The sequence below is a fragment of the Sus scrofa genome, chromosome 17 (assembly GCF_054392235.1).
Source record: "Sus scrofa isolate SSC_HxYL_T2T_F1_AM1 chromosome 17, Sscrofa_HxYL_maternal_Yorkshire_Landrace_v2.0, whole genome shotgun sequence".
NCBI classification, from domain to species: domain Eukaryota; kingdom Metazoa; phylum Chordata; class Mammalia; order Artiodactyla; family Suidae; genus Sus; species Sus scrofa.
In genome coordinates this window covers 7,347,389-7,491,567 of record NC_139399.1, presented here as the reverse complement: position 1 = coordinate 7,491,567, position 144,179 = coordinate 7,347,389, and the positions used below count along the sequence as shown (strand labels likewise).

Here is a 144,179-nt window from a genome sequence, read left to right as displayed (position 1 = left end):
CTGTCTGGTCCTGGACTTTAGTTTGTAGGGAGTGTTTTTATTACATACTAAATTTCATTTCTACTGATGGCCTATTTCTTTTTGATTCAATTTTGGTGGACTGCATGTCTCTAGAAAGTTGTCCATTTATTCTAGGTTGTCAAATTTTTTGGCATATAATTGTTCAAAATGTTCTCTCTCTCTCTTTTTTTTTTTTTGTCTTTTTGCTATTTCTTGGGCCACTCCTGTGGCATATGAAGATGCCCAGGCTAGGGGTCCAATCGGAGCTGTAGCCACCGGCCTACACCAGAGCCACAGCAACGCAGGTTCCGAGCCGCATCTGCAACCTACACCACAGCTCAGGGCAACGCCAACGCCAGATCGTTAACCCACTGAGCAAGGGCAGGGACCAAACCCGCAACCTTATGGTTCCTAGTCGGATTCGCTAACCACTGCGCCATGACGGGAACTCCTCTTTTTTTTTTTTTTTTTTTTTTTTTTTTTTTATTCCTACAGTGTCTGTTGAGATTTCTCCTTTTTCATTTTTTTTTATTTTGTTATATGGGTTTTTTCCTTTCTTCTTGGTGAGTATGACCAGAGGTATGTCAGTTTTGTTTACCCTTACAAAAACTAGCTCTTGGTTTTATTGATTTTTTTCTACTGTTTTTTTTGAATCTGGTTCATTGATTTCCTCTGTGAGCTTTACGATTTCCTTTCTTCTACTGGCTTTATGTTTTGTTTTCTTTTTCTGATTCTTATAGGAGGTAATTTTAGTTGTTGTTTTGATATTTTTCTTCTTTTTCGAGACAGCCCTGTATTGCTATAGGAGAGTTCCAGTTTTGTGGAAAATGCCATTGGTGATTTGATAGGGATTGCACTGAATCTGTAGATTGCCTTGGGTAGTATATTCATTTTGACAATATTGATTCTTCCAATCCAAGAACATGGTGTGTCTTTCCATCTGTCATCTTTGATTTCTTTCATCAGCATCGTATAGTTTTCAGAGTACAGGTTTTTTGTCTCTTTTGGTATGTTTATTCCTAAGTATTTTATTCTTTTTGATGTGATGGTAAATGGGATTGTTTCCCTATTTTCTCCTTGTGATCTTTATTGTTAGTATATAGAAATGCAGTCAATTTCTGTGTATTAATTTCATATGCTGCAACTTTGCCAAATTCATTGATGAGATTTAGCAGTTTTCTGGTAGCATCTTTAGGGTTTTCTAGGTATAGTATCATGTCATTTGCAAACAGTGATAGTTTTACTTCTTTCTTTTCAACATGGATTCCATTTATTTCTTTTTATTCTCTGATTGCTGTGGCTAAGACTTCCAAAACTATGTTGACTAGTAGTGGTGAAAGTATACATCCTTGGTCTTGTTTCTGATCTCAGCATGAATTCTTTCATATTTTCACCATTGAGTATGATGTTATCTGTGGTTTGTCATATATGGCCTACCAACTACCTATTGGTGTAGGTTCCCTCTATGCCCACTTTCTGAAGGTTTTTTTTTTTATCAGAAATGGGTGTTGGATTTTGTCAAAAGCTTTTTCTGCATCTGTTGAGAGGATCATATGGTTTTTATTCTTCAGTTTGTTAATGTGGTGTACCACACTGATTTGTGGATATTGAAGAATCCTCACATCCCTGGAATAAATCCCACTTGATCATGGTATACAATCCTTTTTATATGTTGTTGAATTTTGTTTTCTAGTATTTTGTGGAAGGTTTTTGCATCTATGTTTATCAGTGATATTGGCCTGTAATTTTCTTTTTTGTGGGATATCGTTGGCTGGTTTTGGTAACTGAGTGATGGTGGCCTCATATAATGAGTTTGGGAGTGTTCCTTCCTCTGCAGTTTTTGCGACTAGTTTCAGAAGGATAGGTGTTAGCTCTTCTCTAAATGTTTGATGGAATTCACCTGTGAAGCCATCTGGCCCTGGACTTTTGTTTGTTGGAAGTTTTGTAATCACAGTTTCCATTTCAGTACTTGTACTTGATTCATCCATTCATCTTTTCTATTTCATCTTGGTTTAGTCTTGGAAGAGTCTACTTTTCCAAGAATTTTTCCAGTTCTTCTAAGTTATCTGTTTTATTGGTATATAGTTGCATGTAGTAATCTCACATGATCCTTTGTATTTCCAGGTTTTTTTTTTTTTTTTGGTCTTTTTATCTTTTTAAGGCCACACCCATGGCATGTGGAGGTTTTCAGACTAGGGGTCAAATTGGAGCTGTAGCTGCCAGACTGTACCACAGCCACAGCAATGCAGGATCTGAGCCATGTCTGCAACCTACACCGCAGGTCATGGCAATGCTGGATCCTTAACCCACTGAGCGAGGCCAGGGATTGTACCCGCATCCTCATGGATGCTAGTCAAGTTCGTTAACCACTGAGCTACAACGGGAACTCCCCCTTTGTATTTCTGCGATGTCTGTTGTAACTTCTCCTTTTTCAGTTCTAATTTTATTGATTTGAGTCATCTCTTTTTCTTGAGGAATCTGGCTAAGGGTTTATCAATTTTGTTGATCTCAAAGAACCAGCTTTCAGTTTTACTGATCTTTTCTATGGTTTTCTTTGTTTCTATCTTATTTATTTCTGCTCTGGACCTTTATGTTTTCCTTCCCTCTGCTAACTTTAGGTCTTGCCTATTCTCTTTCTAGTTTCTGTAAGGTTAGGTTTATTTGAGCTTTTTCTTGTTTCCTGGGATAGGCTTGTATTGCTATAAGCATCCCTCTTAGAACTGCTTTTGCTGCATCCCATAGATTTTGGATCATGTGTCTTTATTGTCATTTGCTTCTAGGTGTTTTTTAATTTCCTCTTTTACTTATTCAATGATCCATTTGTTGTTTAGTAGAATGTTGTTTAGTCTCCACGTGTTTGTGGGGTTTTTTTTTTTGCAGTTTTTTTTCTTTTTCTTGATTTCCTGTTGTGTAGCATTGTGATCTGAAAAGCTGCTTGATATGATTTCAATTTTCTTGAAGCTGCTGATGCTTTATTTGTGGCTCAGAATGTGATCAATCATAGATAATGTTCCATGGGCACTTGAGAAAAAGGTGTATTCTGTTGCTTTTGGATGGAATGTCCTATAAATATCTCTTAAGGCCATCTGGTGTAATGAATCATTTAGGGCCTGTGTTTCCTTTTTGATTTTATGTCTGGATGATCTGTCCATTGCTGTAAGTGGGGTGTTAAAGTCTTCTGCTATTACTGTTATTATCATTTTCTCCTTTTAAGGTTGTTAGCAGTTACCTTATATATTGAGGTGATCCTGTGTTGGGTACATATATATTTATAGTTGTTATATCTTCTTCTTGGATTGATCCATTGGATTGCTATGTAACGTCCTTCTTTGTCTCTTATAATGTTCTTTATTTTAAGGTGCTATTTTGTCTGATATGTGTATTGCTACTGCAGCTTTCTTTAGATTTCCATTTGGATTGAATATTTTCTTCCATCCTCTCACTTTCAGTTTCTATGTGTCCCTAGAAGTGAAGTGGATCTCTTGAAGACAGCATATATATGGGTCTTTTTCAGTATCTATTCAGCAAGTCTGTGATTTTTGGTAGGGGAATTTAGTCCATTTATACTTAAGGTAATTATTGATATGTATGTTCCTTATTGCCATTTTGTTTCTAACCTTTTATTTTTTATTCTACCACACAGCATGGTGACCCAGTTACATATACATGTATACATTCTTTTTTCTCACATTATCATGCCCCATCATAAGTGACTAGACATAGTTCCCAGTGCTACACAGCTAATTGCTAATCCATTCCAAAGGTAATAGTCTGCATCTATTAACCCCAAGCTCCCCATCCATCCCATCCCTATGCCTCCCTCTTGGCAAAAACAACTCTATTCTCCAAGCCTATAATTTTCTTTTCTGTGGAAAGTTTCCTTTGTGCCATATTTTAGATTTCAGATATAAGTGATATCATATGGTATTTGTCTTTCTCTTTCTGACTTACTTCACTCAGGATGAGAGTCTCTAGTTCCATCAATGTTGCTGCAAATGTCATTATTTTGTTCTTTTTTATGGCTGGGTAGTATTCCATTGTGTATATATACCACCTCGTCCTAATCCAATCATGTGTTGATGGACATTTGGGTTGCTGCTATGTCTTGGATATTGTGAATAGTGCTGCAATGAACTTGCAAATGCATGTGTCTTTTTTATTTTTTTTAAAGGAAAGTATTGTCTGGATATATGCCCAAGAGTGGGATTGCAGGGTCATATGGAAGTTCTATGGATAGTTATCTAAGTTACCTCCATTCTGTTTTCATAGTGGTTGTACCAATTTACATTCCCACCAACAGTGCAGGAGGGTTCCCTTTTCTCCACACCCCCTCCAGCATTTGTTATCTGTGGACTTATTAATGATGGCCATTCTGACTGGTGTGAGGTGGTATCTCGTGGTAGTTTTGATTTGCATTTCTCTAATAATCAGGGATGTTGAGCATTTTTCCCTGTGCTTGTTGGCCATTTATATATCTTCCTTGGAGAAATATCTATTCAGGTCTTTTGCCCATTTTTCCATTGGGTTGTTGGCTTTTTTTCTGTTGAGTTGTATGAGTTGTTTGTATATTTTAGAGATTAGGCCGTTGTCAGTTGCATCATTTGAAACTATTTTCTCCCATTCTGTAAGTTGTCTTTCTGTTTTATCTTTTGTTTCCTTTGTTGTGAAAAAGCTTGTGAGTTTGATTAGGTCCCATTGGTTTATTTTTACTTTTATTTCTGTGGCTTTAGGAGACCTGAGAAAACATTTGTAAGGTTTATGTCAGAGAATGTTTTGCCTATGTTCTCTTCCAGGAGTTTGAAGGTATCTTGTCTTATATTTAAGTCTTTAAGCCATTTTTAGTTTATTTTCATGCATGGTGTGAGGGTGTGTTCTAGTTTCATGGATTTTCATGCAGCTGTCCAGATTTCCCAGCACCACTTGCTAAAAAGACTGTTTTTTTTTTCTTCCCATTTAATGTTCTTTGTCAAAGACTAATTGATCAATAGGTGTCTGGGTTTATTTCTGGATTCTCTGTTCTGTTCCATTGGTCTATACGTCTGTTTTGGTACCAGTGCCACACTTTCTTGATGACCATGGCTTTGTAATATTGCTTGAAGTCTGGGAGAATTATGCCTCCTGCTTGGTTTTTGTTCTTCAGAATTATTTTGGCAATTCTGGGTCTTTTGTGGTTCCATATAAAGTTTTGGATTGTTTGTTTCTAGTTCTGTGAAAAATGTCATGGGTACTTTGATAGGGATTGCATTGAATCTGTAGATTGCTTTGGATAGTATGGCCATTTTTACAATATTAATTTTTCCAACCCAGGAGCATGGAATATCTTTCTATTTCTTTGAATCCTCTTTAATTTCCTTGATTAATGTTTTATAGTTCTCAGCATATAAGTCTTCAGCTCCTTGGTCAGTTTTATATCCAGGCATTTGATTTTTGGGGGGTACAATTTTAGAAGGTATTGTATTTTTGTATTCCTTTTCTTATATTTCATTTTTGGTATACAGAAATGTGAGTGATTTCTGAATGTTAATCTTAAATCCTGCTACTTTGCTGACTTTGTTGATAAGTTCAGGTAGTTTTTGGCTGGAATCTTTAGGGTTTTCTATATATAGTATCATGTCATGTGTATACAGTGAGAGTTTTATCTCTTCTCTTCCTATTTGAATGCCTTTTATTTCTTTTGTTTGTCTGATTGCTGTGGCTAGGACTTCCGCTACTGTGTTGAATAAAAGTGGTGTGAGTGGTCCTCCTTGACTTGTTCCAGATTTGAGTGAGAAGGCTTTCAGCTTTTCTCCATTGGGTGTTATATTTGCTATGAGTTTGTCATAAATGGCTTTGATTGTGTTGAGGAATGTTCCCTCTCTACCCACTTTGGTAAGAGTTTGGATCATGAATGGACCTTGGACTTCGTCAAATGCTTTTTCTGCATCTATGGAGATGATCATGTGGTTTTTACTTTTCCTTTGTAAATGTGTATGACGTTGATTGATTTGCGTATGTTGAACCATCCTTGTGTACTTAGGATGAATCCCTCTTGATCGTGGTGTATGACCTTTTTCATAGTCATTGGATTTGGTTGGTTAATATTTTGTTGAGAATTTTTGCATCTATATTCATCAGAGATATTGGCATGTACTTTTTTGGTGGTATGTTTGTCTAGATTGGGCATTAAGCTTTTAGGATATTAGGTGGCTTCATAGAATATCTTTGGGAGTGTTCCTTCTTCAACCTTTTGGAAAATTTTAAGGAGGATGGGTGTAAGTTCCTCTGTGTATGTTTGGTAGAATTCACCTGTGAAGCTTTCTGGTCCTAGGCTTTTACTTGTAGAGAGTGTTTTTATGACATACTCAATTTCATTTCTAGTGATCAGTCTGTTCAGTTGATCTATTTCTTATCGATTCAGTTTTGGCAGGCTATAAGTCTCTAGAAAGTTGTCCATTTCTTCTGGGTTGTCAAATTTGTTGGCATACAATTGTTCATAGTATTCTCTTATGGTTTTTGTATTTCTGCAGTATCCATTGTGATTTCTCCTTTTTCATTTCTACTTTTGTTTGTTTGGGTTTTTTCTCTTTTCTTCTTGGTGAGTCTGGCCAAATGTTTCTCAAATTTTTTTACTTTTTCAAAGAACCAGCTCTTGGTTTTAGTGATTTTTTTTCTATTGTTTTTTGAATATCTACTTTGAGTTCCTCTCTTATCTTTATGATTTCCCTCCTTCTGTTGACTTTAGGTTTTGTTCATTGTTTGTTTTTTTTTTTTTTATTTCATTTAGGTGGTGGGTTAAGTTATCAATTTGAGAGTTTTCTTCTTTTTTTGAGAAAGGCCTGTATTGATATGAATTTCTGTCTGAGCACCACTTTTGTGGCATCCCATGGATTTTGAGTGGTTGTGTCTTCATTATCATTTGTCTCGAGGTATTTTTTAATTTCTTTCTTGATTTCCTCATTGACCCATTGGTTTTTTAGTAGCATGTTTTTTAGTCTCCATGTAGTAAGTTTTTTCTCATTTCTTTTCCTGTGGTTGATTTCTAGTTCCATGCCATTGTGTCAGAGAAGATTCTTGAACTAATTTCTATATTCTTAAATTTGTTGGGGTTAGCTTTGTGCCCCAGTATGTGATCAATTCTTGAGAGTGTTCCACGTGCACTTGAAAAGAATGTATATTTTGATTTTTTTGGATGTAATGTCCTAAAAATATCGATTAAGTCTAACTTTTCTATTGTGTCATTTAGGATTTCTGTTGCCTTATTGACTTTCTGTCTAGAGGATCTGTCCATTGACGTGAGTTGGGTGTTAAAGTCTCCTACTATTACTGTATTCCCATCAATTTCTCCTTTTATCTCTGTTACTATTTGTTGTAGTTATCCGGGTACTCCTATATTAGGGGCATATATATTGACAATTGTAATAGCCTCTTCTTGAATGGATCCTGTTACTATTAAATAGCGTTCTTCTTTGTCTTCCTTTATGGGCTTCATTTTAAAGTCTATTTTGTCTGAGTGTCGCAACTCCTGCTTTCCCGTCTTTTCTGTTTACTTGAAATATCTTTTCCCCTCCCCTCACTTTGCTCTAAGGTGAGTCTCTTGTAGACAGTATATTGTCGGCTCTTGCTTTTTTATCCAATCTGCCACTCTGTGTCTTTCGATTTGAGCATTCAGTCCATTGACATTTAAGGTAATCATAGAAAAATACGTATTTATTGCCATTTTAAACCTTGTTTTCCAGTTGATTTTATGTTTCTCTCTTCTTCCTTTATTTTTTTGGTTGGATGATTTCCATTTATTTTTTGCATGAGCACTTTTCAATTTTTTGTGAATAATGTTTGGGGTTTTTTTGTGGTTGCTCTGTTTTTTCAAGTATGTTAATCCCTTTCTGTATCTGCTTGCTTTAGCCTGATAGTCATATAGGCTTAAACAAATTATTAAAATTTAAAAAAGAATCTATATTATCTTATTTCCTTCCCCACATTCTATGATTTTGAAGTCTTTTTTTTTTTTCTTAACATCTTCATGTTTAGATCTGTATGCTGGCTTTATAACTGATTGCTTTCCAGTTGTAGTTTCCTCCATCCTATTTCTTCTTTCTTCTTTTTTTATTTTATTTATAGGAAGCCTTTCAGAGTTTCTTTTAGAATGGGTTTAGTATTACTGTACTCTTTTAGCTTTTGTGTGTCAGAGAAATTTCTTTATTTCCCCTTCTATTTTAAATGATATTCTTTCTGGATAGAGTATTCTAGGTTGCAAATTTTTTTCCTTTCAGAATCTTGCAACTCTCTTCTGGCCTGTAGTGTTTCTGTAGAGAAATCAGCCAATAGACTTATGGGGGTTCCCTTATAATTAATGTTTTCCTTTTCTCTTGCTGCCTTTAGAATCTTCTCTTTAATTTTTGCCATTTTCATTATAATATGTCTTGGTGTGGGCCTGTTTGGGTTCAGCTTGTTTGGGGCCCTCTGTGCTTCCTGTACCCTGATGTAAGTTTCCTTTGGATTTGGAAAGTTTTCAGACATCATTTCTTCAAACATATTTTCAATCCCCTTTTCTTTTTCTTCCACTTCTAGAATTCCTATTATGTGTAAATTGGGCTGCTTTATATTATCCTGTAGGTTGCTTATATTGCTTTCATTTTGTTTCATTTTGTTTCTGTCTGCTGTCCTGATTGGGTGGTTTCCATGATTTTATCTTCCACGCCACTGATTTGTTCCTCTGCATTATTCCTTCTGCTCTTTATTGCCTTTAGCTCAGTTTGTATCTCTGCAAATGAATTTTCTAATTTTTCTTGGCTCCTCCTTATATTTTCTAGTTCCTTTCTAAAGAAAATCCGCATTGCTGTTCCTATCTTCTCTTAATTACTTGATATTCAGCCTTAATTCCCTCAGTATTTTTACTACCTCCCTTTTAAACTCAGTGTCTATCGGACCGCAGAGTTCTGTTCCGCTTTGCTACTTCATGTGAATTCTATTAACTGGGAATGTTTCCTGAGCTTCTTCACCTTGCTTATGTTTTTCTTTTACTGTGAGTTTAAGGAAGCCAAACTGTAGTCTTGGAGGGCTACTTCTATGCAAGAGTGACCCTGTGTATTCTGTGGGGCGTTACTATTTATTTTTGGCATGGGAATTTGAATATTTGCTCTTTCTTCAGTGTGAGCAGGCTGTTATCCCCAGGGTGCTGAGTGTGTTTCCTGGGAGAAGTAGACAATGGGTAAGTCAGTGCCTGGTTGCTGGGAAATTAACAGCAACAAGGACCTGCAGGAAGGTGGCACAGGCTACTCCTAGTTGCAGAGCCCTGGGAAGTTGTAATGAGCCTAGGCATATTTACAAGGTGCCCAGAGCATGTAGCAATGGCAGCAGTAGGGTGTGTGAGTTCCTAGGGGAATGAGAGCAACAGGTAGTGTTTGATTACAATGCTCCTCTGAGGTGACCTCAGCCGCAAGTGGTGCCTATTCAGGGACCCCCAAAGGCAATGGGCCACGCCTACCTCTAGAGTCAGTGATAACTGCATTGGCTTGCTCCTGTCACCTGTAGACCATGCAAGAAGCACCCCATCCCCCTTAGCACATGCAGGCGGTGCTGTACCCACTGCTCCTAGTTGTAGGGTCTTGGCAGTAGCAGCCAGTGGCAGAGCATTTGGCAGTGGCAGCTGCAGGGCGGGTGTCTTCCCAGGATGGTGAGAGCAACAACGTGTGGTGCTTGGTTGCAGTGACCTCTTGTTTTATTTTTGCCGAACCCTGAGGTGACTGGGGACACAGGTGGAGCCCACTGACAGGCCCCCGGGGGTGGCTGGCCACACCTCCCTCTGGCCTCCGAGATGACCACCACAGTCCATCCATGCTGCCTATAGGTCACGTAAGAGGAACCACATTGCATTTAGCCCCGTACTGCCCTCAGCCCACACAAGAGGTGCCCGACCACCCACAGCCTGGACAAGAAGCACCTGGTCTCCCATAGCCAGAGAAAGTGGTTTATCGCAACCCATAGCCTGTGCCAGAGGTGCTGCACCCTCTGAGAACCTGAGTGCACGTTCACAGGGAGATTCCTATCGTGGTCTGCCTCTCTTCCTCTCGCCCTCCCTGACAATGGTGCCTTGCTTCTCCTGCAGGCCCAGACCTTCTCCCAGGTTCCCTCTGCCATAGCGTTCCACTCCCCTACCCCAGGCTCACTGCTCCTTAGCCCCTCAGGCTGTCCCCACACAGCCAAGCCTAGTCCTCTCCCCAGGACTGACCTCTGGAACCTAAGTCTCAGTGCCCAGCCCCTGCTCAAGCATCTCAGGCTTTGGTATCTGGGGAAGTGGTGCAGATGATCTGTGCAGCTGTCACTCTACTCTGTCCCCAGTCCAGCTGCTGTGCTTTTCTCAGTGACTTTGAGGTCCCTCTATCTCAGCTGATCTCGCAGTTGGTTAGTTAGCTTCCCAGGGTGTGGGTTCCTTTTCTCCTTCACAGCTCCCTCTCAGGAAAGTTAGTCCCATCCTGATTCCTTTTCTCTCTCTCTCTCTCTCTTTTTCCTTTTGTTCTACCCAGTCATGTCAAGGGTTTCTTTGCCCTTTTTGGAGGTTTCAGTTCTTCTGCCACCGTTCAATAGATGTTTCATATGAATTGTTTTACATGTAGATGTGTTTTTTTTATGTGTTTGTGGGAGAAGGTGAGCATGACATCTTACTCTGCCATCTTAATTTCTTCAATCTTTTTTCTCTTTTCTGTTCTGCATCAGTGGTTTCTACTAGTCTGTCCTCCACCTCGCTTATTCATTCTTCTGCCTCCTGTATTCTGCTGTTGGTTGCTTCTAATGATTTTTTTATTTCAGTTATTGTATTTTGCATCTCCGCTTGCTTAATACTTAAATCTTGTATTTCTTTGTTCATTGTTTCTGGTAATTAACAGTCTTTGCCTCCAGTTTATTTCCAGGGTCTTGAATCATCTTCACTGTCATCAGTCTGAAATTGTTTTTCATGGAGGTTGATAATTTCCAGATCTCTTAGCTGTTTTTCTGGGTTTTTTTCCCCCTTGATTATGAATCCCTTATCTGAGTCATAATTCTCTGCCTTTTCATTTGGTATAGATTTTTGGTTTATTCTCCTTTTTCCAGAAAATAGAGTTGTAGCCTCTCTTGCTTCTGATGTTCGGCCCCCTTGTGGCTGAAGTTGGTATGGGGGCTTGCTGGAGGCAAGGCTGCTGGTGCCTGCCCACTGCTAAGAGCAGATGATTCTTTTTTTTAATTTTTTTTTATTTTCCCACTGTACAGCAAGGGGATCAAGTTATCCTTACCTCTATACATTACAATTACATTTTTTCCCCCACCCTTTCTTCTGTTGCAACATGAGTATCTAGACAAAGTTCTCAATGCTATTCAGCAGGATCTCCTTGTAAATCTATTCTAAGTTGTATCTGATAACCCCAAGCTCCCGATCCCTCCCACTCCCTCCCTCTCCCATCAGGCAGCCACAAGTCTCTTCTCCAAGTCCATGATTTTCTTTTCTGAGGAGATGTTCATTTGTGCTGGATATTAGATTCCAGTTATAAGTGATATCATATGGTATTTGTCTTTGTCTTTCTGACTCATTTCACTCAGGATGAGATTCTCTAGTTCCATCCATGTTGCTGCAAATGGCATTATGTCATCCTTTTTTATGGCTGAGTAGTATTCCATTATGTATATCTACCACCTCTTCCGAATCCAATCATCTGTTGATGGACATTTGGGTTGTTTCCATGTCCTGGCTATTGTGAATAGTGCTGCAACGAACACGCGGGTGCATGTGTCTCTTTTAAGTAGAGTTTTGTCTGGATAGATGCCCAAGAGTGGGATTGCAGGGTCATATGGAAGTTCTATGGATAGATTTCTAAGGTATCACCAAACTGTTCTCCATAGTGGCTATACCAGTTTACATTCCCACCAGCAGTGCAGGAGGGTTCCCTTTTCTCCACACCCTCTCCAGCATTGGTTACTTGTGGACTTATGAATGATGGCCATTCTGACTGGTGGGAGGTGGTATCTCATGGTAGTTTTGATTTGCATTTCTCCTATAATCAGCGATGTTGAGCATTTTCTCATGTGTTTGCTGGCCATCTGTATATCTTCTTTGGAGAAATGTCTATTCAGGTCTTTTGCCCATTTTTCCATTGCTTGGTTGGCTTTTTTGCTGTTGGGTTGTATAAGTTGCTTGTATATTCTAGAGATTAAGCCCTTGTCCGTTGCCTCATTTGAAACTATTTTCTCCCATTCTGTAAGTTGTCTTTTTGTTTTCTTTTGGGTTTCCTTTGCTGTGCAAAAGCTTTTCAGTTTGATGAGGTCCCATAGGTTCATTTTTGCTCTAATTTCGATTGCTTTGGGAGACTGACCTGAGAAAATATTCATGAGGTTGATTTCAGAGAGTGTTTTGCCTATGTTTTCTTCAAGGAGTGTGATGGTGTCCTGTCGTATATTTAAGTCTTTCAGCCATTTGGAGTATATTTTTGTGCATGGTGTGAGGGTGTGTTCTAGTTTCATTGCTTTGCATGCAGCTGTCCAGGTTTCCCAGCAATGCTTGCTGAATAGACTTTCTTTTTCCCATTTTATGTTCTTGCCTCCCTTGTCAAAGATTAATTGACCATAGGTGTCAGGGTTTATTTCTGGATTCTCTATTCTGTTCCATTGGTGTGTCTGTCTGTTTTGATACCAGTACCACACTGTTTTGATGACTGTGGCTTTGTAGTATTTCTTGAAGTCTGGGAGAGTTATGCCTCCTGCTTGGTTTTTGTTTCTCAGGATTGCTTTGGCGATCCTGGGTCTTTTGTTGTTCCATGTAAATGTTTGGATTGTTTGTTCTAGTTCTGTGAAAAATGTCATGGGTAATTTGATAGGGATTGCATTGAATCTGTAGATTGACTCAATGGGGAAAAACTGAAAGCCTTCTCCCTCAGATCTGGAACAAGACAGGGATTCCCGCTCTCACACTGCTTTTCAATATAGTTTTGGAAGTCCTAGCCACAGCAATTAGACAAACAAAAGAAATAAAAGGCATCCATATAGGAAGAGAAGAGATCAAACTGTCACTGTATGCAGATGACATGATACTATACCTAGAAAACCCTAAGGACTCAACCCCAAAACTCCTTGAATTGATTAATAAATTCAGCAAAGTAGCAGGATATAAGATTAACATTCAGAAGTCAGTTGCATTTCTGTATACCAGCAATGAAATATTAGAAAAGGAATACAAAAATACGATACCTTTTAAAATTGCACCTCACAAAATCAAATACCTCGGAATACACCTGACCAAGGAGTTAAAGGACCTATATGCCGAGAACTATAAAACTTTAATCAAAGAAATCAAAGAAGATGTAAAGAAATGGAAAGATATTCCATGTTCCTGGATTGGGAAAATCAACATTGTAAACATGGCCATACTACCCAAATGAGCAGATGATTCTTATCCCTATGGTGGTTGGGGCTTTGTCTCTGGCTGAGATCAGAGGCAACTGTGTGCCTGGGGAGTCTTTAGGCAGCCTGTTTTCAGGTTGGAGGGACTGTGATCCCACCTGGATTATTGTTTCGCCTAGGGCTTCTCAGCCCTGAAGGGGGGGCCAGATTTTTCCAAAATGGCCATCTCTAGAGCAGCACACACTGATGATTATTTCAGAGACCAGTGTCCTTTCCCCACAATGAGCGACAGTCACCCTTTGTTTTCATAGGAAGATCCTCTGAGAGCTGCAGTCAGGTCTTACCCAGATTCCTAGCATCATCATGAGTATAAACTTTGGGGTAGGCAGCTTCTTTGTTTAATGGCAGAACACGTTAATCGTTGAATTATTGCTACTGTAGTTTTCAAAAAAAAGGAGCAAATTAAACCTGACACAATCTGATCAAACACGTGTTAATTTACAATTTCAAGGTTATTTTATTTATTTATTTTTCTTTGTCTTTTCTAAGGCTACACATGCGGCATATGGAGGTTCCCAGGTTAGGGGTCTAAAAGGAGCTACAGCTGCCAGCCTACACCACAGCCACAGCAACACGGGATCCAAGCCACATCTGCGACCTACACCATAGCTCATAGCAACATCAGATCCTTAACCCACTGAGTGAGGCCAGGGATCAAACCCGCAACCTCATGGTTCCTAGTCAGATTCATTAACCACTGTGCCTCTATGGGAACTCCTCAAGGTTATTTTAGAAAATATGTACATTTGGACAGTAGGCGCCTGGCAGCATTTTCCAGACAAAAGTTCTTTTAATTTATCTGGACATGTTATAAATGAATAAATTACACTAAATAATTACTTAGCTTTTCTTTTTCTTCAGTCAGAAAGAGAAAAGAGCCACATAGTAGGATTGAGGCATGAAGTGCACCTAATTTAAAGAAATGGGTGGGGGCCAGGGAGGGCTGGCAATCCCAAGAACCTCACAGGGTAGATGCTTTTCCAAAGTTAGGAGTCAACCTCCTCAGATCCAATTAACAAGGAATATATAAAGAAAAGCTTCATTTAGTAGTTAAACCCTTTAATGCTTTCTTTCATTCTTGTTCAAAATTAGTCCAGCCATTAGTCTGAGGCTGCAGAAGTTACAATACCAAGTCCTGGCAGTTGCAGCTGCAGCACTAGGTATTGTGCCTGCAAGTCATTAAAAAAAGAAAATGAGAAGAATGCCTTTCCACTTCAAGGGAAAAAAAATTATTTATTTATTCATTTATTTATTTATTTATTTATTTATTTTTGCCTTTTCTAGGGCTGCTTCCATGACATATGGAGGTTCCCAGGCTAGGGGTCTAAAAGGAGCTACAGCTGCCAGCCTACACCAGAGCCACAGCAACATGGGATCTAAGCCGCATCTGTGACCTACACCACAGCTCACAGCAGCATCAGATCCTTAACCCACTGCGTGAGGCCCAGGGATCGAACCCGCAACCTCATGGTTCCTCGTCAGATTCGTTAACCACAGGAACTCGGGGAAAAAAAAAATTAAATAAAAAAATTTAAATAAAAAAATTTGAAAGGTTATACTAAACCTAAAATGATTTGCAAAGGATAATTATATAACAAATAGCTTGAAATAGTCTATAAAAATTTGGGAGATTTTGATTTCATAGTGAGTCAGCAAGGCATTTTTTTGTTTTTCAAAAAATCTCATTTCCTTGCCAAAACAGTTTTTAGTTTTTAATGAACTTGTAAACAAAAAAAGAGCTCCCATTTCAAAATAAAAACAAAATCCCAGATCATATGTTTACAGTGGTTACATTTAAGCAACATACATACATGTTCAGTTTTAAGATGTTAACTAAATTTCTGTGACAAATATGCTTTTTTTATTTAAATACCAAGAACGTTATAGAGTTAATGCAGGGTCCTATGGATAATCTAGTAGTCACTAATTTTTTTTAAGTCTTCACTTTAGATGCTGTTATTTCTAGCACAGGTAAGCAGGCAGTCTTTCATATGCTCAAACATTGGAACCTTTGGTTGCTACCATATCAGCTGGCTTGCAAACAAGAAGCCAACCATTTTAGGAATGTTTTAAGTGAACAACTTGCACACCCCAGGGATGAAGAAGCCCTAAGAATGCACAGTAGTGAGCATTTACAACCATCACAACTGTGCCTGAAGACTGTTCATGCTGTTCTTCTGAAATGAGATCTCAAAGTAGTATCGTTCAAAATAAAAGTTTTTAACAAAAAATTGGCATATGCACAGTTTGTCCACCAATTTGTGTGTGTCAACCACTTAGTTAACTTTTCCACTTGAAAAAATGCAATAGAAAACTGGACACCATGTTTCACTATCTCAGTTGATATTCACAACTACAGCAGCTACAACTCAGGATGCAGCATCACCAGTGCTGCCCAGACCCAGTTTATCCTGAAATGAAGTTCTTTACACCAAGTAAATGGTTGTCCACAACCACTGGCTAGTGTACATATGAACTAAAATTTCTAGATTTGGGGAGAAGCAAATGCTGCTCCGATCATCTGCTCTGCTTCTTCTGTTCCTCAATTCATGCTTAGAAACCTGTGGGGGTTTGGGCCTGCTGACCCTGCGCACTTGAAGAGGCTGTCTGCTGTGCTGCTTTCTGCTTTAACATTGCCCAATCAAATGTGTAGTCACATTGGTGGTTCAGGGTCCTGACAAGAATGCGGAAGAGCTGCCTCAGGTACATGTAATCTGGGGCTTCCTCAAAGCGCAGTCCACCACAAAAGTACATGGCAAATTCTGCAGGAAACCCCTTACATAAAACCTCAACAGATGTGGACATCTTCATTTTGCTAATTTTTTCATATTTTTGCTTCTTTGTCGCAGCCTTTAGTCCTTGCAATGGCAGACTGGTTCCGTGAAAATACATCGAAACATCCCAATGGTTCCATGTCATCTCGGTGACTCTGTTCAGTAGCAAGATGTGCATTGATGCTAGCATGTTGGGCAGTGCCAGTGAGATTTTTGTCTTCTGTGTATGGTATGTGTTGCCTTGTCCTGTTGTCTCTGTACTTTTTGGCCAAACCAAAATCAATAAGGAATAACTTATTACAGTGAAGCCCAACACCCATTAGGAAGTTATCAGGTTTAATGTCCCTATGTATAAAATTCCAGAAATTGCGTTTCTGTTCATAGTCTGTCTTAATTCCTTCATATCATTTCTTAATTTCTTCAGAATTTTCGCTGTCACCTTTTTGAACCTGGGGTCTTTTAGACTGCAGAGGTCTGTTTGTTTGAGATGGCTGTGGCAGTATGCCCTCGCCACCCATAGCCCACGTAAGAGGTGCCCTGCCTCCATGGGCTCATGCAAGAGGTGCCCACCACCTGTATCCTTTGTATGAGGCACCCTGTCTCCTGAGAGCCCATGCATGCGCAGATGAAGACATTCCTATGGTGGTCCTGCTGGTCTTCTCTCACCCTTCCCAGCAGCAGTGACTTGCTTCTTCTGCAGCCCCAGGCCCCTCCTTGCTCCTTTGGCTATGCCACTCTGCTTCCTAGCCCCTCAGGCTGTCTACACCCAGCCAACCCTAGTTCTCTTTACAGAACTGACCTGCAGAGCTTGAATCTCAGCACCCTGCCTCCTCCCAAGCATCTCAGGCTAAGGTTTCCCAGGGCAGTGGTACCCCACTCTACTCTCAAGGCTATATCCTTGGCCCTCCTATACGAGCAATTCTTGGGCTCCATTGATCATTTAAAATGTGAACCTCAAACTTTTTTATTCACAGAATAGAATTTGGTAAAATCTTCCTACTTCTTTGCACTTGGTGAAGTTTATCAATATTTTTAATCACATTTAAATGGCTACACAACATGTCATTTGTGATGTATTTCTAAATATATTAGAAATAAAACTCCTGCCAGTCTTTTAATCTATTCAGTAGAATCCAAGTACTTACAGAGATTTAATAGCCGTCAGCATCCATTTTAAGGATATATACACTAGCTCTCTTTCATAAGGTATTTGATATTATTTCTTTTCTTCTTGACTCTTACTTCATTTGTTTGTGCCAGAACTTTATCCTTTAGCAATCCTTTAGCAATGCTATTTTTAGTTGAAGTATAGTTGACTTACACTATTGTCTTGATTTCTGCTGTGTAGAAAAGTGATTCAATTTTATGTACATGTATGTATGTGTACGTGTGTGTGTATATATATATATACATATATATATACACATTCTTTTTTAATATTCTTTTCCACTAGAGTTTATGACAAAGTAGTGAATATAGTTCCCTGTGCTATACAATAGGTCTTGTTTATCCATTCTCTAGTAAATGATTTGCATCTACTAACCCGTCATTCCCATTCCAAACCTCCCCACCCCCCACCTCTACCTTGGTGACCTTTTTATCTATGTATGTGAATCTGTTTCATAAAAATTCATTTTTTGCCATATTTTAGATTCCACATATAAGTGATATCATATGATATTTGTCTTCCTCTTTTTGACATACTTCATTTAGAGATTTTCATAAGTCTTAGGTCCATCTATGTTGCTGCAAATAGCATTATTTTGTTCTCTTTATGGCTAAGTAGTATTCCATTGTATCTATGTACCATATCTTCTTAGTCCATTCATCTGTAGATGGATATTTAGGTTGTTTCCATGTCTTGGCTATTGAGAATAGTGCTTCTATGAACATAGGAGTGCATATATTTTGGAATTGTAATTTTATCCCAATATATGCCTAGGAGTGGGATTGCTGATTATATGGCAACTCTATTTTTTGCTTTTTGAGGAACCTCCATCCTGTTTTCCATGGTGGCTACATCAACTTACATTCCCACCAACAGTGTAGGAGGGTTCCCTTTTTTTTCCTCACCCTTTTCAGCATTTCTTATTGTGGACTTTTTGAAGATGGCCAGTGTGAAGTGGTACTTCATTGCTGTTTTGATTCTCATTTCTCTAATAATTTGTGGTGTTGGACAGCTTTTCCTGTGCCTTTTGGCCATCTATAAGTGTTTTTTTAGTTTTTCTGACAATTTCAGATTGGGTTGTTTGTTTTTTGTTGTTGTTGAGCTGTGAGCTGTTTGTATATTGTGGACATTAAGCCTTTTTTGGTCTCATGGTTTGCAAATATTTCCTCCCATTCCATAGATTGTCTTTTCATTTTGTTTATGCTTTCCTTTGCTGTGCAAAACCTTGTAAGTTTGATTAGGTACCACTTTTTGCTTTTTTATTTTATTTCTGTTGCCTTGGGATACTGACCTAAGAAAACTTTGGTACAATTTATGTCAGATAATGTTTTGCCTGTGTTCTCTTTTAGAAGTTTCATGGCATCATGTCTTAAAACATCGAAGTCATTTTAACAGCATTTAAACCATTTTGAGTTTAATTCTGTGTATGGTATGAGGATGTGTTCCAACCTCATTGATTTCCATTTGGCTATCCAGCCTTCCCCAAACCACTTGCTGAAGAGGTTGTCTTTTCTCCATTGTAAATTCTTTTTTTTTTATTATTTCTATGGCTGTACCCATGGCATATGGAGGTTCCCAGGCTGGGGGTCTAATTGGAACTACAACTTCCAGCCTATTTCACAACCACAGCAATGCCAGATCCAAGCTGAGTCTGTGACCTACCACAGCTCATGGAAACCCTGGATCCTTAATCCACTGAGCAAGGCCAGGGATCAAACCCACAACCTCATGGTTCCCAGTCAGATTCGTTTCTGCTGTGCCACGAAGGAAATTCCTCCATTGTATATTCTTGCCTCCTTTTTCAAAGACCATAGGTATGTGGGTTTATTTCTGGGCTCTCTATTCTGTTCCACTGATCCATATGTCTGGGTTTTTTTTTAGGTTTTTAATGAGGTAGAGTTAATTTACAGGGTTGTGATAATTTCTGATGTACAACAACGTGACCCAGTCATATATATACATTTCCATTCTCTCTGTTTCTTTTCCCACTTAGATTATTGTATAATACTGGATAGAGTTCTCTGTGCTATACATAGGTCCCCATTGGCCAGTCGTTCTGTATACCTCTGTGTGCTTATGTCTGTTTTTTTTTTCCATACGTCTTTTTTTTTTTTTTTTGCCATTGTCACGCTTTTTTTGATTATTATAGCTTTGCAGCATTGTCTTAAGTCTGGGAGAGTTATGTCTCCTGCTTGATTTTTTTCCCTCAGGATTGCCTTGGCAATTCTGGGTCTGTTTAGGATTGTTCTAGTTCAGTGAAAAATGAGTAATTTGATAGGGATCACATTAAATCTGTAGACAGCTTGGGTGGTATGGTCATTTTAACAGCATTGGTTCTCCCAATACAAGAACATGGAACATCTTTCCACTTCTTTGAATTGTGTTCAGTTTCCCTTTTTAATGTTCTATAGTTCTCAGCACATGATTAATCCTAGAGAATGTTCATTGTGCACTGGAAAAGAATGTGTATTCTGGAGTTTTTGATGTAATGTCCTGAATCTATTAATTAAGTCTTAACTGTTTCATTTTATCTTTTAAGGTATCTGTTGCCTTGCTGATGTTGTTTAGAAGATCTGTCCTTGATGTGAGTGGGGTGTTAGTCTCCTACTATTATTGTAGTTCAATTTCTCCTTTTATAGCTGTTAGTATTTTGTATTTGAGTGCTCCTATATTAGGTATGTGTATGTTGATGAGAGTAATATCCTTGTATTGATCCTTCTTTTATCATTATGTAGTATCCTTTTTTATCTTACTTTATGGGTTTTGTTTTAAAGTCTATTTTGACTGATAGCAATATTTTGATCCCTGCTTTTTTTGTCATTTCAATTTGCATGAAATATCTTCTTCTATTCCTTTACTTTAAAAAATTTTTTTTCTTTCTTACTATTTTTAGGGCTGCACTTGCAGCTTATGGAAGTTCCCAGGCCAGGAGTCGAATTGGAGCTGAAGCTCCCAGCCTATGCCACAGCAGCGCCATATCCAAGCCATGTCTGTGATCTACACCCCAGCTCACGGCATCACTGGATCCTTAACCTCCTGAGCAAAGCCTGGGATCAAACCCACATTCCCATGGATACTAGCTGGTTTCATTACCACTGAGACATGAGGAACGCCCATTCCCTCACTTTCAATCTGTGTGTGTCCTTTGCCCTAAAGTGGGTCTCTTGTAGGAAGTATATTGTAGGTTCCTGTTTTTTATCCAGTCTGTCACTCTGTCTTTTGTTTTTGTGTTTTGGCTCTGCCCACGGCATGTGAAAATTCCTGGATCAAGAGATTGAACTTGTACCACCAGCAGTGACCCAAGCCACTACAGTGGCAATGCTAAATCCTTAACCCGCTGCACCACAAGGGAACTCCAGAACTCATTTTTTTTCCCCACTCTGTGTCTTTTAATTGGAGCATTTAGTCCATTGACACTTAAGGTAATTACTGATAAGTATTGCCATTTTAAACTTTCATTTCTAGTTGATTCTGTGTTTCTTCTTTGTTCCTTCTTTACTCCTTTTGTGGTTTGACGATTTTATTTTATGCCTGTGTTCTCTTTATTTTGGTTTTTGTGAATCTGCCTTATGTTTTTGACTTATGGTTGCCTTGTTTTTCAAATATGTTATCCCTTTCCTACATTTACTTGTTTTAGACTGAGAGTCATATAGGCTCAAACCTTTTTAAAAGGTTTTTTTAAAAACCTGCATTTTCTTTCCCACATTTTATGATTTTGATGCCCTTTTTACATCTCCACATTTATCCTTTTGCTGTTTAGTGTGGTTATCATCACTTTCGCACACACAATTTTTTTCCTTTTTAATCCGTATACTGACTTATTTAACTCATTTAATATCTGATTGTGATTTTTCTCTTTCCTATAGCTTCTTGCTTCTTTCTGTCTAGAGAAGACCTTTCAGTATTTCTTTTAGGATAGATTTAGTATTGCTGTATTCTTTTCGTTTGTCTGAGAAATTCTTTATCACTCCTTGTGTTCTAAATAATAATCTTGCTAGGTGGAGTACTCTAGGTTACAGATTATATTCCCTTTAGGACTTTATTTTACCACTCCCTTCTTGCTTGCAACATTTCTGTAGAGAAACAAGCTGATAGACTTATGGGGGGTCCCTTATAACTTACTCTTTGTTTTTCTCTTGCTGCCTTTAGAATCCTCTCTATCTTTTGCCATTTTAATTATAATATGTCTGAGCGTAAGTCTATTTGGGTTCATCTTGTTTGGCAAACTCAGTGCTTCCTGTACTGGGATATCTGTTTTATTTAGGTTTGGGAAATTTTCAGCCATAATTTCTTCAAATACATTTTCTCTCTCTCTCTCTCTTTTTTTCTTTTTTTGCCTTTTTATCTTTTAGGGCCATACTGGTGGCATATGGCTAGGGATTGAATTGGAGCTGTAGCCACCAGCCTATGCCAGAGCCATAGCAGTGCAGGATCTGAGCCATGTCTGTGACCTTCACCACAGCTCATGGCAACACCAGATCCTTAACCCACTGAGCGAGGCTGGGGATCGAACCCTCATCCTCATGGATTCTAGTCAGATTCATTAACCACTGAGCCACGAAGGGAGCTCCTCTTCAAATACATTTTCAATATCCCTTTCTCTTTGTTTTCCTTCTGGAATCCTTATTATGCCTAGATATTGGCTCTAGTACACTGTAGATAGACCCTTCAGGCCGTTTCCACACAGCCAACCCCAGAATTCTCCCCAGGTCTGACCTCCAAAGCTTGAGATTCATCCCCAGGCCCCTGCTTGCACCTACAGAAACACATCTCAGTCTGAGGAGTGCAGAGCAGCAGCACAGACCATCCATGCAGGTCCGTCTTCATTCTGCAAACTGGTTGCCGAGCTCTCCTCCGTGGCTTCAAAGCTCCCCCTCTATCCTGGCTGATCTTGCAGCCACTGAGGGGGCTCTGCAGGGTGCAGGGACCTTTCTTCTTCCATAGATCCCTCGTAGGGGGCACAGGTACCATCCTGACTACCCTCCCCCATCCCCTCCCCTGCCCTTCCCCTCTCCCTCTCACTTTCTCTCACTCTCTTTCTTTTGACCTATCTGGATACATGGAGATTCTTCTTACCCTTTCAGAAGTCTGAGGTCTTCTGCCAATGTACAGTGGCGTCCTGAGGGAATTGTTCCACATGCAGATGTGTTTTCAATGAATTTTTGAGAGGAGGTAAGTCCACTTCCTTCTACTCTGCCATCTTGGTCCCTCTCTGGTAGTGGTTTCTTTGTAAGCTCAAGAGTCTGTTTTCAACTATGCTTCATATTTGTTGGTCGCAAAAATATACCAACCTAAATAGAATTTTTAATTTGTTTTTGTTCTTGTTTTTTATGCTTCTAGACCTCTACGAGTTAAAAAATTTCCCTTTTGGATTTATTATCTTTATAGGTAGTGGTACATAATTTCAATCAAAACAGCATAAATATTTTTCAAATTATTACAAATATTAATAAGTGAAATTTCACCAAAGTGTATCATTTAAATAAATGAATGTGGATTTATTGCTAAGGTCATGTATCCATAGATTAGAGTTAGTTCCAATTAGATGAGGTTCAGCATCCAGTTTCTTCTTTTCTTCTAGTGGAAGATTTTAGCCATGAGAAACATCATTTACATAATAATAAGTGAAATGGAAGGTATGTTATTACTGCAATATTCTCCAACTCTGTACATTCCTTTGGAATGATAAGCTAAGAGCTGACAGAGTGACCTATCGTAAGTTATTTCCCATTATCTATCAACTGACAAATCAATTAGATCCTGTTTCCGTTTGCTCCTGACTTGCAAAAGCATTTGTTACCAGGACATTAGAGTCCATAATATATAACTGATGCTTTGCTGGGCCTCGAAGAGTTCTTTACACTCCAGCGCCTGCTACTCGTAGGCCAATCAGCTCTTCGTCCTCAAGGGCTCCTTCTACAGGTGTGTTCTGCTTGGACGGGTGGAGGTTCCCCCTACCAGGGCAGGATCAGAGAGGGCTCCCTTGCTTTGGGCCCAGGACGAACTCTGCCTCAGTTAATCTGTGATTATGATCACGACTACAGTGTAGCTGATCACGGAGGATTTTTTTCCCAAGCAGAGCTGTAGTCCTCTGTCTCCAGTAGAGAATCTGATGGTGGAAACAGGCTGCACTTTGCAAGGTGAAGGAATAGAGGGGATTTTTTTCAGGTGGCTCAAAGTCTGATGACTCCCTTTTTCTCTAGGTCATAGCTCCGAGGAATGAGGCACATGTGAGGCCTAGAGAACAGGCATGGATGGAACAGAGCATCACCATCTGTGCCATCAGCAGAGAGACTGGGACATTGACATATTGAGAGGTTTAACATCCTGGCCAGGAGAGGGCGCCTGTTCTTCTCCAAATACCTGGTTCTTAGCGTCCTACTCTGCCTTCAGAGGCTGGCAGGTGGTGACTGAAGGTCTCCTTCCTTCTGTGTGTGAGGCTCAGGTGGAACCTGCCCACATTCTTCCCTGAGGCCATGGGATGTGTTTTTCTCTGGACAGAAGGAGGACCTGCCCCTGTGGCTTTGGGCCGCGTGCCTGTTATGACCCCATGTGCAGAAGAGGCTGCCCCTGTCTGCTCCCGAGGTCTGCAGAGGTCCCTGTGCAGAGCCACTCACCCCGTGCAGGGCCTTCCTTCCCTGCGCCATCCCATGATTTCCTCTCCACTTTCCAGGTGACACCTTAACAGGGCTTATTTTACGGCAGGATCTGGTCTTTAAGGGAAGGGGCTTGGGGGGAGGAAGTGCAGGCTGTTGGGGCTTGTCACTGACACTGGCTGTTTTGCGGGGGGAAAGCTTGCATGGATTCAGACATGGAAATGTGTGTGATGGTGGAAGGAGGACATATGGTACAGGGAGTCCTCGTGTCTGGCCAGTCGGATGAGCTGGGGACCCAGGGACGAGCCTGGTGAGACATACAGAACCCCTGGGTGAGAGTTTCCTACTAACATTATGAGCATCATCTTGGCCATTTTCTTGCTCATCTGGTTTATAATGACAAGTAAATGGAATTGCCAGGAATTTTTTTTTGATGTCTTTTTGTCTTTTCTAGGGCCGCACCTGTGGTATATGGAGGTTCTCAGGCTAGGGGTCTGATGGGAGCTGGAGCTGCTGGCCTATGCCAGAGCCACAGCAACTCGGGATCCAAGCCGTGTCTGCAACGTACACCACAGCTCATGGCAATGCTGGATCCTTAACCCACTGAGCAAGGCCAGGAATCGAACCTGCAACCTCATGGTTCCTAGTCGGATTCATTAACCACTGAGCCATGACGGGAACTCTGCCAGGAATTTTCTATAGTCACTTGCTCATTTGATAAGAATTGGTTTCTGTGAACCTATAGGATAGAATCAGTATGTCCTCCTTCCACCAATACACATGAGTTTCTGTGTCTGAATTTGTGCAGGCTTTCCCCCTGCAAAACAGCCAGAGTTAGTGACAAACCCCACAGCCTTCTCTTCCCCCCACCCTGAGCCCCTTCCCTTAAAGACCAGATCCTGCTGTAAAACAAGCCCTGTTAAGGTGTCACCTGGAAAGTGGAGAGGAAACCATGGGATGGTGCAGGGAAGGAAGGCTCTGTGCTGGGTGAGAATCCAAGGGGTCTCCCCGGACCTCAGGATGTGAATAAATGCTGCGTGTGGTTGATTGATACCAACTGTTATGAGGTAGAATTGACTTGAAGTACAGGAAGCAGCATTTGTTTTCATATCATTTTGAGTTAGAGCGCAGATTGCCATCAGTGGTGTGGTGATAGTGCCTAGTTACAGCGGTCGTGTTTGAGTAGTTATACTGCTTTCTATCAGGGTTGGAGATGGATTAGTAGGAAGACACCTGCTGGTAAGAGGACAACTATTGTACTTGAATGAAATTGGGCTGAGGCAGGTGCAGGGCTTTCTATGGCTGGGAAAAGTCATGAGTGAAGAGCAAATTAGACAGACGTGTCAGTAGTAGTTAAAAAATGTCCAGTTAATAGAATATTTAATGTCCATCATACGTGTGTGTGTGTGTGCGTGTGTGTGTGCGCACGCGTGCGCCTATAAATCTCACAATCCCCTTTATCCATTCATCCTTTGACGGACATTTAGGTTATGTCCATATCTTTGCTATCATAAATAATGCTGCTATGAATGTTACGGTGGGTGTATCTATTCAAATTAGTGTTTTCATTTTTTCAGATATATACACAGGAATAGAAATGACCAATAATATGGTAGTTCTATTTATATTTCCTCTTTTTGGTCATGCTCGCAGAATGTGGAAGCTTCTGGGTCCAGGGACTGCACCCAGGCCACAGCAGCCACCCAAGCTGCAGCAGTGACAAAATGCTAGATCCTTACCCCACTGAGTCACAAGAGAACGTCTATTTTTAATTGTTTGAGGAAAATCTGTGTGATTTTTCATAGTGTCTGCACCAATTTCCTTTTGCACCTTGACTAGGGTCCTCTTCACATCTTCACCCACATTTTTTATTTGTTGTCGTCTTCCTCATCGCCATTCTGAGAGGTGGGAGGTGATACCTCATTATTTGCATTTCCCTAATGATTGGGAATGTTGAACATATTTTCACAGACCTGTTGGCCATCTCTATGTCTTCTTTGGAATAAATGTCTACTAGAGGTCTTATCCAATTTATTAAGGGAGTATTATTTGTTTTTTGATATTAAGTTATATGAGCTCTTTGCAAATTTTGAATTTTACTCTCATCAGACATATTATTTGCAGATAACTTCTCCCCATTCAGTTGGTTGTCTTTTCATGTTGCTGATGATTCCACTCACTATGCAAAATCTTTTCAGTTTAATTATGTCCATTTTTTAAAATTGTTGTTTCCCCAATATTTTTTTTCTACTGTACAGCATGGTGACGCAGTTACACATACATGTGTATATACTTTTTTGTCATGTTATCATGCTCCATGATAAGTGACTAGATATAGTTCCCAGTGCTACACAGCAGAATCTCTTGCATTTTTGTTTTTACTTTTATTTTCCTGGCCTGAGGAGTCATATCCAAAAAAATATGCGTACACTTATATAGAAATGTGCACTGCCTATGAATTCTTCTCAAGAGTTTTATAGTTTCTAGTCTTACCTTTAGGTCTTTAAACTATTTTGAATTGATTTTCATATTTAACATGAGGAAATGTTCAAATTTATTCTGCTTTCTCTTAGCTGTCCAGTTTTCCCAGTATCACTTGTTAGAGGAGTTGGTCTTTTCCCCATTGTCTATTTTGCATCCTTTGCCATAGAAAAAAAAATGACTATAGTTTCATGGGTTTGTTTCTGGGGTATCTATACTGCTCCATTTGTCTATGTGTCTGTTTTTATATGATACTATATTGTTTTAATTACTGCAACTTTGTGTTAGTCTGAAGTCAGGCAGCATGATATCTCCAGCTTTATTCTTTTTTTTTTTTTCAAGACTGCTTTGGCTCTCCATGGTCCTCTTCTAGTTCCATATGTATTTTCACACTTTTTCTTGGAAAACTACTTTCAGATCCAACCCATAAGAATTTTATCCTATGATTTAATAAGAAAATTTCAACTTAATGAATAAAACCAAAAGAATCCCTTTTGTATGAATACAATGAGTCAACCTTAGAGAAAGGAGCATATCTGCACACTTTCAACAAGGGAAAGAGAAACCAAATGATGATAGAGTTTCATTCAAAATTATCTTTGTAAATCCAGACAAATTCAAGGTGTCTTGTCAGGGATGTTTGTATAGCCTTGGAAGATAGAAAGAGGGGCATGCACTCGAACAGAGGGCTGAGTTGCTTTCTGTTTGATATAATACAAATACCATCTCTTTCCCTTTCTCCAGGACAAAGGTCAGCAGTCTTACCACCCCTATAGAAGATTTGGGTCACTTACGCTCTAGGATTTTCTCCCATAATGCAAAACCCTGCCTAGAGCAGAGTTACCTGGCCCACTGGGCATCACCTTGCAGCAAGTGGGACTTCATGGACGGGTGCCAATGCTGATGCTCTGGCCACTGCAAATGCTGTGAGTAACCAAGTCCTTCATCTCTGACCCAAGAGTCTCACGTCCATTGCCAGTATCCATGAGACTCTGGTAAGCTAAGTTGTTAGCTTGTAAGTAAGGTAAAACCACAGCCCTGTCAAGCAGTTCCTGACAAGCCCTTAAAACAAGTAGTAGTGTTAGGAACACAAACTCCTGCCAGAATGTGCATGTTGTGGGGAAAACACACTGGAGTATTTGGTGTGAAGTGTCAGATGTGAGTATTTGAGTCCAGCTGCTGAATGTTTTCTAGATGCTTGGTATGACTGGAAAATAAATGACCTTTGAAAACAACCATGCCCCTAAAAGGATAGAAAGGATGAAGGGACATCAAACTTGGTTAAAGAGGCCAAGTCCTCCCCAGATCCTGCTCACCCAAAGTGATGATGCGACTTGCCCTAGTAGGACTACATGGGTTTTTAAGGGGCACTGTGGGGAGACTGTATGAGGAACCATGATGCCTTGGGTATCATGGATGCTTGGATGTGGTAGAAACAGTGAAATTTCCAATTCCAGTTTTCCACACAGCAAACAACCACAAAACTCTTAGGAATAAATCAATTCATGGAGATGGCAGGATACATAGTTAATAGACAAAAATCAGTTGTGTTCCTATAAACTAATAATAAACCATCAGAGCAAGATATTAGGAAAACCATCTCATGGACAATAATGTCCGAAGAACAAAATACCTAGGAATTCAAAAACAATGAAAATAGTAAGATCTGGAATTCCTGCTATGATACAATGGGATCTGGGGTGTCTTGGGAACAGTGGGCTGCAGGTTTGATCCCTGGCCTGGCACAGTGGGTTAAAGATCTGGCATTGCCGCAGCTGTGGTAAAGTTCAAAACTGTGGCTCCAATCTGATCCCTGGCCCAGGAACTTCATCTTCCCTGGGATGGCCAACAGTGGAAAAAAAATTGTTGCCATTGTGGCTCAGCAGCAATGAAAAGGATTAGTATAAATGAGGATGCTGGTTTCATCCCTGGCATCATTCCGAGCTGTGCTTTAGTATGTAGTGGCTAAGGCTTGGATCTAGCATTTTTGTGGCTATGGCGTGTCCTCCAGCTAAAGCTCCTTTTTGACTCCTATTCTGGACATCATTGCATCTTCGATTTTTTTTATCCCCATCTTATCATTTTCATTGTGCAGGTTCTTTAACGTCCTTGAATTCTTAGGATGTTATTGGTGATGAGATGATGCAGCAGGTGTTGGAGGGGAAGCCAGGGATCAACCTCCTGAGGAACCCCACCACCACTGCAGGACTACAGTGGGCAGGGCCGGGCTATGGGGACCAAGATGCTGCTGAGCTCCCTGCTGGAGGCCAACTGGGCACCCTCACTCATCCTGTGGGAGTCCCAGGCTGAGGCAACACCATGCAGGCCCACATCATCGCCAACAACAGCAAGAAACCCAGCATAAGAGCCCTGACATTGTTGGAAAACAAGGCCAGTAAGAGAACCAGCATGGACAATGTCATCAAACTAGCTCAGAAAAAGAACTTCCAAGAGGAAAACCATCCTTTGTATTGACTGGATTCATTAATCCAATAAATCAGAGCAGGACACGTTGCATCCTCAGGTGGAGTGTGGGATGATCAGGCTGAGTGGGGTGACCATGGAGAACCCCTCCTTCCAGGATCTTGCATCTCTTCTGAGCCCCTGGGCTATGTTCTTGAGAAGCTTCTAGTGCAGGCCGTAGTGACTATCTTAATGTGGCCATCAACTCTCTGGGAACCCAAGTCCTGGGCACCAACTACCCTGCCCTTCTCTGAAGCACAGCAGCAACAGCAGTTCTGAGCCCTCCGTGTTCACAGAGGACAAAGTAGTGGACACACTGGCCCATCTCAGTGACAAGGACACCTGGGGATACCTGGACTAGACTGAACAGACTGCAGCTGGTGGTGCTGGCCAGGCTTCATGCAGAGAATAAGGTAATAAGGAATTATCTGTTCTATCATAGTATTTAAGTCAGTGTTTCTTTCAGAATTCATTTCTGTAGGTTTCCTTTTCCTCTAAAAACTGTATATTCTGAGTTTTTTTCAATTGGTTTACAAAATGTAACTCTGATGTAATAATGATTAGTGTGTAGGGTGTTGCTTTTTTTTTTTTTTTTTTTTTTTTTTTTGCTGAACTTGCAGGATGTGGAAATTCCCAAGCCAGGAATTGCTTACAATTGGGAACAACTGTGGATCCCTAACCTGCCGACACACCAGGGGACTCCCGAGGCTTAGGAGTAGAGTTAAGGATCTGCAAATTAGAAATGCTTCCTGGAGGTCCCATTGTGGCTCAGCAGGTTAAGAACCCAACTAGTATCCATGAGGATGCGGTTTTGATCTCTGGCATCGACAGTGGGTAAAGGCTCCAGCATTGCTGCAAGCTGCAGTGGTGCTCCCAGATGCGGTTCAGGTCTGGCATTGCTGTGGCTGTGACATTTGTGGGCAGTGGCAGCTCTGATTCGACCCCTAGCCTGGGAACTTCCATATGTCGCAGCTACAGGACAAAAAGTTAAAGAAATGCTCGCTAAACATTTTAAAAGGGCTCTCAGGATATAGCTCTTGATGAAATATTTCTCTATTATTTATACTGTGCTCTCATCTCTACAGACCACAGTACTAGAATGTGCATAAATGCATAATAATGAGCTTCAGAGAAAAGTCAGGCTCAAATGTATTGTGTGATATTGGCTCTGTTTTGGAAATTTTCTGTTGGGAGTCCCCTTGTAGCTCAGGATGATCTCCATCATTGTCACTGCCGTGGTGCAGGTTTGACCCCTGGCCCTGGGAACTCCCACACACTTCTGTGGCAGCCCCCTCCCCCCAAAAAAAACATAAAATATTCTATTGATATAAATATTATTCCAATAAATAAAATGCAGAAGGTTTTACAAATGGGAGATTCCATTGTGGCATAATTTTTTGTACATTAAAATAAAATAAAAAGCAAATCTCTCTTCATTGCTAATTTTCTTTTCATTGCTAATAACCAGTTGAGGGCCTGTTTCCCTCCTTCCAGCCTCCCCAGCTGGCCCCAGTATTTGTTCCTGTCACTCTGCCTGCTTCAGACCCAGCCCAGTCCCCTGCCCTTCCTGTGTCAGCCCTCACCTCATGGCAATGCCCTCTCCCTTCCTGGTTCACGCTCCCAAGGAAGAGAATGTCCTTAGTCCTAGAAAGCTGACCACTCAGTTTAAGGGGAAGCATATGGCCTCAGTGCTGGGGACTCTGGGGCTGGGGATCAAACCTAGTCCAAAAAAGCTGTAACCAAGGGCTGGGGGCAGGGTCTCTAGGTATAAGTCACAGCTTCCTGGGCAGCAGAGAATCTAGCAGGAAAGGGCTGTACATTCAAATAGAGAGTCCCCCCGACCTGGAGTCACGGAAGCCCCAACCCTGAGCCCCCTCCTCTGAGAGCTGCCAGGCCTGACCTGCCAGGCCTCTCAGACAACTTTTTGCCTGGTCCTAAGCTGAGCACTCGCTTTTTAGACGTTACCACTTTTTGATGGTGAAAGGACACTTCGTCTTCTCTTCCGAATTTGTCTGGATGACATTTTGTCTCTGAGCTTATGAACTGATTTTTAAAATACATATCAAGAATTCTAAATGTACTATTCTCCAGCTTCTCTGTATTTTCTGGAAATTTCCATGATTCTCAATCTTTTCCAATAATTGACCCACCTCCCCGACTTTTTGTTTTGTTGGATCCCAGCCAACCATTTTCAGATCACACACCTCAGGCAACCTTGCCTTCCTGATCCTCCTGGAGGTTATTTTCCTTTTTTTTCATTCCTCCAGTGGTATTGCCTTTAATGTGTTTCATTTATATCCATAACCGTCATGTATCCTTGTTGTGTATGAGTGTGTGTGTGCCTGACCCCAGAGAAATACAGCTCAATGTATAGCCTGAAAAAATATTCAAAATCATCTTAAAAAAACCTATTTTTTTTCTTTTTCTTTATTTTTTCTTTTAGTTTTTTTATTACTCAAATGAATTTATCACATCTGTAGTTGTATAATGATCATAACAATCTGATTTCACAGGATTTCCATCCCACAACCCAAGCACATCCCCCCACCCCCCAAATTGTCTCCTCTGGAGACCATAACTTTTTTAATGTCCGTGAGTCAGCATCTGTTCTGCAAAGAAGTTCAGTCTGTCCTTTTTTCAGATTCCACATGTCAGTGAAAGCATTGAATGTTGGTGTCTCAATGTCTGGCTGACTTCACTTAACATGATAATTTCTATGTCCATCCATGTTGCAAAAATTGCTGGTATTTCATTCTTTTTGATGGCTGAGTAATACTCCTGTGTATATGTACCACATCTTCTGGATCCACTCCTATGTCAATGGATATTTAGGTTGTTTCCATGTCTTGGCTATTGTAAATAGTGCTGCAGTGAACATTGGAGTACATGTGTCTTCGCGAGTCATGGTTTTCTCTGGATAGATGCCCAGGAGTGGGATTGCTGAATCAAATGGTAGTTCTATTTTGAGTTTTCTGAGGAATCGCCATACTGCTTTCCACCGTGGTTGCACCAAGTTCCAATCCCACCAACAGTGTACTAGTGTTCCTTTTTCTCCACACCCTCTCCAGCACTTACTGTTTGTAGACTTTTAGATGATGGCCATTCTGGCTGCTGTAAGCTGGAACCGCATGGTGGTTTTGATTTGCATTTCTCTAATAATGAGTGATGTTGAACATCTTTTCATGTGTTTCTTGGCCATCTGTATGTCTTCTTTGGAGAACTCTCTGTTTAGATCTTGTGCCCATTATTTAATGGGGTTGTTTGGTTTTTTGGTATGGAGCTGCAGAAGGTGTTTATAAATTTTGGAGATTAATCCCTTGTCAGTGGATTCACTTGCAAAGATTTTCTCCCATTCTGTGGGTGGCCTTTTTGTGTTGTTTAGGGTTTCCTTTGTTGTGCAGAAACTTTGAAGTTTGATTAGGTCCTATTTGTTTGTTTTTCTTTTTGTTGTCAATACACTAAGAGGGGGATCTGAGAAGATGTTGCTGTCATTTATATCAGAGAGTGTTTGGCCTATGTTATCCTCTAAGGGTTGTATAGTGTTTGGTCTTATATCTAGGTCTTTAATCCATTTGGAGTTGATTTTTGTGTATGGTGTTAGGGAGTGTTCTAATTTCATTCTTTTTCAGGTAGCTGTCCAGTTTTCACATCACCACTTATTGAACAAGCTGTCCTTTCTCCACTGTATATTCGTGCCTCCTTTATCATAGATTAGTTGGCTGTAGGTGCGTGGGTGTAATTCTGGGCTTTCTATCCTGTTCCACTGATCTATATGTCTGTCTTTGTGCCAGTACCACACGGTTTTGATGATTGTTGCTTTGTAGTATAGTCTGAAGTCCAAGAACCTGATTCCTCTAGCTCCATTTTTCTTTCTTTTTTTTTTATTTTTTATTTTTTTTTTGCCATTTCTTGGACCGCTCTTGTGGCATATGGAGATTCCCAGGCTAGGGGTCTAATCGGAGCTGTAGCTGCCGGCCTGCGGCAGAGCCACAGCAACGCGGGATCCGAGCCGTGTCTGCGACCTACACCACAGCTCATGGCAACGCCGGATTGTTAACCCACTGAGCAAGGGCAGGGACTGAACCCACAACCTCATGGTTCCTAGTCGGATTCGTTAACCTTTTTAGGATGTCTCTGGCTATTCTGGGTCTGTTGTGCTTCCAAACAAACTTTAAAATATTTTGTTTGAGTTCTGTGAAAAATGTCCTTGGTAAATTGATAGGGATTGCATTGAATCTGTAGATTGCCTTAGGTAGTATAGTCATTTTGATCATATTAACTCTTCCAATCCATGAGCATGGTATATCTTTCCATCGATTTGTGTCATCTTTGATTTCTTTCATCAGTGGCTTATAGTTTTCAGAATACAGGTCTTTTGTCTCTTTAGGTAGGTTTACTCCTATGTATTTTATTCTTTTGGATGTGATGGTAAGGGGATTGCTTGTCTAATTTCTTTTTCTGCTATTTCATTGTTAGTATATAGAAATGCTGTCGATTTCTGTGTATTAATTTTGAATCCTGCGACTTTGCCAAATTCGTGGATGAGCTCTAACAGTTTTCTGATAGAGTCTTGAGGGTTCTCTAGGTATAGTATCATGTCATCAGCAAATAGGGATAGTTTTACTTCTTCCTTTCCAATTTGGATTCCTTTTATTTCTTTTACATCTCTGATTGCTCTGGCTAGGACTTCCAGAACTATGTTGAAGAGTAGTGATGAGAGCGGACATCCTTGTCTTGTTCCTGATCTCAGTGGGAATTCTTTCAGCTTTTCACCATTGAGAATGATGTTCACTGTGGGTTTGTCGTATATGGCCTTTATTATGTTGAGGTAGATTCCTGCTATGCCCACTTTCTGAAGGGTTTTTATCAGAAATGGGTGTTGGATTTTGTCAAAGGCTTTTTCTGCATCTATGGAGAGGATCATATGGTTTTGATTCTTCAGTTTGTTAATGTGGTGTATCATACCAATGAATTTGCGGATGTTGAAGAACCCTTGCATTCCTGGGATAAATCCCACTTGATCGTGATGTACAATCCTTTTAATGTATTGTTGGATGCAGTTTGCTAGTATTTTTTTGAGGACTTTTGCATCGATGCTCATCAGTGACATTGGCCTGTAGTTTTCCTTTTTTGTGGAATCTTTGTCTGGTTTGGTATCAGGGAGATGGTGGCCTCATAGAATGAGTTTGGGAGTATCCCTTCCTCTGCAATTTTTTGGAATAGTTTCAGAAGGAGAGGTGTTAGCTTTTCTCTAAATGTTTGATAGAATTCGCCTGTGAAGCCATCTGGTCCTGGACTTTTGTTTGTTGGAAGTTTTTTAATCACAGTTTCAATGTCAGTTCTTGTGATGGGTCCATTCATCTTTTCTATTTCATCTTGGTTTAGTCTAGGAAGATTGTACTTTTCTAAGAATTTGTCCATTTCTTCTAGGTCTTCCATTTTATTGGTGTCTAGTTGCATATAGTAGTCTCGTATGATCCTTTGTATTTCTGTGATGTCCATTGTTACTTCTCCTTTTTCATTTCCAATTTTATTGATTTGAGTCTTCTCTCCTTTTTTGCTTGATAAGTCTGGCTAGGGGTCTATCTATGTTGTTGATCTTTTCCAAGAACCAGCTTTTCGTTTCATTGATCTTTTCTATGGTTTTCTTTGTTTCTATTTCATTGATTTCTGCTCTGATCACTATGATTTCTTTCCTTCTACTCACGTTAGGTCTTGTCTGTTCTTCTCTCTTGAGCTGCGTTAGATGTAAAATTAGCTTGTTTATTTGAGCTTTTTCTTGTTTCCTGAAGTGGGCTTTTCTTGCTATAAACTTTCCTCTTAGAACAGCTTTTGCTGTATCCCATAGGTTTTGGAGTGTCGTATCTTTGTTGTCATTTGCTGCCAGGTTTTTTAATTTCCTCTTTGATTTCTTCAGTGATCCATTGGTTGGTTGTTAGCATGTTGTTTAGTCTCCACGTGTTTGTGTTTTTTGCAGTTTTATTCTTGTTGTTGATTTCCAGTTGTATAGCATTGTGGTCGGAAAAGATGCTTGATATGATTTCAATTTTCTTAAAGTTACCAAGGTTGGATTTGTAGCCCAGGGTATGATCAGTCTTGGAGAATGTTCCATGTGCACTTGAGAAGAATGCATATTCTGCTGCTTTTGGATGAAATGTCCTATAAATATCTATTAAGTCCATCTGGTTTAATGCTTCATTCAGGGCCTGTGTTTCCTTATTGATTTTCTGTCTGGTTGATCTGTCCGTTGATGTAAGTGGGGTGTTAAGGTCCCCCACTATGATTGCGTTATATTCGATTTTTCCTTTTAAGGTTGTTAGCAGTTGCCTTATATATTGTGGTGAAACTATGTTGGGTGCATAGATATTTCAAATTTTTATATCTTCTTTGTGGTTTTATCCTTTGATAATATGTAATGTCCTTGTCCCTTAAAATATTCTTCATTTTAAAGTCTATTTTGTCTGATATGAGTATTGCTACTCCAGCTTTCGTTTGATCCCCATTTGCATGAAATATTTTCTTCCATCCTCTCACTTTCAATTTGTATGTGTCCCTAGATGTGAAGTGGGTCTCTTGAAGACAGCATATATATGGGTCTTGTTTTTGTATCCATTCAGCCAGTCTGTGTCTTTTGGTTGGGGCGCTTAGCCAATTAACACTTAAGGTAATTATTGATATGTATGTTCTTATTGCCATTTTCTTAATTGCTTTGGATTTGCTTTTGCTGCTCTTTTTTCTTTCCTTCTTCTCGTGTTCTTTTCTGCCTAGAGAAATTCCTTTAATATTTGTTGTAAGGCTGGTTTAGTGTTGCTGAATTCTCTCAGCTTTAGCTTCTCTGTGAAGGTTTTGATTTCTCCTTCAAATCTGAATGAGAGCCTTGCTGGGTAGAGTAATCTTGGTTGGAGGTTTTTTCCTTTCATCACATTAGTTATATCATGCCACTCCCTTCTGGCCTGCAGAGTTTCTGCTGAAAAATCTTTGATAGCCTTATTGGGGTTCCCTTGTATGTTATTTGTTTCTTTTCCTTAGCTGCGTTCAAGATTTTCTCTTTGTCTTTAATTTTGGTCATTTTGATTAGTATGTTGTCTTGGGGTGTTCCTCCTTGGGTTTATTTTATGTAGTACTCATTGTGCTTCCTGGATTTGAGTGAGTGATTCCTTCCCCATTTGAGGGATGTTTTCGGCTATTATCTCTTGGAATATTTTTTCTGTCCCCTTCTCTCTCTCTTCTCCTTCTGGCACCCCTATAATACGGATGTTGGTGCGTTTAATGTTGTCCCATACTTCTCTGAGACTCTCTTCCTTTGTTTTCAATTTTTTTTCTCTTTTCTGTTCCATATTCGTACTTTCTACTCATCTGTCCTCCACCTCGCTTATTCGTTCTTCTGCCTCCTGTATTCTGCTGTTAGCTGCTTCTAGTGAATGTTTTATTTCAGTTATTGTATTTTGCATCTCTTCTTGTTTAAGTTTTATATCTTGTATCTCTTTGGTCAGTGTTTCCTGTAAGTTATCCATATTTGCCTCCAGTTTCTTTTCAATGTCTTGCATCATCTTCAGCATCAACAGTCTAAAGTCTTTTTCCTGGAGTCTGAGAATCTTCCCATGGCTTAGCTGTTTTTCTGGGGTTTTTCCTTTCTCCCTCATCTGAGTTATAGTTCTCTGTCTTTTCATTTTTATAGGTTTTTGGTGTGGTGACCTTCTTACAGATAATGGAGTTGTAGCCTCTCTTACTTCTGATGTCTGCCCCTGTGTGGCTGAGGTCAGTATGTGGGCTTGATGTAGGCTTCCTGATGGGAGGGGCTGATGCCTGCCCACTGGTGGGTGGAACTGATTCTAATCCCTCTGGTAGTTGTGGCTTAGTCTCTAGATGGGATTAGAGGTGGCTGTGTGCCTGAGGGGTCTTTAGGTAGCCTGTTTACTGAGGGGTGGGGCTGTGATCCCACCTGGGTTGTTGTTTGCCCTGGGGCTTCTCAGCAGCTGCCTGAGGGGTGGGGCCAGATTTTCCCAAAATGGCCACCTCCAGAGAAGGGCATGGCTGCTGAATATTCCCAAGAGCTTTGCCTTCAATGTCCTTCCCTCACGACAAGCCCCGTTCACCCCTGTTTTCCCAGGATGTGGTCCAAGTACTACAGTGAGGTTTGACCCAGCTTCCCATGGAGACTTTGCTTTGCCTTGGGACACAGTGCACGTGGAAGTCTGTGTGTACCTTTTAAGAATGGGGTCTCTGTTTTCCCCCAGTCCCGTGGAGCTCCTGAGCACAAGCCCCGCTGGCCTTCAATGCCAGATGCCCTGAGGCTCTTTCTCCCCATGCCAGATCCCCACACGTGAGAGTTTGATGTGTGGCTCAGAACTCTCACTCCTTTAGGTGAGTCTCTGTGAACCAGTTAGTTTCCAGTCTGTGGAGCTTCCCACCCAGGACGTATGGGGTTGTTTATATAGCTAAATCGCCCCTACTGCCTCTTGATGTGTCCTCGTCTTTTTCTTCTGGAGTAAGATATCTTTTTTAAGGTTTACGGTCTATTTGGGTGAAGGGTGCTCAGTCTTTAGTTGTGAATTTTGTTGTTTTTATGAGAGAAGTTGAGCTCCAGTCCTTCTATTCCACCATCTTAATCCCGTCTCCAGATGCACAGTGAATTGAACACCACTATCCTGTGTCTGGACTCACTGAGGTTCAGGTTCTTCATGTCTCCTCACAGAAGGAATTCAGCTAGAGACAAAATGATAGGCAAGAAATAGACTTAAGATAGGACACTTGTGAAAGGTGCAAGCAGGCAGGCATGGAAGCTCTTAAAAAACCTAATTGAGTGAAAAGACATTTCAGAGGGAGAACTAGAACAATTAAAGCAATACGTGATTGGAATAAGTTCAAAAGACTTAGAAACCATCAAAATGAATCCAACCATACATTCTAGAGCAAAGAATGCAATGACTGCACTAATGAATTCCATAAGGAGCTTCCAAAGCAGACTTGCACAAGCAGAGAAAGAAACTGTGGACTTGAGGACAGGTGATTTGAATTACTCAGAGGAGCAAACGTCAAAAGGAATGACAAAGAGTCCATGATACCTACAGGAATTCTAGGGCACTATCAGGAATAACAGTATACAATACAGTGGAAGTTCCAGAAGAAGAGAAAGGAAAAGAGTTTTTGAAAGAATTAATGGCTGACTTTCCCACAAATCTAGGAAAGAAAAAGGACATCTAGATTCACAAAGCCAAAATACCACAATGAGGTTGAACCTAAAAAAGCCTGGGGGACTGGCATTGGAAGGAGGAGTCCCCCCGCCCCCCGAGCATTTGGTATGGAAGTCCAGTGGGCCTGGGGGAAACAGATACTCCATTCTTGGAAGGCGCACACAGGGTTTCATGTGCACTGGGTCCCAGGGCAAAGCAGTCACTTGATAAGAATCTGGGTCAGACCTACTTGTGGGTCTTGGACGGTCTGCCAGGAAAGGAGTGGTGACTCTAGCTTGCTGTGGGGGCGGCACTTTGGAGGCAGAAGTCCTAGGGAATTATAATCAGCATGAGCTCTTCTGGAGGCTGCCATTTTAGAAAAATCTGCCCCACATATTTTTCAGCCAAATCATGGCTGAGAATCCCTAGGCCCAACAGCAAACAGGCTGTGAACAAGGCCCAAACATCAGCAAACAGGCTGCCTAAAGTCCTCCCAGGCACACAGCCACCTCTAATCAAACCCAGTGACAAAACTCACCTGCCAAAGGAACAAGACAAAGTTCCACCAACCTGTGTGCAGGCACTAGTCCCTCCCATCACAAAACCAGCCCACAAGCCCCTCTATGGACTTTGCCCACAAGGAGGCAGACACCAGAAGTAAGACTACAATCCTGTAGCCTGCAAAAAGGTGGACACACAGAAAACTAGACACAATGAAAAGACAGGAGTTCCCTCATGGCTCAGTGGTTAACGAACCAGACTAGGAAACATGAGGGTGCGGGATTGATCCCTGGGCCTGTTCAGTAGGTTAAGGATCTGGCATTGTGGTGAGCTGTGGTGTAGGCCAGCAGCTGTGGCTCCAATTAGACTCCTAGCCTGGGAACTTCCACATGCTATGGATGAGGCCCTATAAAGCAATAAATAAATAAATAAACAAATAAAACAATAGCCATGACATGAAAACGACATAAATGTCCATCAACAGATGACTGGATTAAGAAGATGTGATCCATATATACAATGGAATAATAGCCTTAAATTGCCAAAATCATGCCATTTATAGAAACATGAATACAACTACAGATTCTCATGCAAAGTGAAGTAAGTCAAAAAGAAATGTAAATACCATATGATGTCACCTACATGTGGAACTTAATATTACCGCAAAAGTGATCCTATCTACAAAACAGAAACAGAACATGGGCATGGAGAGCAGATTTGTGGTTGCCAAGAGGGAGGGGGAGGGAGTGGGATGGATGGGGAGTTTGTGGTCAGTAGATGCAAATTGTTACATTTAGAATGGATAAGCAATGAGATCCTGCTGTGTAGCATAAGGAACTACCTCCAGTATCTTGGGGTGACCATGACAGAAGATAGTATGAGAAAAAGAATATAGGAGAAGGATTAAGATGGCAAGGAGTAAGATATTGCACTCACCTTCTCCCACAAACATCAAAAAAACTTAACTACGTGGAGAGGAGGTGCATCGTGGCTCAGCAGAGACGAATCTGACAAGCATCCATGAGGACGTAGGTTTGATCCCTGGCCTCGCTCAGTGGGTTAAGGATCTGGCATTGCTGTGAGCTATGGTGTAGGTCACAGACATGGCTTGTGTCCCACATTGCTGTGGCTGTGGTATAGGCCAGTGGCTACAGCTCTGATTTGACCCCTAGCATGGCAACCTCCGTGTGCCACAAGTGTGCCCCTAAAAAGATAAAAAACAAAAACTAAAACAACCGACTACACTTAGAATGATTCACACAGAACATTTACTGAATGCTGGCAGAAGAACTTAAACCTCCAAAAAGGTCAAGAAACCCTCTACATAACTGGGTAGAAGAAAAGAAAAAAGAGAAAAAAGGAATCAGGACCAGACTAGCACTCCTGAGAGGGAGCTATGAAAGAGGAAAGGAACCCACACATTGGGAAGCTACCTACCAAGAGGAAGATCAGCCAAAATGGAGGGACCTCAAAGGCTCTGAGAAAAGTGTAGCAGCTGGACCTAGGAGGGCAAAGCAAAGAGAGAGTCATGCAGATTATCTGCACCACCGCCCTGACACCATAGCCTGCGATGGGAAGTTTGTGGTCAGTAGATGCAAATTGTTACATTTAGAATGGATAAACAACTCAGGCCCTGGAGTTCAGTTCCAGGGAGAGGACTAGGGTTGGCTGTGTGGAGACACACCAAGGGCCTAGGGAGCAGTGTGCCATGGGGCTCAGGAGCAGAACACCACAGCCAAGGGGACCTGGGAGGAGATCTGGGCCCACAGGAGAAGCAAGGGGCCATTGTTGAGGAGGACAAGAGGAGGAGGGGGGACCGCCATAGGAATCTCTTTTCTTATGCATGCATTGGTTCTGAGAGAGTGGGGCACCTCTGGTGCAGGCTGAGTAGTGAGAGGCCACTTGCTTGGGCTACAGAAGACTTGGTGTCTCTTGTGTGGGCTTCAGGTGACCCAGCACCTCTTTGTGTGGGCTAAGGGCAGTGGGGTGGGTGGTAAGTGCAATGTGGCACCTCTTGTGATCTATAGGCAGGGGACAAACCATAGCAGTCATCTCAGAAACCAGAGGGAGGCATGGGAGGCTATCACTAGGCTTCTGTGAATAGGCTCCAAATGTGGCCCCAGTCATCACAGAGGACAGCAAAAAAGAGGGTATTGAAACTGACCACCACCTGTTGTTGCTCTCACTCCCCTAGGAACATACCTGCCCTGCTGCTGCCACTGCCAAATTCTCTGGGCAGTGCTCACACAAACCTTATCACTGTCACTCCCCAGGACCCTGCAGTTAGGAGCAGCCTGCATGGGCTAAGTGGGATGAAGTATTTTGTGTGTGTTCTATGGGTGGCAGGGGCAAACCACCACAGTTATCCCTATATCCAGACATGGGCATGGCCTGCCACCACTAGGTGTCTGTGAACAGGCAAGACTTGTAGCCCCACTCACCTCAGAGGTCACAATAGAGGAAGGCATTGCAACCAAACATCGCCAGCTGTTGCTCTCACTCCCCTGGGAAGATACTCACATACCCTGACATAGCCATGGCAAGTGCTCTGGGCACTTCCTAAAACTGCCTAAGTCTCATTACCACTTCCCAAGGCCCTGCAACTAGGAGTAACCTGTGCCATCTTCCAGCAGGTCCTTGCTACTGTCAAGAGCCCAGCAACCAGGTCCTGACTGCTAGCCCTGCCCATTGCCGCCTCCTCCCTGGAAACACACTCAGGGGAGTAATAGCTTGAGCACACAGAAGAGAGAGACAGCAAATATCCAAACTGCCACACCAAAAATAAATAGTAACCCCCCACAAAATACAAAGGGGCACTCTTGCTTAGAAATAGCCCCCCCGGATACAGTAGTTGGTTTCCCTAAACTCAGAAAAGGAAAAATGTAAGCGAAATGAAGATGCTCAGGAACCATTCCCAGTTAAAGGGAGAATTCACCTGAAGCAGCAAACAATGAAACAGACCTCTGGAGTAGAACAGAAAGTTCAAAAGGGGGATAGTGACAATTTTGAAGGAATTAAGGGTGAATATGAAGGAATTAAGAGCAGATATAAACAGCAATACAGATGATTTTACAAAGGAACCAGAAAATATAAGGAGCCTAGAAAAAATATAAAATTCACTTGCAGAGACACAAACTGAGTTAAATGAACTAAAGAGCAGAATGAATAATGCAGAAGAATGAATTAGTGACCTATATGATAGAATAATCCTATTCTGCACTGACTGCTCCAGCCCCCCTTATACTAGGTCTTGCAAGAGCCCTGGGACAATTTGCAAAAGCACCTTCCCCAAGGTTCCCTCTGCCCCTGCAAGCACCCTCCCCATCAGCTCCCCAAAAACCCCATCCACCTGCTCCCCCTCCTGAAATTTATGCTCCTTCCCTTCTCACGCTTTGTCTTTGGATGTTTGGTCATTTCCTGTTCTTCTTCCATATTGCTTATGGTATACTTTATGTTTTAAGAATAAAATTAGGAAAATTAGCAAAAAATTGGACTGTGTCATCTTTTAAATGGTGCAACTCAGGAACATTCAGTCCATTCCCAGTGCTGTGCAACCACCACCATGTCTCATTTCAGCCTCTTTCACCCCCATCCCAAGAAAACCTTGTATCCAATGTACAGACTCAGCAGGCTTCTCTCCCTGGCCCTCTCCCAAGCCTTCATCTTCTTTGTCTATTTCTTGACCTATTCCTAATGTTTCCTCCAAGGAAACCACCCCAAAAGTGGCTTTGAATGTCTGACCACTGATGGTAAGAGAGGACTAGTGAATTGGTCTTTGGGGTTTTCATGGAAATAGCACTTTTCTGATTTGGATTCCCTCTCCCACCCAGCTCCTTATCACCCACCTGAGGTATCTCTGGTTTTCATTCTTTCCAAGCTAATTGGGAAACGGGCCAGTATGCCAGTAATGTGCAAACACCTGCTGTCCACCTGGAGCTGCCCTCTTCTCTTTTGGCTGCCATTCCCCACCCCCACCATGATCCCCACTCTTTTGTCCTGGGCTCTGCATGCTCAGGGGTACATGTGGGGTTTGGGGGGGCAGGTACTCTCTTAGGGATCCTCTTTTGGGAACCTTTTTTCCTCATTTTGTGCTGAATACACTGGTACACACAAGCCTCAGGCCAAGCTTGTGCCTTGCTTTGATGGTTTTTGTGAGAGTTCCAAGGTGGCCCAACCCCATGGAACTCTGGTCAGCTTCAGGTATCCAGGAAAAAAAAAATGATGACATCAGGATTTATCTTATTTCTGCTTTCCAGGGGGGCCTCCCTCTCTGGTCAGTCAGCAGCAAGTGGCCCGGAAGACCCCAAAGAGGAGAGAGCTTTTCGTCCGCAAGAGTGCTGTTCCAAGTCCAGGCACAGGTTTCCTGGGAGCATGTGACAGGTCCACCTTTGAACAGGTTCCTGAAACAAAAGAGATGGATTCTGTGGACTGGCCCACAGATATAGGTGATAGACACCCCTTTGAGATCAGGTGTTACACAAGGTTACCTTCCTCCAAGCCACCTGGACTAGGAAAATGATGGGGGTGGGGGGATTCAAAGGATACAAGAGAGACTATGGACAGATGAGACAGGGGACAGGCAGGAAACATCATCCCAGATGTCAGCTAGCCCACCCAGGGCCATGGAACATCCTGGGAACTCATGGTATCAGTGCATCCACACTGAGTGGGCAAGCCTGTAAGACACATTCATCAGGGATTATGGAGCCTGAGCTGAAAGCCAGATGGAGACAGGGCCTGAGGCAAGCAGATCTTGCATGCAGGCAAGCACAGGCTTTCCTGCTGGGACTGCTGGCCTGCGGGCAGAGGGCAGGGCAGAGGCTCAGTCGCCCAGGGCCTGTGAAAATATGGAGCCCAGACACTGGCAGGAGAGAGCAGGCAGAATGGAGCCTCTTGGGGAATTCTCTGGGAAGCTTGTGAGCAAGGCAGCATCTCAGGCCCCAGTCCTGACCCCTGCAGCAGACTCTGCATTGTGTCCAGATCCCCAGGTGTTTCATGAGCCCTGCTGGTGTACAGACTCCTTGTCTCTCAGCCCTCATGTTCAGGGGTGGTGGCACTGCTGCTGGGTCTTCACTTAGACTTTCTGGAACGCACTATGGCCAGGTGTATGGAGGGGCCTGAAACACACTCATGCTCCCTCATGGAGTCAAGAGTTCTGCTTCAGAGACATTACTGAACAAAATCTCCAGAGGTAGTGACAAACAATAGCATGCACAGAGATGTGCACTGCATTAGAATGGATAATCAGATATTCCTTTCTATTCACAAATAGGAAAGAATAAAGTCAAGTAGCTCCCTTTTTCCACTGACTTTTATTGGACTATTTGAAATACTGTTTTCAAAGGAGTCTATACAAAATGGGCAGGGAACACAGTGATCCACAAGACAGACCCCATGTCTGCCCTCTTGGAGCTGACATTCTTTGGGGGAGGGCAAACAACCAACAAGGGCACAAGTGAGACCATTTCAGATGGTGAAAAGGACACAGAAGGAAGAAGGGCAACAAGGGCTAGAATCATGGGCAGACTGGGGAGGCTGCTGAGAGAGGGAACTGGGGAAAGGCTGTTCTCACAGCTAACATTGACAGTGAAACCCCAAAGGCAATAGGGAGCTGGCCACATGAAGAGTCAGGAAAAGGTCATCCAGGCAAAGGGAAGAGGAATTACCCAGATGCTGGGGTGGAGGATCTTGGCTGTGGCAGGGAAGTGAGGGAAGATGTGTGGCTGGAGCAGGAGACATGGGGAGGAAAGAACCATTACAGCCACTATCATCCATGTCTATACTCACTCTGCACTGATGATAGTTGTCACTCTCACCCTAACCATATGTGTTCCATACCATCTCACATCCTGCATGCATCAATTAGCACACACCCAGGTGCAGAGTTTATAGTAGGTTCACTGAGTTAGCTGTTTACTTCATTTTCTGATCAGGCTGAGCTTCAATCCTCAAAGGCATAAAAACTGTTCCAACATCTGTTAACCATCTAATTTAGGTTTTTCTCCATATTTTGCAATGCAACATGTAAGAAAAATACATCCTTTTATTCCAGGAACCAATTGCACCTAATAAAGGTATATGATCCTTTGTGAGTGGTGTTGAAATTGGTTTCCTAGTAGTTTGCTATGACGTTCATCAAGATGATTGGCACAGAGTTTTCTTCTAGTTCCTTAGAATGGCTCCAATACTAGTATGATGATGGGCTCATAAAATGATTACTTGTATTTCTGCCTTTTAAATTAGAAGAATTTGATAAGGGTCATCCTCTTGTAAATGTTTAAAAAAATTCACCTTGGAAGTCATCAGGTCCAAGGCTAGGCTTATCTTTGTGGGGAAGCTTGGATGACTGATTTTTATTATTTCCTTCCTCACTCATTATTGGTCTCTTCAGACTTTCTATTTGTTCATGAGTCAGTCTTTGAAGGCTGCATCTTTGTAGAAATAGATTTAATTCATCTAAGTTATCTCCCATTTTCTGACATATAAACATTCAGAGTAGTCTTACATTCTATTTGAAACAAACGTCATCATTGGATTTTGTAGGTCACATCTCATCAGATCTATATGGATAACTGTGGTTTCAACAGGCAGTAGGAGACTGTAAAGAGAGTTCCTACTAACAGCATGAGCATCATCGAGCCCATTTTCTTATTCATCTGGTTTATACTGATAAGTAACTGGAATTGCCAGGCATCTTCTTTAGTCTCTTTATCATTTGATAAGAATTGGTTTCTATGAAACCAGAGGATAGAATAAATATGTCCACTTGACAGTTGACTCATCAACTCTGGAACAGAGCAGTGTGCTGCGAGCACATGAGGGAGGGGGTTCCCTGCCAACCTCTCTGCAAGTTGAGTAACAACACAGACCATCCTGGATGTGTGAGATGGTCTCACAGTCACTGATGGATGACACCTGCATCAATCTGTATCTACAGATTGAAGAGAATTCTTCCTTACTGTTTGGTTTAAATTTTATAGCCACACCCACAACATACGGAAGTTCCGAAGCCAGGGCCTGAATCTGAGCTGCAGCTGTGACCCGTGCTATAGCTAGGGCAACACCAGATGCTTTAACCTAATCATGCAAGGTCAGGGATCAAACGCACAACTGCACAGCGACCTGATCCCCTGCAATCAGATACTGAATTCACTGGGCCATGGTGGCAACTCTCTTCCTTAATTTTTAGATCATTTCCTTGACAATCCATATGAATCCTCTTTTTGAAGGACCAAGGATGCTGTACATTGTCATGAACTAACTATCCTTCCCCACCACCCCTAAGTCCAACTCCTGGGGCTAATTTTTGTGAGCAGATACTGCATCCTATGTTTATTGACTAAGATGTGTGTTACTAAGAACACTGGGTATTTGTTCTAAAACAGTGTGTGTGCACATGGTGGAAAGATCAAAGACACCTTCTTCATCATAGCTTCTCCATTCCCACTGGTCCACAGGAAGGTTCCCTTTCCTGACATTGGTGCCCTCGGATAACTGGCCACGCAAATGAGTCCTGCACAAATTGAATGGTGGGGAAGTGATATTTGCCATATACATCACGAGACCCTAAAAATCTGCCATGATGGGCAATACAATTTCCTCTTTACCACAGAGTAAATAAATCCAAGCAATACAGCCAGATGTGAAGCCATATGATGATGACACATCCGTGAAAAGAAGGGAACTGGGTGTTTGAATCTCTATTTGGGGGAAAATAAACAAGTAGACTCAATATTTGAAAGGCAATGTTTAAATGTTATATGAAAATAAGATTAATTTGTATAATATTCAAACAATTCAAATTTTCTTGTTTCTATTTTAAAAACCTAACTTTTGGAGTTCCTTTGTGGTGCAGTGGCTTAAGGATCCAGTTTTCTTACTTCAATGGTTTGGGTCACTGCTAGCTTGCAAGTTCAATCACTGGCTTGAACTTCCCCATGCCAAGGTCACAGCCAAAAAAAAAAAAAAAAAAAAAAAAGGAAGCATTTTTTATGGGAAAGGCACTTATGATCAAAATAAAATTATAGATATCCTAATTTATCAATTGAATAGAGATGTACAAAATGAGTCCAAATGACTTCAGATTTTGATTGATTAGGAGAAAGTTCATTTGAAATCAAAGTTTAACTTACCAAAAGGTGCTATTGTGGTATTCCTGCTCTGGCACAGTGGGTTAAGAATCAGACTGCATTGGCTTAGGTCACTGCAGAGTCAAGGATTCAATCACCTGACTGGCACAGTGGCTTAAAGGATCCAGTGTTGCCACAGCTACATGCATGGGTCCAAGCTTCAGCTCAGATTCAATCCCTGGCCCAGGAACTTCCATATGCCTCAGGGGCCAGCCATTAGACAAAGAAAGATGCCATTGTTTTGGCTGTTAAATATGCTGAAGGTTTACATTTGAATGTATTTCTTCTTAAACTGTCTTCAATAATATGCAACCGCTAGTATTTTAAAAATCACAACACTTGTTTTTATCTCCTAAAAATGATTCACAATATTTTTATTACATTCTTATAAAAAATTTGTAGTGGCCAGGCTAGTATAATTTTTAACACTGCTAGTCACCCTGGAATCCTGCAAAAGACATTTCAATGACACGATATTTACAAATACTTTAGATGGTGACAGTGTTATCAGAAATAGGCATGGTGACATATGAATTTGGATACACGAGGTGAATTATTAAATATATTAGAGATAATTTCTTTGAAATCCAGGAAAGTAATTTCCTGTAAATTCAGATTTTTTTACATACTTAAAAGATGAGACTTAAAACGAATGAGTTTTCAAACAACACCCTATTTCATTTTCAATATTTTTCAACTACTTTTACATTCTATCCCTGCTGTCCACCCAGAAGGGGTGTTAGGAAAGCTCTTCTGCCCACGTGAGGAAGTGGACAGTTCAGTGCCCTTGAGGATGATGGCAAGCAGACAGTCTATTTTATGTTTTCCCTTTTTTGGGCCACCCCGCAGCACAAGTATATGGAGTTTCCTGGGCAGGACCTCAGATCCAAGGTCCAGTTGGAATTTAAGCAGCAGTGGTCAGACCCTTAACCCACTGTGGTGGGAAGATACCAGTGCCACAGCAGGGGCTCCCGAAGCAGATACTCTTGATGCCACTAATGAAAACAGCCATTCCTACAACTTTCAGGGGGCACAGGAGGAAAAAAGGATGAAAGTATGGTCATAACTGCAAACTTGTCCCTCTCACCCAGAGAGTCTGTGTGTCTCACCAGGCTGATCCCCAGGTCCCCAGCGCATCCAACTTGCTGGACACGAGGGTCCCTGTACCTTGCGTCCTCCCTCCACCATCACACACGTGTTTCCATGTCTGAATCTGTGCAGGCTTTCCCCCGAAGAAACAGCCCATGTCTGTGACACCCCACCACCCACACTTCCTCCCACCAAGCCCATTCCCTTAAAGACCACATCCTGCTGTAAAATAAACCCTGTTGTAGTGTCACCTGAGAAAGTGGAGAGGAAAACACAGGATGGTGCAGGGAAGGCTCTGTGCTGTATCAGAGTCTGTAGGCACCTCTGCAGACCCTGGGAGCAGATGGGGGTCTTCTCCTGCACATGGGGCCACACCAGGCAAGTGTCCAAATGCCACTGAGGCACATCCTCAGTCCATCCTGAGAAAAACACAGCACTTTCCTCTGGGAAGAACCAAGGAATGATGCTGCACCTGCACTTGACAAGCTGAATTAAGGGTATGTTTTGTTGCCACCTGCTGACCACTGAGAACTGAGCAAGATGATCAGAACTCAGCATTTGGAGAAGGACAGGCGCCCCCTGCTGGCCGGGATGCTAAATCACTTGATCTGGCAATGTCCCAGCCTCTCTGCTGAAGGCACAGGTGATGATACTTTGTTCCAGCCATGCCTGCTCTCTTGGCCTGGAATGTGCCTCCTTCCTAGGAGCCATGGCCTAGAGAAAAGGAGAGTCAGCAGTGTTGGAGGCCACCTTAAAAATCCCCTCCATTCTCTCCCTTGAAAAGAGCTGCCTGTTCCTACCATCAGATTCTCTATTGGCTTAGAGACAGGACTGCAGCTCTGCTTGGAACAAAAGCCTCCTTGATAAGCTATGCTGCACTTTTGATCATAATGACAAATAACTGCAGCAGAGTATGGCCTGGGGGAATACAGAGAAGAAAATGTAAACTTCCTGATGCTTTCCCTTTTCACCAGGCACAAACCAAAAACAAACAAACAAAAAACTAGGTATATAAATCCCAGGCACCTAAACAGTCACCATCTGAAAGCAGATGCTTCCTGGCAATGCTCATTCTCGTTTGGAGTCCTCTGGCATAGAAAGCCCAGGGCTGTTGCTCAGACTAAATGGGTAGTTACAGCTGTGCCAGGCCGACTAGTCCTCTGATTCTATGAGTGTGCGCATTTGCCCTCAGCCAGTTCTGTCTGCTGGGCCCCTTGCTCAAACCTCCACTGTCACCCTTAGAACTCACCTTCACTGGAAATCGCCAAGGTCAGAGAGAGAGAGAGACAAGATAGGTGAGCACTGCAGACCCAGGATGCAGGTTCTCCATACCTCCCAGCCCCCTTGCACCCCATCCCAGTGTGTGTGTGAACCTGCTGCCTCTCTTCTGCCCTCCCAGGCCTCTCTCTGTGTGCTTCAAATGGATGTAATGACATGTGAGGTTTAGGCCTCCTCACTTAGTCTCTCAGCCTTTCTATGTTGTGACCTCTGGCTCCACCTGTTAGTGATATACTTGGAGGCTTCCACAGCATAAAGGGAGTTGCTCGCAGACACTCATAGATTAAGATATTCATCAGTGTGCTTGGGGGTGGGTGTTGTAAAGCCACCTTGTCTTCATCAATAAGGTTAACAAATAAAATGCAGTGGATGAAAAGCAGAAAAATATAAAGCAACAAACTTGACCTTTTTACCTTTTATTTTTCTTTTTTCTTTCTTTTTAGGACCACACCAGCAGCACATGGAAGTTCCCAGGCTAAGGGTTGAATCAGAGCTTCAGATCCTGGCCAACACCACAGCCACAGCAGCACCAGATCTGAGATGAGTCTGTGACATACACAAGAGCAGACAGCAATGCCAGATCTTAACCCACTGCGTGAGGCCAGGGATTGAGCCTGAGTTCTCATATACTAGTTGGGTTTATTACTGATGAGCCACAGTAGGAACTCCTCAAACTTTTCCTATGGGGATCCATGGTAGGAAATAATTTTTACATTGCAACCTGTATCTATCAACCTGTTTTTAAAAAGGGATTCATGAAACAACATTTACCCTAATTATTTCTGAAGCACTCTGATATTTTGTTAATTTTATTTATTTCTGATAAGTGCTGATTATGCCCCTGCCAAATTGATTTCACAAGCCACTGATGGGACCCAACCTATCATTTGTAAAACCCTGAATTAGATTTATATATAAATCAATAGGAATAGCCTTATACCATGTTGTTGGGTGAAAACAATAGGAAACATGAGACTTACAGCATTGGAGTTCCCACTGTGGCACAGAATCCAACTGTAGTGGCTGGGGTTGCTGTGGCCAGATCCCCGACACAGTATGGTGGGTTAAAGGATCTGGTCTTGCCTCAGCTGGGTCTGAGATTCAATTCTTGGCCTGGGATATTCCCTGTCCTGTGGGTGGGGAAAAGAAAGAAGAAAGAGAGAAAAAGAAAGATTGATAGGAAGGAAAGGAGAAAATGAAAGAGGAAGAGAGGAAGAAAGAAAGAGAGAATAAAGAAAGATTTATAGCATAATGCCACATGAAAGAGCAAATAGCAGAGTTCTCCTTGTGGCTTAGTTGAAACAGACCCAACTAGTATCCATGAGGGTATGGGTTTGATCCCTAACCCTGCTCAGTGGTTAAGGATCCACATTGCCTTGAGCCATGGTATAGGGTGTAGACATGGCTCGGCTCCCATGTTACTGTGGCTGTGGCAGAGGCAGGCAGCTGTATCTCAAATTGGATCCCTAGCATGGAAACTTCCGTAAGCCACAGGTGCATCCCTTAAACGGAAAAAAAAAAAAAAAAGCAAAAAGCACACACATAGAAACACACAAGGATACACAATAGCTAAGGATATACATCAAGTACTTTGAAGGCAGTACCACTTGGGGAGGCATAAAAGTAAAAATAAACTCCAAGAGGCTCTGGAATCACCTGTATGATCTGAGAAAGGTTGGCTGGGCTCTGAACTGGGGTCTAACAAAACAAAAATATGGCAAGGTGGGTCATTTACTAGAACAGCTTGACAATCACATAAATATCCAGAAAACATGTAGAATGGAGAATGGTGCATTTGGAATTATTGGAGTACATTTTTTTTTCTTCTTTGGGCCACACTTGTAACATAAGTAAGTCCTCAGGCCAGGGGTCAAATAGGAGCAACTGAAGTTTAGGCCACAGCCACAGCAATGCCAGATCCTTAATTCCCTGAGCAAGGCCAGGCTGGGAGTCCTGGTCCAGTAAAGCTGTAACTAAGAGGAGGCTCTCCAGGAATAAGTCACAGTCACAGATCTGCAAATCTCCCACCTGACCCAGTTCCCTCTTTTTTTCTTTTTCTTTTTAAAGCTCCTCAAGAGCTTCTAGGGTGTGAGTACAGTCAGCAACCCTGGCCTAGGATCCAGCCTCAGCCTAAGACTTCCACTTTACTTGTCTACACTGACAGAGAGTCTATGAATTCTCACTCTGTCTCTGTAAACCAGTATCTTCAGGTTTACAAATTGACTTGAGGGAAGTAAATAGGCCACCTGCAAATTCTAGGTAATGTGCTCCTCACACCCAGTTGAGTTCCAGGTCAAGGACAGAAGGAAAGTTGGAGAAAAGGAAGTTGCATCCCGTATCTAGTGACCTGTTTATCTGTTTTTGAAAAGAGGGTCATAAAACAACATTTACCCTAATTATGTTTGAGGCACTCTTACACTTTCTATTCTCTTTTTATTTCTTTTTTTTTTCTTCAGCTAAGACAGCAGATGATTTATTGTGCCTGTGTTACCTTCAGCCACAAATAAGACCTGAACTAGTCCAGAATGTCACAGGTCCAGATTAAAAAACCCAAAGGGACCATTTTGATACATGCAAAGTGGGTCTCACAGTGGTTGAGGAGATCAGAATGGCAAAAGATGTACCTGATCCATTGGGACCAGTTCTAGACAGAAGGCGTGCAGTCCAAAATGGTACCAGCATCCGTGGCCTCTGGGCTTTCTTTCCTTCTGCTCCTGTGGTTTCTATGGGGGTACTGATCTATATGGACTTCTCCCTCATCATTTGTGCTTCAGTCTGCACATTCACTTTTTCCTCCACTTTGTTCTCATAGCCCACAGGTGTCTCAGAAGATGGTGCGAAGGCCAAGAGGGCATTTCTTTCTGCCAAGTTCTGATGATGCCCCCACCAAATTGATGTCTGGAGCCACTGTTGGGATCCAAGCTATCATTTGTAAATCACTGAATTCGATTTACATATAAATCAATAGGAATAGCCTTGAATCAGAGAACAGTAGGAAACTTCAGATCTATAGCACTGGAGTTCAAGCTGTGGCGCAGTGGATTAAGAATCCCACTGCAGCAGCTCAGGTTGCTGTGGAGGTGCAGCTCTGATCCCTGGCCCAGAGCAGTGGGTTTAAGTATCCTGCAGTGCCACAGTTGTGGCTCAGATTTAGTCCCTGGCCTGGGAACTTCCACATGCTGTGGGCGTGGCCAAAAAAAAAATTTATAGAATAATTCCACTTAGGAAAGCAAATATCACACACACACACAAATAAACAATAGCTGAGGATATACATGAAATACATTAAAGGCAGTACCACTGGAGGAATGAAATGAGGAAAATAACCTTCAGGAGGATCAAGAATGTATGGTTGGCCCAGGTGTATGATCTGAGAATGGTTGGCTGAGGCCCAACAAAATGAAAAGAGGAGGAAGTGTGTCATTTACTGGAAAAGTTTGAGAATCATGTAAATATACAGAAGAAAATGGAGATACTGGAGAATGGTGCACTTAGAATTCTTGAAGTGTAGTTTAAAAATCAGTTGTTAAGCTCAGAGACAAACTATCATCCAGACCCAATCGGGAGGAGAGGAGGAAGTGTCCCCTCACCATCGACAAGTGATACCATCTCCAATGGCGGGTGGTCAGCTTAGGACCAGGCAAAAAGTTGTCTGAGAGGCCTGGCAGGTCAGTGCCCACCCCTGTGCTCCAGAGGAGGGGGCTCAGGGTCAGGGCCTCCAGGACCCTGGGACTCTTGGGGGACGGGGGCCTCTCTGTTGAGTGTACAGCCCTTTCCTGCTAGAATCTCTGCTGCCCAGGAGGCTGTGACTTATCCCTCAAGACCCAGCCCCCAGCCCTTGGTTACAGCTTTTCTGGACTGGGTTTGATCCCCAGCCCCAGAGTCCCCAGAGCTCAGGCCATCTGCTTCCCTTTAAACTGTGCAGGCAGTTTTCCTGGACTAAGGACAATCTCTCCCTTGGGAGCGTGAACCAGGAAGGGAGAGGGCATTGCCATGGGGTGAGGGCTGACACAGGAAGGTCTGGAGTCTAGGTAGGGGACTGGGCTGGGTCTAAAGCAGGCAGAGTGACAGGAACAAAAACTGGGGCCAGCTGGGGAGGCTGGAAGGAGGGAAACAGGCCCTCAACTGGTTATTAGCAATGAAAAGAAAATTAGCAATGAAGAGAGATTTGATTTTTATTTTAATGTACAAAAAATTATGCCAAAATGGAATCTCCCATTTGTAAAATCTTGTGTATTTATTGGAATCATGTATTTTTATCAATAGAATATTTTGGTTTTGTTATTGTTTTTGGTGTTTTTTTTTTTTTTTTTGGCTGCCACAGGAGTGTGTGGTAGTTCCCAGGGCCAGGGGTCAAACCTGCACCACGGCAGCGACAATGATGAAGTTTATCCCACTGAGGTGTTAGAGAGCTCCTGATAGATTTTTTTTTCTTTTTTTTTTTTTCTAGGGCCGCACCTGTGGCATATGGAGTTTGCTAGGCTAGGGTTTAAATTGGAGCTGTAGCCGCTGGCCTACACCACAGCCACAGCAACATGGGCTCTCAGCCACATCTGCAACATACATCACTGCTCACGGCAACACCAAGTCCTTAACCCACTGAGCAAGGCCAGGCATTAAACCCACAACCTCATGGATGCTAGTCAGATTCATTAACTGCTGAGCCATGACGGGAACTCCCCCAAAGAATATTTTTAAAACAGAGAAAATATCATGAGTTACATTTGAGACTGACTTCTTTTCTCTGAAACTTATTATTATGCATTTATCTAGTACTGTGTTCTGTACAAAAGAGAGCGCCCTAGAAATTATAGAGAAATTATTTCACCAAATGCTATTTCCTGACAGCCCCTTTAAAATGTTTAGCAAGCATTTCTTTTAACTTTTTGGCCTGCACCTGTGACATATGGAAGTTCCCAGGCTAGGGGCTGAATAGGAGCTGCAGCTGCCCATGAATGTCATAGCCACAGCAAAGCCAGGTCTGAACTGCATCTGGGACCAACACTGCAGCTTGCAGCAATGCTGGAGCCTTTACCCACTGTTGAGGCCAGGGATCGAAACCGCATCCTCATGGATACTAGCTGGGTTCTTAACCTGCTGAGCCACAATGGGACCTCCAGGAAGCATTTCTAATTTGCAGATCCTTAACTCTGCTCCTAAGCCTCGGGAGTCCCCTGGTGTGTCGGCAGGTTAGGGATCCAGAATTGTTATTGCTGTGGCTCTGGTCATTACTGTGGTGTGGGGGCAATTCCTGCCTTGGGAACTTCCATATCCTTTAGGTTCAGCGAAAAAACAAAAACCAAAACCCTGAAACACAATGCATTATTATGTCAGTGTTACTTTTTTTAAACCAATTGAAAAAACTCAGAATATACAGTGTTTAAAAGAAAAGGAAACCTACAGAAATGAATTCTGAAAAAACACTGTGACTTAAATACTATGATGGAACAGAAGATTCCTTATTACCTTACTTCTCTGCATGAAGCCTGGCCAGCACCACCAGCTACAGTCCATTCAGTCCAGTCTGGGTATCCCCAGGGGTTCTTGTCCCTCAGATGGAACACTGTGTCCACCAGTTTGTCCTCTGTGGGCATGGAGGGCTCGAAACCACTGCTGCTGCAGTGACTCAGAGGAGGGCGGGACCGTCGGTGCCCAGGACTTGGATCCCCAGAGGGCTGATGGCCACATTAATATAGTCACTAGGATATCAAGTCATCATGATAGCCTGCACTGGAAGTTTCTCAAGAATATAACCCAGCAGTGCCAGAGTCCAGCCCCAGCAGCCAGGGAGTGACGAAGGAGAGGAGGGGCTACAAACGGCACGGAAAGAATTGGAGTCAACTCCTCAGCCACATGCTGCAGATGACCCGATTTATTCAGTGAAGAGCACCAGCTTTTATACCATTTTACAAACAAGTCTTATGTAAGATTTGATATTAACACTTGATTTAAAGCCCCTACTGTACCCTCCACCCGAGATGAAAAAAAGAGATTAGTCAGAACATGTTCCTTCAGTTTCAGATTTTTCTTTAAGATTACAAACTTAAAATTTCACATTATGTTTTTCTTAATAGGTCAATAACAGTTAGTAAGCTATTCTATTCTATATTAAGAACAAAGCTTTAATGAGTGATAGACTGTGGTACCCAACATTCTTTAGCTAAAGGCATATGTGGTTAACAGAAACACATGAGAGCCTTAGGCTCATGACATTCTTGGGGCTGCGGTTTATTTGGCACCAGCAAGCTAAGCATATAACCTATTGTCATGGCTTACGTAAGCTCTTTATATAAGCTATTTGTCTAAACCACCAATTCCATTAGGGAGGAGTATTATTCCTAAGAATTGCCAAGTGGCCCCGCAAGGGATGATAAAAATTACAGGTTATTAAATAGAAAATTTATTTTCTATTAAATAGAAAATTTATATAAATCTGTTATTTAATAGAAAATATATCTGTTGTAGGGAACGGCAATTTGTAGGCCATATACAACACTTATACCAGCCCCGAACTTCTTCCCAATGTGAAGGGACTGAAGTCATAAAAGTTTCCCTTGTATGCTTTTACAAAATAGGTGCCATAAATTATTACTCCAAAACAAAGGGTTTTTCCATTACACTGTTTAAGTGACTTCACTCTGTTTTGGTCCTGGTGTTTACGTTCCCAGGGCAAATCCCTAGCTATAAAGAAACTGTGAATCAAAGATAGAAAGAGAAGGATAAACACAAAGAAGTAAATCAACATGTTTTTAGGGGGTATCATTTTTCTCTTCCAGGAAACCGATGTTTTTCAAGGAATTGCTCTGCAATTCTTCTTCTTTCTTCAGCTTGTCTGTAGCTCTGCTAACCAGACAAGCTTCACACAGGTACTGACTCTGGCTTTGTTTTCTTTACTGGAGCATTCTTGTGGCTCCCAACACAGCAGCTCAGAAGAGATGCAAGAACCTGGAAGGAGGGGTTCTCTGTGGTCGCCCCACTCAGCCTGATCATCCCACACTCCACCTGAGGAAGCAACGTGTCCTGCTCTGATTTACTGGACTGATGAATCCTGTCAATACAAAGGATGGTTTTCCTCTTGAAAGCTCTTCTCCTTCTGAGCTTGTATGATGACATTGTCCATGCTGGTTGGACAATCCATTGGCCTTGATTTCCAACAATGTTAGGAATCTTATGCTGGGTTTTTTGATGTTGTTAGTGATGATGTGGGCCTGCACGGTGTTGCCTCAGCCCAGGACTCCCACAGCATGAGCGAGGGCACCTGGTTGCCCTCCAGCAGGGAGCTCATCAGCCTCTTTGGCCCCATGGCCCAGCATCTTTATATGCATGGCCTGGCCTGGCCCTACCCCTTGTACTCCTGCGGTGGGGTTGGGGGAGATAGGGAGATCTGCAGGTTAACCAATGGTTTCCCCTCCAACATCAGCTGCACCTCTTTGGCAGCCTGCACTGCACCTGCAACCTGCACCATCTCATCACTAATAACATCCAAAGAAAAAAAGACCTAAGAATTCAAAGACGTGAAAGAACCTGCAAAATGAAAATGTTAAGATGGGGATAAAGACATTGAAGATGCAATGAAATGGAAAGATAGCCAGGCTCATGGATGGAAAGAATGAGTAGTGCTCAAATGCCCCCTCCATACAAACAGACACATGCAATGCAGTTCCTACCAAAATTTCAATGGCATTTTTCACAGAAACTGAACCAATAAGTCTGACATTTGTATGCAACCACAAAGGACCCTGAACCGCCAAAGGGGATCCCTGAGAAACTAGGGCAGTTGCAAGAGGAAATGCACTCCCTGACTTCAAACTGTCGAACAAAGCTACAATCACCAAACAGTATAGTCATGGCACAAAAAGAGACACCTGGGCCCAAGGAATAGCAGAGGGAACCCAGGAGTAATACTGCACATCCAGGCTCAGTGCATTGATTACAAAGCTGCCAGGGACACTCACCAGAGAAAGGACACATTGGCCTGACACACAGGAAGTTCCCAGGCTATGGGCTTAATCATTTGCCTGAAACACAGGCTACTGCAAGCCCCAGTGGGACCCTAGACACAGTGTTCACCACACAAAACGTACCAAACCCCACAGCTGGCCATTTCAAGCCCTTCCTTGGCTGGGTCCTCTGAATATAGACCCCACGCCAGGCAGTCAGCAGTCAGCAATCATCCAGGCACAGGTGGTTACTCCCCACTTTTCCCTCAACTTGACCTCCCACAGCAGCACCTCTCAGCCAGTCTTAGGGCAATGGAGCTCCTCTACGTGAGGATGCAGCCCTGTGTTGTTCCAAAGCCAGATCCCCAGTGGGTCCTGAGAACAAGCTCCTGTCAGCTGTGCAGAGAGCCAGGTATCTGGGCAAAGCAGGCAGGTAATGCACTGGCAAGAGGGGCGGGTTTGTCACCCTGTGCTGGCAAACTAGGTGCACCCCACCACAGGTCAGTGGAGGCCGAGTTTGACTGGCAGTCCTGTTGAATCCACTTGGCTTTGGAAATTCGCAGGATGGAGGCCAATATCCCAGGACTTATAAAAAATAGAGAACAATTAACTAAATTAGAGAACCAGATGCAATGAAATGAATATACACACACTTTAAATCCTACACCAATACCCACACAAAACTATCCAAAAACACATTTAAAAAAGAAAACTATGAGAAAAGTTTTAGAACCAAGCCCAGAAGAAGAGCTACTTGACCATGGGCTTGGACTTTTAAGAGACAACATGAAGAGATAATACATAAAATGAGAAAAGTTAATAACATGTATGCTATAAAATTAAAACATTTCTACTTGGAGAAATACTTCCTCTGCACCACACATAAATGTGATTACAAACCCACTTTTCCACATTAAATCTTTGCTGAGTCCTTTGAAGACAGACACCTGCAGCAGTCAGCTGCACACAGGAAGCTTCTCCCCACTTATCCTCATTTTTCCTCATGTTTCCTCCCTTCTCCTCACCTTTTCCTCCTGTCATCAACTGGATCATAAGGAACCCCAGCTCCCAGAATAGAATGTCCCAGAATAGGGGTCAAATAGGAGCTTTAGCTGGAGCATACGCCACAGCCACAAAAAAAGCTAGATTCGAGCCACAGACACTAGATATTACAGCACAGCTCATGGCAATGCCAGATCCTTGACCCAAAGAGTGATACCAGGGATGAAACCAGCATCCTCATTTATACTAGTCCTTTTCATTGCTGCTGAGCCACAATGGCAACAATTTTTTTTTCCATTGTTGGCCATCCCAGGGAAGATGAAGTTCCTGGGCCAGGGATCAGATTGGAGCCACAGTTTTGAACTTTACCACAGCTGCGGCAATGCCAGATCTTTAACCCACTGTGCCAGGCCAGGGATCAAACCTGCAGCCCACTGTTCCCAAGACACCCCAGATCCCATTGTATCATAGCAGGAATTCCAGATCTTACTATTTTCATTGTTTTTGAATTCCTAGGTATTTTGTTCTTTGGACATTATTGTCCATGAGATGGTTTTCCTAATATCTTGCTCTGATGGTTTATTATTAGTTTATAGGAACACAACTGATTTTTGTCTATTAACTATGTATCCTGCCAGCTCCATGAATTGATTTATTCCTAAGAATTTTGTGGTTGTTTGTTGTGTGGAAAACTGGAATTGGAAATTTCACTGTTTCTACCACATCCAAGCATCCATGATACCCAAGGCATCATGGTTCCTCATACAGTCTCCCCACAGTGCCCCTTAAAAACCCATGTAGTCCTACTAGGGCAAGTCGCATCATCACTTTGGGTGAGCAGGATCTGGGGAGGACTTGGCCTCTTTAACCAAGTTTGATGTCCCTTCATCCTTTCTATCCTTTTAGGGGCATGGTTGTTTTCAAAGGTCATTTATTTTCCAGTCATACCAAGCATCTAGAAAACATTCAGCAGCTGGACTCAAATACTCACATCTGACACTTCACACCAAATACTCCAGTGTGTTTTCCCCACAACATGCACATTCTGGCAGGAGTTTGTGTTCCTAACACTACTACTTGTTTTAAGGGTTTGTCAGGAACTGCTTGACAGGGCTGTGGTTTTACCTTACTTACAAGCTAACAACTTAGCCTACCAGAGTCTCATGGATGCTGGCAATGGACATGAGACTCTTGGGTCAGAGATGAAGGACTTGGTTACTCACAGCATTTGCAGTGGCCAGAGCATCAGCACTGGCACCAGTTCATGAAGTCCCACTTGCTACAAGGTGATGCCCAGTGGGCCAGGTAACTCTGCTCTAGGCAGGGGTTTGCATTACAGGAGAAAATCCTAGAGCGTAAGTGACCCAAATCTTCTATGGGGGTGATAAGACTACTGACCTTTGTCCTGGAGAGAGGGAAAGAGATGGTGTTTGTATTATATCAAAGACAGAGCAACTCAGCCCTCTGCTCTAGTGGATGCCACTCTTTCTATCTTCCAAGGCTGCTAGCTATACAAACATCCCTGACAAGACACCTTGAATTTGTCTGGATTTACAAAGATAATTTTGAATGAAACTCTATCATCATTTGGTTTCTCTTTCCCTTGTTGAAAGTGTGCAGATGTGCTCCTTTCTCTAAGGCTGACTCATTGTATTCATACAAAAGGGATTCTTTTGGTTTTATTCATTAAGTTGAAATTTTCTTATTAAATCATAGGATAAAATTCTTATGGGTTGGATCTGAAAATAGTTTTTCCAGAAAAAGTGTCAAGATTGGCATGGAACCAGAAGAGGACCCTGGATAGCCACAGCAGTCTTTAAAAAAAAATAGAATAAAGCTGGAGATATCATGCTCCCTGACTTCAGACTAACACAAAGTTTCAGTAATTAAAACAATATAGTATCATATAAAAACAGACACATAGACAAATGGAACAGTATAGATACCCCAGAAACAAACCCATGAAACTATAGTCATTTTTTTTCTATGACAAAGGATGCAAAATAGACAATGGGGAAAAGACCAACTCCTCTAACAAGTGATACTGGGGAAATTGGACAGCTAATAAAAAGCAGAATAAAATTAGAACATTTCCTCATGCTACATACAAAAATCAACTCAAAATAGTTTAAAGACCTAAATGTAAGATCAGTAACCATAAAACTCTTGAGAAGAATGCATAGGAGGTGCACATTTTGATATGTCTTAGCCATAATTTTTTGGATATGACTCCTCAGGCCAGGGAAATAAAAACAAAAAAAATGGACATAATTAAATTGAAAAGCTTTTGCACAGTGAAGGAAATCATCAACATCAAAAGAAAACCAACTGAATGGGGAGAAGTTGTTTACAAATCATATGTCTGATGAGAGATTAAAATTCAAAATGCACAAATTTCATATAACTCAATATCAAAAAGCAAACAAATAATAACCCCTTAATAAATGGGATAAGAGAGAGGACAAGATGGCAGAGGAGTAGGGGGACACGCTCGCCCTCTCCCACAAACACAACAAAAAAAGCACATCTACAGAATAAATGACTCGCACAGAACAGCAACCAATCACTGGCAGAGGAACCTAAACTCCAATAACGGCAAGAAGTTCGTGACATTACTGGGCAGAACGGGAGAAAGAAGGAGAGTAAGAAGGTGAATCCGAGCAGGACGGGTGCTCCCGAAAGGGAACTGTGGAGGAGAAAGGGATCCCGCACACTGGAAAGTCACCTACACGGGGGAAAGATCAAACGAACCAGAGGAATCTCCAGATGCAGAGAAGAGTGTAGCAGTAAGTTGGAGTACTGAAAAGCCGATCAAGAACTGAACGGACCATCTGAACTACGGGCACAGTCACCAAAAATTGAGACGCTTGGGTGGGGGCTGGGCACCGAGACCTCGCCTCTGAAGGTTAGTCCCCGAGAAAGGGCCGGAGGACGCCTGGGTCGGGGCTGGGCACCAAGACCTCGCCTCTGAAGGTTAGTCCCTGAGAGGGGGCCAGGGGACGCCTAGGTGGGGGCTGGGCACCGAGACCTCGGCTCCAGAGGTTAGTCCCTGGGAAAGGGACGGGGGATGCCTGGATGGGGGCTGGGCACTGAGACCTCCGCTCCAGAGGTTAGTCCCCAAGAACGGGCTGGGGGGGCGGGGCAGAGCAGAAACTGTTTGGGAGGTCTAGAAACCATTTGACGGGGCAGAGACTGCCTGGGAGACTAGAAAACAAAGCTGTCACAGAGGAAGGGAACAATACTCTAGGGGCGGGGAAGTGGAAAGCCTCATCAGAGGGAACCTGGGAGAAGAGCCTGGTCTGCGCCCATGCTGGGGAGGGGAGAGAAGAAGGGGTGGGTCCCCATAGAATACCCCCCAAGCCACAGCAAGCTTACAGGCCCACCAGCTAGCTGAAAGCTGTGCTTCCCAGTGCATCCCCTCCCCCCACCCCTGCCACCCCCTAGGCTCTTGCTGAACCTGGGGCTGCCTGCCATCCAGGAGGGCTGGCCTCAACAATTGCCTGACGCCTACCACCGCAGGGGCTGTCCCTGCACAGGCCTGCTTGCCCTTTGGAGGGGCTACACCTCCGCAGAGCAGCACCAAACACCACCAGCCCCCGAGAAAAGGCCTGCAGCCCAGAAAAGCTAGAACAAGCCTAGCCAGGCCGTGAATACATCTGCCTAATTCTTGGACAGTTTTTCTGAGTCCGGCTGCCCCAGGGAGGAGCCTCTTGGATTTCCAGTGGCCCTGCTATCCGCCCAAGCCCCCAGGGGGTGCCAAGCTCTAGAGGATCAGCTGCATAGGACTGCCAGCTCCAGACAGGAACCCCTACAGCCCAGAAAAGCTGCAACAAGCCTGGCTGAGTTGGGAAAAGGTCTCAGACGGTCTTTCTGAGCCAGGCTGCCCTGGGGAGGAGCCTCTTGGGTTTCCAGCGGCCCTGCTACCTCCCCACTCCTGCAGAATAGCTGCTCAGCACCACCAGCCCCCTGGAGGAGCCCCTGCATCCCAGAAAAGCTACAACAAGCTTGGCCAGACTCTGAAAAGATCTGCCTACATTCTCAGGCCATCCTTCTGAGTTGGGCTGACCTAGGGAAGAGCCTCTTAGGTTCTCAGTGACCCAGATAGCTGCTCCAGCCCCCAGGGGGTGATGCACTCCTGAGGAACAGCTGCCCAACACCACCAACCCCCTGCAAGAACCCCACAGCCTAAAAACACCAGAGCAAGCTCTGCATGACCAAGTGAAATCTGCTACCATCGTGGGGTGGACCTCCCAGTCCTGTCTGCCCTCAGGAAGTCCTCCTTTGCTTCAAAGAAACCCTGTTAGACCCATCAACACTCCAGAAAAGCCACACTGCCTCAAAAAAGATTGACCAACAACGCCAGCTCTCAGGAAATATTCCACGGCAGTGACAAGGCAAACACTGCCCGATAACAGAGAGTGCAACTCCCTCGGGAGAAAGAAAACAACAAGCAAGATGAGGAAGCTGAGAAACCACCCCCAGTCAAACCAACAGGAGAACTCACCTAAAACAGTCAACAATGAAACAGATCTCTGCAGTCAGACAGACCTGGAGTTCAAAAGAGAAAGAGTGAAAATACTGAAGGAATTAAGAGAAGATATGAACAGTAATGCAGATACCCTCAGAATGGAACTAGAAAATATAAGGAGGAGCCAAGAAAAACTAGAACATTCATTTGCAGAGATGCAAACTGAACTAAGAACAGTAAAAACCAGAATGAATAATGCAGAAGAACGAATCAGTGATATGGAAGATAGAATAATGGAAATCACCCAATCCGGTCAGCAGACAGAAAACCGAATCAAAAAACTGGAAAGCAATATAAGAGACCTATGGGATAATACAAAGTGAGCCAATCTATGCATAATAGGAATTCCAGAAGGAGTAGAAAAAGAAAAGGGGATGGAAAATATATTTGAAGAAGTTATCGCTGGAAACTTCCCAAATCTAAAGGATACTGGGTTCAAGATACAGGAAGCACAGAGGGCCCCAAACAAACTGAACCCAAACAGACCCACACCAAGACACATCATAATAAAACTGGCAAAAGTTAGTGATAAAGAGAGGATCCTAAAGGCAGCAAGAGAAAAGCAGAATGTTACCTACAAGGGAACCCCCATAAGATTATCAGCTGATTTCTCTACAGAAACACTACAGGCCAGGAAGGAATGGCAAGAGATATGTAAAGTGCTGAAAGGAAAAAATATGCAACCTATAATACTCTATCCAGCAAGAATATCATTTAAAATAGAAGGGGGAAATAAAATTTTTTTCCAACGAAGAAAAACTTAAAGAATACAGCAACACAAAACCCAGGTTAAAGGAAATATTGAAAGGGCTTCTCTAAACCAAAAAGAAAGGAAGGAAAGGGAAGAAAAAAGAAAAGAAAAAAAAAAAGAAGAAGAAGAGGAAGAACTAGGACTGAGGAAACCGCAATCAGAGAGCAGTCACTCAAATAAGCCAGCATACAGATTTAATCATGAACATGCTTCAAACAAAATAAAATTAAAAAGAAAAAAATAAAAAAGAGTCATCAAAACCATAAAATGTGGGCAAGGGATGTTAGGAAATAAATAACCCTTTTGGTTTGTTTGTTTGTATGTTTCTCTTCTTAATTTTAATATAGTAATGAAGTATTTGAACTTACAGGGCCATAAGGCTAAAACACACAATTATGGGAAGGGGTTAGCATACTTAAAAAACAGGGCAACCACAAACCAAAACCAAATATTGCATTCGCAAAAAATGAAAAAAAAAATACACTCAAGCAGATAATAGCAGGAGACCATCCAATCAAAAAAAAAAAAAAAAGAAAGGAAGAATGGAGAACCATAGAATCAACTGGAACACGAGGTTCAAATGGCAATAAATAATCATCTATCAATTATCACCTTCAATGTCAATGGACTGAATGCCCCAATCAAAAGACACAGAGTGGCTGAGTGGATAAAAAGGCAAAAACCTTCAATATGCTGCCTACAAGAAACTCACCTTAGGACAAAAGATACATATAGATTGAAAGTGAAAGGGTGGGGAAAAATAATTCACGCCAATAGACATGACAGAAAAGCAGGAGTCGCAATGCTCATATCAGACAAAATACACTTTAAACCAAAAGACATAAAGAAAGACAAAGAAGGACACTACCTAATGATTAAGGGATCCATCCAAGGAGAGCATGTTACTATCGTCAACATATATGCCCCAAATATAGGAGCACCCATATACATTCAACAAATATTTACAGATGTAAAGGGAGATATTGATGAGAATACAATCATAGTAGGAGACCTTAATACCCCCCTCACATCAATGCACAGATCCTCTAGACAGAACACCAATAAAGCAACAGAGATCCTAAAGGAAACAATAGAAAAATTAGACTTAATTGATATCTTCAGGACACTACATCCAAAAAAAGCAGAATACACCTTCTTCTCAAATGCTCATGGAACATTCTCAAGAATCGACCACATATTGGGACACAAAGCGAATCTCAATACATTTAGGAGCATAGAAATTATCTCAAGTATCTTCTCTGACCACAATGCCATGAAATTAGAAATCAACCATGGGAAAAGCAAAGAGAAAAAACCTACTCCATGGAGACTAAACAACATGCTACTAAAAAACCAATGGGTCAATGAGGAAATCAAGAAGGAAATTAAAAACTACCTTGAAACAAATGATAATGAAGACACAACCTCTCAAAATCTATGGGATGCTGCGAAAGCAGTGCTCAGAGGGAAATTTATAGCAATCCAGGCCTTTCTCCAAAAAGAAGAAAGATCCCAAATGGACAACTTAACCCTCCACCTAAACGAATTAGAAAAAGAAGAACAAAAAAGTCCTAAAGTCAGCAGAAGGAAGGAAATTATAAAGATCAAAGAAGAAATCAAGAAAATAGAGATTCAAAAAACAGTAGAGAAAATTAATAAAACCAAGAGCTGGTTCTTTGAAAAGGTGAACAAAATGGACAAACCCCTGGCCAGACTCACTAAAAAGAGGAGAGAAAGAACCCAAATCATCAAAATTAGAAATGAAAAAGGAGAAATCACAAGTGATACAGCAGAAGTACAAAAAACCATAAGAGAATACTATGAACAACTATACGGCAACAAGTTTGACAATCTGGAAGAAATGGACAATTTTCTAGAATCTTACAGCATGCCAAAACTGAATCAAGTAGAAACAGACCAACTGAACAGACCGATCACTAGAAATGAATTGAAGAGGCCATAAAATCATTTCCTACAAATAAAAGTCCAGGACCAGATGGCTTCACAGGTGAATTCTATCAAACATATAAAGAGGAATTGGTGCCCATCCTCCTTAAACTCTTTCAAAAGGTTGAAGAAGAAGGCATACTCCCAAAGACATTCTACGAGGCCACCATCACCCTCATTCCAAAACCAGGCAGAGATACCACCAAAAAAGAAAACTATCACCCAATATCATTGATGAATATAGATGCAAAAATTCTCAACAAAATCTTAGCCAACTGAATCCAACAACATAGCAAAAAAATTATACAACATGACCAGGTTGGGTTCATCCCAGGTTCACAAGGATGGTTCAACATACACAAAGCAATCAGCATCATACACCACATTAACAAAAAAAGTCAAAAATCATATGATCATCTCAATAGATGCAGAAAAATCCTTTGACAAATTCCAACATCCATTCATGATCAAGACCCTCGCCAAGGTGGGTATAGAGGGAACATTCCTGAATATAATCAAAGCCATTTATGATAAACCCACAGCAAATATAATCCTCAATGGGGAAAAACCGAAAGCCTTCTCACTCAAGTCTGGAACAAGACAGGGATGCCCACTCTCACCACTGCTCTTCAACATAGTTTTGGAAGTCCTGGCCACAACAATTAGACAAACCAAAGAAATAAAAGGCATCCATATAGGAAGAGAAGAGATAAAACTGTCACAGTATGCAGATGACATGATACTATACATAGAAAACCCTAAGGACTCAACCTAAAAACTACTTGAACTGATTAATAAATTCAGAAAATTAGCAGGATATAAGATTAACATTCAGAAGTCAGTTGCATTTCTGTATACCAGCAATGAAATATTAGAAAAGGAATACAAAAATACAATACCTTTTAAAATTGCACCTCACAAAATCAAATACCTCAGAATACACCTGACCATAGAGGTCTTTACCTATATGCTGAGAACTATAAAACTTTAATCAAAGAAATCAAAGAAGATGCAAAGAAATGGAAAGATATTCCATGTTCCTGGATTGGGAAAATCAATATTGTAAAAATGGCCATACTACCCAAAGCAATCTACAGATTCAATGCAATCCCTATCAAATTACCCATGACATTTTTCACAGAACTAGAACAAACAATCCAAACATTTACATGGAACCACAAAAGACCCAGAATCGCCAAAGCAATCCTGAGAAACAAAAACCAAGCAGGAGGCATAACTCTCCCAGACTTCAAGAAATACTACAAAGCCACAGTCATCAAAACAGTGTGGTACTGGTACCAAAACAGACAGCCACACCAATGGAACAGAATAGAGAACCCGGAAATAAACCCTGACACCTATGGTCAATTAATCTTTGACAAGGGAGGCAAGAACATAAAACGGGAAGAAGAAAGTCTATTCAGCAAGCATTGCTGGGAAACCTGGACAGCTGCATGCAAAAGCAATGAAACTAGAACACACCCTCACCCCATGCACAAAAATAAACTCCAAATGGCTGAAAGACTTAAATATACGACAGGACACCATCAAACTCCTAGAAGAGAACATAGGCAAAACACTCTCGGACATCAACATCATGAATATTTTCTCAGGTCAGTCTCCCAAAGCAATCGAAATTAGAGCAAAAGTAAACCCATGGGACCTCATCAAACTGAAAAGCTTTTGCACAGCAAAGGAAACCAAAAAGAAAACAAAAAGACAACTTTCAGAAAGGGAGAAAACTGTGTCAAATGATGCAACCGACAAGGGCTTAATCTCTAGAATATATAAACAACTTATACAACCCAACAGCAAAAAAGCCAATCAAACAGTGGAAAAATGGGCAAAAGACCTGAATAGACATTTCTCCAAAGAAGATATACAGATGGCCGGCAAACACATGAGAAAATGCTCAACATCGCTGATCATAAGAGAAATGCAAATCAAAACTACCATGAGATACCACCTCCCACCAGTCAGAATGGTCATCATTAATAAATCCACAAATAACAAGTGCTGGAGGGGCTGTGGAGAAAAGGGAACCCTCCTGCACTGCTGGTGGGAATGTCAACTGGTACAGCCACTATGGAGAACAGTTTGGAGATACCTTAGAAATCTATACATAGAACTTCCATATGACCCCGCAATCCCACTCTTGGGCATCTATCCGGACAAAGCTCTACTTAAAAGAGACACATGCACCTGCGTGTTCATTGCAGCACTATTCACAATAGCCAGGACATGGAAACAACCCAAATGTCCATCGACAGATGATTGGATTCGGAAGAGGTGGTATATATACACAATGGAACACTACTCAGCCATAAAAAAGGATGACATAATGCCATTTGCAGCAACATGGATGGAACTAGAGAATCTCATACTGAGTGAAATGAGCCAGAAAGACAAAGACAAATACCATATGATATCACTTATAACTGGAATCTAATATCCAGCACAAATGAACATCTCCTCAGAAAAGGATATCATGGACTTGGAGAAGAGACTTGTGGCTGCCTGATGGGAGGGGGTGGGAGTGGGAGGGATCGGGAGCTTGGGGTTATCAGACACAACTTAGAATAGATTTACAAGGAGATCCTGCTGAATAGCATTGAGAACTTTGTCTAGATACTCATGTTGCAACAGAAAAAAGGGTGGGGGAAAAAATGTAATTGTAATGTATGCATGTAAGGATAACCTGACCCCCTTGCTGTACAGTGGGAAAATAAAAAAAATATTATAAAAAAAATCCTATACCCTAAAAAAAAAAAGAAGAAATAGATCAATTGAACAGACTGATTCCTAGAAACAAAATTAAATATGTAATAAAAACACTCCCTAAAAACCAGTCCAGGACCAGATGGCTTCACAGGCAAACTCTACCAAACATAAAAAGAACATTACCCATCTTTCTTAAACTTTTCAAAAGGCTGAAGAAGAAGGAACACTCTCAAAGATATTCTATGATGCCACCATCACCCTAATACTAAAAGCAGACAGAGATACTATAAAAAAATTAGAGGCTGATATTCTTGATGGATATAGAAGCAAAAATTCTCAACAAAATTTTAACCGACCGAATCCAACAACATATAAAAAAGATCATACACCATGGTCAAGTGGGATTCATCCCAAGTACACAAGGGTGGATTGATATACATAAATCAATCAATGTCATATGCCACATTAAGAAAACTAAAAAACCACATGACCATCTCAGTAGATGCAGAAAAAGCATTTGACAAAATCCAACAACACTCCTGACGACTCTTACCAAAGTGGTTATAGAGGGAACAAATCTTAATATAATAAAAGTCATTTATGACAAACCGTCAGCCAATTTATCATAATGAAGAAAAGCCAATAGCTTTTCTTCCTATTAAAATCTGGAGCAAGGAGTTCCCGTCGAGGCTCAGTGATTAACGAATCCGACTAGAAAACATGAGGTTGCGGGTTCAATCCCTGGCCTTGCTCAGTGGGTTAAGGATCTAGCATTGCCATGAGCTGTGGTGTAGGTCGCAGATGCGGCTCTGATCTGGCATTGCTGTTGCTCTGGGGTAGGGCAGCAGCTACAGCTCCGATTAGAGCCCTAACCTGGGAACCTCCATATGCAGAAGGAGAAGCCCTAGAAAAGGCAAAAAGACAAATTAAAAAAAATCTGGAGCAAAACAAGGATGCCCACTCTCACCACTTAACATAGAACTGGAAATCCTAGCCATAGAAATCAGACAAAAATAAATAAATAAAAGGTATCCAAATTAGAATAGACAAGGGAAAACTGTCCCTGCATACAGATGACATGATACTATATATAGAGTACCCTAAGGACTCCACACAGAAAGTAGTCAATCTGAGAAAAAAATTCAGCAAAATAGCAGGATACAAGATTAACATTCAGAAATCAGTTGCATTTCTGTATACCAACAATGAAATGTTAGAAAAGGAATATAAAAATAACTTTTAAAATCACACCCCCAAAATTAAATACCTAGGAATAAAACTGATCAACGAGGTGAAAGATTTATATCCTGAGAACTATAAAACATTAATGGAGGAAATTAGAAAGGATTCACAGAAATTAAAAAGACAACTTACAGAATGGGAGAAAATAGTTTCAAATGATGCAACTGACAAGGGCTTACACTCTAAAATATAAAACCAACTTAATACAACTCAACTGCAAAAGAGCCAACAACCCAATGGAAAAATGGGCAAAAGAACTGAATAGACTGTTCTCCAAGGAAGATATACTGATGACCAACAAGCACAGGAAAAAATGCTCAACATCCCTGATTATTAGAGAAATGCAAATCAAAACTACCATGAGATACCACCTCCCACCAGTCAGAATGGCCATCATTAATAAATCCACAAATAACAAGTGCTGGAGGGGGTGTGGAGAAAAGGGAAGCCTCCTGCACTGTTGGTGGGACTGTAAGCTGGTATAGCTGCTATGGAGAACAGTATGGAGGTACCTTAGAAATCTATACATAGAACTACCATATGACCCAGAAACCCCACTCTTGGATGTATATCTGGACAAAACTCTCCTTAAAAGAGACACATGCACCTGCATGTTCATTGCAGCACTATTCACAATAGCCAAGATATGGAAACAACCCAAATGTCCATCAACAGATGATTGGATTAGGAGATGTGGTATATATACACAATGGAATACTACTCAGCCATAAAAATGAACAAAATAATGCCATTTGCAGCAACATGGATGGAACTAGAGACTCTCATCCTGAGTGAAATAAGTCAGAAAGAAAAAGACAAATACCATATGATATTGCTTATATCTGGAATCTAATATATAGCAGAAATGAACCTTTCCACAGAAAAGAAAATCATGGACTTGGAGAATAGACTTGTGGTAGTCAAGGGGGAGGGGAAGGGGGAGGTAGTGGGATGGATTGGGAGCTTGGGGTTAACAGATGCAAACTATTGCTTTTGGAGTGGATTAGCAATGAGATCCTGCTGTGTAGTACTGAGAACTATGTCTAGTCACTTATGATAGAGCAAGAGAATGGGAGAAAAAAGAATGTATACATGTATTTGTAACTGGGTCACCATGCTATACAGTAGATGAAAATTGTATTGTGGAAATAACAATTTAAAAAATTTTTAAATTAGAAAAAAAAAGATATTCTATACTCCTGGGTTGGAAAAGTCCATATCAAAAAAAAATGGCCATATGACCCAAAGCAATCTACAGATTCAGTGCAATCCCTATCAAATTACCATGACATTTTTTACAAAACTACAACAAACAATCCAAACATTTATATGGAACCATCAAAGACCCAGAATTGCCAAAGTAATCCTGAGGAACAAAAACCAAGCAGAAGGCAGCACTCTCCCAGACTTCAGGCAATATTACTAAGGCTACACTAATGAAGACAGTGTGGTACTGTTACCAAAACAGACATACAGACCAATGGAAGAGAATAGAGGACCCAGAAATTAACCCACACAACAAGAGTCAATTCATCTTCAACAAAAGAGGGAAGAATATAAAATGTGCAAAAGAAAGTCTCTTCAGAGGGTGGTGCTGGTAAAACTGGACAGGTGCATGTAAATCAATGAAACTAGAACATATCCTCACACCATGCACAAAAATAAACTCAAAATGGCTTAAAGACTTAAATGTAAGACAAGACACCACAAAATTCCTAGAAGAGAACACTGGCATACTGTTCTCTCACATCAACTGCACAAATGTTTTCTCAGATCAATCTCCCAAAGCAACAGAAATAAAAACAAAAATAAACATATAGAATCTAAACAAATTACAACATTTTTACACAGCAGAAGAAACCATAAAATAACCCAAAAGGCAACCTGTGGAATGGGAGAAAATATATGCAAACTAGACAACTGACAAGAGCTTAATCTCCAAAATATACAAACAACTCATACAACTCAACAACAGAAAAACAAACAGCCCAATCAAAAAATGGGCAGAAGACCTAAATAGACATTTTCTAAAGAAGACATACAATGGCCAGTAAGCACATGAAGAAATGCTCAACATCACTAATTATTAGAGAAATGCAAATCAAAACTACCATGAGATACCACCTCATACCAGTCAGAATGGCCATCATTAAGAAGTACACAAATGACAAATGCTGGAGAGGATGTGGAGAAAAGCGAACCCACCTGCACTGTTGGTGGGAATGTAAATTGGTACAACCACTATGGAAAACAGTATGGAGGTTCCTCAGGAAACTGAATGTAGAACTACCATACAACACAGCAATCCCACTCCTGGGCATATATCTGGACGAAACTATGATTCAAAAAGATACATGCACCACTATGTTCATAACAGCACTATTCACAATAGCCAAGACATGGAAACAACCTAAATGTCCATTGACAGATGAAAGGGTTAAGAAGGAGTGGTACATATATGCAAAGGAATACTATTCAGCCATAAAACAGAACAAAATAATGCTATTCGCAGCAACGTGGATGCAACTAAGAGAGTCTCATACTAACTGAAGTCAGAAATAGAAAGACAAATGCCATTATCACTTATACGTGGAATCTACAATATTGCACAACTGAACCTATCTACAGAGCAGAAACAGATTCACAGATATAGAGAACAGACTTGTGGTTGCCGAGAGGGAGCAAGGTGGGTGGGGGATGAAATGGGACTTTGAGTTTAGTAGACACAATTTTATTTAATTTTATTGGTTTTTAGGGCCATACCTGCGGCACATGGAGCTTCCCAGGCTAGGGGTCTAATCAAAGCTACAGCTGCCAGCCTATACCAGAGCCACAGCAATGCCATATCTGAGTCGCGTCTGCAACCCACAACACAGCTCATGGCAGTGCTGTATCCTTAACCCACTGAGCAAGGCCAGGGATCAAAGCCTCAACCTCATGGTTCCTGGTCATATTTGCTTCCACTGCGCCATGACAGGGACTCCAGTAGATGCAGACTATACATTTAGGATGAATAACCAAAGAAGTCCTACTGTATAGGACAGGGAATTATGTCTAGTCTCTTGCGATAGACCATAGTGGAAGCTAACATAGGAAAGGGAATGTATACATATGTATGATTGTGTCACTTTGCTGGGCTGCAGAAATTGGCAAAACATTGTAAATCAACAATACTTTAATAAAAATATGTAAAATAAAATTTTTTTTAAAAAAAAAGAATGCTCTGGGTGACAAATAATTGACTGCTTGAGTGACTCTACCTTTACATCCCTGTCCTTCATTTTCTGCTCTTATATTTCAAATTCACCAATAAAGAATGAATCTTCAGGTGTTCGTGCTGCGGCTTAGTGGTAACAAACCTGACTAGTATCCATGAGGACACGGATTTGATCCCTGATCCTGCTCTGTGGGTTAAGGATCTGGCATTGCCATGAGCTGCAGTGTAGGTCACAGACACAGCTTGGATCTGGAGATGCTGTAGCTCTGATTTAACCTCTACACTGGGAACTTCCATATGCGATGGGTACGGTCCTTAAAAAAAAATGAACCTTCAAAACCCCTTGGACATCCCCTTTTAACCTCAATAAAGGCAGAACCCCCCACACTGACTCTTTCTACTGCGACCTTGCTGTGCCTCTAGGACCTTTGAGTAATATACCTTGTATTTTCAAAGTTCTCTCTAGTTTTTGCTGAGGTGCATCCTGTAATCATAATTAAACCCACACCTTGGCTCTGGTCTGAGAAATATTTGTGAGAGCTGCCACAAGTAGTACAGGTACAGCACAGGTGTGTGTGCCCCCAGGCATACCTAGCAAATAGCATCACTCTTAACAGGCTGAAAAATGATCCAAAATGTTAGTTTAGCATCTGAAGTAGATCAATATAATGCACTATATTAATGGAATAAAGTATCAATAACACATGATCATTTATATATATATATATATACATATATATGTGTGTATATATGTATATGTATATAATGCACTTAACAAACTCTAATTCCCTTTTGTGATAAAAATACCAAAGAATAGAAGGATCTTCCTCAACTTGTTAAGGGGCACCTATGAAAAGCCCACAGTGAATATCACATAAAAAGGACAAAGCCTGAATTCTTTCCCTCAAGATCAGGCGTATTACTGGCTCTGTTACTGGCTCCAAATTCAAAGTCCCAGGGGAGATGAGTCAGCCAAGAGTGGGTTACATGCCTGCTCCCTACTGGACAGGGGAGGACAGAGAAACCATCTGAACATGGGCATTACTGGGAGCTGGGGCCTGGGCTCCCACCACGACCTTCCCCTCCAAGAGGTGGAGGTAATTCTCCACAAGCAAATTCAGTTGCTCTCAGGAAGGGGCCCAGATCCAAGTGGGAAAAAAAAAAAATCAGCTAAGTATTGCTTTCAGCAAATGTTCTGGTCTTCTCACTCCAAGTGGAATATTCGCTGCCATTTCACACTATTTCAATATATCTTTTTTTTTTTTTTTTTTTTTTTGTCTTTTTGCTAATTTCTTTGGGCCGCTCCCGCGGCATATGGAGGTTCCCAGGCTAGGGGTTGAATCGGAGCTGTAGCCACTGGCCTACGCCAGAGCCACAGCAACGTGGGATCCGAGCCGAGTCTGCAACCTACACCACAGCTCACGGCAACGCCAGATCGTTAACCCACTGAGCAAGGGCAGGGACCGAACCCGCAACCTCATGGTTCCTAGTCGGATTCGTTAACCACTGCGCCACGACGGGAACTCCTCAATATATCTTTAATAATTAAAAATATTTTTGAGGAGTTCCCTTTGTGGCTCTGCAGGTTGAGAACCCAACTAATAGCCATCATAAGGATGCAGGTTCCATCCCTGGCCTTGCTCAGTGGATTAAGGATCCTGCATTGCTGTGAGCTGCAGTGTAGGTCACAGACATGGCTCAAACTGGTGTTGCTGTGGCTGTGGTGTAGCCCGGCAGCTGCAGCTCCAATTCGACCCTTAGCCTAGCCTGGGAACTTTCAAATGCCTCAGGTGTGACCATAAAAAGGAGCAAAAAAACCCGTCTTTGATATCTTAATTATAAACATTCATGTTTTTAAAGAATTGATGGCCAGTGGATTTTGAAATAAGTGTTGTTACCTGTTCTTGCCTCTAGACCATTTCTTTCCAGATTCCAATCACAGCGGCTCTACCCCTTTCCTGGGACATGTGAGAGGAAAGCCAACTGTGTGTGTGTGTGTGTGTGTGTGTGTGTGTGTGTGTGTGTGTGTGTGTGTGTGTGTGTGTGGTTTTTTACCTTCATTTTCTGGAGCACTGCCACATCTAGTTAGAACTCCTAGACAAACCCCAACTGGTTCCCCTCTTTACCTCCTGATGCTCAGCCTGGACCTAGTCTGAATCTCTGAACATCTACTTGGATGTGGCTTTACAATGCCAGGGTATAACCTGGAATGGCTCAGCCTCAGCCAAGCTGCAGCCCTCCCAATTCTCTCCTTTCTTCTTCCCCCTCTAGCCTAGGTGAACTTCTCCTTCCCAAGATGCTCTGGAGAAAGCCAAGGTGTTGTCTTCAAACAACTGTTAATGGGACATCTTGAGAGGGCATCAGAGAAGTCATCCTGCAAGGCTATGCATTTTTTATTGTTGTTTGTTTTTTAGGGCCACACACATGGCATATGAGGTTCTCAGCCTAGGGGTTGAATTGGAGGTGTAGCTGCCAGCTTGCACCACAGGCCACAGCCATGCCAGTTCCTAACTGCTTCTTCGATCTATCCACAGCTCACAGCAATGCCAGATCCTAAGCCCACCGAGCGAGGCCAGGAATCAAAACTCTGTCCTCATGGATAATAGTCAGATTCATGTCTATTGAGCCACAATCAGAACACCTATGAATTTATGTTAATGATATTTCCATAACACATTTATTTTTTGGACTCTGAAAATTTTCTGCAGGACCAGTTTATAAGTTATATAAGGAAAGACATTCCACTACATGATAACTGCACCTTGAATATTACCAAATTGTTCTTTTGAAAATATAAAGTTGATTAGGTCCTCTGTTAGAAATTATTCCAACGGTTTCCTAGAACTTTTTTGGTTTAGCACATCAGGCAGTCCATGTCTTGAGATCTGTCCCTCTGTCTAGCTTCCTGGCTGGCCATCACCCCATGAGAATCCTTCATTCCAGTGATTCTCCGACAGCAGTTTTTTAGAACATGCCTCCAGGCCTTTGTATTTTTCTACTTTGTCTGTCTGGAATGTTCTTCGCATGGATAACATATCTTTCAAAGTTTGGCCCAACATCACCCTCTGTGAAGCCTGCCCGATCATGCCTATCCCAGACCCATCTCTGCCCCCTCTTTGCGTTCACAGAACATCCATGCATCTTTCCATGACATTTATCACACTGCACTGCCATCACTGGGATGAGAAATTGTAGGGCACATATCTTAAAATAACTTGAATCTCCAGTGCTTGCCGTCCCATAAAATGATGAAGTGCCTACTGTGTGGAGAGAAGAGTGGTGTATCTTAATATTTTTTTATTTAAAGCAGCAAGGCCTGGAAGTGAGGACAGATATATTATTTATTACTAACAATGGTAATGAGACTCTTAAAGGCTAGTTTCAAATCAACTGAATTCATAAAGCACTTTTAGTTTTCATAACACTTGTTTTCCAGATCTGATTAGAAGGTTTAGGCATTAAACTTAAAAGTCAGAAATAAGGAGGAAAAAAAAAAAAAACCCTTAACGGAACAATCATTATCAGTAGTTCAACTTAATTCTACATTTATAGTACATATCCTACATGCAAGACACTGGTTACCAAGATATTGGTTCACTTTCACTGGACACTAAATTTCAGAAAAACAATGAAAATACAAACCTTCGGAATGAATTGAAAATACTTTAGGTTCTCCTGAATGAATAGATCCCAACTGTAAGTGTCCAGCATTACAATTTTTGTTACATTAATTCTTCTGTTTTATTTTGCTTATAAGGGTTGAAATTTTGGAGTATGACCATAAATGCCAAATGTTGTGTTAGCATATATATAAACATAGGAGAACAAATAGAAACATTTTTAGGCAGAATCTTGAATGTGCACAAAAATATTAGCCAGTAGAACTCTAGAGGTCTAGGGGCTAAAGTCTAGATTTTGGCTTTATATAGAGTTCGGATTCAGGATGGCATCCATTTGTTCCATGACCCAGGTGTATTAGTCTTTAGAGAAACAGAACCAACAGGATATATTTAGATCTGAAAGAGATTTATGATGGGAATCACCTCACCTGATTATGGGAGCTCAGATATTCTTTTTTTGGTCTTTTTAGGGCCAAACCCACTGCATAAACACCTTTAAAGCTATTTATCCTTTAAAGGTGAGCCAGAAACTCAGGTAAAAAAAAATCACCTGAGCCTAATACTTAAAAAAAAAAGTATCTATTTAGGTATAGATTACAATAAAATGCCCTCATTTTAAGTGAACAGATCAATGACTTTCAACAAATCAATATACCTGTGAAACCACGATTCTATGCAAGATGTAAAATACTTCTATCAACTCCAAAAATGTCCTTGTATACTTTTTCAGTCAACCCCTCCAGCCTTGGGAGACCCCTATTCTGAATTCTAAGATGAGAACATAGTTTTGCCTGTTCTACTTCTTCATACAAATGGAATCACACAATATGTACACTTTCACCTTTTTCTTTTTTTCATAATGCAGTGTTTTTGAGATTCATCCATGTTGTTGGACCTCTCAGTAGCTTGTTCTTTTTTTATTGTTGAATAGTGTTCTGTTGTAATGGCTCTACACCACAGTTTGTTGCTCTACTCATCTTTTGATGAATCTCTGTGTTATTACAGTTTAGAGATAGAGTGAATTATTCTGCCATATGGACACACACTTTCATTTATCTTGGTTAAATCTCTAGGAGAGGGATTGCTGGGTCATAGATAATAGATGACTAATTTTATAGAAAGCAGTCTGTTATCCTAAACTGATTGTTCTATTTTACATGTTTACCAGTAATGGATGAGCGTTCCAGCTGCTTCACATCTTGCCTAACACCTGGTACTATCAATTAAAAAATTATTTTCAGGGGTTCCCCTTGTGGCTCAGTGGGTTAACAACTTGACTAGTAACCATGAGGATGCAAGTTTGATCCCTAATCTCCCTCAGTGGGTTAAGAATCTGGTGTTGATACAAGCTGTGGAGTAGGTTGTGGATGTGGCTTGGATCTGGCACTGCTGTGGCATAGGCTGGTGGCTACAGCTCTGATCTGACCCTTAGTCTGGGATCTTCCATATGCCATGGGTGAAGCCCTGAAAGACAAAAAAAACATTATTTTTAGCTTTTCTAAGTACTGTAAGCTGTGCCTGCTTGTGGTTCTAATCTGTGTTTCCCTGCCATCTACAGATACAGAAATCTCTTCATAGATTTATTGCCCATTCATACCTCTAGTCTTAGGAAGTGGCTCTGCAAAACTTTAACTACTTAAAAATGTGATCATTTGGCTTCTGATCAAGTTGTAAGAGTTCTTTATGTATTCAAGATATGAGACCCTTTTGACATGGTCTATGGATACTGGTGGATCTTCAAGGTCAAAGCTGTTTTCAAAATAATACCAAAGTATTATGAACTTTTTGAGTGTGTGCCGACATTTGTACTAATGGCAAAAAATCAAATAAGCAAAAAACTAAAGGTGGATAAAACCACGGGCTCCTAAGTGTGAGTCTAGGTAGTGGCACAAACTTGTACTAGTGGTCATTTCACTCTTCACCATCACACACCTGTTTTAAAATATGCCTGTTTCACATAAGAATGTGGAGTTCCCCTTGTGTCTCAGCGGAAACGAATCTGACTAGGACCCATGAGGACACATTTTCTATCCCTGGCCTTGCTCAGTGGGTTAAGGATCCAGTGTTATGGTAGGCTATGGTGAAGGTCACAGACATGGCTCAGATCTGGTGTTGCTGTGTCCATGGTGTAGGCCTATTTGACCCCTAGGCCTGGGAACCTCCATATGCCACAAGTGGGGCCCTAAAAGGCAAAAGAAAAACAAAAAAGAATGTATTTGATTAGATATAGTAGAAATTTTAAATTTGATTGAATTTCAACCCTGAGATGCATGGCTTTTAAAAAAAAAATTATTATTTATGGCCACACCCATGGCACATGGAAGTTCCTTGCCCAGGAATCAAACACACGCTGCAGCAGTGACAATGCTGGATCCTTCACCTGCTGGGCCACAAGGGAATTCTTGCATAGCTTTTGAATATTCTCTTCCTAAATGAGAAGTTGCATAAGCCCTCTGCTGCATGCCAAAATTTGAGGAGGGAAATACTCGTGCAGTTTCCTGAGTTGTAAACACACCTAGCCACTTTCACAGAACACCCATTTTATTTGACTGATAGACATCTGGTTACTCAAACTTGAGTGCTTGGCAGACATGTTCCTCAAAAACAAACACTGTGCAGAGTTCCCGTTGTGGCAGAGTGGTTAACAAATCCGACTAGGAACCATGAGGTTTTGGGTTCAATCCCTGCCCTTGCTCAGTGGGTTAACAATCTGGCGTTGCCGTGAGCTGTGGTGTAGGTTGCAGACATGGCTCGGATCCCACATTGCTGTGGCCCTGGTGTAGGCTGGTGGCTACAGCTGTGATTTGACCCCTAGCCTGGGAACCTCCATATGCTGGGGAAGCGGCCCTAGAAAAGGCAAAAAATAAATAAATAAATAAAATAAACACCGTGTATGTGTCTTTTCAAGGAAAATGACTGACACTGTTTGTTCCCAATGATAGAATTTGAGCTTTCATGGGAAAATTAGAAAACATGGATCCATCATCATGAGTTTGACAGCTTCTCAATAGTTAAAAATCATCTCTAATGACATCTGTAGTGATGTTAACAAATTCAATTTAAAAAATATTGTGTGGTTGAAGATGTCAACATTTGTGATCTTAGCATAACTTAATGAACCAATATTTTCCACATGCCCAACAAGGCATGATGTTACAAAGTTTTACATGGATGGAAGATCCATTCAAAGTGTAAAATAGGCCAATAGATTTTAATAAGTTCAGTAGAAAGCCTTCTTGACATGGTTTCCGACTCCACATTACAGCTCACCTTTAAGAAAGCACCATTTATTAAAGTGTGGTATTGCTATCTGTATTAATTCCATATGACTAAGATAACAAAGTACAAACTGGGAGGCTTAGAAGAAAAGAGATGTGTTTTGTCACAGTAGAGACTAAAAGTCTGAAATCAAGGTCACAGCAGATACATGGTTTTCCTGAAGACTCTAGAGGAAGGAGCTGGCCTTGCCTCTTCCAGCTTCTGGTAGCCCCAGATATTCCTTGGCTTGTGGCAGCATACTTCCTATCTGTGTCTCCATCCTCAGATAACATTCTCCCTGTGTCACCTCATGTTGTTTTCCTTCCATAGAAGTCTGTGTCTGAATCTCCCTTTTCTACGGGTACCCACCATACTGGGTTAGGACCCACTCTAATGCCCTCCTCTGAACTGGACTAAATCTCTATAGGTTCTACTTCCAAATAAAGTCAACACTCTGAGGTATTAGGAGTTAAGACTTAAATGTATTCTTTTGGGGGGAGAACACAATTGAACCCATAATGGGAGAAGAATTTCTACCATTATCTGAAAAGGCTAAAGAAACACTTCTGTGACCAAGACGTAATCTGTAGGATGCCAGATTTTTTTCATACATCCCAACCAAAATAACATATCTTAATAGACTGAATGCAAAACCCACATATGAGAATAAAGCTGCCTTCTTCTATTACTCTATTAAAGAGATTTGCAAAAATGAAAAATCATGCCTCTGCACATTAGTTTTTTATATTTTACAAAAAATGTGATTATTTTTCATAAAAATATGTCATTTATGCTAATATATAATAGATTTATTATTTTGACTGAATATTCTCTAAAATTGTTTTCATTTATGATATAGTAAATATTGATAAGTATGTATAATATTGACAAATAAAACCTCTTTTGTTGGAGGACAGAGGGGTGGGATACTTCATCATTTTATGAGCATAATCTTCTCTGAAGGGCAAGTGGCCTTTGGGCATGTACAGAATATTCCAAGTGTTCAATATTTGCTACAAATGTCTTTGAACCCTGTCAAGGTCAGGCTTTGTTCTCTTTATAACTCTTTAATAGTTATTCTTTGACTGGACCTATGGAGTCTACTCCGTATGTGTGCAGCTTAGAATTCAGCCAATGACTCAAATGGACTCCTTAATGGAAGCCCTTTTTCTGTGTAGCTCCCTACTCTGCAGAACTCTGTCCCTCATAATCCAGCTGCTTCAGGCCCCCTGGGCTGTGATATGTTCCTCTGTCCCTGAAACTATTGTGCTCTGCCCCTGCCCCTCTCCAGGTTTGGTAAAGGCCTCCAGATAGAAGGCTCTTTAACCTATGTATCTGGAAGACTGAGCACAATGTAGATGGCTTTCATCATTAGGCTTACTGTTCTGTTTTGTCAAACTGCAGATACTGCCGAGGTCCAGCCCCAGCAGCCCAGGGAGTGTCGAAGGAGAGGATGGGCTACAAACGGCGCGGAAAGAATTGGAGCCAACTCCTCAGCTGCATGCTGCAGATGACCCAATTTATTAAATGAAAAGCATCAGCTTTTATACCATTTCACAATCAGATTTCGTGTAAGATTTAACATTAACATTTGATTTAAAGCCCTTTTGTTCCCTCCACCCGAGATACAAAAAAGAAGGTTAGTTAAAACATGTTCCTTTCAACTTCAGATTTTCCTACAAGATTACAAACTTAAAGTTTCACACTGTATTTTTCGTAAAAGGTCAACAACAGTAGCTATTCTATTCTATATTAAGAACAAAGCTTTAATAAGTAATAAACTATGATACCTAACGTTCTTTAACTAAAGGTGTATGTGGTTAACAAAACGCATGAAAGCTTTGGGCTCATGGCATTCTTAAAACCACGATTTATTTGGCGCCAGCAAGCTAAGCATTTAACCTATTGTACTGATTTACGTAAGTTCCAAACCACCAATTTCAATAGAAAGGAGTATTATACCCAAAAATTAACAAATGCCCCCACAAGGGATGAAAGCTACAAGTGACACTGTTAAAAAATATATCTATTATAGAAAATAGCAATTTATAGGCCAAACAACATTTTCCCAGTCTCAAACTTCTTTTTAAGTAAAGGGACTGAAATCATAAGTTTCCCCTGAATACTCTCACAAAATAGGTGCCATAAATTGTTACTCCAAAACAAAGGCTTTTTCCATTACATTGTTTAAACAACTTCATTCTGTTTTGGTTCAAGTGTTTTACGTACCCAGGGCAAATCTTTAGCAGCAAGAAAGCTGTGAATAGAGATAGAAAAGGAAAGATAAACACAGAAAAATAGATTAACATATTTTTAGGGGATATCATTTTTATTTTCCTGGAACCGATGTCTTTCAAGGGATTGCTCTGCAATCCTTCTTCTTTCTTCAGCTTGTCTGTAGCTCTGCTAACCAGACAAGCCCCACGCATCCGCAATCCTTCTTCTTTCTTCAGCTTGTCTGTAGCTCTGCTAACCAGACAAGCCTCATGCAGGTGCCGACTGTGGCTTTGCTTTCTTTACTGGAGCAGCCCTATGGCTCCCGACAAGATACCACTGCCCCCTGTCCCCTGAACCATGATTAGAATGTGAGAACTATGAGGGAACATAGTTTTGTCCGTCTTCATCACTGATGTACCTTGAGCAGTGCCTGGAACATAGGTGGTGTTTACAACTTGTTCAGTGAATTCAAGGAAAGGTGTGAATTTTCATGCCTGGCATTATGGAACCTGCATTCAAATAGAGACTTTTAACACATCAATTATTTGCATCACCTGTGCTGTCCTCCCATGGTACAAGTTTAAGAGCTGATACTGGCTATTTATAACAATAAAGCTGCTATTTCTAAGTATATATCATCTCATAAGGTTCAGATTTGAGCCCAGGTCTATCATACCCCAGTCCCAGGTACTTTACCAGTAGTTTCAATGCCTTTTTGTAGACCAGTGAGGACAACTGGTCTATAGTCTTATACCTCTGAGCTACTCTATTGTATCATTTAACATCATTAAGCATCTCAAATAACCTGGCTCCAAAGCAGCAACATTTCAGTGGAAATCAGTATACCTTAGCTAGTTGTTAAAAGCAGAAGGATACTTTTAATTGGCTTGTGCAATGCAAGAATGTAATGACTTTTAAAGAAAATCCCACAGCAGATGGTATTCTGATGTCTTCCAAGTATGCATGGATTGCAGTAAACATGAAGAGGAGGTATGATTTACAAGAAAGCTGCTGGAGTACTGTGTTGCAAATAAAATCTAATCAGGTACTTTGCAATTCATTTCTCTCGCTCTCTTTTTTTTTTTTTTTTTTGTCCTGGTGTTTTACTGTTGCCTTTCATTCCCAAACACTAGAAATATTCCTTTCCAGTTTCCATTCAAAACTCAACTCTATCTTGTTCTCTCCAACATCTGACACTTCCTTCTCCTGGTGGACTGGAAAGGCAGAATTTTACAGCTCAGCTAAGGGGGTGGGAGCGTGGTCTGGGCCTCCTCAGAATGCGTCAAGTCTCATTTTTATCCACCATCTCATCCCTAAATGTCAACATTTGGAGAAAATGACCTCTAAATTCTTCTAGTCCTGTAAGTCGACCATCCTACAGGGATGAGGTTGGACCCTGATTTGGACCCATTCCATGGGATACACATCCATGTCCACCTGTTTATGAAAGCTTTACCCCTTGGGCAGTGAGACTGAAAGGTGAATGTGTTTTCCAGGGCTTCTGTGCTGTTCCTCTGGACTTACAATGGACGAATCTCAAGCCAAAGAGGACTTGCCGTCTCAGAGCTGTCCTCACAGGCCCAAGGTCCAGAAGACTGACACTGCCCAAGTGGGAAGCCAGGAGCCAGAGGTCTGCAGTCACAGGGGTGCCCTCAGCTTAGAGCTCTCAAACCCTTGCTTTTCAAAGTGAGGTCTGAGGGCTATTATAATCTCAGGCTCCTCCCCAGACCTGCAGGACCACAGTCCACATATTCAGGAGGTTTTCAGAGGTTTTGTGGATGCCTTAAAAAAATAAATAAACATTGCACCGATAAAACCTTAGGAATAAACCTGGCCAAGAAGGTGAAACTTCTTCTATGCTGAAGACTATAAAACAGTAATTAAGGAAACTGAAGATGACTCAAAGAACTGGAAAGATATTCCATGCTCTTGGATTGGAAGACTGTTGTTAAAATGGCCATACTACCCAAAAGTATCTACAGATTGAATGTCATCCCTATCAAACAATCCATGACCTTTTTTATAGAACTAGAACAAATGATACTAAGATTTATATGGAACCATAAAAGACCCAGAATTGCCAATGTCATCCTGTGGAGAAGAACAAAGCAAGAGGCATAACCTTCAGACTTCATGCAGAAGGCATGAAACTTCCCAGGCTTCCTGCTTCTGGCGGTTCCCTTCACTCACAGACCTTAATGTGATGTTTCAAAAATGACTGACCTGAGCACGCATTGTCACAAATACCAAGGATGAGGGACATGGAAGGAAAATTGAAGGGCATAAGAAGTATCCTGACATGGAGTTCCCATTGTGGCACAGTGGTTAACGAATCTGACTAGGAACCATGAGGTTGCAGGTTCGGTCCCTGCCCTTGCTCAGTCGGTTAACGATCCGGCATTGCCGTGAGCTGTGGTGTAGGTTGCAGACATGGCTCGGATCCCACATTGCTGTGGCCCTGGTGTAGGTTGGGGGCTACAGCTCCGATTCAACCCCTAGCCTGGGAACCTCCATATGCTGTGGGAGTGGCCCAAAGAAATAGCAAAAGACAAAAAACAAACAAACAAAAAAAAAAAAAACAAGTATCCAGATGTTATAGTTCTGCTTTAGGCAACCACATTGTAGTTCCTAAAGCTACCTTTCGTCTTTTAAAATCTTGCCTAATTTCCTTATATGCTTGGTTCCCACAGGGGGACATCCTACTTGGATACTTCAGCATCTAGGCTTCAGCCAGTTTCTCTTCCAGGAAACTGACCATTTATAGTTAATGTCACTGTGCTGCCTGGGGGTTGAGAGGAACCTTCTTGGTAAGGGATCTCAGGTCATAGAAGAGTGAATCTTTACTGTACTACCCAAAGTATGGGCATCAACTTCCCCATAGTATCTGTCAAATAACTGAAGATTGATGAAGGGGAGGCTGACTGCCCTGAAACTTTCTAGTGTAGAAACAGTCATTTCAACTGTATTCTCATTGCCCAACTTCTTAAAAAAGGAGTTCTCATGGTGGCTCAGCAGTTAACGAACCCGACTAGTATCCATGAGGACACGGGTTCGATCCCCGGCCTTGCTCAGTGGGTTAAGGATCCAGGCATTGTCATAAGCTGCCGTGTAGGTCACAGATGTGGCTCGGATCCAGCGTTGCTGTGGCTGTGGCATAGTGGCATAGGCCAGCGACTACAGCTTCGATTGGACCCCATATGCTGTGGGTGTGGCCCTAAAAAGACCAAACAAAAAGGGAGTTTACACTTGTGATCGTCACTTTCTTATCTCTTCTCACTCTTCAACGTTGCCTGCTGCCTTCTGTCCCCATGAGCCTACTGAAGTCAAATTCATTGGGTTTTCTCAGCTCTATCTCGCTGTGCCACTATACAGAATTTGACACACATGACCTGCTTTTAAAGCTCAAAAGTCAGTCGTAGTAAGCTTGCTTTCATCATCATTCATGGGGGTTCTAACAGCATGTGTGATCTTGGCTGTCTGATGACCCTGAAGGGCATCCAGGAGCCCTGTCCTCTGGGGGTAGAGTGGGCTTGGGTGGTACATTATCTCCTTCGGAATTCTCAAAGGAAGAAGACATTTGTCCTGCCCCCTGATTTATTTCCTTCTCCTACAAACACGTAGTAACCATACCTCATTATAGGTGCATTGGACCAAAAATTCCACAAATTCTGCAGTGGAAAGAGCTTCATTCTCTACTAGACGAAGTGACTCCAGAGATTCATGGTAACTGTCTTGGCTTCAATGACCCAAGAGCCTTTATTTGATCTTTCCCATTGATGGTCTTAGTGCCTTTCTCCAAATCAAGAGAGTCCTTACTCTTATTCTGAGAATGTGACCCTTGAGCACTATTTTCACTAGAATTATAAGATCCCAAGGCTAGACAGGTCCTTCAGAGTCCTTCTGCTCCTCCTCCCCACCCAAAGCTGACACCCCCTCAGGAACACTCCTTTTCATTACTTGGTTCTCTGGCTTCAGGGTGACCCTAGATGAGAGGACAGAGAGCAGGTGCTGGAGCTAGAGAACCGAGAGTCTACCTTGGTCTTCACGAGGCTTCCATATGTATTCTCCAAAGTCTGTGTTATAGTCATAGCTTCATTTTTTTGGTCTTTTTAGGGCTGCACCCATGGCATATGGAAACTCCCAGTTGAGGGGTCCAATCAGAGCTGCAGCTATTGGCCTACATCACAGCCACAGCAATGTCAGATCCTTAACCCACTGAGTAAGGCCAGGGATTGAACCTGCGTCCTCATGGATGCTCTTCAGATTGGTTTTGGCTGAGCCACGATGAGAACGCCTAGTCACACCTTCCCGACTCCCTGATTCTCTGTCCGTCGACAACCCCCTCCCTCACCCCAGACTTTTAGTCTTCAGGATGCTTTGCACTTTCAGTCTCTCCTCCTTCCATGTGGTTTCACTGTCTCCAGTTCATTCGCTGGCAGTTCTAACACACCTCTGTGTCTTGCAACCAACTTAAAATATCAAGCTCCTTGGTTAAATAACTATTTATTGAAGGCCTACCACATGCTCCAGCTCAGAACCTTCTCTGTCGCTTAACAGCACGCAAGCCCCAGACTCACTGCCAGCCCTGCCTCCAGCATCTTTCCTTTTCCCAAACCCCGGTCCCATCACAACAATCACTGAGATCAGATCCTCTTCCTTTTCAAAGCCCACAATGGGTGACCTCTCCATTCAGACTGAACTTGGGAACCATAGGCATTCAGGATCTGCATCAGTGGTTCCTGGCACCCCCTACCCACATCTGATTGCCCTCAAGGCCAGCACTCTCTGTAGGCTGCCATGACATCATGATGTTACATTAAGGTACTCAGGGGAGTAGTCAACACTCCCCTTTTATGCCACGTTTTGTTTTGCTTTCATTTCTTCTCTTCCTCTTCTTTTTATTGGGAGGGTTTGTTTTCTTTTTAGGGCTGCACCTGTAGCATAGAAGTTCTTGGACTAGGGTCAAATCAGAGCTGCAGCTGCCAGCCTATGCCACAGCCAGAGCAACACAGGATCCGAGCCATATCTGCGACCTGCACAATATGGCGCAATGCCAGATCCTTAACCCAGTGAATGAGACCAGGAATTGAACCTGTGTCCTCATGGATACTAGTCGGGATTGTAATGCTCTGAGCCACAACAGGAATCCCCTTCTCTTCCTCTTCTTTTGCTCTTTTCCTGCCTATCCCATTTTCTTTCTCTCCCCACTAGGACCTCTATGAGTGGCTCAATTCAGAAAACTGAATAGCATCTTGCTTAGCCACTTCCCCAGTCTTGTCACTAAGTGTCCTCCCTGGCATTCTAGATTTGCGGCATGCCCTTGTTCAGGTGAGTCAGCGTGACAACACCAAACTCACATGCTAAAAATAGATTTAACAGAAGTAAAAGAAAGAACAAAACAGAAACTCAGTAAATAGAGAATGATAGGAAAATGATTTTGCAATTTCTTATAAAGTCAAACAAATACCGCACAACCTAGAAATTCCAATCCTAGGTATTTATGCAAGAAAAATGAAAACTTAGATTTGCACTAAAACCTACCTGAAAATGTTTATAATGGCTTTATTCATAATTGTCCCAAACTGGAAACAACCCAAATATCATTCGACGGGTGACTAGATAATCTTAATACATCTATATAGTTGAATCCTACTCAGAAATAAAAGGGAATAAACTACTAAAACAGGAAAGAAGATGCTGAGAGCTGGGGCTCAAAGGAAAGGCTGATTACAAAGGGGAAGAAGGGAATTTCTGAGGATGGTAGAATTCTTCTGTATCCTGATTGTCCTAGTGGTTACATGGTTATATGCATTTGTCAGAATTCAAAGACCCAAACACTCTAACGGGTGAATTTTACTATATGTAAATTATACCTCAATAAATCTGACATTAAAACAGATAAATCTTTTTTTTTTTTTTTTTTTTTTTTTGGCTACATTGACAGCATGTGGAAGTTTCCAAGCCAGGGATCAAACCCATGCCACCACAGCAACCTAAGCCACTGTGGTGACAACACTGGATTCTTTACCTGCTGCACCACAAGGGAACTCCCAGATAAACTTTTAATACCCAAATAAGAATAAACCTATATAAGAATAAAAAGTAAGGAGTTCCCGCTGTGGTGCAATGGGACTGGTGGCATCTTGGGAGTGTTGGGAGGCAGGTTTGACCCCCAACCTGGCACAGTGGGTTAGGGATCTGGCATTGCTTTGGCTGCAGCTTAGGTCGCAAGGGCTTGGATATGATCCCTGGCCTGGGTGGGAACTCCATAAGCCACAGGGCAGCCACACACACAAAAAAAGGGTATAAAATAAAACATATAGGCAAACAATAATGAAAATAAAAGGGGAGTTAATTTTCAACATGAAGAAAATCTTTAAAAAACTGTAATTTAAACATAACTTTATATTTAAAATAAGAATCCACCTGAAATTGCATGACTTTCTAGGTAGATAAAAATGAAAAAACTGACTCAAGAAAAGATATAAAATCTGAGTAGGCCAATAACCATAGGGGAAAATTGAAATGGTAGGCAAAAATATACCATTCCAAAAACCATCAGTTCCAAATCATTTACAGATTGGTTCTACCTTCAAGACAGAAAAAATTTCTATGTTATTTACATTAGTAGAAAGAAAATGTGGAAAGACTTATTCTTCATTCTGCTAGATTAGAAGTTCTCACAGTAGGGTCCAGGGATCACTATTTGGAAGGCCATAAGGTCAAAACTATTATGATTACAGTACTAAAATGTTTTGGCTTTTTCACATGTATTCTCTCATACACATGCACAGAGGAATTGTTTAGAGACTGATGGACTGCCACGTGATGATGTGATTTCTTTGGCAGTTAACAAAACATATACTTGTGCAGTCTTGTGTTTGAAATTTTTCTACATTTAAAATTTTCATGTTCTGCTGTGTAGCACTGGGAACTATGTCTGGTCACTTGTGATGGAGCATGATAATGTGAGAAAAAAGAATGGTTACATGTATGTGTAACTGGGTCACCTTGCTGTGCAGTAGAAAACACAGAACACTATAAACCAGCTATAATGAGAAAAATAAAAAATAATAATAAAAAATAAATTAAAGAAATAAAATTTTAATGTTTACAAGAAACTCACATAAACATAAGTTCTTTAAGGATCCTCAATAATTTTAAATGTGTCCTGAGGCCAAAAAGTTTGAGAACCATCGTATTAAACTAATATTACTCCAGTATGAAAAATAGACATAGGAGAAAACTATCAGCTTACTTAAGAATATTAATGTAAATATCTCTCTCTCTTTTTTTTTCTTTCTTGCTTTTTAGGGCATATGGAGGTTCCCAGGCTAGGGGTCAAATTGAAGCTACAGCTACCATCCTATGCCACAGCTACAGCAATGCGGTATCTGAGCCTTGTCTGTGACCTACACCACAGCTCATGACAATGTTGGATCCTTAACCCACTGAGCAGACAAGGAATCGAAACTGCAACCTCATGGTTCCTAGTCGGACTCGTTTCTGCTATGCCACAACAGGAACTCCCTCAATGAAAATATTTTAAAAATTTATCCAGAAAGGCAAGGGATGATTCCGTATTAGGAAATCTATTAAATATAATCCATTACACAAATAGATTAAAGGAGAAAAACTTCCTAATCACAGTTGCGGCTTGGATCTGTCATTGCTGTGGCTGTGGCTGTGGCTGTGGTGTAAGCCGGTGGCTACAGCTCTTATTCAACCCCTAGCCTGGGAACTTCCATATGCTACAAGTACAGCCCTAAAAAGCCAAAAAAGAAAAAAAAAGTTTTAATATTCATTCCTGATTTTTAAGAAGCAAGGAAGCAAACAGACGAAAATTTTAAAACTCTTAGCAAGCCAGTAATAGAAGCAAACTTTCTTTTTTCTCTTTTTTTGGCCATGTTTGCAGCATGCAGAAGTTCCCAGGCCAGGAACTGAACTTGAGCCAAAGATCCTTAACCTACTGAGCCACCAAAGAACTACAAGAAAACTTCTTTAATTTGATGAAGAGCATTCATTATTTCCATTAAAGTCAGGAACAAGTCAAAGATGAGTGTTTCATTGTGACACTGGAGGTTTTAGCTGGTGCAATAAGACAAGAAAAAGAAATGGGAGCATTACAAAGGCAGACATAAAACTGTCACAAATATACATGTGATTTAATCTTCAAATTAGAAATCCTAAGAATTAACTGTAAAAATTCAAAACTAATTTCAAGTTTTAGTAAAAGCTTGACGAAAGATCAGCAACAATCACTCCTATTCTATACACCAGCTAACTGTAACCAAATAGAAAAATGCAATGGAAAATATCATATCTATAATAGCAAGCAAATTATAAAATACATATGACCAAACTCACTAATACATTCAAGATTTTTATGGAGAAACTATAAACTTTATTGAAAGATATTAAGAGAAGGCAAAAATAAATGAAGACTACATAATGTTCTTGGATGAGACTCAAATTAAGCTGTAAATTTAATAAAATTCCAATCAAAATATCTACAGGATATTTTATGGAACAGGGTAAATTTATTCTAAAATTCACTGGGAGAGGAAATGCACAAAAGCAGTCAAGAAAATCATGATGAGTTCCCTCATGGTACAGTGGGTTAAGAATATGGCATTGTCATCGCAGTGGCCCTAGGTTGCTGCTGTGGCACAGGTTTGATCTCTGACCTGGTATCTTCCACATGTCCCAAGCATGGACAAAAAAAAAAAAAAAAGAAAATCATGATAAAGAAAATGAAACAAAGAAAAAAGATAATAAAATGGAATAATATACAGTTTGGGGTCCCATAAAGTAAAAAAAAATTCTATAATGCTACAATAATTGAAACAGTATGGTGTTGGTGCAAAAATGGACCCCAAAAATCCAGGCAGCAAGATAAAATGCAAAAGCAGACCCATGTATGACCTGACATTTAAAGTCAGTTGGAAAAATGTAGACTATTTAATTAATTGTGCCAAGACAACTAGAAATTGTCTTAGAAAAAAACTAAAGTTATAATCCTAATTTATACTATTGATAAAAATCTATTTTAACTGCATTAAGGCTCTAACTCAGACAATAAAACTATGAAAGTATTGAGAGGAAAAAGATTATACATATAAAATCTTCCAGGAGCAAAACACAAACCCCAGAAGCCATAATAGAAAAGGCTTCTATTTTTACCACAAGAAAACCAAACCTTTTGTATTATGTAAGACAATGTAAATAAAGACAAGCAATAAATTAAATATATAATATACACAACAGAGAAATAATATTATAATGTAATGATGCCAGCATTCAAATCAATAAGACAATAATCTAATAGAGAAATAGGTAAATAATACAGAAAAGCAATTCACAGAAATACAAATGATTGATAAATATAATAAAGCATGCTCAAATTTGCTAGTAACCAGAGAAATGCAAATCGATAAAATATGAATATATCTTCTTTTTTATTCATTAGATTTGTGAAAATGAAAGGACTGATTAATATCTGGTGTAGGTGAGATGGGCAATGACTATTCTCATTCACTGTCGGATGGGAGTATACAGACACAGACTTTTTGGATGGTAACTGAGCACATGCTAACAAAAATTTAAATTCCTACATTTTTTAACCCAATATTTCTACTACTAGATGCTTACTTGCAGAAATAATTGCCTCTGTCATAAAAACATGTGTGCAAAAAATTCGCTGCAGCAGTGCTTGTAATACTGAATAAAACAGAAATAACTAAAAAGCTTCCACCAGGGAAATGACTAAATAAATAACGGTAGTTACAAAACATGGAATAGCATTTAGGGTTAAAAGAATGAGGTAATTCTATTATATACTAACATGGAAAAATTTTAAAGACATATTATTAAGTGAAAAAAGCAAGAAGTATGTTTATAGTATGATCCCATTCGTGTAAAAAGCCATATTTTCATCTACCATAAATGTATATAAATGGACACTTGCAAAAACAGAAAAGGTCTGGAAGGGCACATGCTAATCTATAGAGAGTATTTACCATGACGGAGAGGAGGAGAATCAAAGAAGTGGAGTGAAAGAGACTTTTACTTTGCAATTCGTATTCTGCAATATACTATTTTTTATAACGAGCATGTACTTCTCTTTTACCTGTCAATTTTGAAAATCAATCAAAATAATATGGGGAAAAAAAACCCTCCTGCAATATCTACAGTAGAAGGTGATGTAGCCTTAATGGAGGACATTGGTTTTGAAAGGTGGAAGAGATATCTCTTCCAGGCTCTTTTTAACAGTTTGTGCATTTCCACTATCTGGATCATCTGAAGGCTGCGACTATGTGTGTATCTGCCTCCACAAACCCAGACTGCGAAGTATTCACGTCTGTGTCTTCTATGCCTGGCAATGCGTTTGGTACTCAACAGATGTTGAGTAAGTACATGTTGAATGAATCATAATCTGAAAGATAATAAAAATGTGGAACACACAGTTCTGAGTAACTAATGAGACGGGATGCAGTGAAGGAGAGGGCTGGAGTGGATAATGATATCATTACCAAATAAGGAAAATAGGAAGTTTGGGGGAAATGAGGACAATAGCTAAACTGAATGATCACTATCTGCAGGAGCTGTGTTAAATGATTTATATTCATTACCTCATTGAGTCCTACAAAAAATGCCTTAAGTTTCCCTCACACAAGGAAAGAAGAGCTAAGAGACTTTCCAAAGGGCACTAAGCCATTAAGTATTGGAGCTGTGACTCAAGCCAATATTCCAGACTCCATGCTCTTAATCCCAAGGTTATACTGCCTCTCCAAAGAAGGAAAGTTAATAAAATCAATTTTGATATGTTGGGTGTGAGGAGCTGTTGGGCTATTCATTGGGGTAGAGCTGTCCAGGGGTAGCCAGACATCACAAGTCTGCAGCTTCTTAGAAAGGTCAGGGCTAGAGATATGGATTGGAAGTTGTCCATGAGAGTGGCATCTGGAAGGACGACATTCAATGATCATTTAACAAATATTTATTGATCTCCCGCATAAGCTCCAGCCACATTACATCAAACACTCACTTCAAACCCATTTGATTCACAGAACACTTATCACGTGAAAGTACTGAGATCTTGTATTTTTAATTGTTGGTCATTTTTTTCATGTCTAATGCTCCCCATTACACTGTAAGTATCTTTTTTTTTCCCCCCAAGGGCCACACCCGCAGGATATGGAGGTTCCCAGGTTAGGGGTCGAATTGAAGCTGTAGCCAAAAGCCTACACCACAGCCACAGCAACACCAGATCTGAGCCTTGTCTGCAACCTACACCATAGCTCACGGCAATGCCAGATCCTAAACCCACTGAGTGAGGCCAGGGATCAAACCCACAACCCCATGATTCCTAGTCAGATTCGTTAACCACTGAGCCACGATGGGAACTCCTAAACCTCTTTGAACTCCCCCCTGTTAAAGGGCTCACAACAGGTTTGGTGATTGAATGCTTGAGAAAACATTAAGAAATGAGCAGCCATTCACTAGCTGCTCATTCAAAGACTAGCCCAAGTCTCAGGAAACCAAATATAGAAAGGATCTTCATTTCTGTTACCAGCTAAAACTATAAAAGCAGTCAAGTCTCAAACCAAATACAAGATTTTTCATCAATGTCATCAAGGTTAATTGTAGGCTTCAGAAAGTTGTAACTCAGAGCAGCAGGCTGGCTGCCAGAAGACTCATACCAGGTGGTATTTCCCTTGGCAAATGTGTCAATGTTCAGAATCTGGCCCTCAGCCCTGCTAGTCCAGAAACTCAATCCTGTCAGCATTGAAAGAACCCAGGGAGGAGTTCCCGTCGTGGCTCAGTGGTTAACCAATCCGACTAGGAACCATGAGGTTGCAGGTTCGGTCCCTGGCCTTGCTCAGTGGGTTAACGATCCGGCATTGCCGTGAGCTATGGTGTAGGTTGCAGACGCGGCTCAGATCTCACATTGCTGTGGCTCTGGCATAGGCCTGCGGCTACAGCTCCAATTCGACCCCTAGCCTGGGAACCTCCATATGCCGCAGGAGCGGCCCAAGAAATGGCAAAAAGACAAAAAAAAAAAAAAAAAAAAAAAACCAGGGAGTCTTCTACGTGTTCACTAAGTCGTAAAAAACTGAAGTGTAAAACTAAGGCATCGGTTTATTAATATATGATCAGATACTTGCCTCCAACTTCATCTCCCTGTTGCCAAGTAATATGCAAAGCCAGAGTCCTAGAAGACCATGCAGTAGCCCAGAATCAGTGCAGAAGGGTTAGAAACAGGATTAGAATTTTTTTTGTTTGTTTGTTCTGTTTTGTTTTGTTTTTGTCTTTTTTGCCTTTTCTAGGGCCACACCTGTGGCATATGGAGGTTCCCAGGGTAGGGGTATAATTGGAGCTGCAGCCGCCAGTCTACACCAGAGCCACAGCAACGTGCGATCCAAGCCGCGTCTGCGACCTACACCACAGCTCATGGCAACACCGGATCCTTAACCCACTGAGCAAGGGCAGGGATCGAACCCGAAACCTCATGGTTCCTAGTTGGATTCATTAACCACTGCGCCACGGTGGGAACTCCAGGATTAGGATGTTTAATAGCACCAGGCTCTGAAGCTGATGTAGAGCCAGCATGAAAAAGGAACAGAGCACAGACTCCAAAACCAAATAAACCTGGACACTCACAGAGCCCCTCACTTCCTAGCAGAGTGGCCATGGCAAGTCACTCAATCTCTGCAATCTCCAGCTCTTAAAAGATGAATGATGATGCCTACCTCATGGGCTTACTGTGAAGATTAAATGAGATGGTGCATAAAGTGCTAGATCAGCCCTTGTCAATAATGGCAGCTATGTATTTGTCTCCATATGTTAAGGGTTCAAGTCAGCCTTGCAGAATATCCTTTGCTCTGAACAAAACAGGGTAAACACAGCTGGGGGCAAAAGACCAGTAGGAAGGATCTAGAACACAGACACTCCTGGCTTAAAACAAGGATGCAGCTGCAGAGGTGTGGGGAGCCAGGAGAGATTAATACACAGATTTGAAAGATATTGAGGAGGTAGGCATTATGCTGAGTGTTTTACATAATTATTTATAGTCCTGACAGCAACTTATAAATAGTAGCCCATTTTTCAGATGAAAGTCAGAGACATTAAGCAACCAGCTGAGGATCCCACGGCAGGGACCGCACTGTGATGTGAATTATAACTGGTGCGCTTCCAAAAATCTCTCTTTCTTCTGCAAATAAAATTTACCTCCATACACACCTTGGTTCTCAACCAAAGTGGCAGCTGTGAGGAATATAGTAATTTCTTACCAACCATTAAAGTAGTGCCGTTTAGAGACATGACTGAGTTTTTCGAAAATACACCTGGAACAGATCAAGATTATCACTCTAATAAATGAAGCCACTCTTGCTCACTTCCGTTACGATGCGCTTTCTGGCAGGGGTGGGGAGAGGAGGGAGCGAGGTGGAGGCGGAGTTCTCGGACCAGAAACTGAATATCGTTGTGGGTTTGTGTGTGATCGAGGGCCATGCGTGCCAACTTCATCCGCTGTGTCATCTCAAAAACAGTTTCAGGACAGTAACTGCAAGGAATGGTTACTCTTTTTGAGCAAAGAAGGTCTTAGTGGGGCCACCTGCAAGATTTCACTGTTACAGTGATGAGCTCTTCAGACAGCAGACATGGGTCTGATGAAGGATGATCCCCTAACTTGGGTGTTCACCTTTCTGGTCACGCTCACATACAAATTATAGTCCATGGCAGAAACTTCACTGTTTCAGATAAAGGACAACATCATCTGATGGATTGGAACTCCTTTTCCATACAAACTACTTAGTTAGGCTTTTTCTACTTTGACAGCTTAAAATTTTAACCCAAACATAACATTGTACATTTCTTTTCTTTTCTTTTTTTTTTTTTTGTCTTTTTGTTGTTGTTGTTGTTGTTGTTGTTGTTGCTATTTCTTGGGCCGCTCCCGCTGCATATGGAGGTTCCCAGGCTAGGGGTCCAATCGGAACTATAGCCACTAGCCTACACCAGAGCCACAGCAACGCAGGATCCGAGCCGCGTCTGCAACCTACACCACAGCTCACGGCAACGCCGGATCATTAACCCACTGAGCAAGGGCAGGGACTGAACCCGCAACCTCATGGTTCCTAGTCGGATTCGTTAACCACTGCGCCACGACAGGAACTCCCATTGTACATTTCTTATAACACTTTGCTTTGAATTAGTTTGTATGTATAAAATTTTATTCTCATGAGATGGATGTAGATTCGTTTCATTTTTCTGCAAATATAGTACTCGTGACTTCTATATTCCTATTCCAAATGTTGCTTTAAAGTGGTAGTTGTTTTCAGAAGTTTTTTTTTTACTTTATTTTTTTATTACTCAAATGAATTTATCACATCTGTAGTTGTATAATGATCATAACAATCTGATTTCACAGGATTTCCATCCCACAGCCCAAGCACATCCCCCCACCCCCCAAACTGTCTCCTCCGGAGACCATAAGTTTTCAATGTCTGTGAGTCAGCATCTGTTCTGCAAAGAAGTTCAGTCTGTCCTGTTTTCAGATTCCACATGTCAGTGAAAGCATGTGATGTTGGTTTCTCATTGTATGGCTGACTTCACTTAGCATGATAGTTTCTAGGTCCATCCATGTTGCTAAGAATGCCGGTATTTCGTTCTTTTTAATGGCTGAGTAATATTCCATTGTGTATATGTACCACATCTTCTGGATCCACTCCTCTGTCGATGGACATTTAGGTTGTTTCCATGTCTTGGCTATTGTAAATAGTGCTGCAATGAACATTTGAGTACATGCGTCTTTGCGAGTCGTGTTTTTCTCTGGATAGATGCCCAGGAGTGGGATTGCTGGATTAAATGGTAGTTCTATTTTTAGTTTTCTGAGGATGTTTTCAGAAGTTTTTATAAGTTACTCATTCGTTAGACAAATATCACCAAATGCCAGGACCCTCAAGGAATTCACAATGTAATAAGGAAAACAGATATGTACTTATAAGAGATATAACATTAAACGCAATTTGTGCTATTTACCACCATCTGTTCTGTGTCAGACACTGTGCTAGGCCCTGAAAATGAAAAGAGGAATAAGAACTTTCCTTACATTCAAGGTGCTTCCATGTCTTCGGATGGCTTGTGCACAGTCTGATGCGGGAGGCAAGTATATGGACGAATATATACAACAGAATAAACAGATGCCTCTAGAAATAACAAGGTGTGTTTTGTAGAAGGACAAGACATGGAGAGGTTAAGGAGACATGAGAAGGAGAGCTGGAGAGGTTTCACAGAGGAAGTGACATTTGAACTGAGTTTTAAAAAGATGAGTATTTGGAAAAGATGAGTATTAAGGGCAAAGGGAAGACAGGTGTAAAACAATTTTATGTGCGAGCAATTTGGTCAAGATGGAGATTACAGTAAAAAAAAAAAAAAACAGGGAGGAGGAGTTGAGAGGATCAGGTAAGTGCTGAGACTTGCTGGGCAGAGGACAGATGATGGAGAGCCTTCCGTGCCATGTTGGATTCAAAGTCATGGTGGGGAAGGTGGTCACTGAAGGCTTCCAGGCATGGGAATTACAAGAACGGGGCTTGTCTTAGACACAGAACCCTGGTAGCTACAAAGAGGATGGAGTTTAGAGATAAAGAGATCAGTTAAAATATACAGAATATGTTTGTAGGATATAGTCACATGCAGAATAGTTGACAGAAGGAAAAACACTAAGTCTCTCTGAAGAAATCAGGGGAGAGACAACCCGATAGAAAAATAAGCAAAACTCTGAACAGGTACTTCACAAAAAGAGAAAATTCAATGGCCAATAAACATATGAAAAGGTGCTCTACCTTATCAGTAACTAGTGAAATGTAATAAAAACCATACTGAGGGAGTTCCCGTCATAGCGCAGTGGTTAACGAATCTGACTAGGAACCGTGAGGTTGCGGGTTCGATCCCTGCCCTTGCTCAGTGGGTTAACGATCCAGCGTTGCCGTGAGTTGTGGTGTAGGTCACAGACGCAGATTGGATCCCGCGTTGCTGTGGCTCTGGCGTAGGCCAGTGGCTACAGCTCCAATTAGACCCCTAGCTTGGGACCCTCCCATATGCCACGGGAGCAGCCCAAGAAATGGCAAAAAGGCAAAAAGGCAAAAAAAAATAAGAACCATACTGAGAAATCACCATAGATCTACAAGCCTGGCAAAAAGTAAAAGGCCTCACAATACCAGGTGTTGGTGAGGATGTAGAACAACAAAATTCTTATGCACCTGCTGGGAGGAGAGCAAGTGGCAGAACCTCTTTGGAAAACAGTGTGAGGTTAGCTAGCAAAGCTGAAGAAGCTCTTCTCCCAGGACTCAGCAATTCTACTCCCAGATCTCCACCCTCAAGTAACTTGTGTCCTGGACCCCAGGACATGCATAAAAATGCATATGGTAGTGTTTTTTCATAAGAAACAAAAATTGGAAATAACCTGTGTATCATCCTGAGAATGGGTACATGAGTCAGCGTATATTCACACAATAGATCATTACACAGCAGTAAAAATGAATGAACGTTAGCTACAGGCAATAATATGGAGGAATCCTAAACGCTTATGATGAACAGAAGGAACAAGACCCAAAGAGTACAAAACCATGATTTCACCCATATAAAGACCCCCCGAATGCTAAATTAAAATATATTGTTTGGGGATACAGACAGAGGTAATACAATTATAAAGAAAGGCAGGAAAATGACCATCATAAAAGTCAAAGGAACGATTATCCAAGTAAGGGGTTGTGATCAAGAAGTGGACAAAGGTCATCTGGGATGCTGGATATGTCCTATGACTTAAGTTGGGTGCAGGCTCATGAGTGTCCACTATATAATTATTTGTTTAATTCTACACATATGTTTTGTGCACATGTCTCTAGATATGCTGTACTTCACATTATAAAATAATTCAAGTACTTAGGAAAAAACCAAAAAGCACATTAACAGCTGTGTACCTCTACATGTGTTTACAAATGAAAAAGCTATTTTTCTTGACAATAAAAAAGAAATTAGAAAAGGCTTCACAGAAGAACTGAAACATAAAGGATTCTCTGCATTCTAATCTGGGTCCCACAAAGAAGGGTGACAAGAAGAAGGACTGTTCTGGCATCAGGAAGGTATAGTGGCCAGAGAATACACCAGCAACATTTACATACACACTCATGGAGTAGGTTTCAAGAAGCCTGCCCCTTGGGCACTCAAAGAGATCTGGAAATTTGCCATAAAAAAAAAAAAAAAAAAAGGAACTCCAAATGAGTGCACTGATCCCAGGCTCAACAAAGCTGCCTGGGCCAAAGGAATAAGAAACGCCCCATGCTATATCCACCCAGGCATGGCTGTCCAGAAACATACTGAGGATGAAGCCTCACCAAACAAGCTCTATGCATTGGATATCGATGTACCTGTCATCACCTTCAAAAATCTGCAGTCGAGGAGTTCCTGCTGTGGCACAGTGGGTTAAGAATCTGACTGCAGTGGCTCTGGGTGCTGCAGAGGTACAGATTCAATCCCCAGCCAGTGAAGTGAGTTAAAGGATCTGGCATTGCTGCAGCTGCAGCTCTGATTAAATCTCTGGCCTGGAACTTCCATATGCCATGAGTGCAGCTGTTTAGAAAAAAAATCTGCAGTCAATATGGATGAGAACTTATGGCTGATTATCAAATAAAGTTATAAAACTTAAAAAAAGGGAGTTCCCTTTGTGGCTTAGCAGTTAACAAACCCAGCTAGGATCCACGAGGATGCGGGTTCAATTCCTGGCCTCACTCAGTTGCTTAAGGATCCGGTGTTGCTGTGAGCTGTGGTGTAAGTGACAGATGAGGCTTAGATTCTGCATTGCTGTGGCTGTGGTATAGGCTGGCAGCTACAGCTCTGATTAGACCCCTAGCCTGGGAACTTCCATGTGCCACGAGTGCAGCCCTAAAAGGCAAAACAAAACAAAACAAACACAAAAAACTGGGAGTTTCCATTCTGGTGCAGCAGAAACGAATCTGACTAGGAAACTTGAGGTTGCGGGTTCAATCCCTGGCCTTGCTCAGTGGGTTAAGGATCCAGCATTGCTGTGAGCTGTGGTGTCGTTCACAGACACAGCTTGGATCTTGCATCACTGTGGCTCTGGCATAGGCTGGCAGCTACAGCTCCAATTAGACCCCTAGCCTGGGAACCTCCATATGCCATGGGTGTGGCCCTAAAAGGACAAAAGACAAAAGACAAAAAATAAAAAATAAAAATAAAAAAAATAGGAGTTCCCGTCGTGGCGCAGTGGTTAACGAATCTGACTAGGAACCATGAGGTTGCGGGTTCAGTCCCTGCCCTTGCTCAGTGGGTTAACCATCCGGCGTTGCTGTGAGCTGTGGTGTAGGTTGCAAACGCGGCTCAGATCCCGCGTTGCTGTGGCTCTGGCATAGGCTGGTGGCTACAGCTCCAATTTGACCCCTAGCCTGGGAACCTCCATATGCTGCGGGAGTGGCCCAAGAAATAGCAAAAAGACCAAAAAATAAAAAATAAAAAATAAAAAAATAAAAATAAGAAAACTGAAAGGATTCCTTGACCTAACTCTAGGTTGGGTCCTAGTCCTGTGAACTATAACCATGTGCTTATTTGTCTTAAAATACTTGCTGCAATGTAATGCATTTGGCTGTGTGTGTGTGTGTGTGTGTGTGTGTGTGTTCTCCACAACTGTAATGCATTTGTCTGTGTATCTGTGTGTGTGTGTGTTCTCCACAACTGATTGAAGGAGGAAGTGGGGGCTTGTTTAAAATTGGATTATTTTGGTCTAGTGGTTCACAGTATACAGTAGGTATTGAATAAATTTGTGGAATAAATGAATGAAATGCTGCTCACTCCTCTTATAATCGTGTCTTGAGTAATCTCTGCACCACTTCAACAGAGATCACAAATCTACTGCAGGTAGTAAGTTTCCAGCTGCTCCTCCATCCTTTCCTCCATAAAGGAAGGAAACTCCGTAAGGTTCTCCATAAAGTACCTTGTTTCCTACTTTAAAGGTAGAAGCCACTAGCATCTTCCTTCCCATCAATTCAAATTCTCTTCTTTCATTCCTCGTAGAACTGCTCGTTGCCAACGCTGACCCTTGTATCTATCACCTTGACTATATCTCTTGTCCTTCTTCCTCAGATTTGCATCCTTCATTATTCCTGTTCTGGATGATCACACATTTTGTCTTCCTCTCATTCATTCATGCCTGCTCAGAGAACATGAAGGTACCATGTTCACCCTAGAATATACTAGAAAATGTACTTAGGAAAATAGACTAATACAGAATTCACATCCTGAATGTGAATTCTCTTTAATATCCTGCTATCATGACTTTCATAGGTTCAGAAAATACCTAGAGTTGTGAAAACAAATTGAAGCCTCAGTTCCTATGGATGCTTAGGGCTGGGATAGGCCTGGCCTGACCCTTCTCTCAACTGCTGGATGAGATGGGACTGTGCTGGGCAAGGACTTCCCTTTTTGCAGGGATTAGCACTTTCTTTCCAAAGACAGTATCTTGGAAGTAGCTGCCACAATAGGTTCTAGGTCAGGGTATGGATCTACATGCTGGTTTGTAGGAGTGTCCCTGCCAGGTTTCAGATGGGGTGATTCAATGAGCTGCTCTTCTTGACAATGCATTCCTGGTTCTGAGGGTCAGGCCCTGGGGAGAGCTTGCCCTTGAATTTGACTAATGTCAAGGCCTCTAAGGCACCTGAAGAAGGTTCTCTTTGAGACCCAGGGAACAGGAAGCCTAGGGCTCCAAAGAAAGCCCTGCCTCTAAACTCTCTCTCAAACTTCCAGGCTGGGTCCCAAGCTCTTCTACGAAGAATGTTCCTTCAACAGAAGAAGGACCATGTTGAGAAGGAGTTTGTTCTAAGTCAGAATCCCTTCTACCTGGATTGAAGAGATCATTTGGTAGGGACTTCTGCAAACTGTTGCAGTGTTGCACGGAAAGAGCACAAGTTTTTGGCACCAGACTAGTCTGGCTTTGAATCCCAGCTCTGCCACTAAGAAGCTGTGTGTTGTTGGTCAAATGTCTCAAATCCTCTGAGTCTATAAAATGGGAATCATATCTACCTGAAGGGTTGCTGTATAATAAATCTTAAAGTTATTTCACTGCTTCCATTCCACCTCTTTAGTAACAGGCTAGGAACATCAGTTCCAATCCCAAGGTCACAAGGAGTAGGTCCCTCCATTCTTTGCTATGTTCTCTTCATCTTTTGCCTCCTTCCTTCCTTTGCACAACATGTACCTGCTGGAGTGAACTCTTTTTGGCTCCCTGAACACATCAAACTCTTTCTCCACAAAAACTGTCCAACAGAACTTTCTATAATGATGAAAAAATTCCATATTGTAGTGTCCACTAGAATAGCCACTAGCCACATGTGGGTAGTCAGCACTTGAATGATAGCTAGTGGGACCAAGGAGATAAAATTTTAATCTTTTTATTTTAAATTTAAATAGCCCCACATGGCTAGTGGCTCTCCAGTTCTAGGTTGTTAAGTCTTTGCCTTTGCCACTTCCCTGCATGAAATGTATTTCCTCATTCTTCACCTACCTAAGTTCCAGTCAGTCTCAAAATCTCAACCTAAACATCTGTTCTCCCAGGATGCATGTCCTGAGATCTTGAAACTGTTAGGTTTCCCCATAGCATCCTCTACACTTCTCCTATAATACCACTCATCACATTTTTTAAAAAATTGTTGTTTGTATTTTCCACTAGAGTGTAAACTTCATTGGTGATCTTGGGACCCTATGAACTTCCTCTCAGGACTGGATACTTCTTATTTTCCCCTTGAAAGGACATCCACAGGACCTTAGGATTTAGACTTTTTTCCAGGTTGGGGACTTTTATCTTTGAGATAACTTTTAACACCTGAATAGCTTAAGGGATTGGTTAGGAGTGGTGTTGCACCTTTCTAAGGATAAACCAAAAGTCACAAACTAAAAAGGAAGAGAATGATAAAATGCCTCATTAAAATTAAAAATTTCAATATGCAAAATAAACAAAACCAAATATACCAAGACAAATGATAAACTGTGAAAAAATATACAACATAAATTATAGACAAAAAGATTAATATCCTTCTTATAAAAAGAGTGCTTCTAAAAAAAAAAAAGAATATAGATAGTCATGACCAAGTCTGCCATAAAGCAATTAAAGCAGTTAATTGAATTAAACTTAAAAAAAAAGAGTGCTTCCATTCACAATAGCCAAGACATGGGAACAACCTAAATGTCCAACCTAAATGATTGAATGGATTAGGAAGATGTGGTACATATGGAGTTCCCATCGAGGCTCAGTGAAAATGAATCTGACTAGCATCCTGAGGACACAGGTTTGATCCCTGGCCTTGCTCAGTGAGTTAAGGATCCTGCATTGCCATGAGCTATGGTGTGGGTCGCAGACATGGGTTGGATCCTGCATTGCTGTCTCTGTGGTGTAGGCCAGCAGCTTTAGCTCCGATTAGACCCCTAGCCTGGGAACCTCCACATGCCACAAGTGTGACCATAAAAATACAAAAAAAAAAAAAAAAAGATGTGGTACATATATACAGTGGAATACAACTCAGCTATAAAAAGGACAAAATAATGCCATTTGCAGCAACATGGATGTAACCAGAGACTCTCATACTCAGTGAGGTAAGTCAGGAAGAGAAAAACAAATACCATATGATATCTCTTCTATGTGGAATCTAAGATATGGCGCAAATGATCCCATCTACAAAAGAGAAACAGATCATGGACAGGGAGAGCAGACTTGTGGTGGCCAGGGGGAGGGGGGAGGAAGTGGGATGGATGGGGAGTTTGGGGCTGTTAGATGCAAACTATTGTATTTGGAATGGATAAGCAATGGGTTCCTACTACATAGCACAGGAAACTATGTCCAATCTCTTGGGGTAGAACATGATGGAAGATAGCATGAGAGAAAGAATGTACATGTCTGGCTGGGTCACTATGCTATACAGCAGAAATTGACACAATAGTGTAAATCAGCTATGCTCTAATTTAAAAAAAATAAAAAATAAAATAAAAAGTGCTTTGATCAATGAGATAGACAAACACCATGTGGATAAAAGAAATGAACAGGCAATTCAAAAAAGAAGATAACTAATCTCAAAAAAACATTAAAAATGTTTAATTTCACTAGTATCTAAATAAGTGCGGATTAAATTAACGTAATAGTTGTTTTTTTTTGGTCTTTTAGGGCCACATTCTAGGCATGTGGGGGTTCCCAGGCTAGGGGTCAGACCTTCTCTCTGCTCTTTAAGTACCAAAACATCCTTCTTCTAAACCCTGATGTGGCTGTCACCTGCTCATCATTCATATTTCAACTTAAACATCACCAAAAGATATACCAGGCATATTTGACAGAGTGGATCGCTTTTTTATGACAAATAAAATATCATGTCATAATCAGTCATTATAACTATTTTCTTAATTACTTCTTTAGTTTTAACATCAGTGATTAACAATTTTAAAAGAATGTTTTATTTTTAAAGATATTCTAGTTTGGTAAACTATATTTACTAGATGAACTAAAATTTGTACAAACCAAAAAGTCACACTCTGCTGTTCACTGCTTGTTCCATTGTTTCAAAATTTATTTTTTTTAATTTTATTTCCCCAATACAATTTTTTTCTACTGTACAGTATGGTGACCCAGTTACACATACATGTATACATTCTTTTTTCTTACATTATCATGCTCCATGATAAGTGATTAGACATAATTCCCAGGGCTACACAAGACATAGTTCCCACGTCTTGAAACGCTACATGTTTCAAAATTTAAATGTAAATAAGAACTCCAAGTGGTCACAAAGAAGGGCAGAACTGAAATAACTTACATTTCTTCCTCTTTAAAATTAGTGGGTTCACTTTGGTTTACTTTGGAGCTACTGTTCACAGGCGGAAGATGAGTGGCACAGAAACTGTGCCCTAAGTGAGCTCAGATGCTTTTGTGCTATTAGGGGCGCTTACTCTTGAAGTGAGTCTGCATATGTCCAGGACCACAGAGTAACTGGAAAGTCTCCCAATTCTTCCTTATAGGATACAATGTTTACCAAAGAGTTAATTAAAAAAAAAAAAACCAGGGAGTTCCCACTGTGGGTCAGTGGCAACAAACATGACTGGTATCCATGAGGACTAGGGGTTGATCCCTGGCCTTGCTTAGTGGGTTAAGGTCCAGCGTTGCCATGAGCTGTGGTGTAGGTCACAGATGTGGCTCAGATCCCTCGTTGCTGTGCCTGTGGTGTAGGCCAGCAGATACAGCTCCAATTCAACCCCTAGCCTGGCAACTTACATATGCCACAGGTGCAGCCCTAAAAAGACCAAAAAAAAAAAAAAAAAAAAAGCAGATTTGATACTTACCTATGTATTATTAAAACTCAAGATCCACAGCAATTTTTCAGAACTTAGACCAACAAAAGATATTTTGGGGGAGAAATATTTTATAATCGACAGTGTTTAAAATTGCCAGCCTGGGATGCTATTAAACAGCAAGCAAACTTTTAGCTGATTGAGGTTTTAAAACTCATCTACAGACTAATATAGCATCTGCTCTCCTCATCAATTCTCACTTCTCTCTCTATGATGATAAAAAATAAATGCTGCTATATGGAGAGCACTGTGTCTTATGGGAACAAAAACAGGATCAAAGAAGTAGGAAAAGAACTTCTGGGAGTACCTTGTCCCAGAAGCCAAGGGAGGGGAAATTCCAAGAAGGATGACGTCATCAGGTGTGTCCAATACTACAGAGACTCCCTGCTCTGGACTGGATGCCAGGGCCAACCAGGAGCAGGGCCCAGAGCTCTTCCTCCACTACCTGGGAAGGTAAAACCAAGTCTTCCTTCCTCTGGATGGCAGGTAACTTAATTCAGAGGGCAAGATCCTTATATGTGGTCCTAACACATCAGCGGCAGAAAGATGGATGTGCACATATCATACTGAGCCAATGGCAAGTCTGTGTCTTCTAGACCCTAATCCTGCAAGGAGCTGCCAATGGTCATCACCAGCCTTCATGGTGCATGGAGAAAAGAGGATCAGAAAAGACCCCCCTTAGAGGATGGTGAGGGACAGAGTTTTCTGGGTTGCTCCTGACTGGCCACAGTGCCAATGAGAGGGGTAAATCTCATAGAAATGGCCACAAACAGAACTAGTTAAGTGGGATCCCACATATGCCTCACATCTGCTCTCTGGCCACCCCACCCTGCTCACTCAGAGATAGCAGCAAGAATTTGATTACCTTTAAGTCTCTCATTTTTCAACCCCCTTCCCTCAGCAGCTCCTGGACCAGTCTGTACTTTCTGGATGTTGAAACCGAAACGGCCATTTGTTAAACTTTCTACAAGCTAATTCAGAAAAGTAAACTAATTTGATAAACAATGACAATAAGATATCAGACACTTCACCAGCAATTGTGACTGTTTATCTCATCCCACTCAACCATTTGAAATGAAACCAATTAGTAATTAGTTTTAGAATCAGAGGAATCATTCGGTTTTATCAGCTCATCAAGCCAAGAATCAATCTTCAGATGCTAAGATATGGGCCTTCCCCACAATAAAGTCTTCCAAATTGTCTTTTTTTAAAATAAACATTTCAGAATAGTTTTTTATTTATTTATTAGGTTTAAACACAATAAAATAGTTTTTTAATTAATTTATTTTATTTTACAGAAACATATGGAATCTTCTGGGCTAGGGGTCTAATTAGAGCTGTAGTTGCCGGCCTATACCACAGCCACAACAACACCGGATGTGAGCCACATTTGCGACCTACACCACAGCTCACAGCAACATCGGCTCCTTGACCCACTGAGTGAGGCCAGGGATTGAACCTGCATCTACATGGACACTATGCTGGGTTCTTAACATGATGAGTCACAGCAGGAACTCCCTAGTTTTTAAATTTACAGAAAAATAGCAAAGACAGTAAATACAGAGACTTCCTATATTCCTCACACTGATTCCCCTATTATTAACGTCTTTTTTTAGCATGGTAATCTGCCATAATTAATGAGACAACATTGATACACGATTTTTAACTCAAGTCCATGTTTTATTCAGAGTTCTTTAATTTTGACCAAGCATCCTTTTTTTGCTCCAGCACTTCCAAATTACCTGTTTTAAATCATAAATTAGATTTTGAAAATATAAAAATAGTACAAGCACATGCTAACTATTCAAATACTGAAGAAGAGCATGAGATAAGAAGTTTTACTCCTACTTTCCATCCCATCATACTTCCTTTCATACCCTTTCAAAAGTTCCGTCCTTTTACTGATTCCATCTTCATGTTTCCTTTCCTCCCTTTGAACTTTCTGGCCACTTCTGGTTTTCTTCCTGCCTTCTCTGTGAAGGCTGTCCTGTACTTTTTTCCTACACTTACCATCACTCCTCCAACAACCCCATTTTTCCTGCTCACAAATGTCCCTCATAGTTTCTCCACAGCTCAACATGATTCAATAAAAAACAGACACTCTTCTGCTCTCCCAACCTGCTGGCCCTCCTGAACCAAGAAAGAATCTAATAGGGAAATCCAAAAATCTTTACTCTGGGGCAAACTACCAGAAGGAATAAATTCATCTTGGCATAACTCTGAGAAAAAAACATCAAGAAGAATTATGCATTGTTGCTTTGCTAGAACTGAATCTGCTGGGTTTTTTCTATATTCCGCACCTGAATGTCCTCCCTTTGAATCAAGAGTTCATAACTTTTATTCATTCCTCTTTTTTGCAGCTAGAATTGAAGTGGAGGCAAAAGTTAGGGTGAAAGGAAAGAATGGGGGGAAAAAATCCCAAAGTGGTTAATTAAAGAGCAGGAATAAATAGGCAGAAAGGGTAGTGGGGAGTGGGGAAAGCAAAGCTCAAGAAAACAAAAAGCCAGCTTCTTAAATCCCCTAAGAAAAGTTCTTTACTTTGGCTCCATAACCACTCCCTTCATTCTGAGCTCTGAAAACAGAATCAGGACAGGCATGAGTTTGAGGGTGGGGCATAGCGGAAGAGGGAGTGAAAACGTCCTATTCCTCTAACACCCCCCCCTCAATGCCCCACTGTCCCATCTTCTTATCCAGCAAAGCTTTATGCACCATCAAGAATCAGCTTAATAAAATAAACCACTTAGGGCTGAGGCTCAGAGAAAGTCAAAGATCTCACAATCTCCTTGCCTATTAAGCTTCTTAGAAGTTAGAATGCTGCTGAAGAAAGTGATATTGTGGCCAGGTTACTTAGAAAGAACACAAGGATGCTAAGTTGGGAAGAGGGAGGCCAGTTTGGGGGGTTATGAGCATCAATTGATTATTAACTACAGATGATGGGGCAGGGCGTGGATACTGGAGTGGGAGCCAAAGTAGCCAGCTGTGAGAACAGGTGCTCTTGGAAGTCCTTAAGTTGAGATTGAGAAGAAGGGGATTTGCAGAATGTACAAATGGGATGAGAATCTGGATAGCAAAAAAGAATTTTTTTCTTAGGATAAAGGGGAAAACACAGTCTTAGGCTTCATATAAGTAATTAGAAAATAAGAAAAATAAAGCAACCTGCCATGGTTCCTTTCTAGCTTAAATTTCCCAATGATTCGAGGCCTTCTGCCACTCCCTTATCCTCTCCCAGTATAGCTGACAAAGAATTCACAGGCTTGTTAGCTGAGTGGCTGGTGGGGCAGAGGCCAAGAACAAAACTAACCAAGCCCATTATCTCCAAATAAAGTCTTTTCCTGGGAGGAGTTCTAGTTATTTCCACCCCCTGCTTTTGAGGGCAGTTAAAAATGGGGATCACAGGAGTTCCCTGGTGGCCTAAAGGATTAAGGACCTGGCACTGGCACTGCTGTGGCTTGGGCTGCTGCTGTGGTGCAGGTTTGGTCCCTGGCCCAGGAACTTTTGTATGCCAAGGGTGCGGCCCCAAAATAAAAAACTTTTTAAAAAATGGGACTTACAGCTGTGTTCTAGTCATCCTCGCCCCAGCCCCAGTGAACTGGAGCCAGAAAGGAAGGATGGCATTATGGGCACCAGCTCATTAACATCAATTTGGAATTTTTTTGGCCAGAGAAAGACCTGTCACAAACTGTACAAACCCATCAGGGTCCATCAGAGTCAGTCCCTGTGATATAATTGAGAGTAGAGAGTGGGGGTTGGGGGAAGAGCCTGGTTCAAGAGACTTCAAATCTGTGCCTACAACAACAACAACAACAACAACAACAACAACAACAACAACAACAAGTTCCCATCATGGCTCAGCAGAAACGAATCTGACCACCATCCATGAGGATGCAGGTTTGATCCCGGGGTTCGTACAGTGGGTTAAGGATCCAGTATTGCCGGGAGCTGTGGTGTACGCTGCAGACTTGGCTCGGATCCCCTGTTGCTGTGGCTGTGGTGTAGGCCAGTGGCTACGGCTCTGATTCAACCCCTAGCCTGGGAACCTCCATATGCCTCAGGTGTGGCCCTAAAAAGACCAAAAAAAGAGAAAGAAAAAAAAAAAAAAGGCTTGCTTTGCGCCAGGCCCTTTGTGCCAAGTTCTTAGGATTTTGTATTTTATATGAACTCATATAATCCTCACAACAACGCTGAGAGTTGGGTGCTAGTGCTCATCTCATTTCACTCTGAGGAAACAGGCACAGAAAGGCCAGACACAGCTGACCTGGCTCACAGAGTCGGCACTTCTAAACTGCCACTATCCGTAGAGTTTCCCAAAGGCAGAAGCTGCACTAAAAGAAGCATTAGGCTTAGCAGATGCTAAACCATCTTCCTCCTCCCATCAAAGGGTATGTTTGACAAACCGAGTTTGGGGTTGTTTTAGAGTTTTTTTAAGATTATAACTAGTACCTCTGGGCAATGACTAGGTACTGAGAACAGAGTGAATGAGACACAGCCCTACCTCATGGAACCCACAGCGTAGACAGGGTGACAAAAGCTTGTGATGGGGCCCAAACAGATTTTGTCTAAGGGCTGCTTGCTACAGAAGATTGCGAGTAAGGACGCAGCCTGATATACATATGTGTGGTGCTAAGAACTGTGTCTGGCACAGATGAGCGAACACTCTTTTTTTTTTTTTACTTTTATTGCCACCCCGCAGCACATGGAATTCCCAGGCCAGGGATCAGTTCTGAGACGGAGCAGCAGCCTATGGCAACACCGATCCTTAACCCACTGTGCTGGGCCGGGGATGGAACCCACATCCCAGGGCTCCAGAGATGCTGCAGATCCCATTATGCCACAGTGGGAACTCCGCAAGGATTGTTCTTATTCTGAATCTGACCCATAAGCCTCTCTCTCCTGGGGCTTTCCTCCTTCCCATTGGTTCTGGAGAAAGTCTGCCTGCAATTAAATCTCATTTCTGGAGTTCCTGTCATGCCTCAGTGGTTAACGAATCTGATTAGGAACCAGGAGGTTTCGGGTTCAATCCCTGGCCTCGCTCAGTGCGTTAAGGATCCGGCATTGCCGTAAGCTGTGGTGTAGGTCACAGACATGGCTCAGATCCCGAGTTGCTGTGGTTGTGGTGTAGGCCGGCAGCTACAGCTCCAATTAGACCCCTAGCCTGGGAACCTCCATATGCCGTGGGTGAAGCCCTAGAAAAGACAAAAAAAAAGATGACAAAAAAAACACCTCATTTCTGCTTTTCCCTGCTGTTGTGACCATGCGTGCATTGTGTAAATGCTCTGGGCCTCAGCTTCGTCATCTGTAAAATGGAAGTAATAACAATACCCATCTTCAAAAGATTTTACGAGGAGTAAATCAATGATTGCCTGGAAACCACTCAGATTAGGGCCTGACACAGAAAGTGCTCCGAAAGCAGTACTATTCTTATTAGGAGCAGCGTTCTGTGCCTGTCATTGCCCGCAGTCATTCCTCGCCAATAAAAAGACTGGATTTAAATGCATCTGGTTCAGTTAGTTTAAGGAGGACAGGAAGTCTCTGGGACTAAATAGGAGGAGAACAGTTCCCTTGGGAAGTTGGAGGAATAACCCTGGAACTTGCTAATTAAGAGCTTGTTAATGAATCTGCTTGTTAATGGTCTATTAAATAATCACACAATGAAGTTTACCACACAAGTAAAGTCTTTCAAATGCTTGCTCTTTCCAATCCTCCTGGCCCAGCTCTGACTTCTAAGGATCTTGCCTAAGGGCAAGCCCTTCCACATCCTCCCAAATCTGATAAGGGCTTCTTCATCTTGTCCTACTGGCCTGAGGAGCATGGCCATCCTTGCAGCCGAGGGAAGGTCTCCAGGGCAGAAAGCCCTCTGCAGCCTGATCCTGCCTATCTTCTTTAGGCCAAGGCATTGTGCCTCTGAGCCAAAACATTTCCCCCCTCAAAGTAGGAACAGAGTCACTGGCCCTGGAAACCAAAAAATACAGGTGCTCTGAACTTTGCTGAGAAGAAAGGCAGAGGGTACATTCCTTTCAGTGGGAATCTGGCAAGATAACACTTCAGCTGAGATGTCACAGATCTGTAGAGAAAGTGGCCCGCCCATCTATGTTCAAAAAAAGTCCCCACAACTTTTGTCCCAAACCACCCAGGAAAATCAATAGCTGCAGCCAGTGTTAGGGAATGCAGCCTCTCTTCTGGAGCCAACTTCAAGGATGGAACAGCATGTAAGAGGGCTCCCTCTAGGCTGAACACTCAAGTATTTCATAAACCCCTTAAGACCATTCTGCTCTTTAAACAGATGTTTTTGGGGTTGTTTTTTTTTTCTTTTGTACTTTTAGGGCCCCCCCTTGGCATGGGGAGGTTCCCAGGCTAGGGGTCTAATAAGAGCTACAGCTGCCGGCCTACACCAAAGCCACAGCAATGACAGATCCGAGCTGCATCTACAACCTGCACCACACCTCATGGGACTAAATAGATCCTTAACCAGATCCTTAACCCACTGAGGGAGGCCAGGGATCAAACCCGCTACCTCATGGTTTCTAGTCAGATTCATTTCTGCTGTGCCACGATGGGAACTCCCTAAACAGATGTTCTTGGAAGGAAATGTGTGCATGTGTGTGTGTGTCATTTACATGGTTACCTTTAGATTATCAAAACACATTTGTATTATCTTTTCTGATTCAAGAACACTGTAAGGTAGCGTGAGGATTACCTGTCCCCTCCTGAGCTGGGGCTCAGAGAAACAAAGTGACTTCTCCAAAATTACACAACTGGCAAATGACAAGCCAGAGCTTGTGGCTCTGTGCTCCTGCCCTATCACTGAGCTGTTTCCAACACTTGTCATCACTTCCCCACTTGTAAATGTGCCATGAGGTGCCCAGCCCTTGGTGGATCCTATGTGGTCCTTTAAACTATGCCAACATGGGGAGAGCTGGCTGGCAACACAGCATAACTCAGCCCAGGAAATGGTGATCCTGAGTTCACTTACTCTCACAACAAATATTTATTGAGCCAGGTGCTAGGCAAGGAGAAATACTGGACAGAAGCACACAAGGAGACATGGGCCCACGGAGGTGGGACAATCAAGCAAATAATTATAATGTGATGAGTTTTTAAGAGGAAGTACATTGGGGAAAGAATACCATCTCCAAGTCCACCAGCAAGTCCACAGCAACCACTAGCATACAGGTGTCTGTATAAACCACCTTAACCTTGAAACAGCCCCCTAGTCACAGCTCATTTAACCTCCTGGCAGCTGTCCCTAGAAGGGTTAAAGCTTGAGGCAGAGAGCCAGCCTGCAATTCTGCCACTGCGAGATGCCTCTAACCCTTATTTCTTTACAAATGAGCATCTCAGCATCAGAAGTAAGATTCAAGGCTGGGGAAGAGGAGAGAGGAGGCTGGCAAAGAACCCTCTCCAGCCCCTTCTTGGCAGTATAACAGCAGTGAGGAGATAAGCTGGCTGGAGCCCAAGGAGCATCAAAGCGTACACTGGCCTTACTCACATTTGGCTGAGCACCGCAAACCCCTCCGCTGGGCCGCCTCATGATCGCAATGCAGCACCAAGAAAGGGGAGGTCTGCACACGCAGTCAGCTGATTGGCAACGAGGGAGGAAAAGGGAGACCACACAAGGAGGGCAAACCAGAGGGCGGACTAGAGGCAGCTGGCCCGATCCCACCCAGGCCGGGAGACTGAGGGGGAAGGACTGTCTCCACCCCCACTGTTCCTGGGCTCCTGGCTGGAACCCCAGCCTCCTCCCCTCTACTGCCTAATCCTAAAATCCCCTCCCTCCAAAGCCAGACTCCTCCGTGCAAGCTTCCCTCCGAGACTCCCAGCCCAGAGGAGCAGTTCATACCCTGAAGGAGAATCACCTGCTGGCCAGACAGATTTCCAGGCCACACCCCCTGTGATTCTGATGACGAAGTTCGGTGGGGGCCCTGGGAATTTGCCTCATAAATAAATTCCTCCCCCCACCACCCCATCCCCAACACACCCCTGCCTCCACCACAACCACAAGTGATGATGGGATGCAGGTGATACTCAGATCACATTTTGAGACATCCAGCCTTGGGGGTCACTCCTTCTCCTGAAATCCCAGAGCTTCTTTCTGTCTTTTATGTTTCTTTTTAGGGCCGCACCTGCAGCATATGGAGGTTCCCAGGCTAGGGGTCGAATCAGAGCTGCAGCTGCTGGCCTACACCACAGCCACAGCAATACCAGATCTGAGTTGCATGTGTGCCCTACACCACCGTTCTCAGCAACACCGGATCCTGAACCCACTAAGCAAGGCCAGGGATTAAACCCACATCCTCATGGATACTGGTCGAGTTCTTAACCTGCTGAGCCACCATGGGAACTCCTGGAACTCTTTCTGTTATTACATTATCATTTCTTCTTTGTGTGTACATCCTAACTACCCACCTCAACCATTAGGCCCTCAGAAGAGGAAGTAGCATCTCCTAATTCTTTGAGTCCCCTGCAAACAGCACTGAGCGCAGTGTTCTTGGCTGGGGAGCTCAGGAAATGCTGCAGGTGTAAAGTAGTCATGGTGATAAGAGGCCAGGGAAGAAAAACCGCAACACAGAAGGCAGAGCTGCCAGGCCCCGCTGGAGGGAACTGTGTTTAGTATGCCTACGTGTGCCAGGCTGGGACAATGGTTGGCTTTACCTTCTTTTCCTTTTTCGATAGTATTTGCACGACTCGCCTACCCTCCCTCCTGAAAGTCAAGTCTGAGCAACATACCTCCCATTGGAAACTGTGCCAAGAAATGCTGCCAAGAATCCTGGGTGTGATGTGGCTTAGAGGAATGGCCAGGAGTGCTTGAGGCCTGTGACCCATCAGGTCTCTGTGCCGGGCAAAGCACAGAGCAAAGCACGAAGCTGATGTAAAGCTTAGGCCCCTCCATCTACCCCGCTAAACACCAGCAAGTGTCATGGTCCTTCTGCATTCAGCACATCTTTCCTGAGTGTGTCTGCTCCAACCCAAGAGTGGTTCTGGGTGCTCATGGGTCTTAAGATACCATATGTAGGAGTTCCCACTGTGGTCCAACAGGATTTTGCAAAATCAAGATGCAGATTCAATCCCCAGCCTGGGCACAGTGGGTTAAAGATCTGGCATTGCCACAGCTGCGGTGTAGATTGAAAGAGGCTTGAATCAGATCCCTGGCCCAGGAACTTCATATGCTGTGGGGCAACCAAAAAAGAAAAAAAAAGATATGTCATCAGAAAGTATTTTATTGTATTTTATTATTATTATTATTTGTATTTTTAGGGCTGCACTCGAGGCATATGGCATTTCCCAGGCTAGGGGTCAACTCAGAGCTGTAGCTGCCAGCCTACACCATAGCCTACAGCACACCGGATCCTTAACCCACTGAGAGAGGCCAGGGAACAAACCCAAGTCCTCATGGACACCAGTCAGATTTGTTTCTGCTGAGCCACAATAGGAACTCCAGAAAGTATTTTATGGTGACTGGTCTTCAAAAATTTACTTTAAAAGTAAGACCCTACATAGTACTGGGCAGCAGAACCACACACACAAGCACCAAATGGACATTCTCAGGCAAACGTGGCCATAGGACGAAATAAAGGTCAACTCTCAGGCCCTGGCAGAGGGAAATTCTATTCTTACCAACATAAGCAATTCTTGGCAGCTCCAGAGTTCATTCTTCAATACTCAGACGCTCTGCTTTGTCCAAAAAAGCTAACTGCCACACCCAGTCTCTTTGAATAAATAACTCCTTAATTTTCAGATATCAGCTTAGAGGTCACTCCCTTCAGAAAGCTACCCCTGACTCACAGGCTAGACTAGGTGCTCCTGCTTCTAAGCCCACCTGTTTGATATTCCCCCTAGTAGAATACATCTCTACATTCTGCGACTGCCTGTTAAGCTTTCAGCTCCAGTAAGGCAGGAGGCCTCTAATCTGTCTTGCCCATCACTGCACCCCCAGCACACAGCACAGGGTCTGGAAGGATGCAGGTATTCAGGAAACACTGGCAGAATGATTACATGAATTGATGAGTGTCTCATCCTCTCCACCAGGATGGAAAGTGAACCAACCCTCCTGGACTCTTGCCTTAGCTTTATCCGCAATGCCACCAAGAAACACCCAAGGTGGAATAGCATCTTTCCTTCTACAGGACCAGCACCTTACGGACAGAGAATGGAGGCTCACGGGATCACCCCAATACAGATTCAAGGAGGCACTTCTCATGATCAGCAATGGACACAACCCTCCAAAGTCAATGTAATGTCACCAAGAGCCTGAGAGTTATACCAGCCAGAAGCCACGATGCCACCTGTCCCAGACTGGAGGGTAAGATCTCATTCAAGTCATTCAACTTCTCAGAGCTCAGAGTTTTCAGGAAGATATCAGGTCCTTCAGCAGCAGCCATTCTCTTTAGGTAAAGAAATGATGACAGTAAAAAGCTACCCACACCACGATGCTGCTGGGGGGCAGCATTGGAAAGGAGGCATCTCTGCGGTTAGGAAGGGGTTAAGCACACGTCTGTCTGGGATCTCCTCCCCTCCCCATAAATCAGCCTTGACTGCTGCTCAGGCTGAATGAAGCCCCACCAGGTTGGCCTGTCAGGAAGGAAGCCCATGCGTCCAGACTTTTGTTGTTCTAAGGATTTTTTTTTTTTAATTTTACTGCTCAGGAAGGAAGCCGAAGCCTAGGCCCTGACTGCAGTCCTGCTGATTACTTACCCCGACTGCACTGCCGACTTTCCCTCCCTGTCCACCTCAGACCAACTCTCTGCTTTCCTAGAGCTCCTTCCTAACTCTGACTTTAGCATCTGGGCCTAAATCCTAGACTTTCCACCCTTCTTTAAAAAATGAAAATGGGGAGTTCCCGTCGTGGTGCAGTGGTTAACGAATCCGACTAGGAACCATGAGGTTGCGGGTTCGGTCCCTGCCCTTGCTCAGTGGGTTAACAATCTGGCGTTGCCGTGAGCTGTGGTGTAGGTTGCAGAGGCGGCTCGATCCCACGTTGCTGTGGCTCTCGCGTAGGCTGGCAGCTACAGCTTCGATTAGACCCCTAGCCTGGGAACATCCCATATGCCGCGGGAGCGGCCCAAGAAATGGCAAAAAAAAAAAAAAAAAATTAATTAAAAATAAATAAATAAAAAATAAAAAATGAAAATGAAGAATATTCTGCATTTCCCTTCTTGCCTCTCACACACCTCTTCATCCATGAGCGGGCAGGACTGCGGATGGGGAGAGAGGAGGGGTGGGTGCTCCGTGATCCACAGAGATATTCTGCCCCCTAAAGTGTCCCCAAGCGCTTCTCTTAAATGGAGAAACTGATGAAGGAAGGCATGGGGATTGAGGTATTGGATAACTGGCTTCCAATGCGCTATTTCTGCTATGTATGTATGCAAACAGGAGACCCTTCAAATACAAGCCTCTATATTTAAATAGCAGACTCAAATCCAAGGTCCTCAGGCAGAGGGACAGGCTTTCCCACTCCCATTCTCTGACTCCCCACCACTCCCACTGACGGGCGGTCATTCTCTGGTGTTCCTGAGACCCCTGGGGCTTGCTTTCTATGAAGAGAACAACACTGAGTTTATTTGTGTGCTCAGGGTAATGGACAGCCCTCTTGTACTCCTAGGAGAATGCACACAGATACAATGGAAGAGGCCTGTCCCTGCCCAGCCCTGCCCTCCCCTTCCCTGGCTAATCCCTCCCCAGCAGCAACCCCCCCAACTCAGTCCTGCTGCTGCATTTCTCTCCTGACCTACAAGGCCCCTTCAAACCCCGTCCTAAGCCTCCCCATAAGCAGGGACAAACCATCATGCTGTGGGACTGTGACACACAGATGGGGGAAGGTTCACAGATTTCTCTCACACAGACAAGAGGGGAAGAGTGCCTGTATAACTTAAAATCTGAGGACATACTAGAAACTCCATGACTCTGAATTCTAATACTAGTCAAATACCACTACAGCAAACCTGATTATATGTGGCCCAGATCTCTATCACACACAAATGCAAATGGCCCATTTATTTCAAATAATATCTGATAACGCAAAATTCCAGGATCAGAAAATATGATGAAATTCAGATTCTCTAACCTCGGTCAGGGCCTAGATAGCTAATGCTAGTCAAGTCCCTTTCTGATGCAGGGACTCAGCTTCTTTTACTCTGATATTACCTTGCTTCTCAATAAAATGAAGGTAGAAAGAGGTCAGAGGGCCACCAGGGCTAATCCTGGTGGATGGATAATAATGGACGGAGGTGAAGCAGCTGTGATTGCGATCACAGAAAAGGGCTCTGAGCCTTTCTCTCACCCCAAGTACCTGCTAGTTATTAATGACCCTGTGTTTGGCTACATCAGTGCCTCTAACAATGAAGATGGTACCACCAGATTTTCCTTGAAATAATAATAAGTCATCATGTAGTGAACACTTGGTATGTGTGAGGACCTGTTCTGAGCATGATCAGCATGCTGCATCTCATTCAGTCCTTCACAATAACCCTTTCAGGCTGTATAAGTCCCAAATAACAGGTGAGAATACTGAAGCCCAGAGGAGTTAAGCAATTTGCCCGGGGTCACAGAGCAAGTAACCAAAAAGTGTAATGAGTTTACTCCAGAGACCAAACTCTTAACTGTGATGTTACAGTGCCTTCCCATCTGTGATCTGAAATACCTTCCAGTGGAGGCTCAAAGGGGCAAACTCAGCATTTATTCCCCTAACAGGTATTTATTATGCCAGGCCACTCTGACTCAGTTTAAACCAAACCCTGAGAAAGTGAGGTCAAGTGAAAGCAATATCGGATTAGCTGACACCTAAATGGGAATCATATACCTGAAAATAAAGCAAAGATCTCTCCAGGGCTGGCCCTTGCCCCATCCCTGCAGCTCTCTGATGGTCTGCGGCTCTAAGATGGATGCAAAGCCATAAGTCTCAGCCAGCAAATGAATTTCAGTGGAAAAAGACAACCCTCATCTGGTGAGTCACACTCAGGCTTACCGGGCTTGATTTCTCAAGAGACTGGATCAAAAAGTTCCTTCTTCACACGTGCAGCTCTAGACTTTCCTTTCTGTCCTGAACAGAATGTACTGGACACAGCAGCATGTCTCCCCCTCAAAACACAACTTTCATTTCCTCTAGGTCATCTTCAATCAGAACACATTCCGCAGAGAAAATTCACGGTCAAATGTCTGAACTGCCAGATGGTTGTATGTGTCTACAGAACTCCGACATGACTTGTCTGTTTCCAGCTCCAACCAGGATTGAGGGAGAAACTTTTCTTCCTAAAACACACACTCAGAGAGATCTGTAGTTGTGGACTCCATGAGAGGGGATGTAATGGGGTGGGAAAACATGTGGGAAAGGGTTCGAATCCAGTCTTAGGTTTCTAGAGAGTGAGGAGAGAAAAGCAAATTTTAGATGATTTGTTGTTGTTGTTGTTATGAAATGTTTTTTAATCAAAATAAGCCACAAAATAAATCTATATTTGAGGAAGGTAATAGCACCTATCTCTTGAGAAACTCCCTACCTACCTTTGTCCTTTTCAAACCTCAAGACGCTGTAAATTCTTCCTTTCTTTCCTCAAACCTTTACACCTTTGGGATGGGGCAGAGTCTTACAACGAGTGCAAGACTGAAGAGTGGCAAATTGATGAAAATGTAAAGTACAAATTAGATTTTAATCACACTATCAATCTGTTCATTACTCAATTAACACTTTCTGAACCCTTTGCTGTGACGGGCACTGATTTAGTGCTAAAATTTTTTAACATTAAAACTAAAATGTGATTGAGATAACAGAAGAGTCTGAACTTCTGGGTAAGGTTGGAAGGGAATGAAATACTCCTGTGTACTTAGCATCTGCCAGTTTTACTGATTCACACCACAGTGTCTCATTTCTCCAGGCCCAAACCCTTCATCTCAGTTCAGGATCTTTTCCTGGAAAAGGCATAACAGAGAGACTGTAGGTGAAAGTTCTTTTGCAGAATCTTCTTCTCCTTGCCTCAAGAAAGAGAGAGTTAGAAATGTCCACCCTGCAGCAAACATCTTGAGGTTCCAAAGTATAAAAAACACACTCTGTTGAACCACAAATGCCACAACTTAAAGGGCATTTAAAAAATTTTTAAAGCATTTTAGCTGCTCCATAGCAATAAGTAACCCTTAGGTCTGCAGCTCACCCCTCTTTAAGAGGAATAAAATGGCATTAGGAAATGCTATCACACTGTCTGAAGAGAATATTTAAATTCAAAAATTATGTTATTTTGTTGTTAAAATCATGTGGGTTTTACAATAAAATGTATCATCACCCTGAATCTGAAGTATTTGTAAAGAGTACATTCAAACATGTGCTGATAGTTATTGACCAGATGGATGTGGTTAAAGAGTTAAAATATGAAAAACCATCATAAAAATATAACTATTAAATGTCTTGTCACTCCAAATCCCAAGTATTTACAAAGGCTATATTTCAACTTGTGACAACATTTATTAACCAGATGGATTAGTTAATAAGGGTTAAAAATAAGAAAAACCAATATAAAAATATAATTCTATTTTTCAGTTTCCTCTTCCCTACCTAATGAGGAAAGGGGGTGGGGAGGGAGAGCAACTTTTCTTATTTGGACACAATGTGTGTTTTTTGTTTTCAAACAAAAAAGGGCCACCAAATAATCAACCTGGGGCCGCTGACCGGAAGGCAGCCCCGGAAAACTTCCCGTGGGAAGAGTTCCAGAAATTGCCGAGACATTAACGAGTCCCGCTGTGCTGGTTGCAAGCCTCAGATGGTGGCTCAGAGGCGACCGTGACTCGCCTTGCCCAAATACCAGCCGTCCTGCCTATTCATGAACCCCAGGACTTGCGAGACATTCTCCGGACTTGAAAAGCAAGACGGGAAAACATTTCGAACCGACGTGAGAAACCTCAAAAGTCCTGGGTGCGGAGGGCGACGCTAGATCCAGATGCGCGTGTGCACACGTTCATCCTCCCTGTTCTCTGTGCGAGGCCCCCTCCGTGGTCCCGCGCAGGGTCCCCTCTCTCCTCACTCCACCGCCCGCCCATCTGTACCTCTCGCCAGGTCCCAGATCGCCCCGACCTCCGCGTGGGCGCGCCCCCACCTCGGTCACACCCCCTCCCACATCCTCACCCCATCCCACTCTCTCCGAGGCTCAGACGACATGTGGGAAACCCGCCCGGGGCTCAGTTCTCTGTGCAACTTGGGGATGCTGGGCGTGGAGGGTGGGGCGGGGTGGGGGTAGGGACCAGGCAGAGCTTGGGTCCGGGTCGCGAGCGGCTGCAGCGGCATTGGCGGTGCGGGGCTCGCTCCGCCCCGGGGCGGCCGCCCAGAGTTCTCCCACAGCTTCCGAGTCCAGCCCAGCGACAGCGAGGTCACCGGCATTTCTGAAACCAGTTGGACGCCATCTCCGTGGCGGAGGCTGGGGGGTCCTTTTCAAGGAAGCCAACGGGACCCGCTTGGTGGTCCTTCCTCGCCCCAGGGGTCCCCACGCCTCCTCCCCCAAATGATCAATTACCAGCCACCCTTCTGCCCAGAGCGGCGAGAGGCTGGCCGGCAGCTGCGAGGAAAGGGCTGGCAGCTGCGAGGAAAGGGCTGCCCGGATCACTTCTGCGTGACAATTGATGGGAGGGAGGGCACGAGGGGAGGAGGGAGGGCTGCTGTGGTTTTCTCACCGTGGTGATTAGGCATTCTGGCCCCGCGAGGAGGCAGCCAACCAGGGCGGTGCGGCGTGGAGCGAGGGCAGGAGAGGAGAGCAGGAGCGGGAGCGGCGAGCCAAGCCAAGCCAGGCCAGATGGCTCTGAAGCCATCAGGGACTGCTCTGGTCCTGCCCGGCCCCACTTTAGCTGTGTAAACATTTCTTTATCCCAACAAGACAATTAAACCCATTAGCATGAAAAGGAGTCTCCCTGGAGTTCCCGTCGTGGTGCAGTGGTTAACGAATCCGACTAGGAACCATGAGGTTGCGGGTTCGATCCCTGCTCTTGCTCAGTGGGTTAATGATCCGGCGTTGCCGTGAGCTGTGGTGTGGGTTGCAGACGCGGCTCGGATCCCGCGTTGCTGTGGCTCTGGCGTAGGCCGGTGGATACAGCTCCGATTCAACCCCTAGCCTGGGAACCTCCATATGCCGCGGGGAGCGGCCCAAGAAATGGCAAAAAGACAAAAAAAAAAAAAAAAAAGGAGTCTCCCTGACTGTGTGGGGAGTGGACAACCAGAAACAACCACACATACCACAGGAGTTCCCCCACCCACCCCAGAGGGGGAGGGAAAAGGGACTGCTGGAGCCGCTGAGCCCACAATCCTGCAAGGTCTGGGCAGTCAGTACAGTCAATACAGAGGGAACCATCTGACCCATCTCTCTGTTGATTTGCTCACCCTTTCAGAGCAGTCATCTGCTCCAGCTACAATCCAGAAGTTGAGCCCAGTGACCTGAGAACTGCCCCCAAACAGGCTCTCCAGCAAGACCAATTCTCCTACAAGCCCAGATCAGAGTCCCCACCCAGCCCAGTCCCAGAGCTCTTAGGAAGTAGCCCCCCTAACACCACCCCCAGGATGGAGCCAGCCTTTCTCACTCCAGACTGCCCTGGGCTCTATGTAGGCTCAGCTGATTTGATTCTCAGGACATAGGGTCTGCAGTGATAAGGGCCTTTGTAAAGACACATGCGAGAGTACAAAATACCATCTCCGACTTTCAAATTGGAATGACTTTTCAAATACATCAAAATTGAGAGCAACGCAGAACATCTGGGAACTGCTGTGAGCCACCTGCCTACCTGTGACTCTGCCTGACCACAGGGAAGGGGTCAGTGCCCAGTGCCCATCTCTGAAGTGAACCAGAAGGCAGGGCCCACCATCACTCTCCAGGGACAGTTCTGGTCCCTCTCAGCCCTCAGGGTGAGCAGGAATTCTGGCCAACTCCAATTTGGGCTGAGTGGATACACTGGTGGGCCAGCCAAAAACTGTCACCCGGACAAGAATTGGGCATAGGAGTGGTCTACAGAGAACAATCAGGAAATGTACATGATAAGAGCCAGGGTGCTAAGGGGGTAATAAATGTATATAGATTCTAGCACAAGGCAGCAGACAATACTTATTTTCTCTTTCATTGTAAAGTTTCCTTAATGAGGAAACGTTTATTTTTAAAAGCCCTGGGAAACATATCTGTAGACACTTCATATGTAAGACACACATGGACTATTTGTAATTGGTCCATAAATTTTCACGTCATTTCCCTGGACAAGGAGACTTGGAGAGGGTTCAGGGAATGACAATAAACATGAGTTACCTCAGTCCCTTTCCTGGGGAATTGTGCATCCTCCATGCATGGCTTCTCACAAAATACTTCTCCCCTTTTTCCAGGGCACATTTAAGTCAGTCCTCTTGAGTAAAGGCTTCTTTTTTTTTCCATAGAGCCCAACACCGACCTCAGGACTTACCTGGGATGCCAGGGACATGAGCAGGCAAGCAAACCGGAGTCATCCACTAGGAGAGATGATACTTTACCCGAGTAGCTACATTTCTTTCTACAAATATGCATATTTAATCACAAAAGAAATCCTGCCTCTGGGTACCCAGATTGAAGGAAAGAACACGTGTGCATTACACCACGAATGCAGGCCCCTCTTTCAAATGCTCTCAGATGTGGACGTATCTGCATATGGTCACAGTGTGTGAGCAGAGGGTGGCTGTACAGTAAAAACTGTCAGTGTTTCCACTGTAAAACTGATTTTTCATTGACCTAAAACTCAGTCATAAAACTTCTACTCTAAGCAAGGAACACACACACACACCCACACTCACCCCCATCCTCCAACAAAACCCTAAAGCTACATGCTTATTTAGGAGTTTTATTGTTGTATTTAATTACAACTTTTAAAATATATTTTATGAGAAAAATATTTTATTTATATAAGGAGACTGAAAAATGAGTCAACCATTTCAAAGATGAAATTTAAAGAATTACAAAGCCTAAGATATACACGGTTAATTGCGGCCATGTGGGGAAAAGCCTCTGTATGCTGTCACTTGGCTCTTCTGAACACTTTCTATCCTCTCTCTTCTCATCTCCCCACCCCCCACACTGGCCCCTCTGCCCCTTGAGCTCTCCCTTTGGAAGCAGGCTTGTATACTGCCACTCGATTATTTGAGAAATATTACTTATTTCAAAACAATTCTGTAGGGACAACCTGAAAGGCATCTAGTGGGAATAATCAGGCCTTCTAACCGCCCTTAAATATGTGTTTACATAAAACAGACCATAAATATTCTGACACACATCGGCATATGACAGGAGCCAAGAAAGCTGTGGCAGACTTTGTCGCAGTGCCTCTCTGACCCTTCCCCACAGAAAAATGTTTCGCCAGCCTTCCCCAAACTAAAAATCCACAGCACAAATGCAACCCAGTACAACCCTGCAAAGGCTGCTACACCACCCAAGTCCAGGAGAGGAGGAAGGAGCACAAATCCAGGCTTATCACAGGGTAACAGCCTCCTGTGCACTTTGTACCTTTTATTTCTCATTAAAGATCAGTCAGATAATAATGTGAGTGGACAAACATCCTACATGCACAGACACGCCCATGGCTCTAATGTTTGTGGGAGAGAAAAAAGAGAACACAAAATACACACGAAGGGAAGGATATTTTAAACAAATGAGAGGGGAAAGGGCTCCAATTTTTACAATGCTACATTTTGACATAAAGAAGTTTCTCCACCCTTCTGACCAGAATCTCATTAATTTCAAGGTCAGAATCCCATTTCACTTTGGGAGGCAGACTCATTTAATTTTTCTCCACCCAGGCATATTCCTGGGTGAGGGACCCATCTCCAAGGGGGATGACACCCCCACACAATGCACACCAGGCAAACAGTAGAGTTATGGCTTTGACACATGGAGGGGAATGGATATCCACATCTATGAGTTCTGACTCAACTAACAAGCTTTCTACCACTCTGGGAGGTCTGATAGGGGTTTGGGCTTAAAAAAAAAAAAATTGGAAAAATGGAGACAAGCTGGATTTGTTAGGGGAAAATAAAGGAATCTTGATCTCCACGTGCTACTTGGTGGCATGTTAGTTTTGAGAGGGTTTCATTTTCAACTTTCATTTGGAGAAAAGAAAAGGAGCAGCATCTAACACACCCAAACCCCAGGCCATTTTGGCCAGAGGTCAAATTAAAGTTAGCCTTGATCCCCTGTACCCTGACAAACGAAAACTAAACCAAACTAAACCAGACCAATACAACACCAGTCCCTGTTCAGCAAGTATAACCCCCAAACAGGATCACCTCCCTCTCACTCTCTCTCAGACACACATACACACACACATACACACACACACACACACACCAGCTGAACAGACAGAGAAAAGGTGGAATAGGGGCTAAAGCAAGAGAGAGAGAACACCGGCAGTTGTGCTGTCAGATAGCAAAAGCAGCCTTCTCCCTTAAGTGGGGAGGTCTCAGGCTTATAGACGCTGACATAAAAGACACCCTCACAACATATTTCAAAACCAAAGAGTGATGCATTTACAAGGCAGGTTGATTTTATGATGACTTTTATTCAAAAGGTACGCTGGGTTTAGGCAGATGCCTTTTAGCACAGGAAAGTTAACACAGTGCCTAAGTCAAGGAGACAGCCTGAGGAAGCAGTGCCGACAGCGCAGAGAGCTGCAACTTCTCTATTACTCTCCTTGGCATCAAAAGGGAAGAGAAAAAAATGGCATTCGTGGTGGTGCTTATAGAGTGGATGGGAGCACAAAAAAATAGAGAGGAGAGTCAAGCAAACCAGGTATAGTTTGCTTAAGAAAATAAAATGAAGCAAATCTCAGAACAAAGGGTTGGGTGGAAAAACACTCTCAGTTCATAAATTCTCACCAGGCTTGAAGAAAACTGCTCAGCGGGGGGGGGGGGGGGGGGGCATGTACCCAGAGTCCAAGAGCTGCAATTCTCATCTGATTACATTAGAGAGGATGGCAGAGGTCAACACTCCTAGTCTACAAGTTTCAAATTAAGGTTTAGCTCCAACTGTTAGTGAAGGGAGCCAGAACCTGACAAGGCATTTGGAGAACATGAGAAAGCTGGTCCAGGAGCAGAAATGAACGGTAGCTGTGAGCATCAAATATGGAGCAGACACACAGGCCAACCATGCTTAGTCCTGAACGCGAGCCCTGGGATAAGCACCCAGCAAACTTGTTAAATCCCCATAGAAGTTGGCTTTCCAGTCCTTATGACTGCAAGGAAATGCTTTATGGTGTTTGACGACATCTTCGTCCATCTCCGAAAAATAGCCTGATTTGGACAAGGGCTGAGAGTTGTGAAAATAAAATCACATGGAGTCTGTTGGCTGTGATACAATAGAAAAGCTAAAAAAATAATCCTGAGACCAGAGACACAAATGTAATGAGGCCAACAAAGAGAGGAGGCCTGTGCAGGCTTCTTCAGGCCCCCCAAATTCTTAGGAACCTACCCTTACTAATGAAGTGATATTCCCTCTGGTGCAGACACAGCACCCCTCTCCACCCCACAGTCCCCAGAGAGGAAGCCAATGGTGCACTGGAGGGAAGGGCAGTGCAGGCCAACATGCCTCTGGCTACCCTCAGAAAAACATTTCCTACAAGGACCATCAATGCTTATTGACAAGAGACAAGTAAATGTCAGCACTCCACAGCTACGGAATGGGACGGAGTCGGCCCTCCCCATTGCCAGGAGCAGGAAAAAACACCACGACCTGTTGAACACACTGCAAGGCAGGGCTTACTGGGGTTTGGGAAGGGTGGCACCAAAGTACTTAGATCTGTCATTCCAACCCTCTGGGCTAAATGAGGTTTCCCAATCCGAAATGAGGCCAGAGACAGCAAAAATCTTCCTCCCAGTGTCATCAACCTTAAGTGAACTGGGGGAGCTAGATGGCAGCTGTGTCCCAAAGTCATATTCCTTGACACCTGCATCTGAGACTCTGTGTCATGGCAGTTTTTAAGTCACCTAACTGATAACTCTCCTGGTCCTCAGCAGAAGCAAAGAGATGGAAAGCCCCCACTCCACTATGATTCAGCATACTGATTGGGGTGCAATCTAGATTGGAGGGAGCAAACTGTGAGTGGAGGTATAGTAAATAAGGGGGGAAATCACGGTTGGCAAAAGTGCCCGGCACCCCACCTTGCCGATGGTACATAGAGGCAAAGGTGTAGGAACCATTGGTGAATGGAATGTGCACGTCCTTGTCTACAGAGACAGGTACACCGAAGGGTCGTGGCTGCTGGCAAGGGATGGAAGCATCAAGGCTGGTCTTGGCCATGGACCCCAGGACCATCAGTGCTGGGGATGCCAGCGGGTTGGGGAGGCAGGATGAGTTCTCCATCTTGAAGGCTGCCTGGTGTAAGTCCATCGGAGTCTCTCTCTATGGCTGGTGTCACACAAGAAGCAGTCTTCTCTGGGAGGGAGTGGCACCTGGGATCAGGGCAGGGAATGTCACTGGGGAATCAACGTTGTCTAAGACCTGTAGAAACAGCAAAGAGAAAAAAAAGAGCAGAGGGGTGGGGAAGGTCAGGGGGAGGGAAAAAAAAAGAGAAACACCCAGTGATCAAACACTATTCTTCTGGCTTACGGATGCTCGGGCAAGAGACACTACAGGCTTTAGGAGCCAGTGGGCAGCAGCATCAGACCGTTTTCATTCAGGAAAATCAATAGACAACTTACTGTGATGTACGTGTAGCTGACTTTGGTCCCTACACATTCCAGGTGAACCGCTCCTGAGCCCAGCAATGGGAAAAAAAATCATAAAACCTCCCAATACAATATTCCCTGAGCAAATGAGCTTTGGAAGGCCAAGTCACCCAGTAGATTAGGTGGAACCTGTATTTTAAAGAGCCTGCACCTGCATGCCCCACTCATGGCAAGGCTGACGTTCACACAGAGGCCAGGTTCTACCCAGAGGACCCCCCCCACATCCACATCCCCTCTCCATCATCCCTAACAATGCCCTGAGACAGAAACACCCCCTAAATCAAGCACTTCTAGACCCTGAACATCTCTGCGTGGTAGTTGGTACACACTGTACATGTAGATAAACTACACACATTGGCTGGCGCGCACACACACACATACAAACACACACACACACACACACACACACATACACACACACACACACACACACACACACATCATGAGTCATCTAAGACTGTTTCCAGAAAGAAGTGTGGTGCCGGAGGCCAGCTCCAGCGGCCAGGAAGTGTACACTTTTTCCCAAAGGAGAGATATAGACATCAGCCTTGGCAACAGAGACAGCCTCTTTGTCCCTTCTTTCAGGGCGCTGGACTGCTCAAATTTTATTGGCATAAGTGGTTGATTATATAGACAGCTTTTCACTACAGATTACATCATAGTGTTAAAAGTACATTGGTTAACTTTTACATGGTACAGCAGCTATACATCACGTTCTAACATCTTTGTCTTAACTAAATTTAGTGAGTACAGTTTAAGGGCAGTTAGGTACAATACATCATGTGGAAAGGAGGAGACTCAGTACAAATCATCCCATGGCCAGCAAGTCTCCACAAGTTGAAGAGGTCATGGACACAAGAATTTTGCATGTACAAATCTTGTTTTTAGACTGGTGCTTGTCTTTAAAGTGTTATAACAAGGAGACAGTGTAAGAAAATATAAACCAACTAAACTAGCTATCACTTAAAAGCTTCTATAACTCATAGCTAGGTGTCTTTTGGTCAAGAATAATATATGCCTAACTTCTATGAACTTCATTAAAATCCTAACTCTAAAGTTCACTGTAACTAGTTAGTAGATAAACACCATATATTAATTAATATGGATATGAATAGGGAAAAGTCCTTCAGGGTGAAATTTTTATTATATTATTGTTGTAATTTTGTTAAATCACAAATCACCACAGGAAAATAAGAATGGAAAATAAGAATAATAAGTAAATAATCAGGAAAGACTGAGGAAAACTGAATAACAAATAAAACAACAGGAAAGACTAGGTCACCCGAGAAACAATCCATGTTCTCCAGCGCAAACATGCAAACTGCTTTCCCAGGAAAGCCCCAATTCTTCCACATCAATATCAAAATGAGAGCTGTGTAACCAGGCAAGCTTTCATCCTGACCAGAGGCCCACCTTCGGCTTGTACCGTTCAGGTGAGCTCCCTTTCTTGGTTAGGAACCTGCCTTTAGGGGTTTTTTTGCCATCAGGTAAGGTCCTTGTTTTGAGTCACTGCATTTTCTTGGCTCCCCGCAGAAGTGCTCTGTGAAGAAACAACAGCAGCATTATTTTTGATCCACAGCCCTCTCAAACCACACAGGCATTCTCTCTTCTGAGAAGGAACAAAACCTGCATCAATAGTGTCTGGTGTCTCTGACAATGTTTAAAAACATTACGGGTGCCTTTGGCATATGTTCTCTAGAAGCATCTGTCTTCCTGGGGCAGCGAAGAATGCATAGGTCCCTTCAGTTACTGATGCACTCACTCTTTTTTTTTTTTTTTTTTTTTTGTCTTTTTGCTATTTCTTGGGCCGCTCCCTCGGCGCAACGTGGGATCCGAGCCGTGTCTGCAACCTACACCACAGCTCAGGGCAACGCCAGATCCTTTAACCCACTGAGCAAGGCCAGGGACCGCAACCTCATGGTTCCTAGTCGGATTCCTTAACCACTGCACCACGACGGGAACACCATGATGCACTCACTCTTAAGCAGATTTGTAAACCGCCTTGCATTTTGCCATTAACATTTAGAGCAAAATGTTAACAAAATTTCTGACTTATTTTCCTCCACTTATTGGCCCAGACAGAGTTGATGTCTGCTAAAGGCCGCTGGAAGAAATTGGAGTTCAGAAAGACTTCTTTCAATTTCCCTTTTAAATTTCACTTGTACATTTTCATAGCCACTGATGCTGTTTCAAAATGTATTTTGAGTTGGGGGTGGGGAGGAAGGGTTGTATGGGTAAGTCAGGATATCATGAGATGAATACTAGGACTCATTAGCTTAAAAATATGCACTAAATAAAAACAATGAAACGCAAAGTGTAACCCCAAAGCATCATCTGCTGCCAATTATACCCTCTAATTGTCTCAAATAAAATTTACCCCCTCTCTTAAAAAAAAGCACCCCACCCAGATGGGGTATCTTTGCTGTTCCTTCAAATAGGCCTCAGTTAAACAGTGGATGAATCCTCCCCACTTAATGCAGTGCCCAGAGTATTTCCTTCTCCCATCCTGTAGCCAACGTGTCAATGACTGTTATTAATTGGGAAGATGAGTGCACACCATCAGACTGCTTCCTCATTTGGCATTTTTCCTTATAGACGTCATTGCTAAATTACCAGATTATGTAGCTCACATTAAAGGATTTTTCTCTCCTCCAAATTTTAAATAACTTTCCTGTCAAGTTATAGCAGTGCAGGGAATGATCTGCCAAGGACAGCCAGTGAGCCTGACGAGTCTGGGAATCCTGTTCCTGGCTGTTTCCAAGTCAGATTAATGGTCGTGCCAACATGGATGCTCCAAAAGTGGGTCCAGGGCTGGTTCCAAGGCTCCTAAGCAGCTCCTCACTGACAGGCATAAAACAAGCAGGGCTACAGGAGGCAAGCTGGAGAAAGAGGTAAAGGTAATACAGGGGGGTGTGAGGGGAGGAATGTTTCCCCCCAAAATAACCATCACCCAAAGGATTCACTTTCTAGTTTTACTTCCTGGATCACCTCATTATGTTCAATGAGTTTCATAAATTAGTAATCTGGCGACAGCACCCGACACTCCAACATGGTGAATCGCTCAAACCTGGTTATTCATTTGAAACTTCATTATACTGAAAAGAAATCAGCAATATTTTCCCAGGCCACAACTCTTTTACTCCCCTGTGTGAGTGGTGGTCTCTGTGGGGGGGGGGAGTGCTGTTTTTCTTTTCCCTTTTCTTTCTTACCCCCTCCTCACATTAACAACTTGTATAGAAGAAGCTTCAGCAGACCACAGTCATTATGAAAATCTATAGTTAATACACTCCCAATGTCAAAATGTCATGGGTTTAAACACAGAACCCAAAATAAGAAAACTAACTAATCCTCTTAATTAAAAAAATACGGATTGTAAGATAATCAGCTTGATGGATCATTTGGGTGAATGTAAAGAACTGGGCAAAGGGAAAGTGTTGCTTTTCTGCTTCTATGCTGATTTTTTTTTAATTTAGCACTTCATGCAAATCCAGATTAAAACAACTCCAGCTATTGATCCCAGCAGTGGACTTGACATTAATTTTAGTTCACTTCTCACATTGCAAAGGGATCAATAGGAAGTAATAACAGCTGACATCCCTGCTGAAAGGAGGAGAAAGAAGGACTGAAGACAGAAATCAAAAAGCAACCAAATAAATCATCAGCTACTTTTCCACGGCATCAGACAAACTCCAAACAGATTGCAAAAAGTCTTTGTTGAATTAACTAAACAAGGAGGAGGGATCAATCCACGAAGCTAAATAAATTGTCTGGCAGGCGGTGAGGTTAGATGGAGGAAACCAACAAATACTGAGTTTTTAAAAATTTCAAATCCTTGACGTGATGGGTTTGGTTCGGGGCTGTATGTGTGGGAGTTTGTTAAATCACACACCTGACCCTGGTTTAAAGTGATTACAAAATGCCAGCTAACTGAAAAATTAAGGAGATTACTAATCGCGTGGTTAAACTTGCCAGAACCAAGACAAATGGAATGAAGGAGCTAGTGTTTGGAAGGCGAACATGTCTGAAGCTGGGCTGATGCTCAGCGCTCCGCGCTCTCCGGCACGGACTAGCCACTTTCGCCCTGAAAAACCAAAAGCCAGAGAGACAGTTTCAGAGAGCGGGCAACCTCCCACCCCTGCCTCGGACCATCCCTGTCCAGGATCTGGACTTCCTGACCCTCGCCTAGGGATCTGAGTAGAAGGAAGCGGCGCCGCCGTTGCCCACCAAACTAAGATTCTGCTGGCAATTAAAACTCACGCACCACACTCCTCTGCTTATTACAACAGGTGACATTTTTGTGGTCTATGTACCGTTTCCAAAAGGCAAGAATTAAAATAATAGAACAAATGATTTTTTTTTTTTTTTGTGGTATCTGGAAACTCTGCTCCAGCAGAAATTCTGAGCACCAGAAGCACGAGCTCAGGAAGCAGAAGGCTGGGGTCAACGCCAGCGATTTAGAAGTGGCCGGGGGCCGCTCCCAGGTTTGGATCCGGATTCAGGCCCGGCTTGGCCAGCGGATAAGAAGCCGAGACCAACCGGCCTGTCGGAGAGTGAGGGGCCGCAGGGCTGCAGCTCAGCGAGCGCGGGCACAATTCAGCCGCCAAGAGTATTCACCTGGAAAACCCAACTCTTTCAGGGAAAACAGAGGGAGAAGAAGTGAAGGCGAGACCTACATAAACTTAGGGCCAGTGCAGAGCTGTACCCATCAGTCCTCGGCCTGACCTCTCCCTCCAGCTCGCGGTGGCTTTGCATAAAGAATACTTTGGTTCCCAACGACCTCCACTTGGAACATCTGTTTGTAACTTTGGGGAACCAAGGCGCCGGCCGGGGAAGACCCGCTAAGTGTGACGCGCCCTGGTCGGCGGCCAGGCAGGACCCATGAGGCAGGGGCTCAGAAGAGGCTGCCTTCAATCAACGTCCACGGACCTCGTGCCCCTGAACAGCCCTGCCCTGAGGGTGACCCGGGGCCCGTCGCCGCGTGCAACCACTTCGGCGGGTAGCCACCCAGCTCCCAGATCGCAGGGTTCCTGCATGAGGGCCGGCGCGGGACAGCCAGGCCCTCCCGGTCCCAGGACAGCGGGCCTGGGGTTTGGGAGGGAGGGCTCTGCATCTCCAGTCGCAGCCGCTCGGCCGCCGCACACTACGCAACCTGCACAACAGGTGTGTGCCCTCGCTAGCTCGCTCGGCGCCCAGCCCCGTCTGTCACTGGCAGTGAGGCGCTGCCCCGACCTCGGCCTTCCCGCACTCCCCGGTGTACGGCAAGCGAACCCACGCCGCCTTCGCCAGGTTTGCACGGGTCGGAAAGGCCAGGCACGTAAGACGCTTGCATCCTTTTTCCTCCACGCTCTTTCTGCCTTTCCCCCTTTGGCTCCCTTTCCATTTGCAGGAAGAAGCCCGGAGCCGGGCAGAGGAGGAGACCCGCACCCCTGCCTGCTCTGTTCCCTCCAGCCTACACGCCGCTTCCCCCCAGCCCGCCCTTTTTTCTCTGTATTTTTCCTTTCTTTCCCCTTTCCCCTTCAAGCAGAGTCCGGAGCGGAAGCAAGAGGCGAGACTTGGTTGGTGGGCATCGTGGGCAGAGAGAGCCCATGGGCAGACAGCACCTCTGAGCTGCTCCTGGGCAGGAGGTGGCATAGGCCAGAGACCCCGGACTGACCGCCTGGCCCGGCAGGCCTGAGTGCCATTCCAAGCTTCCCCACTCTACGCTTCCGAGTGGTGTGACGCGTGGCTGGGTCAGGGCTCAGGCCCTGGTCCTCCCCTGGAACCGCGGCCAGGGCCCGAGTGAACATGTTCTGAACAGAAGCGAGAGCTCTTCCCCTGCCTCTGGGCAGCCAAAGCCCCAGCTACTTCGGGGTTCCCACGGGCGCTGGCTGGCCGGGGTCCACCCGGGACTGGAGCACTTGGAGGGTCTCCTGGAGTGGAGGAAGAGTCCGGGCATCCCCTCAGATGGCCTCATCGCCCCGGGCGGCCTCACTCGGGGGCCACACGGAAGCTCTCTGCCCAAGTTTGATGTGCCCTGGAAGAAAAGGCTTTCCATTATCAAGCACAAAGGCGAAACGCTCAGGATGAGCCCTGAAAAGCCCGGGGCTGGGGAGGGGGACGGCCAGAGCCTCGCGAGCGCGGTGGCGGGGCTGGTCTCCGGGCAGAAAGGGTCGCTCCGCCTGGGCTGACAAGCGCGGCGACGGTGGCCGCAGGACCTCAGCGCCCAGCGTGCTCGCTGAAAAGTTTTGTTCTCAGGTCGGAGAAAGAGAAATTGTTACTCAGTTTAAGGCTGATCTAAGCTAAAAACAAAACTACGAAAAGAGCCACGCGCTGCTGTCTGTACGGAGATCCTCACACCCTGCTCCGTAGAACCGCTGGGAGAGAGTCCCGGAGCTGAAAATCCCGGGAGACCCCCCCCCCCCCCCACCGGCCGGCTGCTCTGAGGCCAGGCAGGCAGGCCCAGCGGAGCGGGGAGTTTATCCGCTTTGTTTGGAGCAGTCCGCCTCCCGTCCAGCACCTGCCTCCTTCCTGCCCGCGGTGGCTTCTCCCATCCCACCCCCACCCCTCCACGCCTTTCACCCCCCATCCCCTCCAGGAAAGTAAGCCGAGCCCCGGCGGGCCCCTGGCTTCCAGCCTCTCTCAGGCACCCCGCCGGGCCAACCGGGTGTGGTGCGTAGGGGGTCCGGGTCCTTTCTCATTCGGATATCCCCTTCCCGGTCCCGCCAGCCACCTTGGGCTCCCCGCTGAGTACCACCCAGCCGGGGCCCCAATGGGTGGGATCCACAGGGGAGCTGGGCGAGGGGGCATTCTCGCATTGGACCCAAGCAAAGTGGTAATGCGGCTTATTAAAGGATGGAGAAAAGTTCCGCTTCCTTCCCCTGCTACCTCTGCCCCCTCGACCTCCCCACTTGCCCAATTCCCGCGTCTGGTTCCTCCCCCTCTCACCCCCCAAATAAAACACATTAAGGAAAACTCAAGAGGAAAGTTTGAGTGAGGCAGCGCAAGGAGTGCGCAGGGCACAGATGGCAGGAGGCACCGTCGCCAAGATCTGAGACGCACCTGTTCAGATCTCTGCTCCTGCTCCTGCCCCTGCCCCTGCGCCTGCCTGGGGGCAGCGGTGGGGGGAGCTGCCCGAATCCCCAGGAAACGGACCTGGAAAGTTAGCCAGGTTCCTGAGCAACCGGCCACACTCGCACCCACCCATCTGGCGTCCACACACACATCCACACCCCTTTCTGGTCTCTACTTTCCATGGAGATTCCTTCGGAGACCAGTCGCACTTTTCAGGACGCAGAGCGAAGGAGGCGGTGAGTGTGGTGCATAAAAAGTACTGGGCGCGCAGAGGCGGCGGCAGCAGGCAGCTGGCCCAGGCTTTGTGCTCCAGAGCTGCCTGGGATTGCACGTACAGATCAAGAGACTCGGTTGGTGTGAGAGAAGGAGCAGTGCTGCCTCTCAGCGCTGGCTCTAATCGGTGAAAGAGCCTCCACTCTCCCAGGGACACGCGTGCGCATGCACATATTCTCTCTCTCACACACACAGGCACTCTGAGCACTGAATACATTAGGGCACTAAGGGACTCTGGGAAACGGAGTCCAAACCCAGGACACTGCTGGAGAACAGACCTGCTGGTCTTCACAAAAGAGCTGGAAAGTCTTAGGGTCGCCAGACATTGTGGAAGCTGAAGAGAGCGCCTGCTTTTGTTTACATTTACCACCAACCCCCCCCCCCACACACACACAAGGACTCAATGGATGGTTTGCTGTTCTTTCTCTCTTGAACTAAAAGTGAAAAGAATAAATGGCTAAATCTCTAAGACTGACACCCACTGCCTCCCAAATGCTGGCTCCCTCATAAACTCTGTCTTTTTCCAGAAAAATCTGACCTATCACTTTGCTCTTGAAATGCTTCTCTGGAGCTTTGCCTATAATAAGATAATAAATGAATATAAATAAAACTATAATTTGCAGAGGGGATGGAGAGGGCCTCATTCAGCACTCAGTTTTGAGACTAAAAAAATTATATTGGTATGAATAGTTACAGTTCTTTCTTCTCAAATAGTTCAATATCATCCTTTAAGTTACCACACACAGAAAGATAAATAGGGAAATGGATGGAAAACTGGCATTCCCTGAGTGTCTTCTAGAATTACATGATCTCATTTAATCCTTAGATCAATTTTGGAGATAATATTATCACTAGTTTATACATAGAAGAGGAAACTGAAGTTGAAAGGGTTTTGTAATTTGCCCATGGGAACATGGTTAACTAGACTAGGATAGCAGGGAGTCCAAGCTCTGAAAGTGAAACTCAACTAAAATCTAATCCTGATTTAAGAAATCACTCCTTTCTTTCGTGGCTCAGTTTCTAAAACACAGATTTCTCATCTCAAAAACAAACAAAAAAAATGGGGGGGCTGAGGAGTATATACTGATAATTGGCCCCCAGAAGAACCACATGGGGTTACAAATTGTTTATCTAAAAACATAGAGTCCTCACGGTCTCAATCTTGCTCTAATTTTATGGTCCCTTTTTCCTTAAAGTTAACATAAAGCATCTAAATATGATGTATGCTTAGGTACACATGTGTTGTATGTGTTTGTATTTAAAATTTTTAGCTAGCAACTAAGGAAATAGTTAATTTGATCAACCCAGAGTTCTATGTTTATGACTCTGTCTCTGTAATTCATGGGATTGGGGTTGTTAAGGAACCTCGAAATCTTTATTCACATTTAGCCATGCATTCACACAGCAGCATTTATTGAATTAGGTACTATTCGTCCTGCTAGATTATTCTTTCCTGCTAAATTGTATGCTCTGTGAAGGCAAGAATCATCTTTGTTTTATTCAACATTATACCTTAGCATCTAAAAATGTCAGTCTCTTAGTTGAATGAATAAATGAGGATATAAAAGTAAAATGAACAAAATTTCTGTCCCCAAAGAGCTCATAGTCTAGTAGGTAAACCCAGAGTTAGAAAACAATTCAATGACTGCTGTAATTAGGGTGACCATGTATTTATTGGTCTGAGACAAACTGGGTAGTGAAAAGGAGCATTATTAACAATTATGCTGGGGTGGCAGAGGTAAACAGGGACCATTTGAGCCAAGCAGGTTGAATGGCCATTCTAACAACATAAGGTGTTGCATTCATTCATTCACTTAACAAGCATTTATTGTGAACTCTCTTGCGTGCTGAAGGAACTACAGCCACTTGATTTCCCTAGAAATTGAAGTGTGAGCATTGAGTAGCATGTGAAAATCAGGAGAAGTGAGGCAAGTCACAAGAAGGCTATGTATACTAATTTAAGGAAAGTGGACTTTATTCTATAGATGATAAGAAACCATTGGAGGGTTTTTCAGGAGTGTGAATGGTAGAATTTCTGTTTTAAAAACAGCACAAGTTATTGGGTGAGCAGGATGGAGTTTAGACTGGAGGCAGGGAGGCCAATCAAACAGTCTGTTACAAGCAATTCAGTTGGGATATGATAGAATCTGACCCAAGGTACTGAGGCAGTGGGAATGGAGAAGAGAGGGCATGTTACAGTGAAATCTAAAAGGTAGAATTAACAGGATTTAGCCACTTACTATAGTAGATAAAGGCAGAAGACCCCATATAAATCTTAAACAGGATTTTATTATTTATAGGACAAGATGCTGTCACTACTTTAATGTTCATTGGTAGTAAAAAGCTTCCTCAGATCAGTTTATAGAGTTCCCATAAATCCAGTGCACAGGTAGATGATGTAGATAAGAAGTCCCATGTCAATCACCAAGCCAAATATTTTAATTGCTACCATATGCAATGGTCTGTACTCACTATGATGCAAGTACTTAGGAATTAGAAAAAAATAATCACTTTCTATAAAGACACTGTAATTTGAAAATTAAAGGCAACCCCCCCCCCAAAACCATAGCATAATCATATAATCAATCTAATATGCAATATCTCACTTAGTCACAGATCCTACGTCCAGGAACCTCAGCTGTCCAAAATGTAATGAACCAGGAAATAAGCAAAAAGAGTCCCAGAGTAGCCAAAATAAACATTACAAAGACCATGCACTAAAGTTAACACATTTTACTCCTAGGAGAATTCCTCGAGCCTTCACTCAGAGCCGATTTACTCTGTCTTAGGTACAATTCTAATAAGCTTGATTGTTTGGCTTTCCCATTCACAGCTGATTAAGATTGTCAAATTAAAAGGGGGCATCCATTAAAAAGAATAAGATGGACTTGGATGTACTGACATGCAAGTATACTTACTGTATATTGTCAAGTGGGAAGAAGACCCAGTCGTAAAGCAGTGTGCATATATGATTTGATGTCTGTATATACACAAGTGTACATCCACATTTACTGACAATGGCCCATGGGGGTATACATTAGCCTGCCGACAGTGGTTATGCCTAGAGAGTGGGCGCGTGGATATGGGAAGGGAACAAGAGAGGACTTTGACTTTTTCCCTTGGAACGCTTCTGTTTGTGTGTCAGTGAGCATGTATTAGTCTTGTCGTTTTAATATCCATTAAAAGGTAAATTACAGGAGCAAAGGGTCTGTGTTGGACAGTGCTGTTAGAGTGGGCACACTGACACCAAGAAGGAGTGACCAAAATACAAGAAGAGAGCACAAGAGCTCGAAAACCAGGAGTTCCCATTGTGGCACAGTGGAAATGAATCTGGCTATCCATGAGCATGTGGGTTTCATCCCTGACCTTTCTCAGTGGCTTAAGGATCTGGTGTTGCTGTGAGCTGTGGTGTAGGTCACAGCCATGGCTCGGAGCCTGAGTTGCTGTGGTTGTGGTGCAGGCCATGGGTATGGCCCTAAAAAGCAAAAAAAAAAAAAAAAAAAGGAAGAAACAGAAAACGACAGAAAGAAAAAAGAACTCAAAAACCAGAAGAGAATGGAGTTACTTGGTGTGGAGGCAAAAAGTCCCATCCCATCAGTGGCCCCAGAGGATGTCATGCATTCCAAGCCAGCCTAAAGCTGGTGCTTTCAGGGATAAATCAACAAGGAACATATTGCACTTAGTATATTTTACTTAGGAGAGGGAGCGTGTAAAAACTTAAAAAAATAAATACCCACCAAAAGCAGATTTTGATACTTTAGGAAGTAAATTTCAGGGGTCTGGAAAATAGATTTTTGTGGAAACTGTCACTCCCTCAAGATCAGAAGGAAAGGAGATAATAGTTTTTGTAAGAGCAGAAAGGATGCAGATTAGGGACCGTCTATAAACTCGACATTCAACAAACATTGATCGAGAGTCCACCAAGCGCCACTAAGTGTCCACCAAGTGTCACTAAGGATACAAATTTAAAAAATGGTCCCTGCTTCAGAGAAGCTTAAGTCCAGCAGCAGAGGCAGATAAGGAAACAGATCGTGAGCAACGCTGTACAAAGTGAGCAGAGCTGTAGTGGGAACACTGGATAAAGGTTGATGGGAGCCCAAAAGCAGGCAGCCCTAACTCTGTCTCACACTATCAGCAAAGGTGCAGAGACATAAGTGAATGTTCAAAAAATAACTGTTATAGGAGATGCCATTTATGTATTTATTTTGTCTTTTTGTCTTTTCTAGGGCCACTCCTATGGCATATGGAGGTTCCCAGGCTAGGGGTCTAATTGGAGCTGTAGCCTCCGGCCTACACCACAGCTCACGGCAATGCCAGATCCTTAACCCACTGAGCGAGGCCAGGGATCAAACCTGCAACCTCACGGCTCCCTGTCGGATTCGTTAACCACAATGGGAACTTCGGAGATGCCATTTAAACTGTGTTAAAGACAGCCCCTTGGGATGACACTTAAGTTGGGCTTTGAAGATAAGTAGAGTTTACCTAGGGAGACAGTGGGAACAGCGCTCCAGGATGAGGAATAGCCTATGCTGAGGCGCAGAGACCTGAAAATTCTTGGCTCATTCAGATCGCGCATTTCAAATTTTTTCATAAGAAAGGGGTGGTGGTAGACGGTGGTGTCTAAGGACTAGTCTGAAATGACTTGCCATTAGCTTGGAATTTATATATCCTCTTTTATCTTGAAAAAAATCAGTGGAAAATTTGTCTTCAAGTCCACAAATGGATGGTGCTTTAGTATAAAACAATATTCTAAATTGTTTATCATCTGGTAAAACATGCTCCAGGAAAATATATATTTTCACATTCCATGTATAACACTAAATGATCCCGGGGTTCTCATTCCTGATTTGAAAAACACATAGAAGATTGTAAGGGTGCCCTGGGAAAGTAGAGCAATAGGCTGTGAAGGGTCTTGATTGTCACGCTAAGAAATTGGAAGCTTTCTCCATCAGGATTCGGGTTCAATCCCTGGCCTCGCTCAGTGGTTTAAGGATCCAGCATTGCCGTGAGCTCTGGTGTAGGTTGCAAATGCAGCTCAGATCCCGTGTTGCTGTGGCTGTGGGTTAGGCCGGCAGATGCAGCTCCGATTAGATGACCCCTAGCCTGGAAACTTTCATATGCTGCAGGTGCGGCCCTATAAAGCAAAAATATATAAATAAAAAGGTAAAAAAGAAATTGGATGCTGTAATGTCTAGCTAACTCCTATTCATACTTCAAGACTTGGCTTAGGCATGGTCTCCTCCAGGAGGCTTTGTTGCCTACCAGTCCTCTTTTCTCTTCAAGCTCTGTTATCTAACATCCTAGGCATTTATGTATCCACTTACCACACTGTGCTGGACTTAAGTTCTCAGCCTCCTCCACTAGACTTTGATCTGCTTAAAAGCAGTTGTTTTGCATAGTACTTAGCACAATAGATACTGGTATCTGTTGGACTGCATTGATTTAAATCTGAGGACCAGGAGTTCCCACCATGGTGCAGCGAAAATGAATCCAACTAGGATCCATGAGGTTGTGGGTTCGATCCCTGGCCTCGCTCAGTGGGTTAAGGATCCGGCGTTGCTCTGAGCTGTGGTGTAGGCTGCAGATGGAGGCTCAGATCTGGCATGGCTGTGGCTGTGGTGTAGGCTGGCAGCTACAGCTCCGATTTGACCCCCAGCCTAGGAACCGCCATATGCCATGGATGTGGCCCTAAAAAGACAAAAGGACAATAAATAAATAAATAAATCTGAGGACCAGATTCAGGAAGCACTACCTGATTCAAGACAAGACAAGGCGCTCCTTTGTACACACCCTCAGAATCGTGTGCTTTCTCTCTATAGTACGTAAAGCTAGTATGAAACTGTCTGTTTACTTGTTTGTCTAGACTATAAGCCTCTTGAAGGGTGGGACGGTTTCCTCGCCATTGTATCCCAAACATTTTGTATTTGTCTGAAACAGCCTTGTAGGTGATGGATGAATATATAGAATGACTGATGGGTAGCCATGAAAAATTCTCAAGACGGGGTCAGATCAGGGTTAAGAAAAATAACTTTGGAGGCAATTCTGAATGTCGACTGGGGAGTTCCCTTGTGGTGTAGTGGGTCAAGGATCCAGGGTTGTCACTGCAGCAACTCAGGCCACTGCTATGGCACAGGTTCGATCCCTGGCCTAGGAACTTCTGCATGCCACAGGCACAGACCCCCCAGAATAAAATATAAATAAATAAATAAGCACTAAAAACAAACAAATTAGGGAAAAAATACAAAAGAAACACCAGACGTGTGGGTAACAGAGTGTCTTGATAAATGGCCAACTTGATTGGATGTTTATATTTATTTTACTAGGCTGATCTCTTTATTCTCTAAGAATTTCTAGACAGAGGATATTCAGTTACCATATTCAGGAAGCCTTCCCTGACCCCAGCCCCCACCAAGCTGGTGCTTTCGTGTACATCTGGAGGTCACTGAGGGCAGTGACTACGTCTTATTCATCTTCATATCTCCAATGCCTAGGACATGCCTGCTCAATAAATGTTTGCTGAATGAATGAACACAGAAATTGATCTATTAGTATACTGTACTCCAGCTCCGACCAAGACACAGAGGACCTAACGATCCCCAGTGTGCAGCTTTCTGGATTCAGGAAACAGAGCAAATAAAGCAAGACTGGATACAGAGGTACACCGATTCCACAGGTAACACAGGGTAAATTTCTCTCTCTGACCCCTCCATCCTCATTCTGAAGAATAACTCTCATTGAGTGAAAACCAATAAAAGTCATTTTAAGGGAAGTAGGTTTCGAAAAAGCCTCTGCAGGAAGAGAAAGGAGGAGGGGCCCTTCGAGTTTGACCAATTTGGACTTTTTTTTTTTTATGAGAACTTGTAAGCTTCAAAAAACCTTTATGAAATAAAAAGTCTGCTTTTTCCTACTCTCTCTTTCGAGAGGAACCCCCACCCCACCCCACGCATACATGCAGACCAATAGTCTTTTTTGAGATTCCCGGTTTTATAACCAAAGAGGAAAAACTAAATCCACAGTGGAAATAAGAGCTCCTCCATTTCTCAGACTGACAGCAATAGGAAACTTTCTGAAGTGGCTGCAGACAGCTCTCAGAGACATTCAGCCAGCATCGATGATGAGACTGGCCCAGCAATTGAGCAACACACATTTACTGACTACATGCTACAGACAAGGCACAAGGACAAAGTTTTAAAAGATACCCTTCCCTCCAAAAAAGACATAAGAAGCAGTTCCTATCCTCTAAGAAGCTTATGGATTTGTGATGTTAAGTCATAATCAGAAGAAAATTTAAATAATATCCAATTCAATTGTAGTGCAGATAAAATTTATCAAATGAGTAACACAGGCAGACGGTTACAGGATTTTACAGGCCAGAGAGATCATCAGTATTTGGGATGGCCCAAGTGTTTTAGCAGAAGGTAGGAGTTAAGTAGGACATTAAACATGTAAGATAGGATTTGAATATTAAAAAATGGAAAATCACCCATGATATGTCAGGAAACAATTTACTCTTGATTACACCATGAAGAGTATTTGCAGTGGTAAATAAGATTCATTAAAATTTGACATGGATATCATGTGGTATTTGTCTTTGTCTTTCTGGCTCATTTCACTCAGGATGAGAGTCTCTAGCTCCATCCATGTTGCTGCAAATGGCATTATGTCATTCTTTTTTATGGCTGAGTAGTATTCCATTGTGTATATAGACCACCTCTTCCGAATCCAATCATCTGTCGATGGACGTTTGGGTTGTTTCCATGTCCTGGCTATTGTGAATAGTGCTGCAATGAACATGAGGGTGCACATGTCTCTTTTAAGTAGAGTTTTGTCCGGATAGATGCCCAAGAGTGGGATTGCGGGGTCATATGGAAGTTCTATGTATAGATTTCTAAGGTATCTCCAAACTGTTCTCCATAGTGGCTGTAGCAGTTTACATTCCCACCAGCAGTGCAGGAGGGTTCCCTTTTCTCCACAGCCCTTCCAGCACTTGTTATTTGTGGATTTATTAATGATGGCCATTCTGACTGGTGTGAGGTGGTGAGGCTGCCTGATGGGAGGGGAAGGGAGTGGGAGGGATCGGGAGCTTGGGCTTATCAGACACAACTTAGAATAGATTTACAAGGAGATCCTGCTGAATAGCATTGAGAACTATGTCTAGATACTCATGTTGCAACAGAACAAAGGGTGGGGGAAAAATGTAATTGTAATGTATACATGTAAGGATAACCTGACCCCCTTGCTGTACAGTGGGAAAATAAAAAAAAATTAAAAAAATTGACATGGAAATACAGAATTGCAGTTAAAAATGCCTGAAGGCAGATCTGGGTTTGAATCCTGTTTCTACCACTTATTGGTTGAGTAACCCTGTCATAGTTATCTTCTCTGAAGCTCAGTTCCACAAGCTTAAAATAAAGATGGTATTAATTACACCTACCTCATAAAATTGAAATGAAGAGTAAATGAAAGTTACTCTCCACAGTTCTCAGCAAATAAATGCTCAGCAGGGAGTAGTTCCATGATCCTCTCTCAAGGTTAATGTCTGTAGCCTGAAACTTTTGGATATTGAAAAATGATTTTTTTTAATTAAAAAGGTAAAACAAAATAGTCCTATATAGAACAGATAGCCAGGCCTTTCACTTTCACTTTGTCCAGTATAGTAGCCTTTTCCCTGCTGATTTCCACTTAGAGCAAGACTTTAGCATCCTTATTATTGATTTTGAAACATCCCTTCCAAAACATACTCTTCCTAAAGGTATTCTTCCTAAAAAGTGCTCTGAATTCCACTCACCTCCATTGTCATCCCTATGCTTTTCTAGACAATAGAATGCTTCTGGTGGAAAATAAGGAACAGTGCAGACTTCAGATTCATGTTGCTCACATTTATTCATTCATTGATTTAATAAATATTTATTGAGCACCTATTTTAAGCTATCAAGTGGAAACGGACTTCATTTCCCACATCCTACTTGCACCTGTACCTTTCTCTCTTTGTTCTCTCCTGTTGTAGAACAGGAAAGACAGGGGCTCCCCTCCCCTCCTTTTAAAGGCTGGACCTTCTTCACCTGTGCTTTGTAGCCCTGACCCTCTTTGAGGACCTTCACATTGCATGTCTCTTTCCTGTTTCCAGTCTTCCTCTTCAATAGTTCTTTTCTACTCTATTTAAACAGTCAAGTAGCTCTCATAGAAAAGGAAAGGAAGAGTTCCCTTGTGGTGCAGTGGCTTAAAGACTCAACATTTTTACTGTTGGGGCGCAGGTTCAATTCCTGGCCCAGGAACTTCAGCATGATACTTCCACAGGCTGGAAAGAAAAAAGAGGGAAGGAAGGGAGAGGAGAGAAAAGAGAAGAACAGACGCTTCTTAGTCCTTCATCCACATCTTTAGCTCTCACATGCTCCCTCCTCTCTCCTTCCCAAACTTATGGCAAGCGTTACCTACAAACTCTGCCTCTATTTTCTCACTTCCCACTTACTTGTAAACCTGTTATCTGGATTTGTGCCTGCCATTCCTCAAAAACTGTTCTCAGTAAGATCATCAGTTTTTATTTCTCATTTTATGTGATCATTCCCTCTTCAAAATAGATCCTTCCTTTGACTTCTGTGACATCACGTGTTGCTGATTTTTCTTTTTTCTCTTTGGCCATAGCAACACATGTAGAAGTTCCCTGGGCCAGAAATGGAACCTGAACTACAGCAGTGATATGGCCACTAGGCTGCCAGGGAACTCCTGATTTTATTCTTTCTTCTCTAGTTGCTCCTTCTTGACCATCTTTTACAGATCTCATTTTATGCAACCATTAAATGTTTTTCACTTTCTTTCTTTCTTTTTTTTTCTTTTTTTTTTGGCCACACCCTGGCATGTAGAAGTTCCCAGGCCATAGATCAAATTCGAATGGCAGCTGAAACCTACACTGCCACTACGGATCCTTAACACACTGTGCCAGGCCAGGGATCCAGTCTGCACCTCAGCAGTGCCCTGAGCCATTGCAGGACAGCACTGGATCCTTAACCTGCTGCACCACAGCTAGAACTCCTCACATTCTGTTCTAATGCACAAGTTCTCATCCCACTTTGATTTTTTCCTAAGGTAAATGTACACATTCTCCTGACTTTATTACCATTGATGTACCTAAAACTGTCAGATCGATCCATCCAGACTCACACATCCAACTGCCTACATAAGCTCTCCACCTGAATATGTCTCTGGCACCTCAAGCTTAGCATGTCCAAACCTGAACTCATTATCTTCCTGCTCAAACCCCGTTCTTCTCTGATGTTC

General features: G+C 42.7%; 2 long non-coding RNA genes and 2 pseudogenes across 4 annotated transcripts; 1 reads left to right on the top strand and 3 right to left on the bottom strand.

Moving 5' to 3' along the window:
* Positions 1-15,834: 15,834 nt before the first annotated feature.
* On the bottom strand, positions 15,835-16,797 carry LOC100524963 (casein kinase I pseudogene; annotated as a pseudogene).
* Positions 16,798-54,910: 38,113 nt separating this feature from the next.
* Positions 54,911-112,430, bottom strand: LOC146395124 (uncharacterized). Its single transcript, XR_014831902.1, has 2 exons — positions 112,380-112,430; positions 54,911-56,410 (listed from the first exon to the last, which is right to left on the bottom strand). It is a non-coding gene; the product is annotated as an uncharacterized LOC146395124 (long non-coding RNA).
* On the top strand, positions 98,220-98,981 carry LOC146395125 (large ribosomal subunit protein eL31 pseudogene; annotated as a pseudogene).
* An 11,967-nt stretch (positions 112,431-124,397) lies between the features above and the next one.
* On the bottom strand, positions 124,398-134,051 carry LOC110257412 (uncharacterized). 3 transcript variants are annotated; one of them, XR_014832672.1, is made up of 4 exons: positions 133,620-134,051; positions 129,195-129,460; positions 127,995-128,121; positions 124,398-126,354 (listed from the first exon to the last, which is right to left on the bottom strand). It is a non-coding gene; the product is annotated as an uncharacterized LOC110257412 (long non-coding RNA). The 3 variants fall into 3 exon arrangements; XR_014832673.1 differs by having other exon boundaries at positions 129,249-129,460; XR_014832671.1 differs by lacking the exons at positions 124,398-126,354; positions 127,995-128,121 and having other exon boundaries at positions 128,735-129,460.
* Between the last annotated feature and the right edge of the window lie 10,128 nt (positions 134,052-144,179).